Here is a 129,431-nt window from a genome sequence, read left to right on the forward strand (position 1 = left end):
TTTTTCTATTCTTCAGCACTTAAACTTAACTGTATAAGATCAACTGTATAATATGAATAGTCTTTATGTAAGCTTTATAAATACAAACTTATAATCATTGCAATATAAATATATAACGTAGTTTGTTAATATATTATAGATATATGGAAATATATCTGCCAATTTCTTCTGCCCTTTTAGACAAAGATATACGACATGTTTTCCCTTACAAAAAATCCTGCAGGAATTCAAGAGGATTTTGGTTCTATGTTCAGGGATCCTGCAGGGTTTTTTGTGAGGGTTATTTGAATTTAAATTCCTAACAGCATTTCCTAAAACAGATATATAAAAAATGTACTGTATTTACTTTAAATGAAGTATGTAGGCACAGGTATGCACGAAATGCGTCAGTCCATGGTCACATGTAAACAAACCAATGGCGTCATCATCGTGCGCCCATGTCATTAAACCGGATGCTTGTTTTTAACCATTAGTTTTTACGCTGTATTTGTGTAAATAACATTGAGTTTTACAGTGTTATCTGCAACAAATGTTGTGATTTAGCACTCCGCAACGTTTGTAAATTACAATGTAAAAATCTGAGAAATAATGTTTACACATCAGTAATTAAATAGTCCGCCGATTTAAATCGCAGCAGTTAAATAGCTAAAACAGGATAAGAAAGGTACGTTTTACGAATTTGTTAAATGTTAAAACGATTTGCACCGTGTCTATGCGTTATGCTTAGATGTGTATGTCTTTATATTATTGTATGTGTTTGTTGTGTTTTGTTTTCTTGTTTGAAAGGTTTAGTGTGTTGACCACATAAATCCAGTGCACCATGGGTGCTGAACAGAGTGGAGATGCTGAACACAAGCATTCAGACTTCAATACTTCAGGTACTGAATATTATATAAATACATTACAAACACTTGTCACTTTTTATTTGAATGTAATACGATTGTTTATATGTCATATGTTTATGTTGAAATTGTGATTTTGTATTATAGATGTTATGATCAAAGTATTTCTTATTATCTATGTTCTGTCTGGGTTTACATAATTTTCTTTTAGTAAGTTCATTCATGTTGTTGTTTCAGTTGTACCTTCTCCAGCAAAGCAAAGAGCCAAAATGGATGACATAGTGGTTGTGGCTCAAGGAACACAGTCATTACGGAACATCCATAATGATCCAGATGTCATAAAGCTACAAGAAATTCCCACCTTTCAGCCTCTTCTTAAAGGTACATAGCATCTCTGGCTTAAACAGATATTAGTGCCAACAACAGCACATATTTTGTCTAGAGTGCTTTTTATAATCAATTCAATACAAATATTGCCATTAAAGCAACACTTTAGAACTTTTGCTCACGGCTCCCCCATGTGGTTGATAAGCGCAATTGTCTGTCACCAGTGTCGTAAATAGTGTTGCTGTATAAGCTTTCCCGGGCATTGTAATATACGTGAATTTATTTACTAATCTGATGAAACTGGCGAATGCAGAAAAGTCATTTAGAAACCATGTGGAACTCTTCCGCAGGCAGGGGATGGGGGGGATGGGGGGCTGTGCGTACCGACCTGAACACAGAACTTACACAGTGTGGTTGTAGCCGCTATTGAGCAAGAGTCTGATATTATTGAGCCTGACATTGCTGTTATCTCTTCAGGTGTACTCAGTGGGCAAACATCCCCCAGCACTGTTTGTTTAGAAAAGCTAGATTCTGCACAGGTACTACAGCTGTGTGTCCGATATCAAGATCATTTACACCAGTGTGCAGAGGCTGTCGCCTTTGACCAGAACGCTCTGGTCAAGAGGGTCAAAGAGGTAGCACTTCTATCATTTCTGTTCAATTATTCACAAATGTTCATTTTTGGTGGACTATACCTTTAAGACGCCTGTACAATACTAACTTGTGTTTTGGTCATCCTGTGACCTCTCCACAGATGGATCTTTCCGTGGAGGCACTTTTCAGCATCATGCAGGAGAGACAAAAACGTTACGCCAAGTATGCCGAACAGATCCAAAAGGTCAATGAGATGTCCATGATTCTGAGACGCATCCAGATGGGCATTGACCAAACGATACCACTGATGGAGCGTCTCAACAACCTTCTACCTGAAAGTGAGCGTCTGGAGCCCTTCAGCATGAAGCCTGATGGAGACATTAAATAGCGTCCAGCATCACATGGAGCCATGCTAACAAAGTGGCGTTGTACAGAATGACTGGTGCTTTGGTCTTTTTCGTTTTGGACTCTGAGAAGCTTGCTGTCTGGATCTAGCCATAAAAACGTTATGTGTTACATATTGTAAAAAAATGTCAAAATGGTAAAGGCATGTATGTGTACATATCTACCTGTTAGTCTTAAAATAGTGCTTTTAAAGCACGATAACATATAGTTTTGCCTAATTTAAAACCAAATTTAATTAGAAAGAATGATTCACTAATAATATGATGCTCTTGCACTTTAGAGGTCATTGCTAAAGTTACTGGCATTAAATTGTTTTTTTTTACACTTTCTGTCTTTACAGCTGTTTTATTTTTAGTAACACTAGGGAAGAGCAACACACAAGTAATATTGTGTTTAAACTAAAGTAATAACATCTGACGTTGGGTCATAACCTACAAGTGATGACAATTGCATAATTGATCATTTATTCATCTTAACATTGGCCTCACTAAAACTGTAACTTCAATATCAACAAACAAATATGTTCTGAAATATAAAATATTAAGAGGAAATAACTTAAATGGTGGTCATTTTAGGCATAATATGTTTGTGTTGGAATCTAAAATTATTATAATATTTTAGATAATTATACATTTTATGTAATTCCTTGTTATACATAGGTTGTATCTTAAATGAGATATTTGTACATGACAATATTTGGAGGGCATAACATTTAAATCTAATATAAATGTTATTTAATTACCCCAAAAATATATTTAAATAGTTTATGCAACGTTATATGGCATTAGATTTGAACTTTTTGCTCGAAATTGACGTTTTTATAGAAATAAACCGTTTACTCTCCGTTCCAGCAGGCGGCGACAAAGAGCTATGACAATCACAACTGAGTGAGAGCTAAACAACACTGACTGGGCTCATGTGAACTGCTAATCTGTGTTAACAAATACCACCCCCTTTTTAATGTAATCCATGCCGAGTCAAATTGTAAATCAATAATAAAGCTGATAAACAGCATTAATAATGCGACGACTGGGCTCAGTGCAGCAGAAAATCCCATGCGCTTTTTTGACAGAGGTGAGAGACGAGCCGTCCAGAAAACTTGACTTTCAGGTGGGTAAAAATATCTATCTACGTTTATGATACATTTCGCATGACCACTTAAGCCCTTTAAATGTTAATACTAAAGAACAATCGCAAAACAAAATAATATAGATCTACTTGAATATGGCGCATGTCTACGGTCCGGAGTGGCAGCGTCATCTTTTTATTTATGTCTTTAATTTTTAGCTAGTTTGTGCATTGTAGCACGTGTTGTCAGCAGCGAGACACATTTATAAATAGTAAATCATGTGTGAATAAAATACACTATGCATTTCGTATACCGTGGATTAGGTAATATTCTTCTTATTGGTCAGTGTTTGACAGGTCACGTGATGCTCTCTCTCTTTAACTAACGCACACGGTTATTCGTGTTCAGCAGTTTCAGGTGGTCGCCACTGAGACCCTGAACCCAGCAGCTCTTGAGTTAGATATTCACTGCGCAACTGCGACGGAAAAGATTGATGGCACGTGCTGCTACGTCACCAAATACAGAGGTATAAAAGTCATAAGAAATCGAACATTCTCTACTCTATGAATTGTATATTATTCCTATTTGACTTGAATTTTGGCAGTAAAATGACATGATGTTTTTCTTTGAAGGGGAACCGTATCTCTGGGCCCGCTTAGATCGGAAACCAACCAAGCAAGCAGACAAGAAATTCAAAAAGTATCAATTTTCTCAGAAGACCTGTAAAGGTATTTTCCCTGACCTTTATTTTTGTAAAATGTCGGCTATTTGTCTCGTGTCACATACCTTTATGCATTTGGCAGATGCGTTTTTACAAAGTGACTTACAGTGCAATTAAGTAAACGGTCACAAACCAAAGCATCGAAAACATTTTTTTTTTAAGTTTTAGTTTTTCTCCTAAAACAGGCTTTGTGTGGAATGTAGAGGATGATTTCAGAGAAGTGCCCGAGTCCTGGATCCCTGCTCACAGAGTTCAGCATGAGAATGGTCATCCGGTGCCCGATGAACACGGACACATTCCAGGTCATCTGATGTCTCTTCTTTCATTCTAGTGTCCGTGTACAAGAGACATTTTGTGACATGGTAATATCCTTTTCTCACGAAGGCTGGGTTCCGGTTGATGGTACCAACAAACAGTACTGCTGGCACGCCTCTGTGGTTAACTATCCCGCTGGTGTGGCACTTGTCTTGAGGGTACAAGAGGAAGATGAGTGATTGCTTGAGATTGTCAGCGTCCCTTTGGCAGACCTCATGGAGCAAACCCTAGAGCTCATCGGCACCAGTGTTAACGGAAATCCATATGGCAAGTATTGAGAAAACTTGACAAAATATTATCTGTGCATGCATGCATGCTTGGCTTTCAGATGATCATTAACTGTGGAATTCTGTAGGTTTGGGAAGTAAGAAACATCCGGTCCATGTTCTGGTACCCCACGGGATCCTTAAGATCATAAACCCTTCTCCAGTGGAATTTCAGCAGCTGCAGTCTTGGTTTCAGAAATGTCAAGAGGGGCGAGTGGAAGGAATTGTGTGGCACTGCAATGATGGGACGCTTGTAAAGGTAAATCCAAAAAGATTTGTTCTTCTTTAGCTTCATTAGATTAAATCACATGAATAAATGACTTTTCTCCAGGTACATCGGCATCACCTTGGTTTGAAATGGCCGGTTGACGACACCTTCCTTAACACCAGACCTGTGGTCATCCATGTAGACATTACAGAGCCTGATCTAGATGTCTCGGGCAAGGACTTGTTCCAATTATTTTCCAAAATAAATGGGCAACACGTTAGCTGCATACGGGACATCCAGTTTGAACCCTCATCCTCTATAGAACCGATAAACATTCCAACTTAGTGCTCACATCTGGTTTAAACTGTCTTCAGCTTTAAGTACTTTTGTCAATTCTTAATAATGCCAAGAGGTTCAAACATCTTTATTTATCTCCCCAACCATGCAAAATGATGTGTGTGGTTTTTAGTAATGCTTACAAATTTTGCATTTTTTTCCTGACTGCAAGTTTTTTTTTCATTATTTTGTTAAAGTAGTTTACTCTGTTTATCATCATGATTGTATAAACTTAACACCATTAAGCATTTTTTTATTATATGTAAGGACTCAGATATGAGGCAGAGATGGTTAGATTTGATGTAAAAGGCAAACCTTTCATTTAATGTAAATAAATACATTGCTAATAACATCACAAATCACAAATATTGTAAAACCTACAGTATAAACAACGAATATTTTACTAAAAATATATGCACCTACTTGATATAAAACATTGTAACCTAAAAATAAAAAGCAGGTTCTACATTGTCAATGTACATATTTCGATTTGAATTGTGCAGTAACAAAATATACAGCTCAAGTTATCTTGTACTACTATCTCTATAAATCAGTAGATGTCTTTTAGCTAATAGATACATCGACTGGAATTTCGACAGCCACCCCAAACCGATCAGACAGTTTTTTCAGCTGCTCCTCAAGCACAATGTTTTTCTTCAGCTCCAGATTGTAGTTGAACTTTAGATCTTCAAGTTCTTCGAAAAATGTCGGGTCGAAGTTTTCCAACTCTCGAGTGAGTCTTCTTAATTCATCCTTCAAAAAAGAGAAAACATTTATGACACTAAAACTCTCACATTTTAGATTAGTGAAATGTTTTTCACAAGAGTATCCTAGTGTACCTGTAATTTCTTTTTCTCATTTTGTGCTGTTTTAATCTGCTCCTGGAGCTCTTTGTACCCTAGAAAGAGGACATGTGCCAAACGAAATGAACATTGAAAAATTGCAGATACAACAAATGCACATTTTAATGAAATGTCGATAGTGAGCCTACCTGGCCCTGTCCGGCTGGTTCCAAACTGCTCATCGTATCTTTGGATCTGACGAAGAAGTTGAGCTTTCTCCCTCTCAAGCTGTTTATTGGCCAATCTGAGTGAGACATATTTGACAAAATGACAAGAGAGTTCTCTGTAAAATGTGGAGTTTACTGACATACCCGCTGTTATTTACCTCATTGACTGATATTCTTTGGCAAGACCTTCATCCGTTGTTGCCTCTATAGGAACGTTTTTTAGGAGATCTACCTGTTATAAACATTAACAAATAAAACTCAAGGATAAAGCAAAACTGCCCTGTTATATTTTGACATGCGTTCACTGTACAGTAATGATATACAGTAGATGTAGAACCATGATTTAAATGAGGAACATCTCACTTGCTCCTTCAGCTGGATGATGGTATTTTGTGTAGATTGCCGTTTCTCGTTTGCTTCTTTTAGTTGCCCTTTCAGCTCCGATATGGTGGAGTTTTTCTTGCTGATGTCACTTTCCAGTTCTTTCATTTTATTCTCAAATAGTCTGTTGAGAAAAAAGCATGATATGAACTTGCATGACGAAGACTATTTTCTCAGAATGTAAATAGATATGTAGTACCTGGTGACCACAGAAGATTTCCAGGTCTTTCCGTCTGCCCCCTCTAGCCCCTTTGACTGGGCTAATAAAAGCCTCTGATTGGTCTCCTCAAGCTCCGCCCGCAACTTCTCATTAGTTACTTCAAGGCTCGCCTTTGTGACCCTCAGTTTTTCTGCGGCCTCTGTCTCCTGCAATTTGAATAAAATTTGTATGAAGATTTAACCTAGATTTAATTTTTAATTGTCATGGAAGTTATTAAATGAACAAAAACCTTTTTGATATCTTTACGCAATCGTTCGTTTTCCATCATGATTTTCTCAATGCCTTTAGTTTTTGACCCCAGTCTTGAGTTTAGCTGTTCCTCTAGTTTTCCTTTCATCTTTTCATATTCTGACTGTAACAAAACGAAGAAAAGTTATACGGTGTATGTAACTGCAGAGTCTCTTTCTTATTTTCACAATCCAAGTTGTCCCAAGGAAAAGCCAGATTATCTTTACAGAAATGTCACACTTTTGTATATCATTTCATCTTAAAAGACTTCATAAAACAAACCTTAATTTTCTCATGATCCCGTTCTAACATGGTAAGCTGCTCCTGAACTTTGGCCGCTGGCGCTTTTTTCAAGCTCTCGTTTTCTCTCTGAACTTTCTCCACCACCTTCTTCATCAGTCCGATGGTCTTCTCAAGCTCAGGTATGGTTTTCCCACTGCACCCAGACTTTACAAGGAGAGCAAAATAAATGAATGAAGAAAGTGAGAGATTCATGCAAGAAGATGTCAAGGATGCAATAACATACCCCACGAACATGAGCGAGCTTCCTTTCAACCTCAGCTTTCTCCTTCTTTAGAACGTCACACATCTCTTTCAGATCAGACACTTGATCCTTTACATAACAGAGAAAGCGGTAGTAAACATTTTTTATAATACTAATAATAACAACAATTACTAATTATAATACTAATATAATTATGAATAATGTATTCATATTTAATTTATTAATATAATTGTATTATTAATAGACATTATAATTAATTATAATTAGCATTTTACATTTAATTTTTTGAAATGTGCTTGCTTGTTAAATAAATAAAAAATGTAAAAAGTATAGAATAAATAAATAAAAGTTTTACTGTACTTTTAGTCTAGGGAGGTCCTTGTTTGCTTGTTCCAGTTGAAAGCGAAGCTCCAGGTTCTCTGTAGACAACTTGAGGTTCTCCTTCTGGAGCTCATGTTCTCTTTGTGATGGAGTACCAGAACCTCTGCCAGATGTCTGCAGCAACAAAGAAAACATCAACGTCATACACAAGACAACAAAGACAAGCGACCTGTTCAAAAGAAGGGACCAATTTACTGTGGCAAATATATTTGGAGAATAGAGATGATGCAACAAGAAGATAAAGTTTGCGCTACAACACGACAGCAGACATGGCTTCGGTTCTGGAAGGGTAAACTCACAAGCTGGAAGCCAACACAGCTACAGGACGGGACACTGGAAGCTTTACAGCAGCAGTTTCTTGGGATATCCTACAGATGACTGCGGCATGTACCTTGGGAAGTTTACGAGCCTCCGTTTTGCTTTTCCATATGTGTTTTTTGTCATGAGGGACGGTCAACTCCGATTCTAATGGTTCAAGAAGGTTGTCTGTGACATCAAGATCATCTTCAGCAATGTTCAGATCTGTATTGGTGCAAGCTTCCAAGTCTTCATTTGAAACAGCACTTGGATCCTCATCTGGTTGTGTGACAATCTCAGTTTTAGGTTCCTCAGATGTCAACGTTGTATCTAAGATCCTTCTACTGCCAAGTGCCGATTCTTCTTCCTTGAGTTCTTCAGACTGTGCTGATGTTTTCAGATCGTGACTTGGCTCACCTTCGGGCATCTCGACATGCTGTTTTTCAGACTCGATCTCTTGCCTTTCTTCTTCTTGTTGGACCTCTTCACGTTGTTCTTTCGATCTCTCAGTCTTGTCCATTTCACCCTCGTCCAAAACCTTCTGTGTCATCTCATGTGTAGCACCTGACTCTACATTCTGTCCCTCTTCATCAGTTTTAGTCTCTTCTAACGTTTCGTCCAGACCGCTTTCAGTAACAGGTTCATCTACTTTACCATCTTGGGGCTCATCTGCTTTCTCGCGGTCTTCATCGACAGATCCCTCTTCTTGAGCTTCATCTCCTCGTTCACTTTTGTCAGCGTTCATCGGATCTTCTGATTCACCTACAACACTTTCTCCTACATTAACTGACTGTCCCATCACATTTGTTGTACTCTGTTCTATAGTTGTAAAGTTTACTGATGTTTCAGTGTGTTTATGTTTTGGAGACTGAGGTTGTTCAGCTTCACTAATATCAAAACCCATAAGATCAACAACATTTGAAGAACAACTAAGATGAGATGGTGACGCCCACTGTTTGTTCTTCATGTTTAGAGGTGTGGAGAAAGAAACAGGTTGAGAGGAAGAGTGATATTTGCAAGAAGGCATGAGTGAAATGAGTGATAAAGTGTTCAAATGTTGTTAAAAAAAACAGTTGTTGTATTAAAAAAAATAGAGCAGCACTTACAGATGGTCTTGATAGAGGCTCTTTGGACAGTTGGTTCTCAAGAGAGAGAAGCCTCTCCTCTAGATATTGATTTCTAATGGTGATGTCCTCCATCGCAGCATCACGTGGTAAAGCCTGCTGTTGCCTAAACCAACAACCATACACTTTTATTTGTGCAGCAAAAAAACAAAAACATTTTTGAAGTAAACACATTGCTTTCAATGTACCTGATCATTTTGATTTGTTGCTCCAGTTCAGAATTTCTTCTTTTCAGTTCCTCGATCTCTCGGTCGGCCTCCAGGGTCCGTACACCGACGACCTGGTCTGCAGTCACTCCTTTGGTTTTTAGTTTTTTCTGCAGACTTAACTTCTCCTGCTCCAACCTTTATAGACATTGATCGCCATTCCAATATTCAGTGTGAATCTACACTTTATCTACACATTATTCATTTGTATAAAACCATACAAATTATACTCATATAGTTTAAATGTATAACATTTGCTTGGTATTTTTAGGAATCCTTTATAAATATTTATAAGATTAGTATTACGGCTCAGACCTGCTGTAAAGTTCCTTGATGGTTGTTAACTGCTTAGACAGAGAATCCACTTCCTTCTCCTTCTCTTTAAGAACGTTCCGCACCTTCTCCATCTTGCCCTGCCACTTTTTACCCTCCTCCCATCGCAATATTTCTTCTTTAGTGGACTACAAATATAAAAATACACAAAACACAATGACAATCAAATAGTTTATGATATTAAAAAATAAAACACTTTAGACATAGATTTTACAGTATTTTTCCATCATCGTGATTGTGAGGAATGCAAAGCAAACAACATCAACAGATCACAGTAACATTACAGAGACTATAATTAAGGGCCAAAGATTTTTAATTCGGTAACCTTGTCTTCCTTCAAGGTGCTTTTTCTCTCTGTGGGCTCTGAGACGCTCTTCCTGTCCAGCTCCTGTTCTAACTTACGGATCTTCTTCTGAAGAGCTTCTACTGTGGGACCGTCACTTTCAACCTGAGCCTGCACACAGATAAAGAGGAATCTTGTTTTAATACATGGTTATAATACTGATCACAATGTCTCGAAATAGTCATGGGAAATTCATGACAATACAAAACTGACCGAAGAATGTTCACATTACAGTGTCGTTACATCAAAAATTCCAATTGAATAAACAGTTTCACGTTTCAAACAGAGATGGCGGTATAGAGACAAAAGTTACAGACGCAATTCATTTAAAGGGTCAGTTCACCCCAAAATATTTTTTTTTGTCATCATTTATACATCCTCATGTTGTTCAAAACCTGCATGTGACTGTTTCTTCTGTGAAACACAAAATGAGATATTTTGAGAAATGTCTCGGTGGTTTTGTGTCCACACAATGAAAGTCAATAGTGGCTAATGTTGTTCGGTTACCAACATTCTTAAACATATCTTCTTTTGTGTTTCACAGAAGAAAGAAGTCATACCGGGTTTGGAATGACATGAGGATGAGTATTTTTAATGACAAACTACTGCTTTTGTAATTCATTATATTTACTGTACATCTAACATGGGTGAACATTCTATAGTGTTACTCAAAACTGCTCAATATTTGACCAAAAAGGCACAATTGCTCCTTTAACCAAACGGACTATGATTATGCAAACGAATGTATAATTACGCTTCTATTCATTTCGTCCCGAGGGCCGTGAACTCTGATAAGAGAGAAGCTGCACAATAGTGTCTAGACGTATTCACTGTCATGAAAGAAGAGCTCTGTTCAACCAGACACTGTGCAGAATCACTTCATTCTCAGCGAGACGTACTGTCCGAGTCTTTGTCTGCTCCATTAGCAGTCATCCAAGAACAGCGTGAAATAAATCTAGTGTCCTTAACTGTATATGATGCAAGCGGACATGAATGAACGCCTCAACTGACCTGTAGGCCACTGCTCAGTCTCTGAACTTTCTTCTTCAGCTCATTCAGCTCATCCTCCAGGGCGTCTTTTTTACTCTGCAGCTTCTTCTGAGACTTCTGGCTTCTCTGAAGATCCTTGTTTAAACTCTCCAGTTCATCTCTCAATGAGTTTTCTCTGGCTTTCACCGCACGCGCGGCATCTTTAGATGCCTGGAGATCTTTGTTGAGGTCCTCCACACGTGCCTGATGAAGACAATGAAATGCAATGATATGAAAGTGTAACACCCACTTTCATGATCCAAGTCGCGTGATCCAAGTCAACGTTGTTTTCACATTTATAAATGGATTGCAGTGGCATTTTTTACCTTTAGCTCTTTCGTCTGCTTGTCGACAATCTGCTGAACATTGAGGGCTTCTTCTTTCTGAACACCGTTGGCAATGATCTGCTGTTCCGCTTGAGATGTCAACTCCGCACGCAGTTCCAGGAGAGCTTTACTGAGAGCCTGAGGAATCGGATGCTTGTCATGGACGCGTGTTATGACAACAATGATGATCTTTATTAAAAGTTGATCTACCTTTAGCTGTTTTTCTTTGAGGGCCATCTGGGACTTCAGACGTTCTACCAGATTTTTCATGGTGTTGGATGGTGACCTGACGTTGGCTTCTTTCTGGGCCTGTAGTTCAGTGCGGAGGTGCTGGAGCTCTTTCTCCATCTGAGTAAGTTGGGTTCTCAGATCTTCAGCCTCCTGAGACACACCTTTCATTTGGGCCGTGTGCCTTTCCTCAAGTCTTAGAATTGAAAGAATGTGAAATGTGAACTTCTACAAACATTTTATTTCAGCTACCAGCGACTAGATTTGAAGCGTTTTGGAGCTTACCTGGCGGTTTCTGCCGCATGCTTCATAGCCTGTGCTGCTGTCACCTGTCTCTGGTGGTCCAGCTCTGCTGTGACGGCCTTCAATTTCTGTGTTATAGAGGACAGTGCATTGTCTTGCTCGGCCACCGTCTGTTCCATTTCGGCCAACCGCAGCAGGTGCTTTGAAGTCGGTACAGTGATGGACGGTTTCTTCATCAGCTCCTAGAGAAGGTCAAAGGAATAGTTTGTTCAATAGTTAGTTGTTTTGGAAACAAACAGACTTGACCATGAGCGTATTCCAGCTTTATAAATAACAGTACCAGTGTAGTCTGTTTGAAGCGGTCCAGCGATGTGTCCATATAGACGTCAAGTTTCTGATGCAGAGCACGGATCTCTTCTGCATGCCTTTTGGTGACATCCTCTTGCTCCTGGAAAAAAGAAAAATATATGACGATAATAGCTTATGTTGGACTATTCAAATAATCAGTATTAAAATGTAGCCGAAGTTCATGTAAGCACCTGTCTAGCCTTTGCTAACAAGTTCTGGTACTTCTTGAGAACTTCTTCTTTCTGATCCAGGCGGTCCTGCAGGTTGCTGATGGTCTGGTGGGCGATCTTCAGGGCGGGCTGGCTTTCGGAGTCCTCATGTTTGCTCAGGTCAGCCAGTAGCTTCTCTCTCTCCGCGGCGGCTGGTAGGCGGAGCCTCAGTTCATTGATCACTTTGTCTCGAGATAAGACGTTTTGTTCTGCTGTCCACAAGGCTGACACTCTTTCATTCAGTTTCTGGTCAGACCAAAGCATATGTATTTTTTAGCATACACACATTTTGTTATGCGTGTTTGACTTTTTTTAAATATTGCTGTATACAGCTATGGAAAAAATGACGAGACTCAAAATTATTTTCAGTTTTTCTGAATTTACTATTTACTGTATAGGTACGTGTTTAGACAAGTTCAAACATTATTTTTTTATGTGATAACCTTGATTTTTATCACAGTGTTTGTCATGCTGTCAGTCTTTCTCATTACTCTTGGATGACTTAATATCACTCCTGAGGCAAAAAATTCAATAGACACTCGACTGGAATGGCCACAATACATCTATAAATGCTAAATAAAAGACAATTTGGAATGGTCTCCTTATTTTGTCCTTATTTCATTTTATAATTAAGACAACATTTCAAATTTTTATTTAGTTTTACATATTTGATTTGATTTCAATGAACAGAAATGTTTTACAACTTTTTTTTAACCCGACAATCACATGACTATTGCATAATGCATGCAGTACCTCTTCCAGAATATTGCAGGTTGTCTTTGTCTCAAGGATGGTACGAACGTGCTCCTTAATTTTTCCAAGAGCAAAGTCTAACTGATGAGCTACAGGCTGACTTGGATCCGGTAGAGAACCTGCGACTTCTTCAAACTAAACCCAAACAAGACAAGTTAAACAATATTTTAGTCATCTACATCATAGAGACAAATATCAAGGGACATAAAATTCTAAACAAATGTTTATATAAAACGTCACATGGCACCTTCTGAGCTGTGTTTAAAATGTCATTCTGTCGTTTCTCATATGTGTCGAGTTGACGCTCCAGTCCCACTTCCCTCTGATCCCAGATCAGTTGGCGCTCCTCTAAAAGCTGATGAAAAAAACCAGCATCAGAAACCAGAGATCATGCAAGCATGTAACAAGAATCTAAATCAAATATCCAGCCGTACATTATTTTGCTGCACCAGCTCTTCTTCCAGGCTGCTGATGGTGCGTTCCTGCTCCGCCACAATGTTCTTCAGGTACTTGATCTCCTCCCTCAGGACACCGAGCTCTCTGGACTGCCTCATTTCCACCAGACGGACATCCTCAAGTTTCTTATGCCACTCACTTACCTTTGGGAGTCGATATTGAAATGAAATGAATGCGTAAAATATTGTGTATTGAAATGATTTTCTTGACTAACATGAGTCACTTTGGTCGGTTTTTAAATAATCATTTTAATCATTTACATTTTGAGTATACTGTTTAAAGCAACACACAATACATACTTTCTGTGCCCCTTTAGCATCCTTCAGCGTCGCCATAAGCTCCTCCAACCCCTTCAGCTTTAACTCCAGCTCTCCTGCTTTCCCTTCCGCTCTCCTTCTCTCCTCTTCGGCCTTCTGTGCCTCCTCCCTGGCCCGCGCCCTGTCCTCCTGCAGGTGGAGCATGGTGCTGGAGAACTTCTCTTGTTGGGCTAACGGCAGAGCTCCGGAGAACTGTCTGCGAAGTGCTTGGATGGTGTGACGGAGGTGTCTGGCTCTCTGGTGCCCCTCTTGCCTCGCGCGCCACAGCGCCTGCTGCTGGGCGTCGAACTGCTGTTCAACGCGAAGTTTCTGGGCTTCGAGTTTCTGCAGGCGCACGTTGGCGGCCTCCAGCCGGCTGATGGCGGTGGTCTCGCTCAGCTGGAGGGCGACGATGTGCTGGTGGAGTTTAGCGATGAGGGTCTTTTCATCAGATTGAGCCTGAAGAGAGGATGTGAAGTAGGAAAAAAAAAAGGAAATTCTGTGTTCATTTACACACCCTCGAGTCGTTCCAGATCTGTATAAATGTATTTGTTCGGATGAACACAGAGAAAGATATTTTGGAAGAAAGTTCTCGGCCACCATTGACCACCATAATAGGAAAAAATACAATAGTAGTCAAAAGTGCCCAAGAACTGTTTGCTTTCCCATATTCTTCAAAATATCTTCTTTTGTGTTGAAAAGAACAGAGAAATTTATAAAGCAATTTATCCCACTATGTTAGTCAATGGTGGCCAAGAATTGTTTGGTTACAAGCATTCTTCTAAATATCTTTCTCTGTGTTCATCAGAACAAAGAAATTTATACAGATTTGGAACAACTTGAGGGTGAGTAAATGATGACAGAATTATCATGTTGGGATGAACTGTTCCTTTAAAAATTAATAAGTTGTTTTTAAAATAGCATAAATCCTGACCTGGTAGTCTAAAATTTGTTTTCTTAGACTCTCAACTTCCTTCTCTCTGGACTGCTGTCTGGATTCTAGTGCAGACACCTGCATTTTCGCCACGTCGGACACTTCCCGCAACCTGAAGGGATATCAGATATGCGTTTTTTCAGGATGTCTTTTCCTTAATATTGCCGTGCACATGCAAACGTTGCATCGTCGCTTACTTGGACGCTTCCATCCGTAGCTCCGCCTCTGTTTTCTCCAATTCTGTGATTCGCTTGCGGTCAGCGTCGCTGATGTGTTTACTGACGCTGTCGGCCAGCTCGTCCCTGAGCTCCCGCTCCGTACGCTGGGCCTCCAAGTTGAATTTTGTGAGCTACACCCGCACACACAAACATAAAAGATTAAATTCATCCGAATGTTGTGAACATCATAACCCAACACTCACATTCAGACCCACCTCAGCAAACTTTGTCTCCAACTCAAGGTTGCGCTCCTCCACCTGTTTGAGAGAGTTCCTCAGGTGCTCGTACATCTTTTGAGCGTGCTCGGCTCTCTGTCTTTCGTTCAGCTCCTTCATCTCCAGTGTGGTGATACGTCTGGACACGGATATGATCTCGCTGTTGGCCAGAGCTTTGGTTGCCTTGTCCATGCTGTTCTCAGCACCTGTGAAGATGAGAAGATCACCATCACTAAAGCTTCTGCAATGAGGTCACGTATCAGGACAGATGTTTAGCATGATTGTGAATACCCCTTAGTGATATTTAGGGGACGTTTACCAGCTGCACTGATGTTCTCCCAGGCCTGCTCCAAAGTGTGAAGCTTCTCTTTGGTGATCTCAAGCTCTTTATTGATGGAACTAATGCGTTCATGCAAGGAGATGTTCTCTTTCTGAAATCAAAAGAGATTTAAGTAAGAGAAACTGAAAGATATGGACTCATAGCTTGGTGGAACTTGAAAGTGATGTACCTCAAGGTGTTCCAAAGTGGTTGTCTTCTGAACGAGGTGATTGTCTTTCTGAAGGAGGTTTCTGTATTTAATAGTGAGCTCGGTGTATTGCTTGTTGGCTTTCTCCAGCTCTGAAGCTGAAACGCTTGCGTCGAGCGATTTCTGCAGGGCGGCCATTTTGAATGCCGCCATTTCCTGAAAGTCAAGCAAGGTTTATAAATGCATGTATCATGATTTTGTCACCACCCACAAACCATTTCCAGATCTTACTCTCATTTCAAAACCTTATGTGATCAAATTTCATGATGTTGAAATCTCATTGGTCTATAAATATGAGCAGATTAGCATCGGTATTGATCGCATATGCAAAGACAAGAAGGACGATGCTAACTTAAAGGGATAGTTCAACCAAAACTGTCATCTTTTACTCACCCTCAGGTTGTTCCTAACTTGTATTACTTTCTTTGTTCTGCTGAACACAAAGGAAGATATTTGGAAGCATGTCTGTAACCAAACAGATCTCACCCCCCATAGTATTTATTTTCCCTATTATGGCAGTAAATGGGGGATGAAATCTGTTTGGTTACTGACATTCATCCAAATATCTTCCTTTGTGTTCAGCAGAACAAAGAAAGTCACTTTTTTATTTTTGGGTGAACTATCCCTTTAAGGACTGATTTACCTTAAACCTCTGTAGGTAACCGATCCTTTCGGTGACCGTGGCCTCCATCTGAGTAAAGTCATCCTTCAGCTTGTTGCTCTCTTTCCTCAAGTGTTGCTCCAACTCTAGCAGAGTCGTGTAACGTCGCGTTAGGCACTTCTCGTTCACCCTTAGAACAGTCATCTTTCGGGCCGTCTCAGACAGATGCCGCTTGGTCTCACTCGGGTCCTTCTCAAGAGTCTCTAGCCAGTGCTGCAAATCAGACAAGATTGAATAAGTGAACAAAATGTGAACAAATTTGAAACCTCAGCTCTAGGTCTGATTTATACCACAGAATTGGATTCTTGATTATGATTGGGTGACACATTTTATAGCCATTTTGAAGGGATAGTTCAACCAAAATGAAAACTCTTTCATCGTTTACTCGCCCTCGTGTCATTCCGAACCTGTATGACTTTCTTTCTTCTGCAGAACACAAAAGAAGATATTTTGAGGAACATTGGGAACCAAACAACATGGGTCCTCATTGACTTCCATTGTATGGACACAAAACCACTGAGACATTTCTCAAAATGTCTTCTTTTGTGTTCCACAGAGGAAAGATTCAAATACAACTATCCCTTTAAATCTTGTCATGTCAAGGATAAAAAAGACCCTTTCAATTGATATCTGTCATATGTCTATGTGGTGTCTCAAGAATCTTACACTATACTCTTTGATTTTCACTGCATCCACTTCCTTTTGTTCCTCCAGCTTGGATTTCAGCTCTGTGAAAGAGTCTCTCTCTTTCTGCCAGGACTCCCTTTCACTAAAGCAGAACAGACCATGTTAAATAATCTTGTGTGATATTTAATATGAAAAATATACAGAATGTGTGTTTGACATACCTTTGATACTCCTTGTACAACAGTCCCTGTTGATGTCGTATCACTGCAAATTTTCTTTTGTACTCTTCAAGAGCTGATCCGAGCTGCTCAACTGAATCTTCTTTGGTTTTGAGCTCCTGAACATCCACAGTTGGAGTCTCATTATTTCATGCTTTACAGAAAAACAGCTGGTTTGCATTATAACATGATGTAGTAACCAAACACACACCTGTAGGAGTTGTACCATGTACTCATTTAGAGCGTTGATGACCTCAGCACTATTTGGCATCATGTCTTCAGGTAGAGTTAATGTCTTGTAAGGGACAAATCTACCGGCCGATTTGCTCATTGATTCAACTTCACCTTCCAAACGTGCAATCTAATCAAAAACACAAAATAGAGAGGTCACTAAAACAGTGTTTGAGAATGTTTTTGAAGACGGCGCTAAATTGGTATTTTTAGCAAGTACAGTACCTTCTCAGTGGCTTTTGTAAGCTGGTTAAGAGTGTTTGCTGCCTCTTCTCTAGCTGCTTTCATCTCCTGTCGTAGCTCTTCATTACGGCCGGTCAGCTGATCTACCTGAGTTCTCAGATGCAGGCTTGTGTCAAACTTTCCCTCTGAGTACTTCATCTCCAAAACCTTGAAAAATATGACACGTGCTATTACACATGCAGTGGTCCAGACAATGACAATCTAGAAGTTGGAATCAAATTTAAGCTTGTAAATAAAGTTTAAGGATTTAGTTTAAATTTGACCGTGTGTATTTTTTTGATGCCCCTGAAGCACAGAATGATTTTGGAATACCACGAATTATCAGATCGTGCAAAACTGCAAACTGTGAAGTTGTCTGTAAAATATAACATGGACACATCAAATACTAATAAAATGTTGCTTAAAAGAATAGTTCACCTTCAAAATGAAAAAAAATGTCATTATTTATTCACCCTGTTGTCATTTTGAACCTGTGTGATTTTCTTTCTTCTGCAAAACGCAAAAGAAGATATTTTGAAAAATGTCAGTAACAAAAAACGATGGTCCCCATTGACTTCTATTGTATGGACACAAAACCAATGCATGTCAATGGGGACCAACGGTTTTCTGTTGTCAACATTCTTCAAAATATCTTCTTTTGTGTTCTGCATAAGAAAGAAAGTCATGCAGGTTTGAAATGACAAGAGGGCGTGTAAATAATGACAGAATTTTAATTTTAATCTATTCCTTTAAAGTAGTTTTGATAAACATTGTTTTGAAATTTCCTAACCCATCTCTTCTCTGAATACTTGACAAATGAGTTGGAAAAAAAAACTTTCTCTCAACAGGTATTGGTCTGGCTGGCTTTTGTTGAAACTAGTAACTTTGTATTAGCACCTATTGTATTATTGCTCCTGTATGACATATCGCTTATTGCTCCCTGAACTCTCTGTTAGTCGCTTTGGATAAAAGCATCTGCTAAATGACTAAATGTAAATTTCATTGCGTCTTTGCTCCGGGTAAACCTACATTGATGAGTCGCTCCAGGCTGGGAATGCTGACGGCTGTCTGTGAAGGTGTTGTCTTCTGAGCATCCTGGATGGCCTGCAAGATCTCCTTCATACCCTGCTCGAGCTGTTTATTCTCATTTAACATTTCATTCACTGCAGGAGAGAGCAGAACATTGCAGACATGGAAAACTTTTTTTAAATTTAAGGTGATTTGATGGTACTCACGTTTGGTTTTGAATTGTGCTGATTCTGTTCTTCTGAGCTCCAGTTCTTTCTCTTTGTTGTTCAGCTCTTTCTGTAAGCGGTCGTTCTAAGAAACACACATATTGTTAAATGTGCTAATTTAGGTAACTGTTTCAATAGAATTAAGCAATTTCAGCGACCTCTGATTGGTTGATGTTTGAGGATTGAGGACAGTGTCGCACTTCATGAAGAGTATTTGATTGAAAAAATGATTGAAAAAAATGACTAAACTTAAAGTCCCAGTGAAATAAAAAATGACAATGCCTATTTTTTCATGAAATATTGTAGCGTTTATTGTAAATAGTTTATCAATGTGGGTCGTTCTTTTATTAAAATTCGTGTGCCCTCATAATCTTTAGTTAAAATCTGAAAATGCACTTCCTTCTTGTAATGACTATCCATCTTAAATGATGCATGTTAGATGGCTTGGGCGGAGCATCCGTTAACTCCTCCCCTTCAACTGTCAGTCTGCTGCCAGTTCCATTTCAAAATGCAACGGTTGTTTTTATACATCCAATCAAATCGCAGAAAAAGACGAAAGCCACGTCCACTATTTTTCTCATTAGAAATTCCATTTCACTCGGAAATGTGTCAAAATATGGAAGTAAAAACGATCGTAACGTCTGGTTCACGGGGACTTTAAGGCCTGTTTACACCAAGGATGATAACAATGACGTTTGATTAAAAATTGTGCTATGAATAAATGTAAATCTGCAGCATGTGAGCTTAAAATGAACAATGTCATTGTCTGGATGCTAATAAAATAATTGCTATCTTTTTAGTCATCGTTTGTGATGTAAACAGGCCTTGCTCCCAGATAAAATCTTACTTTGAGTTTCAGCTCTTCATCAATAGATCCAGAGATGGGTCTCGGTTTAGAAGATCTTGGCTTTTCTTCTTCCTTGTCATCAAGCAATGAACTACTGATTACTGATATGCCTGAAAATAAGAAAATGCCGTTTCAGTATCACAAAAATGGACAATACCACCCAATCATCTGCTTATGTGAACAAATATCACTTACAGAGTTTGCAAGACTTTGGTATTAAGGTCTCACCTTTGTCCTTCACCAGAGCACGAATACGTTGTTTAAGCTCAAGTCTTTCCTCCTCAAGTCGCTCAATCTATGAAGAGTGACAAAAACAGGTAAAGACCCACAGAAGGTCACAAATAAAACTTCAAGATGATCCATAGTTAATCCATATCACCTCTTTCAGCAGAACTTGGTTCTCAGCTTTGTACTGTCTCTGCTTTAAAACCTTTGATCTCCGGAATTCACTCAAATCCAGTTCTTCCTTTGGATTCAAACCTGTGATTGAGTGGATTATTTTTACAGAAAGAAACATTTAAATATGTCATTTTAACGTTCAAATATGAATTGTGAAGGATTAAATGATCACCTATGGGGGATTTTAAAACTAACATGGGATCTGAAAACCACTTGTGTGTCTGGAAGAGGGTAAACTGAGACATGACCGAACACCCCGTCCCGAAGACTGACGCATCTTACCGAGTCGCTCTCTTAGGTCTTCGTTCTCATCGAGAAGATTGTTGATTTTGAGTTCTAGCTGGTTTATATCTTTAATCTTGGTCTCGATTTCCTGGTCTCTGACTCTGATCTGTTTTTTACATTCTTTGATCTCGGTTATAGCGGCTTCCAAACCATCTGTGCCCTAAAATATCAAAAGACAGCGGAGTACTTAACCATGCTATATGAGGGGACTCACCAAATTTGTACTTTCACACAAAAGAAAACCGTTACAGCGATAGCTCCAGTCACCATTCACTTTCATTGTATAAAAAACCCAATGAAAGTAAATGGGGACTGGGGCTGCTTTTTAACGTGAATGCGATTAAATCATGACAAAGTGTACATTTTAGGTAAACTATCCCTTTCAGTGGCTATTTAGGCTATCAGTTTGTAGAAGTTGAACTTACAGACTCATAAAGACGGATTCGAGTGAGGGTGTCATTGAGTTCTTTGTCTTTCTCCTTAGCGTCAGTTTCAGCCAGTTGGACGGCACGCTGAGACTCCAAGACTTTCTTTTCCGCCACCTGAAGCTTAGCGCTCAACTCATCCATCTTACGCTGCTGCACGCTGGAGGTCAGGCCTGCCAATGAATAAATGATCTTAGATAGCCTTGGATTTTGAAGGGCAATAGAAAATTCAATGTGACAATTGCTTTGTAAGTCATATTTCATAAGTGATCAAATATGTAGATTTTTTATGATAACACCACAATTTTTAATGGATGACAGATTAAAGGCCCCCACATACTAAAAGCGACTTGAAAGATGTTACTCTGATTTGATGTTACGTTCATACAGTCACTTTTTAGGATTGACAACCGTATTTACTTACGGGCGTGAGTCTCGAAATGTCCTGTTCACACACCGGTTTAAAGTTGCAGCTTGTATACTGTCTGTTTGAACGAGAAACCGAACTCAAGCCTGTATGGTATTCGCACGCGACGCTTGTAACCATAGTGACTGACGTACACATGAAAGATGGTGCATACGACAGACATCAACAGTCCACAACATTGCTAAAGAGTTCTGCACTGATTCGCTCACTACAACCAGTCATTAACGGCGTGAAACTTCTGCACGCGAATACGTCACATGACGTGACAGACACGCGGTGCGTTCAAAACGGGATATATCGCCCTCCGAAGGGCCCTTCCGAAAAGGGGACACCATACAAAACGTCACTTCAAATAAATAGAAAATGATGTTGTTTTTATCGCTCCTTTTGCCAAGTGAATTTTAAACGGACAAATTAGGAGATACAATTGCGTTTTTCCCTCTAGAGTTTTCACATAAAGAGATTTACTCTTCGAAGGGAGTAGGGCATAGGGATGATCACTTCGGAATGGAACGCTAGGCTAGTTGTTCAGTACGATTCCGTTCACACAGCAGGGCTTCTCCGCAAATGCGGTTGTGAGTCCCGAAAATGTAAAGGTGTGAGTTCGGTTATAGAATACGGTTGTCAAACTCGTAAATAACCGAACTGCGTGTGAACACAACCGTATTAAGAACTCAAATACAGGACTAACAACCGAATTCTGGTGCTGTATGAACGTAGCCTCTGATCAAAATGGGCGGATAAAAACAGCTCACCAGCACAAACTGACTGCTAAAGGAACAGTTCAGCAAAAAAATAAAAATTCTGTCATTATTTACTCACTTTCAAGTTGTTTCAAACCTGTATAAGTTTCTTTGTTTTGCTGCACACAGAGAAAGATATTTGGAAGAATGTGTGTAACCAAACAGTTCAGGGGCACCATTGACTACCATTGTAGAAAAAAAAACTATGGTAGTCAATGGTGCCCCAGAACTGTTTGGTTTCCCACATTCTTAAAAATATCTCCTTTTGTGTTTAACAGAACAAATACATTTATACAGATCTTAAACAACTTGAGGGTGAGTTAACGATGACATCATTTTTGAACTATCCCTTCTAAATACCATCATTTAGCTGTTTCAAACTTTATGTCTGATCGTTAAACAAAGTAGAAATTCTCCACACAAGTACACAAGACGCTGCCATAAACACCCCCGATCACAGACCTCTATCCTTCTTCAATGGCTTTTTCAGCTCCTCGACGAGCTGAGCGTTCTTTTCCATCTCTGTTGTGTACTGCTCCACTTGCTCCGACAGCATCTTGATCTGGTTGTCCCTTTCTTGCACAGCCTTTTGAAGTTAAGCACAAAGTCAACGGCATTAATTAAACTCCCGCTGCGACGGAGCGAGATGAAGCGATATGACGGGAACAGAGGCAGATGGAACACTGAGAATGACACACGCAGAAGAACAAAAGAATGGCAGAGATACTCACGACACACAGTTCGTATATGACCTGACCCGGGCGAGACGGTAATGAAAGAGAATGGAAACATTTGGAAACCAATGAAGCGTTTGAAAGGAAGCAGTAAATATGAATATTAAAGAAACGTGCATTAAACAGAACACATAAATACGTAAAGGCAGGAGACACAATACATTGGAAACACTAAACCAGATCTGAGATGAATCTAGATGGACCGTAATAAAATGAAATGAACTCAACTGTCAAGTCAAGTATTGTGGAAGGAATAGTACCGTAGTACAGTGATGGTATTTTGAAAAACCATAATGTTGTAGTCACACCTGCTGCAGCGCTATGATGTTGCTTTTATCCGAGTCCATCTGGGCAGCTCGAAGTTTCTCTCTCATCTCTCTGATCATCTGTTGATACTCCACGATTTCCATATCTTTCCCTGACAATATCACCTAAAACACATACAAAGATATTTAAATAAGATCTAGATGAACATCTTCAACAACCAGCCAAGAAATTCTGTCATCATTTATTCACCCTCAAAACCAGTATATGATTCTTTCTATTCTTCTGTAAACACACAAAAAAAGACATTTTGAAAAATGTCAATGGACCCCAAGTCAATGGGGTCCAGTGATGTTTGGTTACCACCGTTCTTCAAAATATCTTCTTTTGTGTTGTGCAGAAGAAAGAAAGTCATACAGGTTTGGAATGACATGAGTGTGAGTACATGACGAAAGAATTTTCCTTTTTAGGTGAACTATCCCTTTAACATTTAATACATACGATAAAATGTGAACCCAATGTGAGACTTTTAAATTCACCTCAATACATTCTCAGTTCCCACAGTTGCCAGTGTTTTTTTCTCACATATTGCAAGACTGGTTGAGTGACGTTGGCACAAAAGCAAAGCATTCATTCTTATCTTCATAACTTGTAAAGGTGACTTATTAAAGATGAATGAAAAACCACATGAAAGCAAACCGCGCCATAGCATTGCGAAATGCGATTGGAGCTACTTTGAAGATGTATTTATTTGTCACACGCTAACCTTCCACTCCTCTACTTTGGCGTTAACGGCAGCCATAACCGGGTCATCCTCTTCGGCGCGGGCCTGGATCTGATCGGTTAACTCTCGGACCTTTACGTGACAATAGGCAAACAAGTTCCATTAATGCGGCAACATTAAAGAATATCACCCGCATCATAACAAGCACAAGCGTATGACTTTGATTCAAGAAAAGCTCCACCCTACTGGTGAAACTGCACACATAATATGAATAAAAATTGGATAATTTTTAAATAAAATTATTTATGTGTCACACAACGGAAACAAACAGTTTTGAGCAATCAAGTACAAGAGGTCGCACGGCCACAGCCGTTTTATGTTTTCATAAAACTGATGCTACTTATTTATTAAAACATTATAATGTAAAGTATATTAATGAAATATGAAGCATATAAAAATGATGACAGCACCTGAAACTTTGCCTGGTCTCTCTCTTTTCTCAGCTGATCCATGATGGCATCTGTCTGCTGGACTGCGATCTTCAGCTTGTTGTACTCGTCTGTCATTTTCTCCATCTCTTTGACAGACTCCTCCAGATTCTTCTGCAGGTTTTCGTTCTCGTTCTTCAGGTTGGCAGCCATATCCTCGGCGTGCTGACAATAAGCCAAATACAGTATATTTAGCATAATCTGTTACGAAGGCATTGTGGCAGGCTTAAAGTGATCAATAAAAATTCTGTCATCATTTACTCACCCTCTTGTCATTTCAAACTCTTTCTTCCACAGAACGCCAAAGAAGATATTTTGAAGAATGTTGTTAACTGGCACCCATTCACTTGCATTGGTTTTGTGTCCATATGATAGAAGTGAACGGGGACTAATGTTGCTTGGTTACCAACATTCTTCAAAATATCTTCTTTTGCGTCTGGTGGAAGAAAGTCCAAAAAGGTTTGAAATGACAAGAGGGTGAGTAAATTGATGACAGACGTTTCATTTGTGGGTGAACTATCACTTTAAGGTGTTTTTACCTGCAGGTCCTCCATGCACTGGTAGAGCTGCTGGTTGGCTTTAGTAAGTCTCCTCTGAATTTCATTGCTTTCCTCTCTGGTCTGAAGAGATTCTCGCTGATCTGCTTCCTTTCTGTAGAACTCAATATCCTGTTGGAGCTGTTCATTCTATAGGAAATAATATGATTTCCATTACAATCAAGAACAAAAATCACGTTGCCATTCAAACGCACACATTCCATTTCATGTTTCTAGTCAACAATGTGGCTTTTCTAATTCTGACTAATCTGGGGTCTTACCTGCCTCTTAAACTGCTTTATCTTGAGTGGCCATTGACAGAAAAGGACAGTGAAGGAAGAAAAATATACTGTAATAAGCATGCATGCGAAGAAATCAAAACGGTCTGGGAGGGGACACGGGTACACTTATTCCTGATGTAATCCATCCATGAGTGCAAAGTGTTAATAACAAAAAGCGAAAAGAAGTCGGAAAAATGTAAGATATTCGTTTGCAGGCTCACAAAGGACTGGACTTACTTCTCTTTTGAGTCTTCTGTTCTTCTCCTCTTCCTCTTCAGCACGGAGAGCCAGCTGAGACGCAAATGATGCAATGAATACATTAAGTTATCAATGCTTAACATCGATCTTGCTTTTATATTTGTATACAGCAAAATTGCCAGTGTTAAAAAAGGTTAAATTAACACGCACAGTGTATATATAATCCACACTCTCAAAGTGTGGATTATATAAACACTGTGCGTGTTAATTTGACTTTTTTTAACACTGGCGATTTTACTGTGTATAAGTTTTTGCTTATAAGATTAATGTTCAACATTTTCTGACCCTTTGTTGAACCAGAAAAAAAAGAGGTTGAAAGTGCATCATACCTCCTCGTTGGCTTTCCTCTCCTTGCCCATTTCCTTCTCCAGCTGGGTCACCTCCCTCTCCTTGCGCTCCAGGTGATTCTCTAGCTGGTGAATCTCATCCCGAAGGAAACGTGTGTCCCTCCCTCCCATCCCACGCTGTGCCATCTGGACATGAAGTGAGGTAGATTTAAATACATTGTAAACAAAAAGCCAAGAGCCCAAAACTCTCCATCTGTAACTGACACTGACTGACACCAAGCTGACCAACTCCATGACATTTAATTTATTTCACAAAAAATCACAACACAATTATTAATGTCCTATTGTGTTGTTTATAAATGGCATGGTTATAATAGACAGCGTCACACAGGGAATTAGCAGTAATCTTCTTAAGACTGTCCTTGTAAACAGACGACTCGCAAACGGCAGATGAATACGAAAAATTGGTGACTTATTTTTCATAGCACCAAAAATGAGTTCTTACCTCAAGATCACTTTCCAGTTTCAGGACTTTGGCTTTCAGTTCGTTTTCTGGAATTAATCAATAACATCCATATAACTGTCATGTTAAAACTTATGATAGTGAAAACAAGTTTGTTTTAAATGTTACATTTATAAATAAAATAAGTAAAGGTTTGAAATTGAAATATCAGTCATCATATATCAGTGATGTCATTGCAATATTTGCATACCGAAATACCGAGTCTCTATGTGCCATGATGTGCTATGTGCTTGATCATCCATGGCACATAGTTTAATGGAATGTGAACCATATTCGGGGATCCTCAGTTAATGTTCCTAGATTTACAAAATGTATATTTTATTTATTCATGTATTAACCTTGAGTCTAAGAAAGGTGCTGTATGAATATAAATGTTTATCTGTTTTTTATTTTTATTTATTTGTTGTTTTTGCTGCATTGCAAGCATATCTGAAATGCAAATTTAGTTGTTTTAGGACCAAAAGTAGAATTGACAGTACATACCTATTCTTGCTTGATCAGCACCTGCATTGTCGACAACCTCATAGGCACATTTAATTTCATCCAGTTTCACCTGAGAGTGAACAAAATATAAAAGAGCTATTTAACAAATGAACAGTGGTCTACCTATCTATTATCAATGAATCACTATAAATTAAATACATAAACAGGAACTAATATTACATTTAAATAATTTACTAATGCATGTGGCAGGAATTAATGTTTTGAATTTTTAGATATTGTTTGTGAAAGAGGCAGACTTTACCCTCAAGAGGGCTTGTGAGATTCTAAAGAGCTGAATCACTTTTTCTGATTCCTGCGCTTTCAGGTCCCGTGATTTGACCTACAAGAAAAACACAAGCATGACTGTATGATAAATTCACCCAAGAAATCTTTTTACCCCACATATTCCCATAGTTTATCCCAAATCATTAGCATATAAATAATATATAGCCGACTTCATGACACACAATATAGTATCTGCCTTATCAATTTCACTCAAAACTGCAATATGTTGTTTACGCTTTAACACATACCTTCAAAATCATATCACAGATTTTCTCATCATCGTATCCAAGATCTTCAGGATCAACTCCCATGAGGAGCTCCCAGTCTGCGGGTGCAGGCATCTTTCTGCTCTTGTGTCAAAGAGACCTGCTGTGAACTAAACCCCAAAACCTTTTAGAAGTCACAGGGGTGTTTCCCATCATAAAGTATGGCGCAAACTTTTACATACATAGTAAATATTTGTTATGTATTATTCTTGTTCACTTCATTCACACATAGACGCATTACAGCCCACCGTACGCAGTGTGGGACTATTACAGCCGCAAAGTAACATTAAAAGAATATATATTTTTGTATTGATAAATAAAATAAAAGACATAAACGCATACACAGAAATGAAGCATTCAAACCTTATTGATAATAAACCAGCCTAGCCATCTTGGGTCTCCTTCGCTCTGCTGCTAGGCAACCAGGAAAACAGTCGCAAAGCGGTAGGTCGTAAAGTGTTATCTCGCTGTTTGTCATTTTTGTATCCTCACGCAGTACCTATATTAAGTAATTACAAAAGAAACTAATATGTCAAATATATATGTATGTGTATGCATATGTTTATTGACATAAAAATAAAATAAACATTTTATCTATGTTACTATTATTGATTACCTTTATTCTGACTTTATTCTGCCATGTAACGTGAACCGGAAGCAGTTTGGTTCTCTGTTAATTCAATGTTGGTACAAAGCGAACTTGCTAGTTCATACAAAATCACCATTCTCTTTTTATTTAGCTTTTATCGAATATGACAAGGTAAGTTGATGATTTATTTCATTATATCTTCTTGATCACCAGTCACGGATCAAGTTTGATCGTTTAAACAAGTGCAGGCCATTAGAACAGCTTGCTCTTGATCTTTAATCAGATCAGTATTTATACTCATTTAACCCAGAGACTCTCTATCATCACTATTCGTATTAGGGTTGCATAGGCGGCCGTTCATAACTGTCCTGACTGCTTTATTCCATTCATCTAAATGGAAAGCAAATGGTTACTGTTTTTAAATATGATGGGCTGGTCTTGATTTATTGGGCTGTGCCGTCTGTGCTCAGTGCACATGGATTGTGCTTGTTTGTATTATTTAATCTTAAAACTGAAGATAATACTAAAGTAAAATATGACAACGTCATGTGATCCACCTCTGTAGTCCAAAAAGTGGTTAAAGTTAAAGCTTCTTACACTGTTTGACCAGAATCATATATTGTTTTGCAGTAACAATGTTTTTTTGTGCTACTTTTCAAATGTCTTCATATGTAAATATTATTGTTTTATTTTGGGCCCATACCCACACAACTTAAAAAAAACAGAAAATGGCTTATTTAAACAACGTAACAAGACATTCCAATATTTGTTGTATTAAATAACAGTGTAATATAATATAATGTAAACGATTAATATATTTTCAATATTAATCAAATATGATTCATATGATTTTCTTTATTAATATTATAACAAATTTAGCTTTTATCTGTGGACCATTAGATTTGCCTTAAAGGGACAGTTCACTAAAAAAAAATCTGTTATCATTTACTCACCCTCTAATTGTTCCAATCTTTATGAATTATCAATTATTTATGAACTTTATGAACACAGAGAAAGATATTTGTAAGAATGCTTGTAATCAAACAGTTCTTGGCCACCATTGACTTCCATAGTAGGAAAAATGACAATGGTAGACAAAAGTGCCCCAGAACTGTTTGCTTTCCTACATTCTTCAAAATATCTTCTTTTGTGTTCAACAGGACAAAGACATTTGTAAAGCAGTTTTTCCTACTATGGTTGTCAATGGTGGGCAAGAACTGTTTGGTTACAAGCAAAATACATTATGTGTGCAAAGTATGCAAGTAAAATACAGATTCTGTTCCAGGATGGGAACAAACAGTGCAACTACATGGTAAGGAATGAATAAAATCAAGGTGCAGTTGTTATGTTCACCGCTGCTTTTTGCATGTTAGAATACAATAAAACAAGATTACAATTTTAGAAAACAATGTTATTATTGTAGTTCAGTACTCTGAACAGTATATCAATATATTACAGATGCATGAGATATAGTCCTGCTGTGACATGTAAGGGAAAAGCAAATCAAAAATTGTGAAAGTGTGAAAAAAAATTAAGAGACTACACTAGTTTGCCATTAATGATGCATGTATTATGGCTATTACAATCCCGTGTCTGTTGAATTCCAACAAACACAACCCTCAGGAGTGTCATAAATTCAACCAACAGCAATGTGAAAGACTGAGAGAATTGCAAGATTCATGAACATTGTGAAGTAGGTCAGATGGCTGGTTTGTCAGTTGTCTCTCTTCTGTCTTTGCAGTGCTCAATGAGGTCTCACGTCAGCGATGGCTGTAGTGTCGTGGAAGGAGATCTGTCTTCTCACTGGACTGGTGGTGGGATGCTACTGGAACAGCTTGTTCTGTGGTTTCGTGTTCGATGATGTCTCGGCCATCTTGGACAACAAAGACCTTCGTCCCACAACGCCTCTGAAGAACCTCTTCCTCAATGACTTCTGGGGCACACCCATGTCAGAGGTGAAGTTTTTCAAAGTTGTTGTTCATGCAGTTCTGTGTCATCAGACCATAAAGAAACATATAGGGGAATTAAACTGCTGTTTTATAGAAATTTTATTGTTGTTTTGACAATTCATTCTACATTTTGGCATGAATCATTTCTTTCAGGAACAGTTTTATCCTAAAGTGAATGTCCTCACATAATTGACTCATCCTCATGCCATCCACTATGTATATGATTTTCTTTCTTTAGTTGATGTGCGACCTACTACATATATTTTTATATAAAACACTTTTGTTCAGCTGAAAAAAGGAAGTGTGTATATACATGTGAGAGCAGAGGAAACTATGACTTCTGGTAATTGTCTTTATATTGTAAAACATCGTCTTGCATTCTCCCATCATTGTCTTTTTATGTGTATGCTTGTGTCCAACATACCCTTGTCTTATTCTTCAGGAGAGGAGCCATAAGTCCTACCGACCGCTTACTGTTCTCACCTTCCGCCTCAATTACCTGTTCAGTGAGCTGAGCTCCTCATCCTACCACCTTCTGAATGTGGGTCTTCACGTCGTGGTGTGCGTCTTCTTCCTTCACTTCTGTCGCTTGCTCCTGGACCGAAGCACCGGCCTCATAGCAGCTCTTTTGTTTGCCGTTCACCCCATCCACACAGAGGCTGTGAGTAACGCTTTCATATATGGGTCATTCCTACTATTCGGTGCCAATTTAGAGTAGTAACTTTCCATATAAAATGGTCAACTTTCCATGTTTTTATCGTTTCAATTGAAGGAGGGCTTATTTAACTGTAAGAAAGATATACTGGTCCAGCTCAGGATATTATGGTGTAGAGTTTTTTAACATGTGACCAATGCCAAATGTCACCCCTGTTACAAGACATTCTCTTTTTTTTAAGTGTTAAGAATGAATAGTTAATGTAATATTTACATTTTCTAAAGGCTAAAATGTCCCTTACTTTACCCTGCAACTGCATGTCAATAAAGTATTATCTAAAAAAGGCAATGTCATGTTTTTGCTACATTGTAATTTTAATGCATTTCATTTAGTATAAAATGGGACTTTAATGCATTATTTGTTAATTCATTCCTTGCAAGTAACCAGAAAAACATGTATAATATATGTTGGTTTTACTTCATATGAAAAACTACACTGTGAACAGGGTGGACAAATGAGGAAAAAGGGTGGACAAATGAGGAAAAAGGGTGGACAAATGAGAAAAATGTAACAGATTGGACAATAACAGGAGTGACCTTTTATGCTAAACTCTACTCATATGGTGAACAACAGGCTAGCACATGATGACCTCGGTGGAAGGTTTTTATGTTTATTAACAATATTCCTGAAGATCACAAAAATATAGTTTTCTTTATAATTAAGCATAATAGAGAGCCTACATTTGGCCTACATTTTAGTCACGTCACATGCTTTGTTTATCTTCTGGTTTTGAAAATATTATTTTCATGTTATTTTTCTTCTCCGTTTACAACAAAATAGTTTTGTGCTGCTATGTTGCGAATCTCTAAGTAGGACTAAAATAACACACGACTACAAGACATTATTTCTCTAAGAATTTATCTTAATTTCTTGATAAGTGACATGGATTAACCCGCGCTGCTTTTGACCTATGATCATTAAAGGATTGCCCCTAGGTGTTTGAAACTAATATACTTAAATCACTGCTAGACCTCATACTTTCTGAGATATAGCCCTTGACAACTTCCTCATGTGACAATTTGTCATTTTTCTTTTCTTTTGTTGCCTGAGCTGTTTCCTCGTCTCAAGGAACAAACTCTATGTGCTACCTGTGTGAGCAACAGGAATGAAGTGGAAACAGTTGCAAATGCCGCCTCATGGTGGCAGTAATGCATAGAGCTTCATGTCCCAGTGTGCATCACATGTAAACAGTAAAACATTACCATGGGAACACTCTTTGAAACAAGCCCTTTTCATTTCAGCAAATATTTGTTTGGTATTTGTAATGTTGTCTATCCTTTTAGGCAAGATATTGCTTGTTTAAAGTTTATGAAGTTAAAAGATTAACTGTGTTGCTCAAATATAGTGCTACACGATCTGTTTAAACAACATGCTAGTAGTTTGTCATCTCTGTTTACGGTTTGACTTGTCAAAAGACTGTTTTTATTGCTTCCTTCATGCATTAGATACACATTAGATACAATGTTTGTTTTTAATAGTCATATATTTGCAATTTGTTTCCTACAATCTAAGATTTTGTAGCTTTGCAAATACGTGCTCATTCTTTAACATTACAGTTTTCAATTTTTTTATAATAATGACTTAAAATGTTAAGAGTAAACAAATTGAAGTTTCCATATGAGTAGGATGTTTGCTAGATGATTTTCTTTCACTGTAGGGTTAAAGGAATAATTCTGTCATCATGTACTCACCTTCAAGTTGTTCCAAACCTGTATAAATTAAGTTATTCTGTTGAACACAAAAGAAGATATTTGGAAGAATGTGGGAAACGAAACAGTTCTGGGGCACCATTGACTACCACAGTAGTTTCTTTTCTTACTATGGTAGTCAATAGTGTCCCAGAACTGTTTGGTTTCATTCTTCCATACATCTGTTGTGTTCAACAGAACAATGAAATTTATACAGGTTTGGAAAAACTTGAGTGTGAGCAAATGATGACGGAATTTTCATTTTTGGGTGAACTGTCCCTTTAAGCAGTATAATGAGCCTTAGCCAAAACATTTTGAACATCATGAGAAATGCATAACGTCATATAACAGTTGTATGTAATATACGTAACATATGGCCGTTACGTAACTGCTTACAGTCTCTAGCAAAAGTTCTCACAGGTGGGTAAATAATTTCTTCGTTACAGGTGTGATTGATTGATTGCTTAAAACTGGTTCCTCCTGCACCTGTCACATGACTCTAGTCTTAAATTTATGGTATAAACTTTCCAATCCAAACTGGGATGAGGGCATAATCTCGAGCACTGCTGTAGCAACACGCTTAAAAGAAGAAATCAATCAAAGATGTTTGACATTTACAGTATTTTACGATCATGCAAATTTGTTTTTTAAATACCACATGTTACAAAAGATGAATAGCTTCGTGGTTCTCGATTTTGGATAAAAGTGTCTATAAATGTGTTTGTGTGGATGTCGACATGTTTAATAATGTTTATTCACACTTTTTGCCGAAAGGTGACGGGTGTCGTCGGCAGGGCCGAGTTGCTGTCCTCCATCTTCTTATTGGCAGCTTTCCTGGCATACACCAAATCAAAAGGCGCCGACCACTCCATCGGTAAGTTTTGTCACCTCTGCTCCGCCTCTCAAAACGGATGCGTAATGCATCCATGTGCATATTCACGCCGCGACAAGTTCATCCCTGGGACACGGCGCAAGCTGTGACTTGCCTGCCATTCAAAGGCTCCCCACCCAGAAATCTGGAGTACACAGCTCTGCTTTCACAGATCTATCAAACTGGTGTTTGTTGATTCTGACATGACACAATCTTACCACAAATATTATATTGCGGCTGTCAACACCCGCTGTGATTGTTTTTAACAGATTCTTAATCCCCTCCTAATATCTTTATTCTTGTTGTGTCCCCGACATGATGACAAGCGATTATTTTCATAATTTATAGATACGTGTGAATCAAAGTACAAAGTGTGAATCTAAAAAAATAAAGGTGCTGCAAAAGGTTATTCGCAGCGATGCCAAAGAAAACCCTTTTTTTAAAGAATTGTTCAGTCAAATCTTTCTTACCTTTTTATAGTTTGTAGACTATTTTACCACTACAAAAAACATCAGAAAGGTTCTTTATGGAGCAATAATGACAAATAATGTTTTTCTATGGCATTGTTTAGGTCCTTTATTTGTACGTAGGGAGGAAAAATTGGCCCTGGGGGTGTCTGAATTTTCTTTAACTTGTAATAGTAAAGAAAATAATGAATAAATGTAATGTTTACATCATATAAGCTCCCCTAGATATGATTGTTGCTTGCTTGGACAAACTTTACTGTTTCATAGCATTGGACAAATGGCAGCGAGAAGCAGAATTTTCAAGAAAATGTGATCATAAATTGAATAGGTATGATAATCTTATGTGGGCTTGAAGGACATTGCAAAGTCTTGTTATCTGCCATTTGTCTGTAATGAAATAATAGAAAACTGAAGACTGTAAATCGAGTTAAAAGAAATAGTTCATCTTCAAAATGAAAATTCTGGCATTATTTACGCCCTCTTGTCATTTCAAACCTGCCTGACTTTCTTTCTTCTGCAGAACACAAAAGAAGATATTTTGAAAAATGTTGGTAACAGAAAACTGTTGGTCCCCATTGACTTGCATTGGTTTTGTGTCCATACAATAGAAGTCAATAGGGACCCACGGTTTTTGGTCACCAATATGTTTTTTAATATCTTTTTCCGGTGAGGAAATGATGACAGAATTTTCATTTTGATGGTGAACTATTCCTTAAAGGGAAGCTTCGAAAAAGTGCATTTGATAGCGAATACAACTGACATCACTAGTTAAAGTAAATATAACCTTTTCTAATGTCTCTATAACAATTGACAGTCTTATAATTTGAATAAATATAAATGCACTTTCACGTCTGTGTTGATGATTGCCTTCATGCAAAGACTTGTGGGACAGCATTCCAGTCACCCCGTAAAGGTATTCAAAAGGGTCAGCGATTTTAAATCAGGATTTTTGCTTTTACTAATCTGTTTTTAACAGATATTTAAATGATGCGTTCAAGTAAAAAAAAATGTGGTCATGGTATTTTCTGTTATGGTAGCTTCTGTATTGAGTTCACATAACCAGTTCTGCTCATTTTGAAACATCTCGTGTGTAACTGGAAATGTTTTTGTGTGATTATTGTATCTAAGAAAAGTATTGTCAGTGTAAAGTTGTAGGACCACCGCTTTATGAGCTACCATCTTTAAAGTGGATTTCTTTGTATCTATAGTCTCAAACTAACTTAACACAAACATTTGCTTTCAGTGTGGACTCCCATCATCCTAACCGTGTTCCTGGTTGCTGTTGCCACGCTATGCAAGGAGCAAGGCATTACTGTCATTGGGATATGCTGCATTTACGAAGTGTTCGTCGCCCAAGGGGTAAGAGGCGCGTTTGTTTATTATCATGAATCAATGATCTGTTGATGCACACAGTTTTTAATAATTCAATAAGATCTGTTATATGGTCTTTTGATCGGAGTCGTATTTGATAAAAAGTACAAAAAGACAACTATATTGCCTTTAGGGGAAGTCATAAAACATGGCGCAGTTTTTGATATTAGAAGCCCTTTCTTCTTTGCAGAAAAGAAACTGCTGTCCAGATGGAAAGATTTAACTCGTCCTCATGGGACAGTCTTATGAGACCACTCCAGACATATGTGTACACTTTTGTCAGTTGGTGGCACTGGCCTGACGATTTAAGGTCAATAGGAAAATAAGCCAAAACAAATAACATCCCTACCTGGAGATACTTAACCGGGGAAACAGTTGAAAGAATTGAGCAAATAAATTGAGTTTAAGGCATCAGTGGGAACAATTTCCTATGTCGTATTGTCCTGCTGAAAAACATATTGTTTTTATAAGGCCCTAAATTTGATCTGATTGTGAGAAAGGGCCAGTTTAGGAAAGAGAGGCCAAGAGTATACTAAAAGACAAGCTGCTCAACCTTTTATGTTTTTAAAGGAATAGTTCATCCAAAAATGGAAGTTCTGTCATTATTTATATCTCCTCGCGTCGTTCCAAAACTGTAACTTTCTTCTGTGAAAAACAAGGAGAAATGTTGAGGAGAATATTGATGCGGCTCAATAAAAGCGAACGGAGACTGAGGCTATCAGCCTAACATCTCCTAACATGGAGGTTACAGGTTGGAATGGCATGAGGAGGATGAGTAAAGGACAGAATTTCCATTTTTATTATGATAACAATTATTTATAATTGATTAAAAAAACAAATAAAAAAATACATCATGCTTCTCATCTATGTTTTTCCTAAAATGAACTGCAAACCCTTTCTTCATGTGTAAACATGCTGTCAATGACCATTCAGCCCGACACAAAAGAATATGCAATGGCAGCTTTTATCCTTCATATTTTTGGTGTGTTTTATTGCCTGCCAACAGCTTATTTTATGGTTTAAGTGTAAAAATCAACACTGATGGATTAACATCGAAGCGATAACCGATAGGTTTCTTATCTGATGGTGCACTCAGCACATTGTGTCTGAGAAAGCAAAAAAGACGAAAATAAGACATAACCATTTTGTAATTGACAGTTAAGTAAATAACTTTAGGGCAACATCTCTCATTTCTAACAGCATTGATGTGAAACAAAACAGCTAAGTCTCATAGTTTTCGTAACCACAAGTCTTACCAGATGTGAAAACACACTATACCTTTCAAAAATGGCAGGGATTCAAAAAAAGAAAATGTTTTGACGCGCTGACATTAGTTAGATGTGCACATTGCGTGTTACAGTCGGTGAGAAGGCATTGATCCCGTGAAAGGTTTTGTTTAAGGCTTGCACACTATTTCTAACGTTATTATCCTCCACTAGCATCGTATTAGCATCTATATTTGAATTCGAAGTAGCGCCTCTCCGCAACGTGCCCTTGCCCTACAGAGCCAGCGTGTTTAGTTGATATCATGCCTGTGTTTGGATGGGCGACGGGCTCTTTTCACAGCCCACCTTGCCCTTTGAATTATGCAATTAAAATTTTACATAATAGACTCTGGCATAATCCTTTTATGCAAGCAAGCTGCTGAAAGGAAATGAATTTAAGCAGCTGTTGTTTCCGAAAAGAACTCGAGGTCTGTGGCTCTTTGCCTTGGCCCAAGCGTCACTCGGTTCACCCTTCAACTGTGCCTGTAATTCAAGCCATATGCACAAATAACCCTTTAATGTTCCTCTGAAATACGCATAGCTTAATTAATTACTTTTATCAGCCTAAGTTGTTACGAGTACAGAGTTTGTAATGCGTTAACGTTATGATGATCGGATGTGTACGCTGTGGAGGTAATGTGCATGTGAAAATCTTGTTGCAGTGATCTGTAGCAAGGCTCTTATCTCTTGGCCTAGTGCTTAGCACATGTGCTCCAGACCCGTAGGGGTTTGAATCCAGCTTCACTGTCCTGTCCCAGTTGTCTTAATCATTTCCTGTTTTCTAGTAACTTGCTCTCAATTATTTTGAAATGTTAAGTAATAATGTATAATTAATTATGATATAGTATGTTGTATAGTAATAAAATAAATATTTTATTGAATATTTTAGATGATATATTGTAACAACTTGTCATAAGCTTGTATTTGTTAACATTAGTTTATGTATTAGCTTACTGTACATGAACTAGCAATGAATAATAATTTTATTATTTCATATAAACTTCTGCATTTACTTATACATTATAAAATCTAACGTAGTAACTGTTAACATTAGTAAATGAACTATGACCAGTTGTATTTGTATTAACCAAAATGAACAAAGATTAATAAATGGTAAAAACTATATTGGTCATTCAGTTAGTTCATGCATTAGCTAATGCACTTTACCATAAAAAATATGTTTTTACAAAAATAAAAGACTTTTACAATAGTGATAGTACAGATGTCAACATTTGGTGCTTCAAATACCCATGTGAGGTTTCTCCTAAAGTTTTTAAAGCCTTTTTTATTTTTAGTGCATGATTTAGTCAGGTAAGTGCCATTTTCAGGATGGTCACATCCATAACAGTCCATATTCCTCATGAATGGGCACATAAAATGAAAATAAAGTTTTATGATCTATGAAGGGTCATCCCTTCTCCATTTGTTGGGTATTATTGCTTCTGGTTTGTACGTTTTATTTCACAGAAATTCTATAACGTATGCAGTCTCTCAAAAACAGTTGCTGCGTCCCAATTCGCCTACTTATATTATGCCCTTAAAGTATGTACTGTTTTTATTACGGAAAAGTATATACATTTTAGTGCGTCGCAAAACTGTATGCACGCACTGGGACTTACTAACGCGAAACGGAAGTGGCCGTTGTTGCCTAGACGACACTGTGATCCTTAACTGTCATGACATCAAAATACATCTCTTCCTTGCATTTAAGTATTTATTCATTTACTATTTTGTATGTTATGTTTACTGTATACTTACATTAATTAATTTAACGAAGCATCTGTTATTTAATTTTATTAATGCAGTGTAGCGTCACTAAACTCCGCCCTCTCGTGGTGAGTTGTGGGTAAAATCAGCCGTTAAGTGTCCATGGATTCACACTTCGAATTTTCACCGGAAACATCGGAGTACTTTGAGAATACTCATTTCAACATACCATGATTTGGGACATAATAATTCTATTTTCGAATACTATTTAGGATGGATAGTATGCAAATTGGGACTCAGCAGCTGTCACATCCATTACCCACGTTTACTTCCCTTTTTTAAAATAGAAAATTCTTGCTTAGACTGGTGTTTTTCTGATGTTTAGTTTCTATTAACAAGGCTTGTGTTTGTCACATCCATAATGCGAAATGTCCATAATGCTGGATTTTGTTTTCATTGTTACTTATTTATTCCTTATTTATTCCCCTCTCTGTTCATTTAGTTCACGCTTCCCATGCTAATAGACACCATACTTCAGGTGTTAAGAGGAAAAGACAGTTTCCCCTACGCTGTCCTCCAGATTCTTCTGAAGCTCATTGTCCTGATCATCAGCACACTTCTGGTGGTCATCATAAGGGTGCAGGTCATTCAGTCTCAGCTGCCAGTGTTTACCAGGTAAGATCACACCTAAACCTCTATACATGAATAAATACAATAAAATATAACAGTAATTAATAGTTCAGATTTTAGATTTCAGGGAAAGCCCACCTCCTCAGCTGGGCACGTTTTTAAACAATTTTACACAAAACAAGAACGTTAACATAAACATTGCTTAAACGGCTTGTTGCTTTCTTGCTTTAAACTGATTTATTTGTACACGCTTGGTTTCAAATTGAAAATAGTTTCGATTTAAGAGCCAAACTAGCATCTTTGCCAATGGGACATTATGACAAACACACACAAAAATGCCTGTGGTGTCGTATTATGGGAAAACTGTTTCTAATCTAACATTTGAAATGTTGATTGTCAGGCTGCTTATAAAAACATCCAAACCGTTCGCTTGATAAATGTGAGTATCAGTTGATCTGAATTCTAGATCCACCCTCATGAGAGGCACTGTCAAGGGGATTATTTCTTTCGGATGAACTCCATCCACCCTTACACAGAAAAAGTATCTCATTGAATCTTTGTATATAAAAGACATACTCCCGTTCCCTGATCATCACCTGGGATGTTGATTGGGATCACAGAGAAAAATCCTGTTGGATTTGTCACGGAAGCGATCGCTAATCCCCCAGACGTAATCCACCGACTGTCTCCAGCTGCCTGAATTAGCGCCAGAGACATAATATGATGGATTAACATGCTTTCTGAATATGTTTAGTCTCTTGTTTATTTTGAGATACTCAACTCAACTCAACTTTATTTATATAGCGCTTTTACAATTTTCATTGTTACAAAGCAGCTGTACAGGAGACACATTGACTACAAGCAAAACAATCAAAGTTGTACCTGCAAAAACAAGAAAAGGTTGAAAACACAGAAGACAGACACACCCACACACAAAACACTCCACACACACAACACGCACCAACACACACAGACACAGAGACACACGCACACACACACACACACACACACAACACACACACACACACACACGTACGTACACGGACAAGTACGCACACACGCTCAGTGAGAGCACACATTTAGGATAAAGGAGAGAGAAGCACAGGTCAAATATAACAGACTATAAATTCCTATATGCAATATTAATTAAGTAAAACTTTAAGATTCTAAAGCAGCCCCCCCGGTCAGGCAGATAGTGCAAAAACAGTATGCAAACGGTGGCGAGGAACCCAAAACTCTAATCGAGAAAAAAACCTCAGGAGAACCCAGGCCCAACCAGGGGATTCCAGTTCCCCTCTGGCAAAAGCTGCTGCCTCTGCACAAGCTCCAGAGAACTTGCACAACAAGGCTAAATAAAATAAATAAACTTAATAATAAAATAAATATAGTTTAAGATTATCATTAATAATCTAATAGCATTTGAAGTTTTGTGGTGAAGACATGTCAAGAGACCGCGTCCTTCTTTATCCAGCTCTATCATCTCAGCTCTTGTCAGGTCCCCACTTCCCATTCTCCCTCTACCATCAGGTCAGGCCATGAACTGCATCCTGCTCGCTGTGGTAACCTTGGAACAATGAGACAAGACTGGCTGAGAGTAGAGTACTGTTCTGTACTCTTTGATGCAACAAGTACATCAGTTGTGTTTTTGGTTCCGGTTGATCTAACTAATGCAGCCTAAACCCTCTAAAGATTTATATTATGGAAGAGTAGTGTATGCAAGATTAAAAAGATGCGTCTTTAGTCTAGATTTAAACTGACAGAGTGTGTCTGCCTCCCGGACAGTGCAGGGAAGACTATTCCAAAGTTTAGGCGCTAGATAGGAAAAGGATCTACCACCTGCACTTGATTTTGAAATTCTAGGTATTACCAACTGACAGGACGCCTGAGAGCGTAATGCACGTGAAGGACTGTAATACAAAAGGAGTTCATTCAAGTACTGAGGAGCTAAACCATGTAAGGCTTTATAGGTAATAAGCAAGATTTTAAAGTTAACGCGATGCTTTATAGGTAACCAGTGCAAGGTTGACAGAACCGGGCTAATATGTTCATACTTTTTTGTACGTGTAAGAACTCGAGCTGCCGCGTTTTGGACCAATTGGAGTTTTTGTAATAAGCCTGCAGGGCAACCACCTAACAGTGCATTACAGTAATCTAGTCTTGATGTCATGAATGCATGAATTAACTTCTCTGCATCTGAGATTGACAGCATATGACGTAGTTTAGATATATTCTTAAGATGGAAAAACGCAATTTTACAGGTGTTGGCGACGTGGCTCTCAAATGACAGATTACTATCGAATAGAACGCCAAGATTCTTTGCTGACGACGAGGGTTTTATGGAACATCCGTCAATAGTTAAACAGTATTCTTGGTTGTTACTTATAGCAGTTTTCGGTCCAATAAGTAACACTTCCGTTTTGTCCGAGTTCAGTAATAAAAAGTTGTTACTCATCCAGTTTTTTATATCGACTATGCATTCCATTATTCGATGGAACTGCTGTGTTTCATGAGGCTTCGAGGAAATATAAAGTTGAGTATCATCAGCATAACAGTGAAAGCTAACTCCGTGTCGCTTTATTATATCTCCTAGAGGTAGCATGTATAATGCGAAGAGCAGAGGCCCTAAGACTGAGCCCTGTGGTACACCGTACTGGACTTGCGATTTGCGTGACACCTCATTGTTTATTGCTACAAATTGAAAACGGTCGGATAAATAAGATTTAAACCATTTCAAAGCTATTCCCTTAATGCCGACATAATTTTCGAGTCTATGTAGGAGTGTGCTGTGGTCAATGGTATCGAATGCAGCACTAAGGTCTAGCAGCACCAATAACGAGATACAACCTCGGTCAGACGCCAATAGCAGATCATTTGTAACTCTGATCAAAGCAGTCTCTGTACTGTGACATGCTCTAAATCCAGACTGGAATTCTTCATTGATGTCATTCCTTTGGAGGAAGGAGCATAATTGAGTTGAAACTACTTTTTCCAGAACTTTAGATATGAAAGGTAGATTCGATATAGGCCTGTAGTTCCTTAGTTCTCTAGGGTCGAGTTGGGGTTTTTTGACAAGGGGCCTTATAACAGCCACCTTATATGCTTTAGGCACATGTCCTAATGTCAGAGATGAGTTAATAATACCAAGAAGAGGATCTATAATTTCTGGGAGCATCTCTTTCAGTAGATTTGTAGGTATAGGGTCTAGTATGCATGTTGTTGATTTAGATGATCTAATAATTTTAGACAGCTCATCTTGATCTACGGTATAAAATAATTGCATTTTCTCCTTAAGGGCGCTGTAGTTAGTTTGTTCAGCGGGTTTCACTTCTGATTGCATTGTTATAATTTTTTCTCTAATATCTTGGATTTTATATGTGAAGTAGTTCATAAATTCATCACTGCTATGCTGATATACAGGATCAGAAGTCACTGACGATTTATTTTTTGTTAATTTAGCCACCGTGTTAAATAAAAACCTAGGGTTGTGCTGGTTTTCTTCTATTAGTGATGAAAAGTAGGCGGATCTAGAAGTTATTAGGGCTTTCCTGTATTTTCGAATACTATCCTTCCATGCTGTACGAAATACCTCTAATTTAGTTTTCTTAAAGTTGCGCTCCATTTTTCGGGCCGCTTTCTTTAGAGCCTGAGTGTGTTCATTATACCACGGTGTGGGGCTGCCATTTTTAATCTTCTTTAAACGTAGTGGAGCAACTTTGTCTAGCGTTACCGAGAAGGTGGAATTAAAATTTTCAGTGGTAATGTCAAGATCTTCAACGATATTTCTCATGATTTGAGACAATTCGGGCAGATTATCGAGAAACGCATCTTTGGTAGTTGAAGTTATTGTTCTACCATATTTATAACAATGAGTTTTATTTGCAGCCGTAGGCAAGTGAAGCAAACATAATACCAGATAATGTTGGAATGTCCCAGCTAAAACATTCTTTTTCAAAGAGATCAAATTTATGGTGTGCAAAATGTTTTATTGGGTTTTTAATTCTCGAGTTTGGCACCCTCACACTTCAAACGTCCCAAAACACACCCTTCGGTGGAAGCCAAGCGATAAACTTGAGTTTGTGTCCATCTGAAACTGCGTAAATATTTTTCCTTTGGAAAATAAGCGTTTCAAACTCAACACAAGAGTGAGTGTTTATGTGGCGAGTGTTCGTAGTGAAGACTGAAAGCTGATGTAAGTAAGATTTTTGTGTTTTGAGGGGACATCAACTGGATAACAGTGCACTATTGATGCTTTAGATTTTTATTCACTTTTTCATGTGATTTATTGTTCATTGACCTTCTACCCTATGTTCTCGTGAGGGGAAAACAAAATAAGAATTTCTTTATTCATATTCATGGTACATATGACCATTAAAATCTTGAACTAGCAGGGCAGAGGTCATGGGTTCCCAAGAGACATGCTTTGATAAAATGTGATGTAAAAAAAATGAAAATGTAACCAGTTAATGTTTTTCCTCAGATTTAACTGAATCAGGATGTTCTAATTTCCTGTTAATAGATGTCAAAGTCAAATTTATTTATGAGGCACTTTAAAATACAAAGTACAGCAAATAGTACAGAGTGCTGTATGAAGTCAATTCAATGCCACATATATTTGCAAAAGAAAAAGAAAAATTGAGCAAAAATAAATAAAATTGCAAACAAAAATAATGATTCGCAAAAGAAAAATTAGGTGTTGGGAGAAAAAAAATAAGCTTCGCAAACAAAAATAAAGGACTGAGAGATAAAATAGAGTTTTGCGAAGAAAAACTTCATCAGCAATGATTTTGCAGCACATCTTTTCCTTTGCAGTACCTGCTAATTCATTTGCACCGCCCCTTTAATTCTGTGTTTCAGCCACCTGTGCTTTTGCGACCCGGTTTTTCCTTTGCGAATACAACAGGTATATATATATAGAGCATTTTATACAGTGAAAGTGTAATAACCATTTTGTTTTTGGCAGATTTATTACCACTTGTGTTGTCTGCCTGTAGAACACATGTAGCAGCCATTCATACTGCTTAAAAAAACACTGCATTTATTGATCTCCAAGTTCTTTAACTTGAGCAAACGTGTTAATATACATTTTGGTTAACAAACAGAAACAAAACACAGGTTTAATTTGTAAAAACAATCACCTAGACTTACTTGAGATCTGCCTCCTTTGCTCTGCCATGACGATCGATCTGTTGCACGCAGTCTGCGACTCACACTGATGACGTAACGAGGATGTCATGCCCAGACCCGTTATACACGCCTCTATTCGTTGACTCCGCCCCCACTTCGAACCAGTGCCACAAATCCAAACGCACAGAAAAGTGAAGTGCAAAGGAAAAACCGGGTCGCAAAAGCACAGGTGGCTGAAACGCAGAATTAAAGGGGCGGTGCAAATGAATTGGCAGGTACTGCAAAGGAAAAGATGTCATTGCTGATGAAGTTTTTCTTCGCAAAACTTTACTTTATCTCTCAGTACTTTATTTTTGTTTGCAAAACTTATTTTTTTCTCTCAACAACTAATTTTTCTTTTGCGAATCATTATTTTTGTTTGTAATTTTATTTATTTTTGCTCAATTTTTCTTTTGCAAATATATGTGGCATTGAATTGACTTCATAGTGCTGTATGTTACGATAAAGAAACAACACGGTCATCCCAAACCCGTATGACTTTCTTTCCTCTGCAGAACACAAAAGGAGATATTTTGAAGAATGTTGGTAACTAAACAACATTGACCCCCATTGACTTCCGTATATGGATACAAAGCCACTGAGACATTTCTTAAAATATCTTGGTCTCGGATGTTTCACCTAAAATTGTTTTAAAAATTAAATACAAATGAGACCATTTATTTGTCACGTTTCTCGGGTGAGGTGAGACAGAGGACCCAAGTGCAGACAGGAGGTAAGGGGTTAAACAGGACTTTAATAATAATAAAACAAGAACCCACGATGGGGAAAATAACAAAGATAAAAACAGGAACACGGACTAACTAAACTAGACAGGACTAAAAAATAACATTTACCATATAAACTACAAAAGACTAGACTACACTGACAAGACATGAACTCACCACAAGCAACACACACACGACAGTACAATGATCCAGCACAAGACAGAAGACACAGGGGCATTAAATAAGGGGACAAATCAAGAGGGAAAAGGTGTGGGGCATGAACTAATAACGAGCAATTAAGGAGACGAAAGGGCGGGAACAGAGGAGAGTGGAAGGCCAACAGGGCCAAAACACCTCTCTCCACGTAAAACAAGAGGTTCTGTCATGGTTCTGCCACTAGGTCAAGAAAAGCAAGACAAGATGGGGCAGAACCATGACATTATTTATTTAGAGCTAAAATAATCTGGTTTTGGATTCATTTGATGAAAAATATTTACAGATAAAGAATCTTACAATGGACCACAGACTGAAGGCACTGATAAAAAGTTAGACAGTCTGTCATGGGCTATCTTACGCTCTTGTGAGATTGGTGGGCTGACGTGACAGACATGTGGGTGTGTTTCAGTTTGATGATGAGTTCACAAATAAACCCAGGTGCCAATCCATCTCTGTTTAATACAGTAAAGAATGCATGGACACTAGAAACCGCAACATTTTGAACTGAGGAGTAGCGAGTTAGAGTCAGTGGCCTGTTGCAACAAATCAGTGTTGGCAGCGGCATTGTTTTGGTGACTTTTCTATCCGCCTGATGCCTAGCATTAAGTCTGGCTATTTCCCAGTGTGGCTTGGACCCGTCTTTGAGGTTTTACTTGCATATGGAACATAATGCGTAGCAGAATGATGGTCACAGGCTAAATCAACACAAAATTTATATAAATTTTTATGCGAACTGACTAGCGAGGAAACATGGAAAGATGTTTGCTTGGCTATGGGAACCGTTGTGGACATTTTCAGTGAAAGTGTGTGTCTGTAACACGCATAAAAATGTAACATTTTGTCTATTTAAACGAAATATAATATTGGTAAAAAGAGTTACTTAATGTGAACATCACGTAGCATAAGAAAACTTAGAAATCTCTTAGTTGTAAATCTATATTGAAATAAAGTGTGTAAATATTGCTTTGTTCAAGTCTAGATCTTTTTGTATTCAATTGTTTTGTATTCAAAGAAACGCAGCTTTGCTGTAGTTTACATAATTTTTAAAGGAACAGTTCTCCCAAAAATGAAAATTCTGTCATCATTTACTCAGCCTCAAGTTGTAACAGATCTGTGTAAATGTCTTTGTTCTGATGAACACAGAGAAAGATATTTGGAAGAATGCTTGTAACCAAACAGTTCTTGGCCACCATTCACTACCATGGTAGGAAAAATTGGTTTATAAATTTATTTGTTCTGTTGAACACAAAAGAAGACATTTTGAGGAATATAGGAAGGCAAACAGTTCTGGGGCACTTTTGACTACCATCTTAATTTATCCTACTATGGTAGTCAATGGTGGCCAAGAACTGTCTGGTTACAAGCATTCTTCCAAATATCTTTCTCTGTGTTCATCAGAACAAAGACATTTTTACAGATTTGGAACAACTTGAGGGTGAGTAAATGAACACAGAATTTCATTTTTGGGTGAACTGTTCCTTTAAAAATAATGTAAACTACATTCTGTCTAAACTACAAGTCTGTTGAACTCAATTAATGTTAAATATTGTAATTGAGCATATAGTGACAATTACATTTTACATTTACATATTTATTGTGGAGCTGTACAACTAGCAATGTATAGATGTACAAAATATACACATTGATTAAAAACAAACTATACAGGGTATACAAAAATGCACAGGATATACACAATATACACAGTTGAAAAGTCTTACAAAGATTCTTAAAATTGTGGCTTTGCTCATTGCTTTTGCCCCTCAATGAAGCAGAACAGATTGTTTTTGAAGCCTAAACTAAAATTGATTTGGAAAAACATAAAATCAGCTCTTATCTGTCCAAAATTGTGGAGGGAAAACTCATTAATTCTTTCTCATCCATCATCAGGTTTGATAATCCAGCCGCCGTCAGCTCCACCCCGACCCGGCAGATGACCTTTAACTACCTCCTGCCAGTAAACGCCTGGCTGCTGCTTAACCCCTCTGAACTGTGTTGTGATTGGACAATGGGCACTATCCCCCTGGTCGAGTCCCTGCTGGATCCCCGTAACCTGGCGACGCTGGTATTTTACGTCTTGTTGAGCCTTCTGGCCTATCACAGCCTTTGGCACGGCCATAGTTCTGCTAAGATTGTCATAATGGTAAGTAGGTAGGCCGAGATTACAGTTTGTGAAATCTGTCGATGTTTCTTGTGGTTTGCATTATGTTTGTATGTTTCTCAATAGAGAATAACCCAGAAACGTTATGTAAAATCTGTGTAGTGCCCCGGGCCTAACTCGCAGTCTGTCAGATATAATTTAGCACCGTTTTATCCATACCGGTAGTCCCGTTTCATAAGTTACTGCACATAAGCTACTTTCCCAGTAGCGTAAATGTCCTAAATGAAGTAATTGCCATCGTATCCGTGTGAGTTAAGGCGAACATTACGATACGGAGTTCTAAACATGAATGTAATAAATTGAGACTCCGCGAGACAGGATATGGGTTACGTTTCCGCCTCAACGATGTGATGCTAAAGACGAGTTAAGGCTGAAACGTCACGACGGCATCTAATAAATTACAGGAAACTCTCTGAATGTCCCTTAAAGACCCTTTCTTGGCAATTGGCGGCCATTCTGGCAACACTATCCCCTCAGTTGCTTTCCACTTAAATGTGGATGACTGCAACTTTAGGCTTTTTATCTCTTTAGTGAGGATGTTTTTGAAACAGTAAACTGAATGACAAGATGTAGATATTTCTTGTGGCTTTTATGAATGTCCCATATAGAACCCCCGTCCGCTCCAGCTACTGTAGCGAGACGCTGAAATGGACAGAATTGTTTGTCAAGATTGCGGATACAAAGTTTTCCAATATTGAGGTCTTAGTTTTTGATTAATTTTATTTTACTTGACATTTATATTTAGGAATTTAGCAGACGTTTTTATCCACAGTGAGGAAAACAATGAAGCGAATTCTAACGTCCATTTAAAAGCATTGTGTTTGCAGCGCTTCGTGTCCCTAAATCTGTCTGGACTAACACTGAATGATTTATTTCTCCTTTGCGAGCACATCAATTTCCCTCTCACTAAAATTTGTAACTATGCGCATTGCCTGTTTTTAAAGATCGCGTAACACAGTTTCTGCCAATCTCATATTAATCTTGAGTGCCTATAGAGTAATATTGCATACGTCGTATCTTCGAAGAGTATTTAGTTTGATCAAATTTATAAAAGAGAGATACAGCTGTACGATTATTTCCGTAAAAACACGAGCTGCTGGAGGTGGGACTAGTGGGGAGAGTGGGATGGAACTACAGCATCATCCCTTCGTGATTTGTACATTATGCACGTGCACGCCGATTGCCAACAAAACAAAGACGTATGACTTAGTTTGACTTACCGCATCTTTTAGCACTGGGACAGCGCCATCTATCAGTTTCAAACGATCTCCAAATCCAGCGTTATATCCAGCGTTTATATAACATCAATCACTGAAATGCCGTGAACAAACAGACACACCTAAACTTCACTATCGCAAGAGTAACGAGCTGCAGTGCAGCCCAACTTGACGCAGAGCAGATAACCTTGATGGTAAGCGGGTCTCACTCGTCGGTTGGCTTGTGGGCGGGCTCTTTCGCCTTGCCGTGCTTTTGGCAAATAAAAGGAATAGAATTAGAAAAAACTTTCAGAAACAAGTTGGAGTGCTGGGGGAGTGTATCAAGTACAGAAATACTACGTCATACGTCCAACTCGTTTTTTACAAGTTGACCATGTTAAGCGTGAGAAGCCAGAGCGTTTAACAGTGTAAAGAAGTCAGAATGCATGACATGGCATGATACCCTGATCTTTAAACGCTTGGTCTCACACAACATTTCATTTTCTCAACTTAGTTTTGGGCCAAAATAGGCATCATTTTTCGTTTCCCCTCCTCGTCATAAAAGATCTTATCGTCCTATAGCTCGGCGCTGCGGCTCTTATGTTGGACCACTGGCTGATTTCACGCTTGCGAAAGTTCACAATGTCACAGCTGAAATTCCCCCAGCTTGTGTGTTTAGATCGTTTGTTGTGTAACAGCACAACGAATTCTTCATCATGCGCTGTCAAGAGAGTTTGGTGAACTTCCTTGCTGTGTTGGCAGAAGCTGTCCTCTGAGACCGGGGGGACCACATATCTTAAAGGATGGGGGGGGGGTGATTTTGCCTCTGGTCCATGCGGTTGGGGACAGAGAACAGGTTGCATGAGGATATTAGTCTGTGTCTGTTTGATTTGGCCGTTGTTTGTTATTTAAATGATTCCCTGCGCGCAGACCCTCGACACTCATTCTGTGCAAACAGGAAACACTTCAGTTCTGAAGTTTTGTCTAATTTCACAGAGAGCATTTTTCATGTACAGTAGTTGCATGTTCCAAAGCAACCAAACAGCATGCAGCGCAGCAGTTTCGATTAACCAGACAAAGCTTTTGTTTGCGCAGCATTCTCTTTCATCCTGCTAAGGCATCTAGCAAATTGGATAAATATGATGTCGTCTATACTGCTGTTTCGGCTCCGTTAAATCGGCCCCCGCGTAAGCAAAGCCTGACGCTTTCGTTTTTTTGATGCATTTTGAAGCCGTCGCCAAAGTAAATATTGTGATTACCTTTCGAGACCTCACGACGTGAGACGAATGCCCGTTTTGTGGAATTCGGAACGCCTCCACCATGTCACACCCTGCGGTTTACTTCACTATAAACTCATAAATTTGCCGGAGCTTTATGAAAACGCGCTGATAAAAGGTGAGATTAGCTGTAGCTAGACAAAACACAAGAGTTTGTTCTTCAAAACAGGGTGTCCAAGGGCTGTGCCCTACGAGTGGTTCTGCATTTCAAAAAATCCTGATCCATCACCTTGTCACAAGGTGCTTTTGTGAATAAAACCTATAATCCCAATCTTACGGGCATTGTGCAAGACAGGCGTGTTTGATGGATAGTTAATTAGAAAATCCATGTTTGAGGAGAACTGCGATGACATGTCAATGTGATGACGTAAATAAATCATATTTGATGATTGGACATTTCCTCCACTTGGAGAAATGATGTCTGGTTATTGGGAGCAGGGAGCTCGTCAAGCTTTTCGCACTTGTGTTACAGGTCATGTGTGTATAATTGGGTTTAGTTTGAGATGAATCAAACTCATGGTGTGGGTTCAGACAAAGCTTTATGAAACAGCTAAACATGAGAGTGATTAGTGTGCGGACTTATCTGGAGCAAACAATGAGAACCTTTAAATACTGAATTTGTTTTTTTAATGGAGTTCCGTGGTTTACAGAGGCAACCCAGTGCCTCGTTGATCCAAAAATAAAAGTCTCTGATAAGATGCATGAGAGATTGGCGTTTCTACTTCCTCCCAGTAGATTTTTTTTTCAACACAATCTCACAGGACTTTTTGTAAGTAATTTATGAGGTGGCTAATTCATATGAGTTCGTACGATCTTATCTGTTTTGCTTTTTTGCTAGTGATGTTAGGTTGAGGGGTGGTGTTAAGGGAGGGGCTTTGCTTTTTTTATAATAATCGTATGTCATTGTACGAATTCATACGAATTAGCCACCTTGTAAAAAATGTTAGTCATTTAATGTTAGTTGAAAAAGTAGTTTTGTTTCGAAGCTCCCATGAACTTTAGTTTTCAAAAATGAGAATTGCATAGCTTTGCTGTGTATAGAGTTTGTTGTGTTTAGTTTTTCAGCATCTTTAAACAACCGAATTCTGTTTGCATTTTATGATCTCGCCATACTAATCGCATGTATTTTTTATTTATTTCTAAAACCTCATATGTGCAAATTGTTTTCAGGAAATGGAAAAACATAGCCATACTGTGTCGTCAAAGCTGACAAGCACTTTTTAATATTTTTTACTGTTTAGATACTTGCAAAACCCCCGTGTAAAGGGTGACTAATACGAATGATTTATGGCAAAAAGTACAAATCATGAAATATGGAGATACGAGGTTTCATAAAGATAGCAGCGATATGAATGTTCTATACGTATCATATACAGTATGTGACCCATATGACTTGCTATATTCCAAGTCATACAATAGTTGAGGGGGAAAACTACATATGTGCATTGAACTCAGGAGCCAAATCTTGATTTATAAACTACAGTAATAATTCAGTCTGGTTTTGTGAACCAATAAATCTGTTTCATTGAAAAGATCCTGCTAAAATATTGACTTTGAATTGGACATTGCTACTTCTCTCATGAAATATGTTTCACACACAAGTTTCATTTTTGTAGCCGTTTTGCCTTCAAGTGATTAAAGAAAGGCTTAGGGTTTGGGACGACATATCAGTCCAGATCTTTGTGATGGACCCCTGGTCACAAGCTCCAACATGCAACATCATTATCCTTGTTATTTCTAAAGTTATGTAAATAACCTATGACAAATGTTTCTTAAGACAACGCAGATTATGAAAGTATGTACTTTGTAGAGGAAATGTTTTAGATGTAATGTTAGATGTGTTTTTTCATGCGCTTCATTTTTCGAACATTTATCATATTCAACTGGAAGATCCAGGGGGCAGAAATTAGAGTCATTATTTGTCTCCTTTAGGCACTCTCTCTCATCGCTCTTCCATTCATCCCTGCATCCAACCTGTTTTTCCCTGTGGGCTTTGTTGTGGCTGAAAGGGTCCTTTACGTTCCAAGCATGGGGTTTTGTGTTTTGGTGGCACATGGATTTAAAATCTTGTCCCGAAAAGGGTAAGCTTAGTTACTTTATAATATTCTAGTGAATCCCAAACGTGTCTGTTTTCATCCACAGAATCACTTGTCTTTATAAATGAATCTGAATTGAAAATAGTATTAAATATAGTTCTTTTTACAATATTGCATTGTTTCAAAAAAGCAAATAAGAAGAAATCGTTGAAAAAAAAAGTAAATATGTAGTATATATGGGGAGTTCAAGGCAATTTTTTTGTCCTCGTAGAAAGATTGTAATCACCAAAAGCAGTATATGCTTTTTCTGAGACTATGAGACAAGCATAACAATAATTTATTATAACTTAGTATTTAGTATTATAATAATTAAAATGTATATAGATGTATTTATGTCATTGATATAGGTTATTAAAAATAAGCCATTATAATACAGTTTATTTTATAGTACTAAGAGTGACTGCTATCTATTCGAACATTTGCAAAGACTTACAATCTGTCCTTTTCAATTTTTGTGACCTTATCCAGGGGTCTAAAGAAAATGTCTTGGTTGCTCGTGGGAGTTCTTCTGACAACGCACGCCGTGAAGACTTTTAACAGAAACTGGGACTGGGAGTCAGAATACACGCTTTTTACATCTGCACTTAAAGTAAGAACGAACACATTAGTCTTGTAGAAATGCACGTCTGGCCAACATCTCATCCATACTGTTGTATTTTGAGGTCATTACTTAATATAAATCTACATCATCTACTGTGCGTCTAGGAGTCTAGACGTTAACATGAGTGCGATGGTTTTGATGTCTGGGAAACGTGAGTTGGAATGTCAGCCTGGTATGCCTGTAACATTTACAAAAAATGGTTTCGCTCCAGGTCAACCGAAACAATGCCAAATTGTGGAATAACGTCGGACACGCTTTGGAGAATCAAAACAATTACGAGAGAGCTTTGAGATACTTTCTTCAGGCCACAAGAGTACAACCAGGTACATTTCTTCGGTATTCACGTCCATGTTATATTCTTAACCTGTGTGACTCCAGTGGAACAAAAAATTTAGCAATGACTTTGCCACGCTTCCTTTCGGTTTGTTCAAAAAATATTGTCAGTGGAAGTTAATACAGAGTTCATGTCAAACAAAACCCACAATCTGAGATGTTGTTCTTTGGAGGTGTGGAAATTCTGCCGTGTTATTATAACTTTGGAGCCATGTTGGTGAGGACAATTGCAAATTGTGGCCAAGCTAACAAGAAGCAGTTTATGTAGTATTTCTCGGGACTGAATGAAAACATTGGCGCATAAAACCATTTTCACGCCGTAGTATCTTGAGAACATGCTTATTTATGGATCTGAAGTGAGGATTTGGGTTTTGAGATCGCTCTACTGTGCGCAGCCACAAACATGCGAGGAAGAAAGACGGGCCTGCAAAAAGCATTAGACTCTTGACTTTAATTGTTTTGTTAGTTCATAGAGTCGACATGACTCGGGAGATTCACCACCCAAGATGTGTTTTTCCGAGATTGACTCCTTCAACACATTAAAGTTTGAGGAAATCCTGGGCTGGTTATCTTTATGCGTCAGTTTGCTTCTCATAACAAACACTTCAGTGCGGTCGTACGTTTCTTAGAAAATGCAAGTGATGTTATCAGTTTCACACATGGAAACTGTACGACGCTGATGGTTAGTTCCCCGTTGTTAAAGGTTTCGTGGTCTGCGCGGTTTAAAAGATTGTAAAGGGGCACTTTCATGGGAGGTGGTTTTCCTCTTTCCTAGACTTTCCCTCCGTTCTCGTGTCCCTAATGAGTCTTACATTTTTCAGCTGTCAGTGACGGCTATTATTTGTTTCATAACTGTGCTAAAACGATATGAATCACGTACGGCTAACTGCTGCGTCTTTTTAGACCAACAGATTTTACATCGGATATCAAGTGGAGATCCAAGACTAAACCAAAATCACAACCCGTATTTAATGTCATTTTCTTTTATGCTATGTAATATTTTCACAATACGTGTTGGCATCTGCCTAATTTTGTTAGCTTCTAGCCAGGAGACAGACGAATATTTGCAAAGATACGGGTGGTATTTTCTCTTTCCATTTAAAACTTGATAAGCCTGTCCTGACTGTTCTCGATTATCACATTTAGATTTATTCATCCCCTGATATTCTTGTAGCTAATACAACAAGTGACCCATTTTGGTCCAAAACTTCAGTTTTGTAGTTTAAATCTTTTATCCAAAGCAATGAAGCATTTGAGAAATACATTTGAACTGTACACACATTTTCTTGGAATGAACCCGGCCATGTGTTGTTAGTGCCAAAATCAAGATATTCTTGATTTAAGATGTTTTTTTTTAGATGACATTGGGGCGCACATGAACGTCGGAAGAACCTACAAGAACCTAAACAGGTCCAAGGAAGCAGAAGAGGCATATCTAACTGCGAAATCGCTGATGCCACAGGTATGCGCCCATATCAACAGCAAGTTTGTTTACATTTAGATCTTGATGGCAGTTTTATTTTCAAATCTTCCTTAAGACTTAATCAAGCTTTTTTTTATCGTTTTATGCAATACAGTGGCAGGTTAATCAGACTTGCCATCACGTGGAAATCATAAGTGCATTGCTTTTTTATATGGAGGTAGAGATTTTTTATTGGAATTTAAATGCAAGTTCTATGTGAAATCAAGTGGATTATTATTATTATAGATTACATGATCTTACATTTTTGGTAGATTTTTTCAATCTGTCAGACCAGGGGTTCTTTTTACTCCAAAACCCCGCACTGTATTCAACAATATTCAAAGGCCCCCCTCCCAAAAACTCAAAATGTCTACCCAATAAAATATTTTCAAAGCTTAACATTAACTGGAAATGTGCTTATTTAATATAAAATGGACAAATTATAAGAAATATATACATTTTTAGTAGTTAAAATGTATTTCAATGCTCATTTTGTCTTATTTAAAATTATTAGTCATCCTGAGGCCCCCTTGGAAGTCAGCTGGGCCCCCTTGTGGGTCCTGCCCCTCCCGTTGAGAACCACAGTAATATTAATACAGATCTGCTTATGGATGAAAACCTGTTGACTGCTCACCTCACACACTACCGTTTCCTGTTTGCATTTGCATTCTATTTGCTGGAAAAAAAGAAACACATTTTGGTTTGATAAGCTACCACTGTCGTATCATTTTCTAAGGAAGTTACCTCTTTGACCCGGGTTTGAATCTGGCCTGAGCTAAAATTAAATAAAATTGAATCCACGCAATATATTAAACGCATATGCATGAGCCTATTAAAAAACTTTTTTTTAAGGTTACTAGTGATGCATTGTTCTCAATAGACGTCTTATAAAAATAACAAAAGTATTGGCAACATAATACCACATGTTTAAACCAATCCAAATAATTGCTTTATTGTCATGGCTTAACCCTGGCATGTCTTAGTTCTGTTTCAAATATATCATCATTGGGCTTTGAACCGCCTGTGAGTCCATATTTCATTTAAAAAACATATGGAAGGAACACATTGAATGTATTACAGCTATACATAGAGGCAAAAGGTATGTAAATGTAATCTGCTTAAACCCTTGGCCATGGTAATGCATATGCACTAGCTGATCTTTCCGAAACCCTTTGCCAGATCATTCCGGGGAAGAAGTATGCAACCCGCGTGGCTCCCAACCACTTGAACGTCTACATCAACCTGGCCAACCTGATTCGGGCAAATGATTCCCGTCTGGAGGAAGCTGACCAACTGTATAGGCAAGCGATCAGCATGAGACCTGACTTCAAGCAAGCCTACATCAGCCGGCAAGTAAACGTTTGCGGTGACCATGTCAAGAATGCGCTTGTGTACTTGCACGCTTGGCGATGGGGCCAAATGAAACTGAATGAGCAATCAGACAGTATTTTGGCTTTGATAAGGTTATTAAAAGTCATGAATCAAATAAGCTAAACGATTGTATTGACAGAAATGTATGTTTTTGTAGAACTGCTGTAATTTTGGTGAATATGTAATTGCTGGATGACGTTCAAGCGAATCAACTTCTCAAGTTAATGAAACAAATGCCTATGTCTGGACGTTTTTGCTATCTATAAGAAAATATTTCTCATGGATATGAAGTGAAATCGAATGCTACGCAGATGTGTTTTTGTTACATCTCGCATCAAGTAAAGATTTGACTTAGTCTTCAGACAGCGATTTCTTTCTGCATGTCTCATCCTGTTAATAAAACACTCATCTGATAGGCTCTTGAAAGTTGATTTTCTGGAATGCCACGGATCTCATGAACGTCTAGATGTTTGTTCTTAACCACACTATGAAAACATTTTTTGAACCGAACCTCTGTATTGATCGAGCTGTTTGCTAAGAAAATATCGCTTAAAGAAACTGACCTTTCTTGTTATACATGTGTCTTAGATTTTCAAGATGTCCCGGTAGAGGTATTCAAAAAATGTCTTCTCTTTCTCAAACCCAGAGGGGAGCTTCTGTTGAAAATGAACAAGCCCAGCGAGGCGAAGGACGCCTACCTGCGAGCACTGGAGCTGGACCACAACAACGCAGACCTCTGGTACAACCTGGCCATAGTCAATATAGAGATGAAGGATCCCTCGGAAGCTCTCAGAAACTTTAACCGTGCGCTGGATCTGAACCCACGTCACAAGCTGGCTCTCTTCAACTCTGCACTTCTCATGCAAGAGTCAGGTGTGTGGGAAATTCAGAGGTTCATTTCAATGTTTTCTTGATTCTCAGTGGGAGCATTTCTACAACATCTATTTAAACTAAAAACAGGATGGTCTGTGTCGGTGGTCCAGTGGACTGTGCACCGGCATGTTGATCAATGGCACTCAAATGCATCTGAGTTTGAAAACCATCTCGATAGCCCCTTTGCTCTCCTGTTCCCCACTCTCTCGTCCCGCGATTTCTTGTATCTCTCTCCACTGTACTATTCGATAGAGCTATAAAGGCCAACAAAATAAAAAAAGTATCATAAAAAAGGAAAGAAAACAGATTGAACATTTTGGTCGTTCATTTACAAGACAATGGTGTTTTGGGGCCTGAAAATGCAAGCTTTTGAAAACGTACAAGTTTGTGAAAATGATAATGTTATCGTCTCTGTGAAAACTACTAAAACGTGAATTTGTGAAAACAGTGGCGTCATACACTTGTGTATTGTGTAGAGATGCACCAATACCGATATCCGATTATTCAGAGTGATATCTGCCGATACCGATTCTGAAGATTAAATTAATATTTCTTAACTTTCTGAATGTTTTTAACTCATACAATGACTATTAATATTGAACATCAAACTGGTGATGTTTCTTAACATTTTCTGAATACAGAGCACACATTCTTCTTTTGATTGACAGGATATATCGGCCCTGATCATCGTCTGTTTTTAAACCATCGGCCAATAGCTGATTATTGGCCGATATATCGGTGCATCAAGATTACGTGTTCAGTCTATAGGCATTCCAAGATGCTTTCACCATTTTAATTGTTTGTATTCACCATTCTGTAGAAGAATGAGTATGTGCACTGCGAAGTTATAATTTAATGAACTATTAAAACATTTATGTTTACTGAAATCAATTGAAAGACTGTGTCTGAATATTTGAATAACAAACTAAATTAAAATGAGAAATGTTGCTTAAGAAATAAACGGATATAAGTTTGAGTTGAGGCACTAAAATTATTAACTGAAAATAAATTAAAACCTAAATTAAAATTAATTTAACTTAAATGGCAACATAAAAATAAACAAATAATATAATGGCAAACAGCAAAATCGCTAGAAATTAAACTAAAAGTAACATGAAAACAGGAAATATATAAAAATAAAAGCTATTTCAAAATATAAATAAATCTCAAAACTATAACAACGTTGGTACGCAGGTGTGTAGTGTTTCTTTACAAGAGACGTCACCATTTACTGGCATGCATAATCCAGCATTTTGAGTTATTTTTGCGTGTGAACGCAGGATCATTTTGTTAACATTTGTACGCAGATTTTAAAAAAATGTTATGTAAACCCTCACTTGTTAAAACCTGGCTCAAGGCTAGCTATTTGATTTAGATGAGGTCAGGACTTTAAACACAGAAAATCTATGAATTCTTTGCATGCCACCACAGGGTAAGCCATTAACCTCTTACCTAATTTAGCAAAGTTCTGGTACCTGAGAATGTTAGCGTTTGAACCGACATCAATAACTTAAAATTCAGTGACTCATTGACCCTGACTCCGAGTTTACGTCGCCTTCTTCACTCCAAGCTTTGAATGGCAGAAAAGACTGATGGATTTGTGCGGTTCGAGCGAAGCTTTTGCTGAAATCAGTTTGTCATTTGCTCGAGATTAGCACACCTACGCTGCTGCAGTGCAAATAATGCGAACACAACGGTTCTGTTTACTCTTGGTTTTAAAGGCTGTTGTGACGGAGGAAGTATGTTGTGATCGATTCACAGGCCTGCTTGACACGACTGTTATTTTTCATCCGCTTTGGTTGTTTCGCACATCAATAACAGTGAAGCAATATAACATGAAAGCAAGTTTACCTGATACATCAGTGTGTGAACGTAACCTCACGGTAATTACACTGAACAGTCTTTCTAGGGTAATGAAATGACGACACTCCTTAACCTGTTTCTGACCTTATCGTTGCAACACGTCGATAACGTAGGTCTTTTACGACGCCAAGTAACACAGCCAAAATACTAATCATAACAATATCAAGCATTTTTCGGAAGAAATGTTTATTATTTAGACAAGGCACCGATTCCATAAAACTACTTTACTGTAGTATGTGCATAAAACCAGTTTATTCAGTTTTAATCGGATAGAATTTTCTTTTACTTCGACTTAGAGCAGTATTGTTCGAAGTTTTGTATTCAAGTTTCGCCTCGCTGTACCAGTCTTTGTTTCATGCTAGTTTTGTTAATATTTTGAGTTAGCTTTTATTTTATTTTAGTTGAATTTTAGTAATTTTGTGATGTGCTGCTTTTGTCAAGTTTATGTTTTTTTTTATGTTGCTATAAAAGTTGAATTTCTTTTATTTTAATACAAGTTTAGTTTTTAATTAATTTAGTGCCTCAATTTTTTTTCCGTTTTTCCTCAGGCAACTTTTTAATTTTTTGTTTAGTTTAAAGTTTTTCAAATAATATTTAGGCCAATTTTTTCATTTCATTAATCAGAAATGTTTGAATAGTTTTAGTAAACTGTAACGTTTTTTTACAGGTGAAGCAAAATTGCGCCCGGAAGCTAACCGTCGCTTCCTCTCCTATGTGGAGGAGGAGCCGGACGATGCTAACGGCTACTTCAACCTGGGCATGCTAGGGATGGATGCTAACGAGAACGAAGAGGCCGAGCGCTGGATGCGAGAGGCCATCCGGCTGCAGCCAGGTTTTCGCAGTGCTTTGTTTAACCTGGCGTTGCTCTATTCCCAGTCGCAACGTGAACTGGACGCTCTCCCGGTGCTGGATGAGCTTCTGCGATTTCACCCCGAACACGTCAAAGGCCTGATCCTCAAAGGTGACATCCTCATGAACCACCGCAAGGACACGCGAGGCGCCAAGGCATGTTTCGAACGCATCTTGAACATGGACCCCAGCAATGTGCAGGCCAAGCACAATCTGTGCGTGGTGTACTTCGAAGAACGGAACCTCCCGCTTGCCGAGCACTGTCTGGTGGAGACGCTGACCATGGCTCCGCACGAAGAGTACATCCGACGACACCTCGCCATTGTACGAAACAAAATGGCCGCCATGAGCACGGCGGGGCAACCCGTTGCACCAGCAGGAGGCGGCGGTGAGTCTGATGAACAGCAGCGTCGAGACAAAAAGCATGTGGAGGAAGACGAGGAAGGGCGAGGTGTTGCTTCTGGAGCAGTGGAGGGGGCCAGGAAAGAGAAGAATTTGAGGAAATCCTCCCCCACAGAAGGCATCAACGGCCAGGGCCACGACCAATCAAAGGATCTGGATGCGGGCCAGCCTGACAAGCAGACTAAGAGCAAATCCACAAAAGAGATTAAAGATATAGAAAAGAAAAGAGCCGCTGCCTTGAAGAGACTAGAGGAGATTGAGCGCATATTAAGCACTGATTAACCTTGTTTATCAACCGCCATGCTATTTTTATATAACTATTTGAAGAGCCGGAATGAGGCCTCTGTTTTCAGATCGAGCCCTTGTTTATGCATGTTTCGTTGCGCTTGTGTTAATTTGTTTCGTGCTTCCTTCATTGCAGGAGTTATCTTAGTTTTCTGTGGCTTTAATTATGTAAAGCTGTGGACCTAAACTTATGAACCAGGTGCGCGCTGACAACACGTGATCTAAACTTTTAAGTTAAACCCCTACACAAAAAATTACGAATGCACAACATCGGCATCTTAAAGGGATAGTTCACCCAAAAAAGGAAAATTTGGTCATTGACTTTTTTTCTTCTGCACAACACAAAAGAAGATATTTTGAGGAACACTGGTCCCCATTGACTTCCATTGTATGGACACAAAACCACAGAGACATTTCTCAAAATATTTTCTTTTGTGTTCCACAGAAGAAAGAGTCATGTTATGAATGACATGAGGATGAATCAACAATGAGATCATTTTTATTTTTAAATGAACTGTCCCTTTAATGTAATCACGTTGTTTATTTATGATTGTCTATGTATTAAATCACTGGATTAGTTTAAGTCACTTTGATATGTTACCACTGACAAATTATCAAATGCATTTTACCCATAATCACAAAAGATGAGAAGCCAGCCCATTTGAAAGGTCGCTGGGTTGTCCCTCTCCTCAGCAAATTTCCTTCCGCATGACATCACCACACTTCCTTGTATTTTCCACTGCCGTTTGTTCAAGTGTCATAATTGGTGTTATTTCGTTCAGTCTCGACACGGGCTGGTGTCAGTGTTTAATTATATCCTCTGACATAATCTCAAAGCCTAAATCAGACTCACCTCGCTCCCATCAACCCACTTCTGTTTTTTACCGCTGCGTTTTATGATTATTTACAACTATATGCCTTCACTCCAGGATGTGCCATATGGTTTTTATAGCGTTGGGGCTCTCGCCTGATTCGCTGATTTCACAGCCAGGTCATGCAGAAACAGACTTTTCTTTTTATTTGGGAATTTTATAATCAAGCATTAAACATTATTTGAAACCGTAATTGAATAAGAAGAACATCGCTGTGCTCAACAGTTCTGAGGATTCTTTTAACATTTGTATTCGGTCAGAGAGAATCAATGGAAGAAATCTCATTTACTGACGTGTGTTGCTTTGAATATAGTAATTCACTGCAGACGAAGTGCGAAGAGTTGCGCACGCAGACTTGTTGGGTGGATTCTTTCCTGTGGTGTTCAAACGGTCATGCGCTATAGCAGGAATGCATGAGACACACTGGCAAACATTGTTGCTGTTTTACCGTTTACTTTTGAAGGTTGACCCTAAAAATACCATCCCCTCCGACCTCTCTGAAGATCTTCACTGGGTCAAAAAGTCCTCGAAGCCTTTGCATTTCCATACATTTTCCAACGCACGTTATTAACACTAATGCATACTTTGCGCTGGCTTTCTCTGGCTTTTGTTGCATTAAACCACTACAGATAATAAAGCCACTTGAAGTAGCATTAACCATTGCATTTTATTTTACCAAGTTTCACGTTGTTCACAGTATTACAAGCTGTTTCGTTAGAGCCATCGAGCTGTGTTTTTCATAACACTTGTGTAAGAAACCTGAATAGGCACAGATTACCGTCACCTGTATGATCTTTTGTTATTGGCAGCATCTGCGCATCTGCCTCTTGTTGATTTTATTGTTGGTTTGATAGTTTGAAGGCAGATTTACTCTGTTGTATCGTTTATTCATGTTTGGTATTCTCTCTTTTTTAAGATTGTTCACTCACTTAAAGCTCGTATTTAATGTGTCAGTATTTCAAATCCCCCCTCTGCTGGAAACGTTGTCAGGTTTACGTTTTATAACGTAAAAGTTCCAGCGCACGACTCCCCGACCGCTCATTTGTAAAAGTTGATGTGGTTTTACTTCTTTGATTTACAGTGTTCACGTCTTCTTTGTTTGAATGAATGTCTCGAGTACCGAGTGGTGGCAGGCCTAGGGTTTTTCAATAAAGCTGGATTCCAACAGGAACGTCTATGTGACTATTTTATGCATTCTGGCATCTGCAAACAACTCCGGTTGGATTGCAAGCGCAAACATTAAGAGTTTTGAGATCGGTTTGCGGTGAGATCGTCCGTTACACACACCTGCGACTCGCGTGCTGCCCGAAGGCGTATCTGTCATGTTTCTTGTTGTCAGGACCTCAGGTTTCAACCTCATCCTCATGTTGCAAAGTTGCTCACGGTAACGTGATATAGGAGCTGCGACGCGCGCTGCAAACAAACGGCACTTTGTTGCAATTGTTGAACAATTTGGCACGATATCGATATCGTTAATTACCATCTTTGTGTAACCCATTAACCCCGGCTGGCAGGTTTCGTGCAAATCAGCTCACGGTTAAGAACGCAAGACCCATGACTTGTTGGGAAACTGAGATCCGTAATCATGTGCAGGCCAAGAGTACTAAACCACAGGAATTGAGCATTAAATAGTCTGCATATCTCTACAGACGTTCAAGAAACAAGATTGTCATCACACTGACATTTGATAACACAAGATGTTTAATATGATTATGCTTTTGGTCCATGTGAGAGCTCGATTTATATTATTGGATTATAAGTTCAATGACTCTTTTGTAGTGGTAATGCCTGATTATGTTTTAAATGGCCACGTCCGTGGTTTGGGAATTCACAAACTGTTCCCTTGCCCTATGAAGGGGAAAGAAAATTGACTGTTTGGGATGATGTATAATAGAGGGCTGTCAGTTCCTGGTCTCGGTGGGATCCTGAGGGTTCATGCTTTTTGTAGTGAAAATTCTGTCATCATTTACTCACTGTCAAGTTGCTTCAAACCAGTATAAATTTTGTTGTTCTGCTGAGCACAAAAAAAGATATTTTGAAGAATGCTTGTAATCAAACAGTTCTGGGGCACCATTCAAGAAAATAAACCAACAAGAAAATAAATCTACTATGGTAGTCAATGGTGCCCCAGAACTGTGTAGTTTCCTACATTCTTGAAACTATCTGTAAACTGGATTGAAACAATTTAGGGAGTAAATAATTACAGAATTTTCATTCTTGTGAATAGAAAACGGAAACTACTCCTTTAATGCTTTATTTCTACACATTCCTTTGCATGTTGCATGTTGACCCCCTCTTCTGTTTTTTTTTATAATCTCACCACAACCTAAAAGTCTATATGAAATACCTCACCTCTAAATTTTGTTTTCTCTGACATCAAGCACCTTTTTACCACATCTTCCCCTCCAACCACCACTTTTCTGGTATGCCACACCCATTTTCAGTCAAGTCCCGCCCATCATTTACTCAAATATGGGACTGCATGCATAAAGAAGTTTGCAAACCCCACTTTCTGTTAAAACATTTATCCTGTGGTAACCTTGAGAAGACAATCACTCCCAAACTAGAAGCTTATAGCATTTTGTTGAAATGAACCGTCAACATTTATTCATTAACGTTGTCGTTGGAATCAAAACTGGAGGCGAAGTCGTACAAACGCTTTCAATGACACAGACTGACCGTGAATGCTTAAATCGCATCAATCAATGCAAGAGTAATTGTCTTTACAAAAGTAATCTTTCCCTATATGAACAAAAATGAAAAGCATTATGTGAACATTTGTCAACTTGTCGACATGTGGTGATGGACCTTCTACCCCCGAGGCATCTGTGTCCTTAAACTTTCGAGTGTTCCTTAGACAGATCTTTAAAGGTGCTCATAACACCAGTCTGACTGCATAACTTGTTGGGTCGCAACTTGCTTTTATGTACTACTGTTTATAATGTCCTTTTGCAACTTAGTCATCATGCTCACTTTCTCACAAACGTCAGTTAGTCAATGTGAACGTATGAATCAGATTTAAATTAAATACTGAACACATGTGTCACCTAAATGAGTCATCGCCCTTTAATTCAGTATAACTAGCTGAAGTCGATCTAAAAAGGAAGTTCAGTATGCTGACAAACCAGAGTTTATTAGGCCCTCCAGGCACGCTGTGTTGAGAAGAAATAGGACTTGTGTTATTAGATCAAAATACCATGTCGAAGTGTTTGAACTTTGCTGGTCAGTTGCTATTAAATTACATCATAAATAATAAATTAGCTGTGCATTTGAAACAGTTGTTTGAAGGCCTAATAATGCTGGCTTTGAATTTTACAAGCATGGCTGGTTTGGGGCTGTCTACTAATATTCACCACATCATGTCCTATTTTTTATTTATTTTTTGTATAAAGATGGAAAGTAATATAACATTTTTTGTTTTTTGAAGATGAAAAGCGATATAACATTTTGTAACATCAAACATATGAGGTTTCGGAAATGCAGCGACGATAAACGGGAAGAGTTTTCTACAGCGGTTCACGGTTTTTTAGATTATGATACAGAAATGTGATGAGTCTTTTAGAGCAATGTTCCATGTTTAATGTGTCTACTTTCTTTTGGGAAAAAAGAAAGTCCCCATCCCTTTGTTAAAAAACGTCTTGTGTTTGGTAATTCTCATAGAATTGTCTTATATTCTTATATCTGTGTGGCACACTTGGGATCTATAAATGTAAAATGGCTTATATGTTTTAGTGGTTTTTGATTGGATGTGGTGGGGAAAAACTTTGAAAATCATGAAAAAAGTGAGAAAATGTAATGCAATGGGAAAATAATCTGACAGTTTCGGCGGCAACAACATAGGCTAAACCAGTGGTTCTCAAACTTTATTGTTGTAAGACCCCTTTGTGTAGAGTGCATTGCTTTGTGGCCCCCCAAATAAAGACTTATTATCTTAAACTTTTAAATATTTTTTATTTTTATTTTAATTAATCCAAAAACATATTCAGTTATACAGTGCTGAAACATCAATTTTTTGCTTGGTGGTCTTAATTTTCTGATGTTTGATTGCACAAAATTTATGACAAATTTCATAAAATGCCACAAAATATGTAGCCCCCAGTTTGAGAACCACTGGGCTAAACAAAACGATACACCTCCAAAAAGAATCTATAACTTATGAGTAGTTTGAATGTAATTTAATAAAATTAATATACAGTAAAATATTAATGTAAATTAAATATTAAATAAATTGTAATAGGCCTATTATAAACAAACACAGACCGAATGTTAACGTCGGGCCGGTGCGTGCGTCCGATCTATAAGAAGCTCTATTTGCTTAAGTCCCCAAACTGTGTTGTCAAAATGTTGCATACATTGCCCTCACTTTACCCCTAATGACAAGTATGACAATATCCTGTCTGTCAACAAACATTGTTCGTGAGAAAGACACGCATAACCCAACGTTATTTTCCCTTGAAACTTTTTTATTATAGCTTATAGGAGGAGTGCTGGCTTTGATTTGTTAAATGACTTGTTTAATGTCCCTTTTAAAATCATATGACACATTACACGAAGTGTCACTATTAAGACTAAGCACTAACTTGTGGGTGGTGTGGGTAAGTTTTCTGTGACTAACTTGGCATGGTTAAAATATTAAAGTTCTTGGTTTCTGTGGAAAAATATGCATCTTGTCATTGCCTTACCACGGAATGAACAAAAATGACAGTTTCGCCAAATTCACATTTATTGCCTTGGACAAAAAGGCCAACCAAAGGCGTGTTTTGAAAATGGGTCGTTTTGATTTTATAGGAATGATGTGAAACTTGTCTCGCGTTGCTCTAGGTCGTGCGGAAACCGAGCTGTTTTTCACTATAAGCCAAAGTCCAGGTCATGTGTTTTTTATGTGGTGACGTTCAAAACGTTGAAAGACAAACAGACAAACAAGTGACGGCTACACCTCGAGGCCATTGTCTTGCTGAGTAGTCATTTGCCAAGGAGCCACGATGGCGATTTCCTGCATTTGATCTGGGAGCTGCTATTTTAAGCAATAGTTGCTGGTCTGATAATGTAAACAGTGATGTAGAGACCTCGGCCAGAACAATTGTGGGAATTCTCAGGATGTATTCAGCGAGTCTTGGCCGATAGCGCTCTCCTGCTGGGTTGGACCACTCAGCTGTACAACAGCTGGACGAGAGCGCGCGGCAACAGGAAGCCGCTAGGCTACTGAAGCTTAACAGCTTTAAGTGACTTGAGTTGACCTTGACCTCAGATGTAACGTAGCGTCTAATCTACAAGCGCTCAAGATCCGTCAACTCCCACATACAGTACTCGCGCATGGAATTGCGATGAATCATTGCAGTACCTTTCTTGCATGTTCATTCCCTCTGTATGTTTTTCCACTTCGAGTTACCTCCTCAGACGTATCCCAAGGCTTTCACAGGAAATCGTCTCATTACACGGGACCGCGCACACGTGAAGCACTATTGCGTCAATGTTCAAAGACGCGTCTCGAGACTTCCGTCCATTTCCGTCTATTTCTGAAGAACGCTGAGTCCTAACAATTTGTACTTCGTGATCTGTTTGGCTATGCAAGCCTCATTTTAGTTTAAGCATAAAGTCAAAGTCCCTTAAGTGATTTCACAGACCAGCAATTGCTATACATAGCAACCAGGTTTTTTTCGAAGACGTTCTGGAATGTCATTAGTTTGTGCAAAATGAAATGTGTGCAATAGGCCTTCGTATAAAATAGGTCAATTTTGTAGCATTTACAAATATAGCCTATGTTACATATAGATACACCGTGGAATCTACACATTAGCATATTATACTTTATGGGTTTTACTGTGATCCTGGCTGTGAAAACCCACCTAAGGTCATCGTTTTAATGTTTTTTTCTTTTTACATAAAATCATTATACATATTGTAAATAACATTTTGTAAAAACATAACATTGACATGTTTAATGTTGTCTAAGGTCATGTCAAAGATTGAAGTCATATTGAAGTTAATGCTTGAAATGAATGCTCCTCATATCATAATTCGATTCTGAGAGTAGTCTGGATTTTACAGACAGGGTCATGTAAGTTTATACATTACCTTTAATGGTAGAATTTGTGCGACCTATTCCCCGAATTTGTATTAAACTCTAAACATTTCTTTAAATGTTTCCTGATCTAAATTCTCATTAACAATAATGCTGTGACATCCCAATTTTGTGACGCTACAAACGGAGAGAGACTATTTATTGAGTCTATTCATCATTCCATTTTCCACATGCGTCTGACCCACACGTACACCCGCATGCGCTTAAGTGGCTGTGTCAAATCAGACAAATTGGTTTACACGTGGGCAAAATGACCTCTCTCACATACGCAGTGCAAAAGAATGAGGATGTAAGGAACTCATCGTTCCCCATAGACTGATTTATCTCCATGAGGATATGATTTAGGCGAAAAATCTGGAAATATTTTTCACAAGGACACACATAGAAAAAAGTAGGTCATGTGGGGTAAATGAGCCCTTTCTAGATGACCCAAACGCATTCGGCAAACATTTTGCTATCTGTGAGGGATCAGCGGGTTAAGGGAATAATGTGGGCACAAATGACATTTATTGATTGATTTGAAACAGGAATCCTGACTCCTCCCGTTCCAAAACAGCTTTCTTTTTTCTGTATGGCAGAAAAGGTGAATGTTTTAAAGAATACTGTGCCAAGGTTTATTTCCCGCAAAAGTTATTTAGGGACCGGGGCTGTCAAAACTTCACAATAACCAAAACTAAAAGCACCGGCGTAAACATATCTTAAAAGTATTTTCTGAATCGTACGAGAGGTTTGTGTGAGAAATCTGGATTTCATTGGTGCATTTGAAGTAATAGTTCACCCAAAAATAAAAATTCTTTCATCATTTACTCCCCCTCTTGTTATTTCAAACCTGTATGACTTTCTTCCGCAGAACACAAAATAAGATATTTTAAAAGAAGTTGGTAACCGAACAGCGCCGGCACCCATTCACTTCTATCATATGGACACAAAAACCAATGCAAGTGAATGGGTGCCAACAACATTCTTCAAAATATCTTTTTTTGTGTTCCGCGGAAGAAAGTCATACAGGTTTGAAATAGGGCTGCAACTAACGATTATTTTGATAATCGATTAGTTGGACGATTATTTTTTCGATTAATCGGATAAAAATGTAATTACATCTTTTGCTTGTAATAAGTAAATCAGATATGGGAAAAGTATACACAACTGAACTCATTAGCCTTCTCCCAAAATGTTGTGAATGTCTCCATAACTAACACACCTGGTGAGTTGATTCATGTGTGTCATATTAGAAGCAACTGACAATAGTCTCTCCCAAACGTGGGAGCGAGGGGATGGTCGGCCAAGGAAATATTTTTTTTTGTGCCTTGAAAAGTGAGATATTTGTCATTCAAATGTAGTGAAGTACAGTAAAAAGTAAACAGAAAAAGTAATACTTAAGTACAAATACTCAAAAAGTGTACTTAAGTACAGTACTCAAGTAAATGTACTTCGTTACCCACCTCTGAACTAAATAAACCTCCAAATCAGGGTATTTAGCCTATTATGTGCAAAATTAAGTGCAAACGCCACAAATTGGGTTTTACTAATATAATCTTTAATTTTGTCATTTAAAACACCTCTCCCCTTTAAACTTTAAAACTGCGCAGCTTGAAGAGATGCATGCAGAACACGTCGGCCTTTAAAACTGCGCACCTCACGCTGCACGGAGAGACGCATGCACCGAGAGACACGTCTGACTTTAAAACTGCGCAACTTGTGCCGCACGGAGAGACGCATCCGTAACAGATTCTGATCTCTCCTGAATCTGTAGATATATGAGACACCACACGCAGACAGCACTGTACCGTTACAACACAACTTTATTTATCTTCTTCTACATCCCATACACACACACACCCGGCTCCTGACTTAGCACGCCCTGTAGTGCTACGGCGGGTACTCTACACCTCCCCCTTTTAGTCTAAACCCTGTTTTCTCGCATAATTTACCTTAGACAAATGTTTCTTCACTTAACCCTTTTTCATGTCACAAAGAACTCACATTTAAACATTTTCTTATTATATCCCAAGCGGGAAACCAGGGTAGACTACCTGGGACTTCCTGACTCTGCTGAAGGGATTATTCTGCCCTTTTCTTGACAGCAGGTCTCACTATACCAATGACCTACAAGTCTAGTCTTTCTGGTGGCTGAGATGTTCTACCCGACCTCGTGACAGACTCATTACCACCTTGCCCGATTTGCTCTGGAAGAACTACCAGATGTGCTCGGTTTCTTCTCAGTGTTCCCATCTCTGTTTCTACATGATAGGATCTCGGTGTTGATGCTTCCCCCTGGACTGTTCCGGTGCTCTTGGACGTCCTAATCCACACTCTCTGTCCAGGTGTGATGACAGGTAAGTCTTTCGCTCTGTGTCTATACTTGTGCGTTACCTGTTGTTTCTTTTTCAGCATCTTGTCTTTCCTTCTGAACATCTTCAGATCAGGTCATTTCGGTGTAAGAGCTTTTTGGGCGACTGGAACTGTTGAACGTATCTTTCTCCCCATCAGAAGTTCGGCTGGAGAAATACCATGGCTCAGTGGAGTTGACCTGTGTGCTAGAAGTGCTCTCTGAGGATCTCCATTCTTCCTGAGTAATTGTTTTACAGTTCTCACGGCGCGCTCTGCTTCACCGTTACTCTGAGGAAAACGGGGACTGCTTGTGACATGCTCGAACTCGTAGTCCTTTACAAACTCTGCAAACTCTCCAGACGCAAACTGAGGGCCGTTATCCATCACCAAGGTGTCCGGAATTCCGAATCTGGTGAAGAATGACCTTCAACCTCTCCACCGTCATTGCTGTAATGAGTTTGGGTAAGTTCGCGACTTCAATGTATCTCGAAAAGTAGTCCACTACAACTAAGTAATGACTTTCCTTCCACTGAAATATATCTGCTGCAACCCGCTGCCAGGGTCTCGCAGGTAAAGGCGATTGCATCAGTGTCTCTGTTTTTTTCTGTGAGTTCTGACAACAGATATCGCATCTCTCCACTACTTCTCGTATCTCCTTTATCACTCCAGGCCACCACACAGCTTGCATGCGCTCTTGCAATGCGCTTTGTCATACCTTGATGGCCCTGATGAAGTCTCTCTAGCATCTCCCTCCTCATGAGCTGTGGTATCAGGATCCTCTCTCCTTTCATCAGGAACCCGTCAGCTACATGGATATCTGCTCGGTGAGACCAGTACGGTATGAGAGATTCACCTACACTTTTCTGACGTTCAGGCCAGCCTCTTTGTGAATACTGTTTCAGCTGTTGGCAGGTTAAATCTTTACTCTGCATTTCCTGAATTTGTTTCAGTTTTGTCTGTGTTGCAGGTAGTTGTTGAACAACAAAATCCACAAAAACTTTGCATTCATCTTCTAACGTGACATTTTCTCTCTATTTTTCAGGTCCCATTGGAGCTCGTGACAACGCATCTGCGGTAACCAGTTGTTTCCCTGGAACATAACTGATGTTGTACTTGAATCTGAGCAATCGCAACCGGAATCGAAGAATTCTTGGAGGTTAGTCGTCTAATGGTCTGTTTCCCAACAAAGAAATGAGAGGTTTGTGATCTGTATGCATCATGAATTCCATTCCCAGCAGATAAGCACTGAGTCGCTCGCATGCCCATGTTACTGCTAGAGCTTCTTTTTCGATTTGTGCATATCTTGTCTCTGTAGGTGACAAACTTCTTGAAATGTACACCACAGGCCTCCATTCGCTGTTCTTCTGCCTCTGCATCAGCACACCGCCCAGACCATAGGATGAAGCGTCTGCTGAAACGATCTTCTCACTGTGTGGACTATACTGCGCCAATATAGCTGGTGAGCTCAGTTCTTTTTTCACTTTCATGAATGCTTCTTCTTGCTGTGCATCCCATGTCCAGGTGCTATCATTTCTTAACAAGTCTCTCAGTGGTTTTGTGAGGGTTGGCAGATTCGGAGAAAACTTTCCGACGTAGTTGACCAGTCCCATGAAGCGTCTCTCTCCTTCCACGTTTTGTGGCTGAGGCATGTTGAGAATAGCTTGGATTTTATCCTGGTCCGCTTCGATCCCTTGAGCGCTTATTGTATGTCCATGGAATTTCACTCGTTCAGCAGCAAACACACACTTGTCGTTCAGCTTCAGACCGGCTTTTTCAAACATTTTCAACACTTCACACAGTCTCTTATGGTGCTCTTCCCTGTCTTTTCCAAACACCAGATCATCGTCTGGTTCCATCCATCCCTGCAAGTATCTGAGATATCCTGAGCTGGAAGTGCTCTGGGGCAGAGGAAATCCTGAAAAAAGTGTTTGTGGAAGCCTATCCCTGATTGCTTGACTACTTTTGACAGCCTATAATGCCTGGAACACACAGGAGGACCTCTCGAGAGCAAGAGTACCAAAGGATTCGTGGACGCACGGCACGCATTTTGAGTGCGCACACGCTCACTGAGCGAGAGGAGAGAAAATTCATAAGAGAGCAGCGTATAATTGAAAGCGCGCGTCCAGTTTTGTGCATGAGCAAAGGAAATCGGCGTGCGAGCGGACAGATTCGCGTGCTCGTATTAAAAGAATGCGCTCTCGCCTTGTAATAATGCGCTCGCGACATTTGTCATTATAATAACACCATACTAAAACGGTAATTTTAAAAGGGAAGAAGACGCGCTTGATTTGTAACTGCGCAGCTCGCAAGTGACGTCACAGACCAACTAATCGATAATGAAATTCGTTGACAACGAATTTCATTATCGATTATTATCGAATTTATCGATTAGTTGTTGCAGCCCTAGTTTGAAATGACAAGAGGGGGAGTAAATGATGACAGAATTTTCATTTTTGGGTGAACTATCACTAAGTTCCTGAGAGAAAAAACTAATAAACAAATTATTTGTTTGATCTAAGTCACAAAACCAATCTGAATGTTTTATGACACACATCCAGTTCTTTCTGACTCAATGATCTGGTCTGATGGTAAATTTTAGTCAGTTCTCCACAAAAAGTCAACTATGTTAGGTTTGGTATCATAATAATAAATGTTGCGGTTTAAAAGATTCATTTTAAAATCTTTGTCAGTGACTGACAGAGGAAAAGTATATTTTGCAATTTGGGTTTTAAGAAACCAGCATATGTGTCTGTCCTGTGGTGATGGTTTCCACAGTCACTTGGAGCTGTTTTGACTTTGTAAATCGAAGTAAATTGATCTGAGGAATCTATTTCGAACTTCAAAAGACTTCTGGTTTGCTAAGCCGCAGAAGAAACCCGCAAGCAGGCAATTACTAAACAATTTCTGACATCTGTTTTACCACCACTTTGGTTGCATGGTTAATAAAACGTCTCAAGGGTCAGCATGTGTTTCTCCTTTCTAATAGACTTTAAAGATGTGTTAATACACACAGCACACGCTAAAGACGTGTTTCGGAGCTGATAATTCTGACATCTGGTGACAAGTAAAACAGTGATTTATTTTGCTTTGCCCCTGTTTCTTTAACGTCAACGGTGAATAGTGTTTGCAACTCCAATATGTTTTTTTTAGAAATTGGACAGCCAATGAGAACAAAATATAATGTAAGGTAAATATAGACACTTAAAAGCAGGGTGTGTGATCCTGTCCAGAAACATTTTTTGTCATGTTGGTTGTAAATCTCTTTACATCCTGATAGCAATTAAGAAGTATAGTGGTCAAATAATATTTTTATAATTATATATCGTCTGTGAAAGGCGTAGGACAAAATAAAACTTTCGCCCAATCAAAACGTTCTGGCTGAACGCTGTGACTGGTCATGTGTACATTTTCAGCCAATGTATTTTTCATACCACTGCGCACCCTGTTCACGCAGACATCATACGTCATCAGCGCACTCATGTCTGCATGAGGAACTGACGAAGATGTGGAACGCCCATTTTTTGGCTCGTACACGTCAGACCAGTTCAGTCGCTCTTTCTTCCCTCGATGGTGGGGCAGCTAGAGGCTATGTCGACGTGCCCCAGGTGGAACGTGCAGTCGCGGTGCACCTGTGCCCGCAGGCGGCGTCCACCTGGAGAGGCCGACCGAAACTCCCGTCCAAAGCGTGTAGGACTTCGGCATCATTGGTGTCGAAGGCTTACTTTGCTGTGTGCCAAGCTGCCTCCTCTCTCCACGCCATGGCCATCCTGCAGGTCCACCAGGCCAAGGCGTTGAAAGAGATCCACGAGGGTAAGACCGACCCAGGGCTAACGCAGGAACTCCGCACCGACACCGACCTCGCCCTACGGGCAACCAAGGTGATCGCGCGGGCCCTGGGTCGGGCGATGTCCACTCTTGTGGTCCAGGAGAGGCATCTCTGGCTTTACCTTGCGCAGATGAGTGACGCCGAGAAAGTCCGCTTTCTTGATGCGCCCATTGAGCAGGGTGGGCTGTTTGGTGACACTGTCGAGGACTTCACTCAGCAGTTCTCGGCAGTAAAGAAGCAGACGGAGGCAATCAGCCACATCCTGCCCCGCCGTGACTCGTCCGCACACAGGCCTTTGAGATCCCGTGCGGCGCCTGCTCCCCAGCATCCGTCGATCCGGGACGTGAACCAGACAGCCGACGCGCTCTTTCGTCAGTCGACGCCTCGCAGAGAGTGGCGACTCCACCCCCGCGCAGTCCAGCTCATTTGGGTGCAGTTTGGGCAGGCTCAGGTAGACCTGTTTGCCTCCCTGGAAACCACCCATTGCCCGCTTTGGTACTCCCTCTCCGAGGCTCCCCTCGGCACGGATGCCCTAGCGCACAGCTGGCCGCGGGACAAGCGGAAGTACCCCTTCCCCCCAATGAGCCTCATTGCACAGACTCTGTGCAAGGTCAGGGAAGAGGAGCATCAAGTGTTACTCGTTGCGCCACACTGGCCCAACCGGTCTTGGTTCTCGGAGCTAATGCTCTTGATGACAGCTCCCCCCTGGCCGATTCCCCTGACGAAGGACCTGCTTTCCCAGGGGAAGGGCACGTTATGGCATCCCAGGCCAGACCTCTGTAACCTCCATGTCTGGCCCCTGGACGGGACGAGGAGATCCTGAGTGGCCTGCCCCCGGCGTTGGTAGAGACCATATCTCAGGCAAGGGCACCAGCCACTAGGCGACTGTTCGTCTACAAGTGGCACCTCTTCTCGTCCTGGTGCTCTTCTCAAAGAGAAGACCCACGGAGTTGTGCGATCCTTTCTACAAGAGAGACTCGAGACTAACCTCTCCCCATCCACACTGAAAGTGTTTGTAGCTGCCATTGCCGCTCATCACAAGTCAGTTGCTGGAAAGTCTCTAGGACAGCACGACCTGGTCATCAGTTTCCTAAGGGGCGCGAGAAGGCGGAATCCGCCTCGTCCGCGCTCCATACCCTCTTGGGTCCTTGATGTGGCCCTGGTGGACCTCATCAGGCCCCCCTTCGAGCCCCTAGGAGATGCCACTCTTTCTCATCTCACGATGAAGACCGTTCTCCTGATGGTGCTCGCCTCCATCAAGAGGGTAGGGGGACCTACAAGCATTCTCCATGTCCCCTGACTGCCTAGAATTCGGACCCAGGGATTCTCACATTATCCTGAGACCTTGGCCCGGCTACGTGCCCAAAGTTCCCACCACTCCTTTTCGGGACCAGGTGGTGAACTTACAGGCGCTCCCCACCGGGGAGGAAGACCCAACCCCGTCCGTGTTGTGTCCAGTATGCGCACTGCGCCTCTACTTAGACCGCACGCAGAGCTTCAGGAGCTCGGATCAGCTCTTTGTCTGTCTCGGAGGTCAGCAGAAGGGGAGGGCTGTCTCCAAACAGAGGTTGGCGCACTGGATTGTGGACGCTGTCACAACGGCCTACCAATCCCAAAACCGCCCGTGCCCACTAGCAGTGAGAGCTCACTCCACCTGGGGTATAGCCTCCTCGTGGGCACTGGCACGCAGCGCCTCTCTGACAGACATATGCAGAGCTGCGGGTTGGGCTACACCCAACACCTTCGCGAGGTTCTACAACCTCAGCGTAGAACCGGTGTCAGCCCGCGTCCTGCATGGCAACATGTAGGACCAGCAACCGGTAGGGTGTATGCCTATGATAGTACCTTCCCCCCTTTTTCTCGAGTGGGTCAGCGTACTAATTCAGCCTCCCTTCTTTCCCCACTGGGCGAAGAACAGGCACTCCATCCATCACTAAGCAAGCACCTCCTGCGGGCGGGCTGGGCAGATCAGCCCTGCCCCTTGGGCCGGGTACCACCTGAGTTATTCACAACATAGCTCTAACCGGACCCAGTGCTACCGGACGTTCTAACCCCCCAGCAGGGCGGTTCCGTCTGATGTATCCTCATGATTGGTTCCCACCTTGGTAACCCATGACCTTCCCTAGGTGGACCTCCACCTCGCGGTTAACTCCTTCAGTCCGCACATTCTTCCCATGAGTTCTCCCCTAACGGTGAGACCATGTTGGTATCTCCACTAAACTCCTCCCTACGGTAGGAAGTGGCCTCTGAAGCGCATCCCCCGCTTGAGGAAGTAGCGCTTACCCAGTGGCCTTACGGTACCAGGCGGCTTCTCGCTGTTAGAGAAACAAGGCCGCCGCTTGTGAGGCCGAAGGCAGGGGCCCACCTTTCAAAAAGCTCTGGGACCCCCTACCTACCCACTGGTAGGTTACAATTTCGCAGTAGCGCTCACGGCTGACACGCCCAGGCCAGTCATCGTCGCTTCGCTAGAGATTGTGACAGGGCACAGTATTGTGGCGTTTTCCATAGGAACCCCATCTGTCGGCTCGACACGACAGAATGGGAACGTCTTGGTTACGGATGTAACCTCAGTTCCCTGATGGAGGGAATGAGACATTGTGTCCTTCTTGCCACAACAAGTGCTGCCCATTGCAGCAGTCGTGAGAGGTCTCAGGCTCCTCAGAAATAAGGTGAATGAATGAGGCACGCCGTCTCCTTTTTATACCCGGATATCCGGGGGCGGAGTCCGGCATGCAAATTTCATTCGCCAATTTCATTGGCCTTTTCTAAGTAGTCGGAAGCGATTGGTTCTCAAGGACGAACCCCATCTGTCGGCTCGACACAACGTCTCGTTCCCTACATCAGGGAACTGAGGTTACATCCGTAACCAAGACGTTTTGTGTTGTTGTCATAACCTTTATTGCAGTTAACACAAAACAACATTAAATTACTGAATTAGCTGCCAGAAGATTTTAAAAACTAAACTTAAAGGGAATTCTCTCAATTTACTCACCCTCGTGTCATCCCAAATGAACATAACTTCCTTTTTCAGGTGAACACAAATGACAAATTTTATATTAAAAATATTGTCGCGCTATCTTCTTAGGACTCAAAATACATAGGCAAATTCATATTTTTAGCTTTTACATCAAGTCGAAATGTAAACCAGTAGATCCGAATAATACTTTTAAATATGGCTGCACGTCTAATGCCTCGCTCAGACTTGACTTTGAGCATGCGAAATTAGTTCGGAATGTGGTACGAAAATGGGCAGGAGCGATACCTCCATTTTTTACATTTCTGTACGGAGAGGTCACAGTGTGACATTTTTATCTTCTAGTGGTCTCAGGCACTCACGTGACGCGAATTCGCAGGTCAGAGTTCACCAAACGTGAAGTTTGCTACGCAGCGAAATTCGCTTGCGCATGAATGCAAGTCAATGGAACGAAAATTCAAGTGTGACCGCGGCTTAAGTTTTATTCTCATTGGTTCATGCGTCCCATGACTAGTTGCCATATGCCTTGTCGCGCTCAAGAGCCATTTGCCTATAAGTTAACATTAACCACACATGTTCGGGTGTGTGTTATGGGTTTTCAATACACATTTTTTTTGTTGAACCTCAGATTTTTTTTACCCGTAACAAGCTGCGGAAAAAATGAAGAGACTATTTCAAAATGTAAAAACAGCTTTTTTGAATTTACTTTTTATAGGTATGTGTTTACTGTAGGTAAATTAAAAAAATGTGTCAATCTGCGAACTTCTAGCAATATTTCTCCCAAATGTCCAGAAAAAATATGGTTTCTATTTGCATTTATTCGCAGAAAAAAATGGAGAAACTTATGTTAACAGAAAAGATGCTCTGTATTTTTTCAGGCCTCATGTACTGCAAAGAAAACAATTTTATATTCAATTTTAAGTGATACAACAGTAATATTTGTACATGTATTTAGGACAAGTTAGGAAACCTCGATTTTTGTCACAATCATTTGTTTTCAGCACATTCTTACAAAAAACTAATAGTACTTTTTTAAATTGTTATATAACATGGAATGACAGATATTACCCATTTATGCTGTCTTTGTTGCTTGTAATCGGGATAAAGAAAACATATCTTAAAACTAAATAATATGAGTAACAAAAACATGAATGACATACAAGGGTTAACCAATAACTGGAATCGCTTAAATGATGTCAGCCAACCAACAACATCATTTCAGAGGTGATTTCATGATTCATTGTATAACATTACAGCATCTAAATGTCTGAACCAGCTCAACCTGACACTTAGGAAACATACTGTACACAGTTGACTCTTACCTGAAAGCATGTATATTTTTCTAACATCTGTTACAAAAATATGATCGGAATTTTAGTTTGCAGGATAAAAGTTTTTTTTTCTCCTTTTTCTAAATTTTCTATGTTTCCAATTTAGGGTACAGAGGACCATAACATGTCACTGTTGCCAAGCTCCATATCTGTGAAAAATAACATAGGCTTGCTATTGCCAGAATAAGATGCACTGAGCTGTCATTGAGGGGGCGAAGAGGCTTTCGGGAACTTTTGTCTGTTTGAAGATGTTAAAAGGGTCCTGCAGACACTTGGGTGATAGGAAATCAAAGTGACCGCTTTTGCCTTTGGACACTGAACGATCCTCAGTTAGAAGAATGTGCGAGAGGGAACGATTTTCAGGTAGGTAAGAAAACAAGAATGCAAGTGTTTAGTGATTGAAATGCGTAGTTGTTTTTATGAGCCAAGAACAAGCAGCAGCACCCAAATAAAATGTTGTGCAAACAGCGCATGAACAGACCGGTTTACAAATACCACCAATAAAAACCTGAAAATGCCTGAAATTTCTAACGCCCAGTTGAAAACATTGCAAGCAGGATTTAACTATTATATAATACACATAATATTGTGTTGTTAAATTATTATAAATGTAGCCTAGTGTTGTTAAGAAAAAAATCAGTTTTCTGAACAAGGACTCAGACCGGCCTATCGGTTTTTTAACAGTTCATTTAAATTGACCTTCCAAACGAACAACTCAGGAAAAAATCATGTTTTATGTTTTATTACACTCACTGCTTGTGCCGGTTGTGCATGTGCAAAGCAGGGTCAAACAAAACAGCGAACCAGGTTAATGTGCTTTTATTTTGTGCCCTTACGATAACATAAACTGAACTTTAAAAGCCTTCTGACAGGTAAGATGGTCCTTACAGGGGTTGTTTCAGAATGTCCTATTCACCATTTATACAAAAAGGCTAAAAAGTATAAGAAGCTGATCGTACACTCATATCAGTTTGTTCAATCTGAGATCTCAAGTTAAAAACAAACACCAGGCTTACCTGGGTGGCATCTTTGGAACCGCACTGTACTTTGTATTATAATCCCCAACGCTCGATGGCCGGACAGATGTAATTCAATAGGTTTACCGCAAATGATGTGCACTTGATTTCGCCTTCATGTGATTTCATTCCAGACGAGCAGGCACCGAAAAGTCTGGAGAGAAGACATTTATTAATGTTCCCAAGTTGACATTTCAATTTATTCGACTATTGTCTGACATGCGGGTGAGATTCAGATGGTGTAGTTTTGTTATTTACACAGTTACACTCCCGGTGCGCACGCGGTATTAATCCTGTCATTCTGAGTTTAAAGCAACGCTTAAAAAAATTAAGAATTCTTGTGTTCTTTGACGATCAGTATGGAGCAGTATGGGTCTTTGATGAGGAAAGCAGTTTTGAATAGTGTTTAAACAACAAATTTTGAGATTTTTTTACACTGAAAAAAAAATCCCGTAAAAAAACATTTTTTGGCAGCTGTTAATTAACAGTTTTTCCTGTAAAATTACACATTTCCTCTTTTTCTCTTGTAAAACCTTTTGTGTAATTTGACGGTTTTTGACTGTATTTTAAGTGTAAGTGTAAATAGCAATAGATGCAATAGCAATAACTTGTTGAGATATTAAAGCCCTCCACATACCCCTAACCTTACCCTAAACCTAAACTTTATGAATAAAAATGAATTTTAAGTCTTAAATCAATTTTATTGAAAACAAATGCCTTTATGATCTGTAATGTGAAAGAGCGTTTTCAGCAAGAGGTGGAGTAGAACCCCAGTCTCAGTGCCAAAGCAATACAAACTTTACACCTTAAGCCACTGGAGTCACTGTTTGAAATGGCGTCGATCTCATAGCCGCGGGAAGTGGGGGTGCTGCCCTGGCGTCGAGCGAAAAGAAAAACTGAAACAGTGTGAAAGATAAATAAATAAAGGCAGAGACTATTTGCACCAGGTCCGCCCACCAATATGTGATTGGAATAGAGAATATGTAAGAACGACTTCATTTTGAACAATGACTGCAGTGGCGTAAGGTGTAAAGTCTGTATAGTGTGACACAGGAGGCCGGGGTTCTAATTAAACTCTCGCATTTGTTTTCAATAAAATTTTTATTCAGAAAGTTTAGGGTAAAGTAACGTTATTTGCAACTTTTTTAAGTATCAATAGCATCTAACTACTATTTCTACTTAATGCAAAGAAAATACAGCTATTTTCGGTTAGAGTAAAAAGCATTGCTGCCTTGGGCGGGCTATTTGTAACATTACTCGTGTGTAAATAGACACTCCGTAAATGAAATGTTTTATCAAAAATAAATATAATACATTTTATTAATGTGTCTATTCACTAATATCCATTGAAAACATTAATAACGTCACTGTTTTTGCTTTAATAACGTTACTGTTACAATGACAACGCAAGTGTCTTATGACGTCACGGCGTTAGTGAAGGTCAAGTGTCATGAGCGGTCTTGTCCAAATGGCGCAAAAACGAATTTCAGACTTTTTTACCTCATGCAGGACTTCAGCAGCGTCAATCCAGAAAGAAATGCCACTTTCGGAGTTTTGCATGCAGGCCAGCAGAAAAGAAAGACAGTTATTTCTTGATTTGAGATTGTGGCTAATAGGTCTACAGGCAGAATGTGTAACGTTACGGGTTGATTTCTGTGCTGTTGCCGTGCAGCATGCAGTTGTTTAATCGCGTGACCGGTTTGCCCATGGTTTTTGTTTGGGTGGTTAAGCTGCCGCCGCGCAGCTAGTTTCAACAGATTGTGCTTTGGCTATAGGCATACATATAACATACATGCGTTTATATGTTTGTTTTTATGCTGCATCCTATAATCACACTGGGATCTTCTTTATTCTCGGCAGCAACTAATTTTTGCCTCCGTTATTTATTAACATTAAACTTAAGCGGCTCGCCCATGGCACAGTCATAACACAGTCATAAAAAAAAATCACAGCACCCTCTGCTCACAATACGTTCCCGCGGCTATGGTCGATCTTACACTTTCTCATATTCATCATTCAAATCACATATTGGTGGGCGGAGCTAGTGCAAATAGTCTCTGCCAACAAGGCGGGCTATTTGTACTCAGTGTAAATAGACACTCTGATTTTAAAAGGACTGTAAAACAATCCCTTAAAAACTGAAAATGTTCAGGCAGCTCGGGCGCCAGAAATATTCTGTAAAAATAACAGTTTTTCTTCTAAAATAACATGTTTTTCCTCTTTTTCTTGTAAATTTGACCATTTTTCACCGGATTTCAATAATACATGAAAAATCTGTTTATAAAACTGTAAAATTACAGTTTTTTGATCCCATTATATGTGAAAAATCTTTAAAAAAAACAGTAAAATTCAGTAAAATTACTTTTTTCCAGCTATTAAGTTTTAGAAAGGGGACACAGTCTGGATATGAAAGACAAGAATAATGCTTAAATTTTCTCTCATCTAATTGAGGTCTGGGAAATCTCATACGAGGTTTTCCTTTTCTACTTGTTGTTTTCGTACAGGTCGCATTTAATCCCTCAATGTTTTGCTGCCCGAGATCATCAAGATAACGTCTGTTAGATAATTCAGCTTCAGAGGACCATCGCTTTGTTTTTCCAGCATTTGTTTGCTTGTTAAAGTGATCACATCCACAGCAATTAAAATGGTGAGTTCCATGTCGTGTTTGTTTTTGTTTACTTCATTACTCCACATTAAAAGCACACATTCTACTTCAGGCCTAAAAAGTCATCAACTCAGGACTTTGCAGTGCCGTCCCTTTTTTTGGGTAAACATTGCTTAATATCTAGCAGGAGATTCATCTGTTATGTGGAAGCATCTTGGGTTCAACCGAGTTAAAATCCTGGAGGGTGACTGGCCCGAGGCTTCGGCTCGCAAATGTTATTGTATTACATCTCAAGCATATCAGCGCTGTTTCAATAGCGATAACATTGGAAACAAAGTCAATTTTCTGTCAGGTCTCATAATTCTCTTGAAGATCAAAAAGTTAGCTTAGCTGGCGTGATGGGCTGTAAAGGTGTTATTGGCGGCGGCCACAGATTCCTAGAAAAATTTTCACATACTTATTTTCACATACTTAAAATTTTCACATACTTAAAAGGAGCTTTTAAGTCTCCTTAGAAGATCCTATAGAATGATTCAGTTTGTCAAAGATATGTGCGTGTATATTACTGAAGTGCTGAAAGGGAATTCATTCATTTTTATTGCCCAGATGTTAGGCCAGAACGCACACATGCATACATCTATGTGTGTATGTGTTTGATCAAATGGATAGAACACAATTTTTTTTTAAGTTACATTAATGGGCTTTTTGCCTTTATTATGATAGGATAATGGAGAGGTGACAGGAAAGTGCTGGGTAGAGACTAACTGGCAAGCGAACTAGCGCTATATGTCGGCGCACTAACCACCAGGCTATTTGCGCCGACGGATAGAACACTCTTAAAAATAAAGCTGCTTCACAATGCCATAGAAGAACCTTTTTTGTCTAAATGGTTCCATAAAGAAACTTTAACATCCGAAGAACCTTTCTGTTTTACAAAAGGTTCTTTGTGGCGAAAAAAGTTTTTTCAGATTATAAAAAGATAAGAAAGAGATGGTTCTTTAAAAACATCTGCTGGGTAGGGCATAGAAAACACCATTAGGTCAGTATAAAATCAAAAGAATTCTTTGGCAAGTCCCCACAACGAAACAAACTTGTATGTGTGTGTCTGTGTGTCCTTTACTCTGACAAAGAAAAATCTGCTGATGTCTTTTCTGATCGACTAATGGCTGAAATCATATACTTGAAACCGTACAACCACTTGAAAAGTAAACTTCTTGGAACAGTACTTATCAAGCAGGCTCCACATATTTTCTCAAGCACTACAAAATGTATGGTAACGTCTACATTGAGTGCTTTTGTTCATGTCAAATATATGATTCAATATAGCTGATTTAACCTGACTGTAGTAGGTTACTCCAAAGAGAACGTCAGTTTTATAGTTCAGATCAGGTGGAAACCTCTCCCTGCACTAATAGCCAAAAACATCTGCCAGAAAGATGGAAAATTTGCATGAAAGCCCAATTAGGTCTCCCAGCATTTCCAGAGCTACCCAAGCAGCCTGATTTATGGACACGCGTCATGTACTACACTGTAAAACTTTGCGATAGTTTTGCAGTTTGCCAGTAACTTACTGTAGATTTAATTACTAGCACTGTTTTCAATTTGAGTTAAACTTTACTTTAACCAAAATTAAAACACCTTGACTTTTGAGATTCAAAATGAGCAAGAAGAGACTGGCATTAGCACAGCAGCACTGCAAAAATGACATTCTTCCTAAGCATTTTTTCCTTGTTATTTGAAACTTCTTAAATTATGATACGTTTACATAACAAGAAAAGTGACCTAAGATATTTAGTCTTGTTTCATGGAAGAAAATAAGAAAAGTTTATGCTTAAAACAAAATTGTAAATTAAATCTACAGTAAGTTACTGGCAAACCTGCTGCAAAACTACAGCAAAGTTTTACAGTGTTAAAAGTAGGACATTTTGAACGGATCTGGAGAGGAATTAAATGTTGTGGCTGACCTGTTGCGCCGTTTACGGCAAACAATAAGCCAGACGTTCATGTGAAAAGATAGCAATAGATAGGACTGGGGGATCTTGTAGATTACTTGACGTACATGCGTGTGCATGTATTAGGGTGGAGAAAGAAAATAGATTAAAAACCTCTCTAAGTGCCAATCAAGCATAAAGTATACTACTTTGACAATTGCTTTTTATTGCCAAGAAATATGATTTCAGGTGCAAGAGCCTGAGAGAACGTTTGTTGGCATTTTCTCAAGCGCTTCAATTCGCTTAAAGCTGTTTTTCATGCAAGAATAAGCATGGGAATGTTTTGGTAAGCAAGCTAAATAGAACCCATGTTGCCAGGTGTAATGCACAGTATCTAAATCGCAGATTTACACAAATTTTTACCCCGCACTAAGAGACGATTTTGCCAAATCCACACCCCAAAACAATTTGCCGGAGATTTGAAGCACATGTTAATGGCTTTGTTCTGTATTTAGAAAGCAATTTGTAGGGTTTCATTAGCAAGGAAAAGCTCGTTTAATGATTTTCTCTTCGACAGCAGGAAATACACTCCATGTTGAAGGCAAAGATAGGCTACCTCATTTGTCAAATATGTGCTTTAAATAGAAGCTTTGATGAAGAAATGAACCTTTGGGCATTTATGGTGCTCATTGTGGGAGGCTAGTGACTGTACCATTACATTTAAAGAGAGTTTGCCGAACGTTTGTTCTAAAACCGAATACGATGCTCTAGAATTTGGTGCAGAAGACCAAACCAATCTAAAATATGTTACTAAAGTTAAATTAAAAATTTTCAACAATATAAATGTAACTTTGGACTACATATAACATGGGTAGATTGTTATTATAAATAAAGCCCAGTTGTCTACTTCTTTATGTTTCTATTCTATTCCATTCCATTCCATTCTAGGTTTCTATTCATTCTCTCTACTGACATTTCTGTACAAAACAAAATCTAGTCTAAGTCTAATAGAAAATCACAATGAATTGTCCAAATAAACACAATTTTATGAATTGTATTTACAGCTTCTACAGCTTCTTCTATTAAAAATCCCAAATCTAGTATGTTCACCTTAAAGCCGACTTAAAAACCAAATGAAATAAATGGGTAAAAACAGACACTGCAGATTGAAGGTGGTGTTATAATAGGCCTTGGGGGTGTGTGTGTTTGTCTGGCTACACGCACGAATACTCTGGAATGGAGATGACACAAAATATGCAACAGCATAACCCAGAAACATGTTTCCTAGCTGTCCTCTACGTTGTTTTTATTCAAAACTACTGTCACACTTAATTCCAGTGGTCAGGAATTACACCCAGATTTTAAACATGGATAAAACGGACCTTGACCCGGCGTGCATAAATTGTTTCTAAATCCCAGAGGCTGCCTAATGCATTAAGATAAGTTTGATATAATAAGCTTCTGGTGAAACTATGAGACATCTCTAGTTGCATGGGATGAACAGCAATGATTTTCATTTCTTTAATCATGATGAACTCTGTTACTCCCTCATATACAAGATAAACGTTTCACTTTTAATGCTGCTTATTCTTCATTTCAACACTCTGGCAACGGATACGTGTTTGGATAAACTTTACGAGAGATATATTCAGCGAGCTTCTCTCTATTTGATTAAACATTTAATCTGCCCCATTTATCATTTCCTTAATGTGTTACTTTGACTACGGACACTATAGAATTGTGTAAGTGTTTTGGCAACCAACCAAGAGGTGCCGATGGCAAAGTTTGGAGATCTTTTCCAGAGCACCAAAGAGCAATGTATGTGAACAATTCTCTTTTAATTTTTGTACCCAGACGCAAAGCACGGATAGCCAGTAGTTTATAAAGAACGGCTATTAATCTTTATCCGTGGGGAAATGGTTGCATGGTAAATGACATTTGGCAAAACACAAAACAGTTACATTATCCTTTATTATGAGATCAGTATAAATTGCAATATTAAAGGGATAGTTCACCCACAAATTCAAATTTGCTGTTTATTTACTCACCCCCAGGCCATGCGTGATGTAGGTGACATTTTGACTTGAGTAGAACCATAAAGAAGATTTTTTGGTAAATCCGCAGCCCTCTGTGCTTCATATAATGGGAGTGTATGGGGTCCACCTGTCTAAGCTTTCCTAAGCTTTCCTTTTTTCCCAATGGCCTGGGGGTGAGTTAACAAACTATCCCTTTAAAGGAGAACAAAAGAAGGATTTTAGTTTAACATGATTTAACATGACAATTCTTTATTGAAGTATTTTTATAACTTGTACATCTGAATTGTTTCTTGTTTCTATTCTAATTTTTCAAGACTTTGTTGGATATTTGGTGCAAATCAGTCCACAATCTAATACGTAATGACGAATCAACCAACAAAACCAGAAATGGATTTTGTCCTTATTTTACGAATAAAATATCGCACTGGTTGTATATCACATGACATCATGCAGTATTCGCCCATAGAGATGCCTTTCATGTCATTTTACACAAATCTCAAGGGGAATATGTCTTTGTGAAGGTTTGGCTCCATTTCTAAAACACATTCTTGGTACAATGTTATCAAGTTACTCTTTAGAAATTATTGAATGGTGTACTGTCAAAAGAATCAGCAATTTAAACAGCTGCTAACAATATGAACACCCAACAGTGCTGTCGATTCAAAGAAACACCCGCTTTTACACACCCTTCTGTCTCGAGGGAATCAAAAAAACTTCTGATGTTACAAGAATAATTTTAATAGTAAAACGGCTGTTTTTTTCTGACGCTGAAAGACATTTGACATTTCATCAGAAAAATGATGAAGGGGGTTTTTACTAAGAATTGCATGCCATGTTGTTTTAACAACCGATCCCCCAATAAATCATGCTTGTAGCGAAACACATAGACGCACTAAACGCACTTTACAGGCCGTTCTGTAGAGTTCTGGCGTTCTAAACAGGTGCCACCGTACTTCTGGACATATGACCGGTTATAATGGTCTGTATCTTATAAATGATGTTTGATGAATCACTGCCATGATCAATAAAAATGTTTTTTAAATTTAAATAAGAATAACTCTTGTCTTTCAGAGAGCAGAAATGAAGCAATGTTAAAAACACTGTGCAAACAGTGTTAAGGTTAAAACACCACCATCTTTGCTCTTTATTCTAATATTTTATTAAGGATGAATTATAAATTTTGTATGAATGTCATATTGGTGTTTTTGGAGTATAAAGCTCAGCATCGAGAAGAATTTAAGGAGACTTGGCAAAAATTACTCACAACAACTGAGCAAAGTTTATAAAGACATAGTTCAGGAGAATGACTACAATGTATTATCAAAGGAGAGGATCAATAAATATTAACAACAATATACAGTATGAGCTTTTTGTTTTTCAATGCATTTTTATATACAGCCGCAGAAAAAAACGAAGTGACAAATTCAAATCAGTTTTTCTGATTTTAAAAGGTAGCTATGTGTTTAGAAAAAAATATAATTTATGTTCTATTCTGTGAACTACTAACAATATTTACACCAAATTTCAAATAAAAATATTGTTTCTGTTTGCATTTATTTGTTAAAATAACAAAAAAGATGCTCTGTATTTTTTCAGACTTCAAATACTGCAAAGTAAACAAGTTCATATTCACTTTTAAGCAATACAAACAGTAATATTTGAAAATTTTTTAATATTTGAACATATTTAAGAAAAGTAAAAAATTTTTTTTATGTGATATCCTGGATTTTAACACAGTTTTCATGCGTCTTGTCATGCTCTCAGTCTTTCTGTTGGATGACTTTGTCACTCCTGAGGTTTGCTTTTGTTGAAATTCAACAAACACTGGACTGGAATGGCCACATTACATCTAGAAATGCTGATTAAATGAACATTTGGAGTGGTCTCTTATTTATTTCCACAGCTGTATGCAAATAAAAACCATTGTAGTTTGCCTTTTTGCCAAATAATTTAGTCAAAAAAGCACTAAAAAGATTTGTGTTTTGTCCATTTTGCAACGTATTATTCATATTTTTATGGTTTAATTTAACCTTAGGGTGCATTAAAAGCAAATATTGTACACATGTAATTTAAATAATAAAGCAATGTTTCATCGGTGGATCAGGCCAGCTGGATAGTTTGCAGTTAATGATGATGGATGTAGTTCCAAAACCAAGTTACTTTTTGTGTCAGTCACTAACATACTACTTAACATATCTTTTGTGTTCCAGAGAAAAAAGTGATATAGTTTTGTAACAACATGAGGGTGAGTTGGCTAAATGACGACAGAATTGGGATTTTGGGGTAAACCGTGTCTTCACGATTACCAAGTGTTTTCACAACAGGTCCCCAAAACATCGATTCCTCTCTGTGCCAGTCCAAGTTTGCTGCTCCAGTTTCATTTGATCCACTTTTCTGGAAGCTTGTCAGGCCTCCAAACCCCGATGGCAGAATAAAGAGGGTTTCTCAATGGCAACTGGCAAAATGTCAACAATTTCAGCAAAACAATTCGGAACTGGCATAGCGAGCAACGGCTGGCTTTTGAAATGACTCATAAATACATTACAGTGTGGCATTCGTCTTCATCTGACTGTGTCTTTGGCTTAGTCATATCGACCAAACTCTAGTTACTCATCCCGAGATCTTCGCTCTAATCTGAATGTCACTGAACTGCTATAAACCTCTCTTTATCCAATCCTTTTCAGCCACGACACAGCCCGTCCCCGGGGAGCCTGTGAGAAATGCGGCGGCGTTCGAATGGCGGGCGTGTCCACCTGCACCCTGTGAGGTGACGCTTCTCGGCAAGGGACCCTTGAGGACAAACCCGAGCCTTGCCTGACTCATTGGACCTCTTCTCTGTCACGCCTACACAGCAGTGTCATCTCTCTCCTCCGTCCCCTCTGTGCTTTAGAACAGGACGCCTAGTCCTGAGACAGACCCCCCTTCCCTCCGTTTCTTCGCTGCCTACTGAGGGGCCACGGAGATCTCCATTACAGCCTCCTGCCCAGAGACACGGCTATTGGGAGGCGGTCAAAAAGGCCTTTCACAGGAGTATTACAGAACAGCGTCGGGCCCTGATAAGCCTCCGGTTACGGCCTCCAGGGACCGGACTCGTCCGTCTCCGCTCCCCACCTGGGGGTGAGGGCTTTCTCTCTCGGTTGCAGAAAGGGCTTTGTAAAAGGGCAAAAAAGCGCGCAACAGAAGGCAATACAACTCTATTGGTGGAAGCTTTTACTTAGTAACCTTAAACCATATGACCTGTGACTACGGTCCTGTGCCGATTCCCACCGCCGAGAAAAAACGCACACAATTTAAATTCATAAAGACCTTTGTCACGCTTTCAAAAGTGCGGGATAATGCCCTTTTTTGTTAATGTGCGTACTGTCACAGGAGAGGTTGGCATTCAGGGGGACAGGCTTTTAGTCTCATCTGCCTGGGCTCTCAACCAGCGTAGCATCAACCCACACAAACAGCACTCCACTCGGCTAACGGCGAAGATGGCGAGAGACTCGGGGGCGTAGCGGGGGGCAGAGAAGAGTCAGCCGTAGACCGTTTCGCACAATGACTTCCATTTTTATCTCCATTGTGCCGTCTGCCATCCAGGTTTGACATTCAAGAGACGGCAGAGTTCATTTTATGCGCTGAAACATAGCTCACATATTTACACAGCGGGAGACGGCCCACACACGGGAGAGGCGATGTCGACTGTCAATATATCCTCAACGTGCAGAAATTCAAAAACTAGATTCAATATTATTCAAGAAGGGACATTATACTAGAGATATCTTGCATCTGCTTTTGTGCTTGTGAATCAAAATCTTTAAACTTCTGGAGAACAGATGTGAGAGTTAGAAGCGGCTACTCTTAGGTTTCTAGTGAAATGTTATCAAATTGGGCATTAAAGAGGGATTGAGTTTTTGTATTTTGCAAATGCAAAATGGTAAAACCATTGGTAAAACCATGTTAACAACCTCGACGTCCTTGTTTGGTCCAGCTTTTATGATGGCCCCTAACAAGTAGGCCTACCTGACAAGTCATCTTTAGCATCTTTTTGACAGATTTGTGGTCACGCAGAAATTTAAATTCTGTCGTCTTGTAGTCTACTCAAACAAACTGTTTTCTTCTTTGGAATACGCAAGCATTTAGTGATATTCTTCCCTCTCAAATCTCATTTCTCGTGCGGGTCTTGTGACTGATTGTGATACAGCTGGATGATAATTAAATCCAAGCACAAATTATATTTGAGAGGAACATTTTAAGCCAATAATGACTAACATGTTGGTCTGTTCCACAGACAAAAATGTTTGTGGCTTCAGAGGACGTGAAAACTAGTCAAATAACCTGTATATCTTTGTCCTTTTAAGAACACATACACACACATACACAACAAATACATGTGAAAAGTAAGAGACAGAATTTTGTTTTATTTTTGGTTGAACTATTCAGTGAAAAACATTGAGATCAACTGCAGTTTTGAAAATGCTTTGTTGATATATTTTCCCATCAGGCATTGTCATACAAAATGGAACGTTCTTGACATTTATATGAGGCCAGAATTGTAAAATGCTATTGAATGTAATAACAAAAGCAAAATACGATCCCAGTTTTATAACTGATTTTCTTTGGAATGATTCATTTGCAACAGGTTTTGTTGAAAGTGGATGACAGTCGCTTCATTGCAAATGCAATGTTGCATTTAACAGGAAAATTTTGTTTTAAATCCAGAACCGGATTGGTCACAATTATTCACAATAGAATTGTTTCTCCGTAAACTGAGATCTAAGGACACCGGACAATTTCACACACAGCTATTATTATATTTAAAAGTCGAAACAGGAAGTAAAAAACATCCTAACAACCAATTGTCATTAATACGATTTTATTAGCTTTAATGACAAACCCAACCAAGCCTTAGCAGTGGTGGATAAATGTAACTTTATTCACATCTCATACATAGATTTGCATATATTCATATAAAATACAGAATACAGTAGATTGTCACCCAGACAACGACTGGGCCACAATTCCTTGTTTACGTTTGGCACCCTGACTGACTTCGTGACTTGATGTGTTCTGCAGTCGTACAAACATGATGCAGGATTCAATTACAGCAGTTGGGATGTGCCAAGTTTGTAATTTCCTGGTTCAGTTCTCTTGTACGTCCCTCAATGTCACAAACCAAAAAAATCCAATCTGGGGAAGAGAACGGTGCTTTCCAACAGTTCGCCAACAACACAGGGCAGTTGTAGGAATGGTTTGCGTTCTAGGGAATGCCATATGTGCCTTTTTCACAGCTTCAGCCTGTTTTTTCACACAACATGTAGGAATGTTCCACTTCAAACTTCTGACAATTCGTAGTGTGTAGTTTATCGGTTTACTGCTATTTATTGACTATACACGCAACCTTAAGACTTTTGTTTTCTAGAACCAAAAGATGCTTCACCCACGCAGTCCTCTACAGGAGCTTCTCAGGTTTACCAAACTGTAGATTATAAATGACACACAACACAAGGTCTGTTACTTTTCACACGTTGTAACATCGCCTGAGCTATGCTGAGAAGGTCTAAAGCGAATCCATGGTTCAAAAAGCAAATACTTTTATTTGACATGCTTCATCGAGAACGGCTGAATGGACTTAATGAAAGCGTCGACCACTACAATAAAAGATCGCTGCCAGTTAACACAAGTTTCTGTAAACATCCACCTTAACCAGAATAATAAGAGATTATTCACCAAACTTCACATTACAAAAGACTGTGGTGAAAAATGATTTGGGTAAGAAAATGAAAATCACTGAGGCAGGCAAAAGGTTATTCCCAATGATACAGAATAGTATATAGATCATTATAACCAGTTGGACTAGGCAGGGTACAAAATAAGAATATGATTTCTGCTGAGAATCGTCTTTGATTCATCAGCACTTGTCTATATGAATTGTCACTATAATAAATCATTATGTACAGGTTAGCGATGTGCGACATCGAGATGCCGACATGCATAATTTGATTCGTAGTGGGAGGCCAAAGCTGTAACGGGTTCATGTTGAAAATCATCTGAAATGTCCAAGACTTTTGCAAATTTGAATGAAACTAGTGCAATATCATCGTAATATTATTTTCCATAATAAATATATGGCTGGTCATCCAAGAGAATCTTTACAGGAGCCATGCAATGAAAGGCACAAAATACGGAGCACAAGCGTACATGCACGTTTTTTTTATTTGTCAAAATGCCATTTCAGGTGCCTGCAATGCAAAAATTGGTTTGACACAATCCAAATTTTTCTATTCAAATTGTGTTTATGTGGTGTAAAACTACAATTTTCTGTGTACCGTTTTAAAAAAGTCGCTGTGTTTGACATAATACTACTTCAGCTTATTTTGATGTTTACATTTGTTTGTTAGTTGATATAAAACCATCTATGTTTGTGCATAGTTATGTCGATGTATTAGCTATCATATATTTTGCTCTTGCGAATTAAAGTTCTTAGAATTTCAGAAAAAAATGTCTTTTAAATAAAAAATCTCCGAGTTATAAAACTCAATAACCATCGATAAAAGCTGAATCTATAAAATTAGCAGCCACCAGAGGTTTTTATACTAAATGACTTCAAGAACACTGAAACAGACGTTATATATAAAAAAGCCATCATGTAACGCAAAACTGTTTATCACTGCCGTACTTGGAGCAGATGAAGAAAAAATCTTTAATATCTGATATATAGCATTAAAAACAGATCAAATAATGGCTTCTATCAAATGAGGAGCTATAAGTACATATATGAGTGTTTATTGTTGAAGTACACAAGCAATAAGGATTGCGTAATATGTCGTAAGCTTGAGACTTTGTGTCGTCTCAAGAATCATCTGACGCCATGCAGGAGCCATGTCATATTCGCAAAATAAATAAATTAAGTCCACACCACCAGTTTATAGCGAAAATTAAAACAATTCACAAATCAGATGATAAACTCTAAATATGACTTTACTGATTCAAACGCTCCAAAAACTTGAAGGGCCTCTATCTGGACGCCCAGAGCAAAGGAGAAAAGAGAACAATGGGCTAAAGAAAGAGGGTAGAAGATGGACCAGTGCAGCTGGAGGTAGTCAATCCTGCTGTAACTCCATTATGACAGCCATGTCTTCTTAAGCAACTGACGGATGTTCTCCTTCTGAACTGCGGTGAGTTTCTTGGCGTGAATCCGACGCCGTCCTGATTTTCATCAGGTTCCTCCTGCACAGTCTCCCTGCAGTCTCATAGAGAAGGAAGCGTTAAAGAGCACGAAGAGCAATTCTCAGGAGTTCTCAGAAGGAGCGACTGTATCCACCCCAAAGGGTTCAGCAGTGGTTGTTGAAGACTCAAAGAGCAGTTCTGGAGTTGGAGGCCAGTATGTGTCCTTCACAGGAGAAGATGTGAGAAGCTTTCGGAAGTGCTGATCGATGAGTTCGGTCCATGGTGTGGTCTGAGAAAGCGACTGAAAAAGCGTTTTTGTTCGTAAGAAACATAACTGAAGCTTGTAATAGAGCTTGTGTAAAAGCAGATTATACTAATGTGTGTTTATGAACATTATTTACCTGCGTTGAGTAGCTGGGAGCTGGATTTACACAGCCCTGATCATATTTAATCTGTTTCTGGAAAACAAAACTGGAAGCTAGTGTTAATCTTTGCACTGAATCGGACAAAAAGTACAAGGGTCCCAAAATGTATTTGGAGACTTAAAGGGAAAATTCTGTCAAACCTGTATAAAGTTCTTTGTTTGGTTGAACACAAAGAAAGATTTTTGGAAGAATGTTAGCAACTAAGATTTCTGGGGCACCATTGACTACACTCTTAAAAATAAAGGTGCTTAAAAGGTTCTTCACAGCGATGCCACAGAAGAACCATTCAGTCAAAGGTTCTTTAAAGAACCATCTCTTTCTTACTTTTTTATAATCTGAAGAACCTTTTTTGAAACAGATGTTAAAGGTTCTTTATGGAACCAAAAGGTTCTTCAATGGCATTAAAGAAGTTTTTTAAGAGTGTACCATAGTAAAAAATGATTGCATATTCTTTTAGTTCTGTTTAACACAAAAGAAGATATTTTGAAGTGTTTAGGAAAACAAACAGTTCTGGGGCACCTTTGACAACCATTTTAATGGTAGTAAATTGCCCCCCCGAAATCTCAGTTGCTAACATTCTTCTAAATATCGTTCTTTGTGTTCAACAGAACAAAGAAATTTATACAGGTTTGGAACAGCTTGAGGTTGAGTAATTCATGAAAAATTTTCATTTTTGGGTGTACACCTTTAATAATGTAGAAATTTTTACTTTATCAAAAAACTAAATTTATAACAAACCAGGTATTTAATAGATCATTTAGGTAATAAATAATTAAAATAGTAAAGATTTAAATGAACAATTTTACGGTTAATAGAGCATATCCACAGTTAATGACAAACTTCACCTCTTGTTCATTTTTGCAAAGTAATCTGTTTGTGGCAAAAATGACCTCATCCGCTAAAAAATCAATCAGTGACTTAAAAGCAAATGCCGAAATGTGTACGATAAGTGATTGTTATGTTTAAGAAAGGGCGTAGCAGATTTTTTACATTTCTGAACACTTTTAGGCACCACTCCAAGTTGCAAATCTTTAAAAAGTGCTTAACAAAAACATTGCATGCTATGAGGAAGGTTTACTGTGCTTAAACTTTACTTTTCCGATATCTCCACATCTAATGGGGGTATATGGGCTTCCTCCCCAGAGAAAAGGGCGGGGCCTTCTTCTGCACTCCGTTCGGTTTGAGAGGCATTTCTTCTAGATTTAATCTGCAAGACAATAGGAAAAAAACAGTTAAGCAAACCAAATTCTAAAGCTTTCGTTTTTCAACCCTAAATAAAAAAGACTGAGGTACCTTCCAGACCAACAAAAACAGCACTGCGATGAAGGGGATGGCGAGGAGTGACATGAGGCTGCACTCCACGACTTTCGGAAGAAACACTCCTGTGCAAAAATGAGACAATGATCAGCAAACTTTCATTCGTTTTACAAGATAAGCACAGAGATAACTATCTGATCTTAGTACATCTGTCAAGCACTTAAACGTCCAGCATGACCTGCATAACAGAATAGTATCTGCCAAATAATAATCAGAGCGATAGTTCACCTAATTTCCTCATTGTTTCTCAACTACTGTATATGACTTTCCTTCTTCCGTCAAACAGAAAAAGAATCTGAAGAATGTTCACACAACCGTTTCCCATACTATAAAAGTGAATGGAGACTGAGGCGGTTATACATTTCTTTGTTCTGTTGAACACAAGATATTTTAAAGAATGTGTTAAACAACACAGCTCTGGGGCACCATTGACTACCATAGTAGATTTTTTTTCCTACTATAGTACTCAATAGTGCCCCAGAACTGTTTCATTACAGACATTCTTCCAAATATCTTTTTTTGTGTTCAGTGGAACAACGAAATTTCTGTAGGTTTGAAACAACTTGAGGTTGAGAAAATGATGACAGATTTCCATTTTCAAGTGAAGTGTCGGTAACACTTTACAATAAGGTGATATTTATTAACAATTAGTTAATGCATTAGCTAAAATGAACTAACAATGAACAACACTAATACAGCATTTATTAATATTAATTCATGTTAATTTCAGCATTTACTAATACATGTTTAAAATCAAACGTTGTCACTGTTAACATTAGTTAATGCATCATGAATTAACATGAATAACTGTATTGACATGAACTAACATTAACAAGGATTAATAAATGCTAAAAAACTATACTGTTCATTGTTATTTAATGTTAGCTAATGCATTTAATAATGATAAATAATAGCACCTCATTGTAAAGTGTTACCGAAGTGTCTCTTTAAATGCATGCAATAATTTATAGGACAGATATGCCAAATCTCACCTTTCTCCATGCCATCTGGTGAACCGTTATGTTTTTCTAGAAAAAGGCAGAAACAGAGAAGCATTAAAAGTCTCAGATGGATCCGTTCATTGTTAGACGCTTAAAAAGTCGGACACAATCTCCTTTTCTTTCCATCCCATGAAAGAAGCGATCTGTCCGCTTTCAGAAAGAAAGAGCTTGTGCATGGGAAGATGGGAAGATTGCTCTGTAATCAACATGGTGACTTTGATTCGGCACTCTAGGGAGCATCTCTGGGTTTTGAAACTCGACTGAGACTTTGTCATAATAGCACTGACAAAAACATGTTGCTCCTCTTGTTTAGTCCGGCGGCCTCGTTTGAAAAGGCGTGGAACTCGCAAACACACACACACATCCACCCACAGACGCACACACAATGGGCACAAAATTGCAACCAAAGCTGCCACATGAGATATGATTTAAAAGAGGGTGTTAACATCTAAAACATCAGTTGCAAATGGGTGTCCTTCCACAAACGACATTCTGCGGTTTCACAATAGCTTCATAAAACAAGGAAAACTCTAGTGTGTGGATCGAGCCCTTGAACAAAATCTGGTTATGACATACGTCTCACCATTTGTGCTATGCTGCCGTGACCCCGGCGACGCTGTTGTGGTTGATGTTATTGTTGTTTTTGTAGATGTGGGACACGGCAGTGGCTCGCAGTCCTCCGCTTCTCTAGACGAATTGGCGGTGTTGAAAAAGTCCTCCACAAATTCAAAGTACTTCGCTGTGAACCACATTTCTTCTATGTAGTGACACTCGAATTCTATCATTGAATCCTCCTGGTAGTGCGGAAAAGCAATAAAAACAACACAAAGCAATTTGTATTGAAGCGTTTGAAGTGTTTTTTTACAAGGCTTAACAAAAGAAATAAATCTGGGAATTGAATAATCCAATAGTGTACACAGAGAGCCGGATGGTTTTATTCCCAAGAAGGATAAGAAACTATTAAACAATGGAAAAAGCTGCAATGTGACTAAAACAGGCCCAAATTATTGCCATATGTTTTGTCACCTTTACAAAACAGCCGGTTTTGTGTCAGACCGCATAAAAATCGCATATAACTTGAGGGAACTCACCAAGCTTCTTCCCATGTGATATCGCATCTCTTGCAAGATTTGGACAAAAGTTCCTATATTATCTTTATTGGAAGATATGTTCCCAAACTTCTGCGCCAAGCCTTTTAAGCTCATCTCCAAGTGAAATACATTGAGCTTCACCCAGCACATGCCACTCTTAAAAAAAACCAACAACGTTATTTAATAAATAATATTAAATCATATTTTTACTGCTGTAAATAGTTTCATGATGACAATATAAAAACTCACCACTTCTTTAGGTATATAACTTATTGTAATCTTGTAGTCCTTTGGAATATTCTGTTTCTATCAAGAGAGAAAAAAAATCATACAACACCAATTCCACCTGGCAACATTTAATCATTAAAAGCAGGCTATACTGCATATGAACATTTGATCAACGATGAAGTCAGAAAAATGAAATGCTTCTCATGAGCAACCACAATGTAAACAAGAAATGAAACTAATTAGGTTTTGTTTTATGTAAAGTTATGGAAGCCGCAAACATGTGTTACTTATTTGGCCCAAAAGTTTTACATTTTAATTACTGAATGTCAGTCTACAAGCAGCACGTACTGCATTACTTGGCAACATAGTTTGTAAGAAAAACAATGAATATCATTAAAACAATGATCAAAGTGCTACAGTAAATAGTGCAGATGAAGGTAATAATCACAAAAAACCTGCCAAATACATTATAATATACTGTACATAAATGACTATATTATTGTACTGTAAATCTTCTTTCCACCTCACAAAATAAATATCAGCTCTTCTCCTTAGACCATTAATAAATCACTTTTGTTGTATCTCACAAAAAATCTTAATAACCAAATTGGAAAAATCGCATGCAAGCTTCTTACCAACAAAGAAATCTTTTTGATGTCATCTGTAATGGGATTCCCTATTTCACTGGAATAGGCAGCGACTGTCATGTACAGCAATAAATGGACACAGGTGCATATCCAAATCTGCAAAACAAAAAGCATGTATTATTATATATCAATCATGTATCTGAAATCTTTAAGAAGGCAGATCTGGATCAGGCCATCCAAACGGTTTTGTATCCCGGCTCCTTATTATAATTTATAATCCCACTGTTTGAGTGAAGTGTGGCCAAAGAGAAACAGGTTTACGCTATTTTGAGAATAAATGGGTCTATTTCGATACAAATAAATGCTTTTTTTTTGTCTTCTGTAAATCAACGGTGCTGGCTTAGAGTTTATGGCTTTTGCGCCACTCTTCCCTGAGCTTGTTGCGTAACACAAGGCAGATTTCCTTTTAACCCTGATTACAAGGGTTATCCCTCGCAAAACAATACACGAGCTTTGTCAGGAGAAACGGGCGATGGAGAGTTTGGGGAGTTGATGTAAGACAGCAGAGCAGAGGGGAAGGAGAGGAGCGGCTGGTCAGATGTGAGATGCTTTGAGAATCAAACTACACGAATATAAAACTGATGCTTTTTTAAGGTCCAGTGTATGAAATTTAGCTGCATCTAGTGGTGAGGTTGCGAATTGCAACCAATGGCTCACTCCCCCCTACCTTTCGAGGCACTATGGTGGCTGACACAGCACTAAGATGTCGCTTCTTTGGCGAAGGAGATAACGTATTTACGAAACGTACTCTGTAGAGTAGTTTGTCCGTTTAGGGCTACTGTAGAAACAACATGGTGAATTCCATGTAAGGGGACCCGCGGTGTATATAGATAGAAAGAGTTCATTCTAAGGTATTAAAAGCATAACGCTTCATTTTGTAAGGTCTTTATACACCTCTGAAGACATAGTTACATATATTATATTGCATTTCTGTCAATAGATCCTCCCAAAAACTACACATTGGACCTTTAAATGTATGACGTGCAGAAGTGGATATTTCCAAAAATCTATTAAGGATTGAGTTATGTTAGAAAAAAATAGAGGTAGACAAACCAGCAAAACATGCACTGGGGGGTTTAGCTCTTTACATAAAACAAGATTCTAGCTAAAACCATGAGGAAGCAAAAAAATTTTTTCAAAAGAAATCTAGTTACGAGTTTCTTAATGTTGTTTGAGGAAAGCACAGGGCTCGAGAACAATGTAATCTGAACGCCTGCAAGCGATCCAAGTCACGTCAAAGCACCCCGAGTTTCCATGAAAATGTAACACGCATCTCCTTCTTTTCAGACAAAAGAAAAGGTCTTCCTGGTTCAATAGTGCATGCTTATTTGCATCAGACCATAACTGAGATCGGTCATATGAAAATACTTAAAGTTTGTGCTTTGAATTTATGGATTGCATCAATAGCAAACAAAGAGCTGCTGCTACACATCAGAGCATCTGGAATTTAGTATTCGCTCAAACAAGCAGTTGAGCCGTAGCTAGTCCATCAGACAGTTTTACTGGAGGCTGTAATGAATTCTCACATGGTCATAAATCTTAAGACCATAATTGACCCAGATGAGAATTTTTTGAAACTTGGTCACTGAAACTAACCCAGATGTTTTATTTGTTATTTATACATTATTTGACTCCTCAGAGACTTTCAAGTGCTTTTCTAATCAACAACAAACCTGAGTCTACAACAAGTGCTGGAACGCGAGAGGGAGCGCTTTTGGAGGCAACAACAAACGTCTGTCTGTCTCCTATTTGACCACTTGACCGTCCGAGCCCTGACTGCCGTAAATCAAGGGTGCGTTTTTAAACCCGAGCGCTGACAGGATCCAATGAAGAGCACGTTGCGTCTCGAACGACCACCTCAAACCCCACGTCCCATCTGACTGTCCCCCGTTTTGAGGAATGTGGATGGAAGTGTTCCAAAATAGGTTCTCGCATTCATCACTTTTACTTGTAACATAAAGGTTAAAGAAAGTCACGTGCACACTGTGCACCCGATTGACCTTCCACTGTGGAATCTATACGTCTCGCTAAGAGAATTACCTGTCGGTGGAGCAGGCTATATGGCAGCTTTTAAAAACCTCACACGATTGCTTGTATAATCACAGCGAGTATCACGTCGACGTGAAATATAGACCCCTTTTGATAAATCCCTCGGTTATATGCGATCGCAGAAACTCTACAGGGGTTTAGGCAGCAGAAAGGAAAAAGTTTTCAAATACATTCACAATGCATACATGTATGTACACTGTACAGTAGTACCAATATCTATAGACCACTTTGCAAAATGTAAACACTGGTCCAGCAGCACTTCGGGTTTCATTTTTTAAAATCGGATTTATATTATTCAATCTTAAAGATATTTGTTTAACATTTGGATTCGGTTATAAATGTTCTGTTGGTTGAATTCTGTTTAAGCATTTGTGCAATGTTAAAAACCCGAAACAGGAAGTTCTTCTATATAGACATAGTTTTAACTTATAGACATAGTATACTGTAGATTTGGGATGTCTACCAACTGACTTTTCGATTAATAAGGTTGAATAGTTTATCTAGAGCTTTTCTAGAGGCGTGATACCGTTACATTTAAATGTATGCATTTGGCAGATGCTTTTTTTGGACGTTAATCAGTATATATGATTTCTAAGAATCAAATCCACAATCTGCTTTAGCCGTCAGGCATTTCGTAAACCCCTTCTTCGAAGGTCTTTAAATTCTGTTAGCAGGCAGACAGCGTGTCAGGTCAATATTACATTTTAACCTTTAAAAACTCGTCTGGAGACCTCAGCATTCTCTTCCATTCTTATGTGTTTGTTCCAGCTGTTTAGTAATGCAAGAACGCGTTTTACCTAAACGCCCCTGAGTAACATGTCAAGCCGAAGTCAGGTGAAACCAAAACAAGTTTTCTTAAGACCGAATAGCCAACTAATTGTTATGGCAAGCCCCAAATAATTTTTCAAAATGGTCGAGCTGGAATAGTTACCTTGAAACAACACATCAATGAGAGAGGTCTCTTTCAGTTACCCATCCGAAGGAGATGAGAGGCAGATGGGTTATTTCATTATGCCTAGAAAAAAAACGACCACTGGCGACCATGAATGCCAGAGTCATGCTTAGCAGACACTTTGATCGCCAGGGTTTATTAACTTTGCAAGCACAGAGCGACATGCTCATTTCAAACAACGTTCCATTGACAGCCTAATCTTATTAGCGAGGACATAGGCCAGTGAAAAAAAATCGAATGTCCTATTCACCATCTTCCATAAGAAGGGTTTCACAGTCATCACTTGGATAAACTCCACAGGAAACATCGGGCTAACACATCAACTACAACTGCAAACCCGCGTGTGACACACAATGTTTGAGGCTCAAAGCACAAAGATCCTCAACAAGCTTGATAAACAGGATTTCTGGAATCTTTTAGTTTTGATTCTGAAAACTATCTGTTGTCGGAAGGCATCCATGTGACCTACTTATGCAGTCCAGAGCACGGAGAGGACAAACATCAGTGGCCGGAAAACTGGCGTAATCGTTTCAGTCTCCGTTATATGGCCAGTGACCAGCATCCACTCAAAAAACGCTCAAATCGAATTTGTATCGGCAAATTGCACTCAAGACTGCTCAGGTGCACTTTAAAACCCCCCGCTAACCGAATAAACACTATAGAAGACGGTATCACATGTCTCCGAGAGTATTTACACTTTCTCTTGTTGCCAGTCAAGCGAGCCTTTCTTATCAGCCGTGACTTTACATTTGCGTGGCGGTAACTAGGATATTTCCTCACGGCTTTGCTAAAACGTAGGAAGCGCAATTGTACCGTTGTGCGCAGCTAAACAACTCAAGATGTTTCGACACCAAGGCAAACCATAAAAGAGCGAAAAAAAGGAAAAGGCACAGCTTTTGTTGAGGTCACATCCGAAAGGCAACATCAATTACGCGCCGACATCCCCTGATGAGTGTTTAAATAAAGGGCAACAGGCCACCAGAGTCCAATGAAATGCGATCTGGCTACCTGATAGCTAATTTTGAAGAGACTTTATGACTGGGTGGGTGCAAAAATAATAATACCTCACGTCTTGGTGGGAGGCCCTCATTTCAAGAGGTAACCAAGAAAAGTAAATTGTTATGCAAGTGGAACCCTCCCAAAAGTCTTAAGAGATGTGAAAATCATTTAGAACATAAAAAAACCTAATAAACGATGGGCGACTCATTTCCAAACCCAAATGTATCCGGCCTGACCGACCACCTTGAACGCTGCTTCGGGTAAAGGAAAAACAGAGCCATGGAAAACACAATGCAGAACCAATACGATAGCAGTTAGGATCATATGTTCGTTAAAACTTGCATTGTCAAATGCGTTTGACATATTCATTTCACACAGGTCTCCAATAAAAGCAAATGATTTATTTGCCGGTGCTGTGATTTTGTCTATCCGTGGGTTCAATGCACTTTAGAGAGTCCATTACACAATTAAGCTGTTTCCAAACACAGATGAAGTTTCACCTTTTATTGTTTATGGTTATTCTCTATTGAGAATCTTGTAGTATTTGGACTAGGCTCAATCTGTGTATAAAAGCCAGTAGCAAGGGAGAACAAAAGGAATATGGCCCAAATGAGCAGTGGAAAACGTTTGTATAAAACAAATTTTAGAAGGTTTGCTGAACTTATCACCGACTATATTTTCCTGCAAAATAATGACTGTATTGCACATTTTCATGCTAAATAATGACTGTATTGCACAGTGAGTGTATGGCTGATAATATTATACATCGCTATCTGATTTGCAGATCATAAATCTCAGGTGTGAACTTAATGCACTGTCACGCCTACAGCACAAACAGGAAGAAAGGGTAAAGTAATAGTTATGCTTAAAGGGATACTTCACCCAAAAATTCTTGTCACCTTTCAATTCTGTCATCATTTACTCACCTTCGAGTTGTTCCAAATCTGTATAAATGTCTTTGTTCTAATGAACACAGAGAAAGATATTTGGAAGAATAGAACCAAACAGATCTTTCCCCCCATTGACTCCCATAGTAGGAAAAATTACTTTATCTTTTTTTTTTGTTCTGTTGAACACAAAAGAAGATATTTTGAAGAATGTAGAACAGCAAACAGTTCTGGGGCACTTTTGACTACCATTGTATTTTTTCCTACTATGGTAGTCTAGTTATAAGCATTCTTCCAAATATCTTTCTCTGTGTTCATCAGAACAAAGACATTTATACAGATTTGGAACAACTCTAAGGTGAGTAAATGATGACAGAATTTTCATTTTTGGGTGAAGAGAATCATTTACAGCAAAAACAAAAACTTAGTTTCACCTAATTCTTCACATCATTCAAAGATGCAACACCAAAAACGCATTTTTTAAAGTATTTTTACTAAGGCATTTAAAATGTTTTTTTTTATTGTAAGAACCAAACCAACTGGGTCCAACATCCAAGAATGACATCATGAATTTGTAAGAAGGAAAGTATTGGAAAGACAAATATGAACATTTATGAATGCATATGTAGTTGACAAAAATACCGTACATGTGTCATACTGTATGGTGTGACAGCAAAAATTTAGAAAAAAAACTGTTAACAATATATTATTTTATATTATTTATATTTATAATATAAAATAGCACGAGACAGACTTATCTTCATTGTTCGTTTTTTTCTAAATAATTTCTTTCACACCATTCGACACATTTATTTGTCAACTACCCATATGTTTAAGAATACCATATTTATAAATGAATAAATAAACTTGTGTTATCCCGTATAATGCGTTGAAAATAATTTGACTGAATCAGTCTGGTTTTGTTATTTGTTTGCAGAAAACATCACTACTGTCTTTTATATTGTAATAATGCAAATATTAACTAACATTGGCAGGAAGTTAGCAAACAAATTTTAGTTTACACAACACCTGTCAGCAATATGCAACTTATGCAATCTGTAGCACAGTTGAGGTGTTAAAATACACAATACACTTTCTTAACATTTCTTGTTATCAGGGAAAATTCTTAGCTTATTGCAACAAAATCATTCTGGAGGAAACTCGGTTTGCAGGAACTTCATCCATCATTTGGACATGCATGCCTTTATCACATTAAAACACACCTGATAGAATTCTGTGATGTGTTACTCATGAAGAGGTTTTTTTTGTGTAGCACATTTCCTTATAGTCACATTGCAAGCTATCACTAATGTATTTCTGCCTGTGGGCTTGGCATCCAGTCGAAGGTGTTTGCTTTCATGGTAGATGTTTCACATAACTAACCCTAGGTTTGGCACAGAGGCCGACGCAAGACGCATCTGACGGCAGCAAATGCGCGCGTTCACGTCAATTATTATTTCACATACTGGGTTTGACTCGGTCACGGTGGCCGCAGAGAACTGTTCAATGAAACGCAGCCAGAGTCCAGCAAATAAAAAGCTTCCCAAATGCATTAAATTCCTTTTAAGAGATTAACCACCGAATCAAATGACTCATTCCTAATCAGAAATCGAAACGCTGTCATATGAGAGTAAACAAAGCGTCCTTTTGCATGTTTGCAAATGATTAACTCCGTGTAAGGTTACAAGCATTAATGCAGACGAGAAGGGAATGAGATTTCGAATATAAAGGTAGGTGTGTCCCATTCTTTGCCGGCTGCATTAGACAGAGCAATATGTTTGAAATGATACTTAAGGTCAGGGAGTCAAAGTCGAACCATGAGAATACTACATTGGGTCTCGTGTCTCAAAGATTTGAGCTCTGATGTGTAGCATAAGCCTCAAAACATCAGATAAAAGACTCGGTGATGAACTTTATAAAAAGCTAAATGAGCATTACAAGCATTGTACAAGCAATTAATCATTCTAAACTCCGTTTAATATAGTTTACTCATTGTTAACTCAGTGTAATATAGGAATATATATATAAACGACGAACGCAACATTTCAGTTGATTGACTTTAGAAACGAAAGGCAAGAAATGCGTTCACTGACGCACGCACTGCGTTTTAAGTCAATTTCCCAGCACAGTCAATGAAACGAACACATTGCGCACCGTGCGTCTAGGCTACAGTCATTTTCACATCAAAGTCCAAAGGTCAATGTTCATCTTATCATATAGTCAAAGACTTCATATCCTAAACATTATCATAAAAGATTTCCCTCGTATATCATGAGGACACCTCGGGTATATTTCTTGCAGCGTCAATAAAGCCTCTGTTATATGAGCGCGTGGATTATGTCGGATGAATGTTTGATCCAAAACAATATCTCACCACAAGTCATATCGACTGTGAAATTGCTCCTGCGGGAAGATCAAAGCCTTTTGTTAATACTTTATCGACTGTATTAAGTTAAAAATGACAACAAACAATTATGCGGTTTATCCACCCCTCCTTTGACTGTCTAAAATGATTACCAGCAAATCAAGTGCGCACATTTGGGCTTGTTCGTGCGTATTTATTTTAAATCTCTAAGTGGGTGAATCCAAGCATGCAAAACATCTAAATATGATTTCATGTTATTCAGACCACAACTAAAACACCGTTTTAATATACAAACATGCTATTAATTCACAGTTTCCCGGGTTGTTGTCTGCAGGGTGCACCGCGTTGCCAAACGCAACGCACAACCAAGCGCACAACGCAAACAACACAAGCAGAATTCCTCGCGTGAACGCAAAAGTCGTTTACTTACGTTTGGCTTCTTCATATGGAACGAGAGGAGTAACTCCAATGTGAGCGAAACCCTATTTTATCTTACTTCGGCGGGCAGGGAATGGGTTCTCTTCATCCCGATGGTGCATATCCAAAATCATCATAAAGTAGAATCCAAATGCGGGAGGGTAAGAAAGTCACCTAAATCTGCGTAATGTTGGTCCAGGCAGACGCTTCATACCGCACGGTGTACAACAGACGGAAAGAATAAAGTTTTTCACGCGCAAAGCCTTTTATCGTGTGACTTCAGCGCATTCCCGCCCACCCCGGTTTCTTACGAGCGTCTGCTGCTATGGATCTTTCTCTCACACACACGATCGATTTCACAATCACCATCCGAACTTCCAGTCGTGACTTATTTGATGGATATGTGTTTCTGCAATTTTTTGCAGCGGGGTGTCTCGCGTTTATGGCTCTGGCGTGTCTGTATTTGAGATGTTTTGCGCTGGGAAAAATAACAATGGTTTTATTATTGTTAAACCATGTTTTTTGACAGAGTACCATTTGTAAACCATAGCTTTACTACAAATGTTACTGTTATAATTTATTTTCGTGCAGGAAGAAGCGCATTTTCACTGAGGTATAGAAAATGTCGACTTTTTTGTAGTCTCGTCAAGGCTGTTGCATGAAATGTTCTCTTCCTCTTGATATGTAAACGACATGTACAGATAAACTTCAAAGTGACCCTCATGGAAGCTGCAATGCAAACACACCTCAACTGGCTAATTCGTCAAAACTTTGCGCAGAAAATGTAAACAAGTGTTTTGTAAAGTTGTTTTTACAAATGATGGTGCATTTTCGAGTGAACGTTCACATCACATGTCGCTCATGTTGTCAGATGTGATTAGCAAGTGAACAGTGACATCTCCAGCAGTAGTGCGTTTTCTGCTCTTGAGGTGCTGCCTATAGCTCACACACGACACACGGGTAGTCCGTTTTCACAGAAATATGTGACACTGAATTCTTGCTACACGTATTCTTCAATGTATGTTTCAAAACATAGGCTGTCATACGTTCTGAAAGGTTCACTCGGATGGTTGTATTACCATAAATGGACAGCTGCTTACCACATGTCCTCCTCCACGTACAAGTGCGCGTAAACACTTTACTAGACTGATATAACAGCGTTGGCAGTGCCTCGTATTTGGGATACTCAGTTAAACGTTTTTCTTAGCACTGTTTAAAGAGGCACATGGAAATGTTTTCACTCACAAGTTTCATTGTAGGTCTCACATTACGCCATATTCATATTTTACGTAAAAGTGCACCGTAAATATTGCATAGCCAGAGCTTTGGTAAGGGCAAAAGGTGCTCTGGTGCTTAAGGCAGCTTGAACACACTAAGAAACGCCCATTGACAAGGGTTTGGTTTTATGTGGTTTTAAAAGGCAGGTTTATGAGAGATATTTTATACCACAATAATAGAAAGGTGTGAAGAAATTAATTAATGGGGCCTCATTCATAAATGACAAAAAACATATTGGTCCAGTTTCACAGACAAGGTTTAGCTTAAGCCAGGACTACACTGTAAAAAAAATCCCGTAAATAACAGATAAAGTACATCCTAACTCTCCCCCACTTATGTCTTAGAGGGCAGGGTACAGTGTCCACCTTTGACCAAACCCTTGCACTCTATTTTCAGAGAGAGTCTTATGTTTTATGGGTATGTCCGCTCTGTGAACTAATGCACTGTCATACCTCTCTGATCCTGATTTCATGTATTATTACAGCTTTTTCCTCTTTCTTCAGCTCTCACCAGGCTGTCATACACTGAAAAAAATAACTTGTAGAATTTATTTAATAAAATCCTTGTAACAATTTGCACGAATTTTTTTTAAGTAAAATTTGCAATTCAATTACAACTTACTAACCAGAATAAAGTAAATTCTACTTATTAAATACATTTAGTTTTTTTGTTAAAATATCAAGTAAATGTTACTTAAAGTAAACAAAAAAAATTACGCTGAACAAAAAATCACTTTCTTGCATATTTAAATGTACTATTTTTTTACAACATAGATGGTCAAGTAAGAAGAGACTGGTGGTCTCTGTACTGGTATTAGCACAGTTACTGCTCAATAACATACTTCAGGACTAATAGTGTGCCTCCCTCAGCCTAGGCACAAGCACCGCTCTTCTGAACAATGGTAACAACTTAAAAAACCCAAACTTAAAAAAAAATGCCAAAGCTCCCCTAAATGTCAAAGATAAATCAACAAAAAACACGAACAAGTCTTTCTTTTTACTAAAAAATACTTAAAATGAAAATTAATCTTGAAAATTAATCTCCGAATGCAGTCAGATACAAAGCATGCTGGGAACTACAGATCAACTGCCAAAGTAGTTATATCTACAAAAAATGTTTATGTAGTCTCAACACAAAATAAATAAGTAAACTTAATTTGACCAATTTAAATGGGTTTAACATAATAAAATTTAGTTGGATTTACTTAATAATTTGTTCAATTAAAATTACTCAAACAAAATAATTAAAATCGAAACAACCAAAATTAGTAGATTTTATTCCCAAGATTTTTACGTTATTTTAACACATTTCTTTTGTTAAAAACAGGCACATAATTATATTAAGTATATTTTAATCATTTCTTTTCATAAAATCTACTAAGGCACATAATCAATTTTTTCAGTGTAGGTTTCACTTTGCCTCCCCTCGCAAAAAAATGCATCCGCATGCGGAGGAGGGATAACTTAACCGTCCTTCATATTCTGTTGCATGTTTTTCTTGATATTGATGGCACTTGTTGAGATGATCAGAGAAGTCTTGTTTTTCACGCTGTGGTGGGCTCTAATTTAATCAAGGCGCTGAAATCTTGCGATTTTACTTTTCAACACTTTCATTTTTTCGGCACTTAATCATTCGATGATTTTGAACTAACACGGCACAAAGAAACTGCTGGAGCTTTCTGCCTCGCGAGAGACCACCTTTAACCCTGAGGGCCTTGATAACTGTCTACCTAAAAATGTGTGTTTCCACCCAGATCTTCCTAAACCCCCAGAGCAAGGATTTGCTCAAAAGGATGTCTGCTATCATTTTACAAATATAAACGAGTTTAAATAGAGACTTTCATTTGTGAGGTGTGTACTCCTCTGGTAGTCGCCATGGTAGTCAATGGTGGCCAAGAACGGTTTGGTTACAAGCATTCTTCCTAATATCTTTCTCTGTGTTCATCAGAACAAAGCAATTTATACCGTTTTGGAACAACTCGAGGATGAATTTTCATTTTTGGGTGAACTGTCCCTTTAATTTTCATAGCGCTATCTTGCTATACATTATATATTAATCCCACAAGAAATAAAAACAGCAACCTCTGGGTTATACATTCCTTTGGGTAGAGTTACAAAAATGGCAAGAAAACCCGATGAATTAAGGTGAATCGCATGTTGTATTTTGCAAAAACGGTGCAAACGTGGCTAAACATGCTTTGTGCTTCAGGCACATCAACCTGGAATTTACATGAATTAAATGCATCCAACCCACCCTAAATTGCATTTACGCTGCATGTACAGATAATAGTCATAAAATCGTGGCAGGTGTACTTCACACATACAGTACATACTGTACATGTGCAGATATTTAACTAGGTATTTTTGGTGATGTATGTCGCCATTATTTTATGAGACCAAAGCCTCTCTTAAGCTACTGGTGCATGTTCTCAGTAATACAGCAAAATTTACTGCTATAAGCAATACCACATGTTAGGAGAGCTGGAGTTGGGTGGTTAAAGAGAGGAGGAGGGCGGAATCGGTATGCACAGTATTGCTATCAAACCCATCAGATACTAAAGAGGAGTATTGAGCTTTCCTGTGGCTCAGTGGTTAGAGCATGGCACTAGCAATGTCGAGGTCATGGGTTCGATCCCAGGGGATTGCACGTAGTCAGAAACAAGAAATGTATAATACAATGCAATGTAAGTCGCTTTGGATAAAAGCGTTTGCCAAATGCGTAAATGTAAATGTATTGAAAAAGGTCTAATGGACTTTGTCGATCTTTGAATCGCATGAGCTTGTCCTTTACTGGAGCCCGGCCAATAAATATCATCCATGTCCAATCGGCTGCTCTACGGTGTCCTGGGACGTCAATCGGGACACTGTTTCAGCAAAAATATTGGGTCGAGTTGCTAACCAAAAACACTTAGATACAAGGCATACAAAGACTTTGAACAATATTGCTCATTCATGTCATGCAACGAAAGAAAAAACAAAACTGACAAAAGCAAGACTGTAACCTCTCAGCATCCATCTTTCCTCGAAAAAGAGGTCACGATGGGCAAGAAAACCAAAACCTATAATCACATTTTCACTCCTGAAAAATAAAGCAGACAACATCCCAATGAAACAGCAATGTTTTACCGACTATGATGGCATATCTTACCTTAATTTGTTGAAATATCTTGTAAAAGAGATTTATTGGATTTCCCCTTAGATCGTAGAGCACGATTTAAAAAGCAATCGTAAGCGCTAAGCTCGATTCGTGTGATTCTTTGCCATCCAGATAAAATGTGGCACCAGCATAAGTCATCGACTATAAACTGCTTTAATGACTCCAGAAATGAGGGGTGTGAGAGAAACGGGGCCACGTGTGAAACATTCTGATACAGTTATTACCCAGAATATTGTTACAAACTTGGAAATAATGTTGGGTTTGAGGAACTATAAATGATCAACAAATCCTCAGAACTGACTGTTGTTACCTACAGGCTAATAGAAGTAATTACGTGCAATTAAGAAAGGTGTGCTGCTAACAAACAATAGTGATGTAAATGCATCATTTAAGTTTTGAAAGTTTATAAACATTTGTGTGACACGATAATACGTCTTCTTAATACTCCTTATTTATAATTATTCAAATTAATCAATCAAATTTTTGACAGATGAAAAAGAACAAGAAATTCGACTTAAGCAGCCATGCAACATCCACCCTAGCAACCACCTAACAAAGACGTAGCAACCACACTGCAATTCACTGTAAATCATTCACAGCATCCTATAATGAGCAAGCAAATGTAAAAAAGAAAATGTGCAAAATCTCTGCGTAAATAAAACTGTCCTAGTCTAAATTTACAGCTATGTACAAATATTACATCTCATTAAAACGTGAAGGATTTACGGTCGGCTACTCTGCCAGCACCGTGAGCCACAAAACTGACAGATTAACATAAAGTCATCAAAACACACAAGGTTTTTTCTCTCTAAATAAATGCTTGCCTCATTTCATGCGGTCAATCCTAGGTGACGATTACACAGCAACAGAGTGCAGTTAAAAGTATAATGTTTTACAGTGATAAATGAGGTGATGTTCACGCAAAGTTTGGTTACAAAATGTGTGAAGACAAATTGTAAAAAATGACACTGGTTATTTACAGGGCAGGCGATTCTTTGCCAACATTTTTTTGTTATTCTGGCTGAAAGTCTCTTCACATCCTGATAGCAATTGCTAAGTAAAATAGTCTTAAAGGGACAGTTCAACCAAAAAGAAAAATTTTGTCTTCATTTACTCACTCTCGAGTTGTCTGTATAATCGGTGTAAATTTCTTTGTTCTGATGAACACAGAGAAAGATATTTAGAAGAATGCTCATAACCAATCAGTTCTTGGCCACCGTTGACTAGTAGGAAAAATGACAATGGTAGTCAAAAGTGCCCCAGAACTCTTTGCTTTCCTACATTCTTCAAAATATCTGCTTTTGTGTTCAACAGAACAAAGAAATTGTATTGACAATAACGTGGTATAAAAAACACGATTATCAATATTGTGCTAATTTGTAACATCATATAAATAAAATTCCACCTTAAAGGCTTTTGCACATACAGTCCGAAATTTTCGTATTCGTTTTTTCGTATTTGGCTCTCGTTTGTACGGGGTCTCTGAATTGTTAAAAAAGGCCACTCAAAATGCTTGACGGATGCGAAAAATGCAGAAAATCGAAGCAGGTCCGAATTTTTTATGACGGACGAAAATATCGGAGGCAGTGTGTAAATGTGATTGACACAACTTGAGGTCGTATTTATTTTTTAACGTGCGGAAATTTCGGACGCAAATTTCGGACTCAATGTGCAATGGGATTTAGACTCACACTGCTTACAAACTCTCTCTCTGACTCCATCAGTGTGATTCACTGATCAAATTACAGATAAAACCCAAAACTGAAAACATCTAGATAACACCACGATAATACTGCCACAGCAAAACAACCGACCATGATAACCGTGCAGTGAACCCCTGATATCGTGACTGCCCTAATTCAAAGTATACATTTTATCAGTTTGAGTTTTTTGGTGTTTGGAACTGACAAATATGAGATTTACTTGAGATCACTGTCACTGTGGTTACAGAGATTGCCTTAAGTTACTCATTCACGCTGACATTATACAAATAAGGACTCAGTTCCCTCCCGGTGTGCACAACAGACAACAAAACGTGACCTATGCTCAAACTGCGTCAGAGTTTTACCAGTTAACAACTTCTCGTCTTTGATCTGATTAGCAAAACACTATTGCCTAGCTAACGTCTTGTGATCAAGGACGTGAATTAACCAAAACACATGCTTTTCTTTCTAGACCTGAAAGATTGCAGAAGATCTGACGTTTAAGCATGTTGACGTGGCGTTAACGTCTCGTAATGCATTTAGTGCGGCAGCTGTGTATTCTATCTTAATTGGATCACTCGAAGGCTCTGTAGAGATGCCAAGTGCACCATCCCATCTGAGGTCACGGATACCAGCTGGCAGCCCTTCGATCCATTGGCAATAATTCAAAACGATGTACCTTTGGCTAAAGCTGGTTAAAGGGACTTATGGAACAGGTACAAGGTAACAGTTGCATCAATAAAGCTCAGTTGATTCGACTGGGACTATGGTTGCAAAAACCATTGTAACAGATTAGCATCGACCCTACGGTTCCAAGGGACACATGTGCCAATGAGCTTGGCAGACGGAAAATAATTCGTACCCATTAGCGTAACACAAGTGTTTAATCACCGTCGCTTCACAAGTCTGTGACAGTTTTATGATTTTCGCATTCTTTCATGCCGCATTACACAACCGATAAAGTGTGTGACAAAAAATAATCCAGTTGTCGAACAAATAGATTACTTAGTAAGACCAGTGTACATTTATGCACCTGTTGTTTTTAGCGTTAAGAGAATTACGTGCAATCCCAACTCATGTGGCAACGAAATATTTGCTCTGGGGAAGAAAAGCAAAGCAGTTTTATTACAATTACACCTTTATGACTGTAAATCTCTTGACAGGAGTGTGGACATACTTTCACTAAGACACAATGTTCAGGGCCTACCAGCCGATTTGTTGCTTAGTCAGCCTCTACATCTGTTAATGTAATCCAGCCCCGACAATCCACTAGGAGGATGAGATGTCATGCTGTTAGGTTTGTTCTAGCGCTGCTGAGAGCACTGCATTATAACATTAAACCAAATGTTCGGCAACAATTTGCATTCGGCTCATTCTGCTAAAATGAACTCGTTATTCTTTTCAGGCACACTTTGTACATTTTACACCAAAATCCAATTGAATCCCATTCACCATCCCCCTGCAAACCCCAAGACAACATTCATTAATAGACTTCTCATGATACCAAATTTCGGTACCAGTCGGTACTAAATGTGACGATACTTGCATTTCCCGCTATCATTTTGAGCGCTGTTGAGCAAATTATGAAAGACCTCTGATTGGCTATTGTGTTTCTAAGGTCATCGGATATGTCTTCTAATGGCTCCTTACCGAGCGCTTGCGCAACCAAACCCGAAAGCGCGTGAACTGATCATTGCATTGCACTCTCTACCGAGCGCTTACACAGATACACACGGAAGCGTTTGATTTTTACTTTGATAGACTTTCAAACGCTTCCGTGACAACACGACAACATTCCAATGCTAATATAATATTTTAATTTGTGCATTTTCTCTGCATCCGTTCCAAGAATCCGCCTATCCTGATCAAGTCAACCATTGAATAATGCTGCCGTCCCCAGTCAGCCCAACTGATAATCAGCTGAGGGACCACATGAGTGAGTTTAAAGAGCAGATGGGTTGCCAGGTCCTGTATATGTTTTCCTGTTAAAATCTTATACAGCGTCGCTGTCCTTTTGAAACCTCGTGTTCAAATTAGTTTTCAGGCAATAGAAAAATCACTGAGCTTTTTCAGTGACTGCATACTGTGTTGACAAAGTTGACAAGCAATTTATAATACTTTTTATTGGTTAGATATTTGCGAAACCCAGTGACTAACATAAAGAGTGACTTATAATAATGATTTATGACAAAAAGTCTAAATCACGAAATATGAAGATACAAGGTTTCAGAAGGACAGCAGCGAAATGCTTTTTGTTGTATTTCATAAGAATTGCACTGGAATGCATTTGTATGAAACGCTGAGTGAATTCTGCGCTTATGACATCCTGTACATTTGCATGCATCCACGCACACGCTGAAACACGCGGGCCATTGTCATGTATACCGTAGCTGTTTCAAATGTGAGTTTGGTTTCGGCAGAAGGAATTTGGCTAAATGTACTTCCTTGTTTAGCATAGTACCAAAGTTTGTCTTGCATGCTTCAGTGGGTCTTAAAAAATCCCTCAACAGGTAAAAATTTGATGGAGGTTTACGAGGATTTGTACCGTTGACAAGTGGCTGAGAAATATTTGTGAGAAATTAAAGGTGACTTTGAAAACTAGTTACTTGTGTTTCACTTTTTGAGTCAGGCGAACCCTCTGTCATCGCAGCCGTTATCACAGGAATTCCCTGGAGCATTTAAAACAAATGTTATTGTAGAAAGTCCTTTGAAATGGAAAGAGGACTTGCGAAGGCATAATTTCATTTGGCATGACTGAAATGTCTTGGCGGTCTCTGCTTTTTTGTTTACTGGTGCATTGACGCAAATGTTCGGGAAAACAGAAGGGCTTTAGGTACAGCAGCTAAATATCCTGGTGCCTTAGAGACCACTTCAGATGTATTGACATCATTCAGTTTTTGTTTTCTAATGTGAAAAGATTGGAGTTGATTTTGACTCTCATTGCTGGCATTTTTGCTTGGCCATAATTGGCTAATTCTATAAACCCCTCTAAACCTTTATGCTGTTTTAGACCACTTTAGGAGGTTTCTATAGTTGTATTATTTGTTTTTGGACATTCTTTCCATGCTCAACATTGACTTTTGTTGAAAAAAGATTAGCTAGAACTTAAGGTTTAATGTGATTTACTGATATCTAAGATCACACGTTCAGCCTGATTCTAAGACATGTGAAAGCATTTGTTATGTATATATAATTGATGTATTTATAATTTACAAATGTTTAGGATAATTCTCATTCTCAATTCTCTTCATATTCTTGACTGCTTCCCCCTGCATAAGGCATGGGAAATGTCTTATTGGGCAATTCAACTGTGCTGAAATAGTGGGATTATAACACCTAGTCCTATTAAGCGAATCCGAATGTGTTGTCATTTGGATAAATATTTTGACTATGATACTATTGTTTTTAATCATCACAGTTCCCAATGTAAAAAACAACTTAAAATAAAATATTTAAAACTAAAATGATTTATTGATAAATGTATAGGTAGGATTACAGATATGAACATTATCTGGGTCCTCAATTTAAAAGAAAAACAAATTGATTTGTTTATTCATAGACACTTCGTTCTGTTTTTGATCTAAAAGTTGAAAGGAAATGAAATGCACATGTACAAAAACAGTGCTGAATATAGCATCACATTTGCTTGTGAGGATCCATGATTATGACCTTCTCTTATTTAATGGTTTAAATTTTCTTTATTTATATGCATAGGACAGTAGAGGCGAGGCAGACAGGAGCATGAGGGTAAGAGACGGGGTGTGGGACTCGAACCTGGGTCCCTGTGATATATATGTGTCCGGAGCGCTAACCACTGGGCTACAGCTTTAATAAAAAAATTAAGATTTATAAATTTAGATTAGAAATATTATACTATAATATTAGAGGTAGCATAGATGACCGGGTCGGGTCTAGGGGCATTGCCCCCCCCTTTAGATTTTTCTTGGGCCCCTCCAAAAATATCCAGCAAATAATGATCTGTCAATTTAATCACATAAAATGTCAAAATGATGCATGCAAAAATAAAATTACTTTACTGTACAACAGTATTCAGAAATAGTATATTAGCATTTCAGAAATCTATATTAGACACATACTATTTGCATTACGTAAAAAAAACAATTAGGTATACTCTATTCAACTCGATTAGGAAAACCATATCAAAGAAACTCAAACTCACTTATTCATGTAAAAATACGATAGTATTCCAAAAAATAGATGAAATATTTTTTGTTTTTCTCCTCCAAATGCTGTTTTTTTGCCACAGTTGACTGAGGACAGATGTTCCCAACTGCTGTCCAACCTTCAGAAACTGGTGCCATTTTTTTAGTGGAGGTCACTCAATACCATACCATTCACTCATAATGGCAGACAGTTTATGCCAGTTAATGACTTCTCAACCAGATTCCCAGAGGCCTTAATGATGAACTGGTCCTCCCATCATGCACTCATGTCAGAATGGTGCACACCTGGAATGCTTGTCTGGAATGTGCCCTTTTAAACCTGTAGTCTCAATGTACAGGACTACAGGTGTGTTACCTGCTCCTGTGACTTGAGGGATGGCAGAAACGGAAAGTACTGGAACAGTTTGAACCTTTGAATGAAGTTTGTGCAGAAAGGCAGATTGTAACAGGAAAGATCAGCGGAGTGCGTTTGTGTTCCTTCTTGAACCGCTTTCCTCCAACTCTTGATTCCTCTTTCTTCATCTGTTCCTGTCAAGCACATTGGGAAAAAAACAAATCATTTATTTTTATTCATATTCGTAGTATAATGTTGTCTCACATTTTTTGCTTTTGTCAACCTTTTACTTCTGTAATACAACTATGATGCTTGTTTAGGCTTGATGTTTTTTGATAGTTCTCTCTGTAATCTGTCATAGACAACAGCTGCAAACTGGTTCTTTAAAAAATTCTGCTTTTGTGTTCCACGGAAGAAAAACAGACTTGGATTTTGGTATGACATTTATATTATTTAGTAGGAATGCTAATAAATTATACATGCTGCGATACATCATCATAGCACAGAATTGCTTGGTTTTACACAATTTCGTTGAAAGAAGCCTTGACTCATTGGTGGCCATGCAGATGAACATGCCCAACAGTCCCATTTTTTATGGTTTACCTGGTATTGTGTTATCCAAAACAAACCCGAAGAATCCACCAATGAACATGTGGGTGGTGAAGAGGATCATCGTGAGCTGATCAAGCTCTTTTATGCCTGCAAAACAAAACCATTTGATACAAAATCATCCAGAACCAGTCAAACAGTGACAGATGTTCCACACAAGCGTAGTTCCCATACTACGTGTAAATACGTAAATAAAAATTACAATTATGTCTCAATAAACTGGATGTTCTAGTTCATGGCAAATCTGACCAGTCCCACAAACCACTTGTTGGTCAGAAGTTCAATGTGTCAGCTTAGATCACTTAGTCCTGGAAGCTTGTCAATAAACTGCTTAAAAGAGCCTCTGATAAAGCACTCAATTAGACATTATTGACAGCGAAGCCCCCTTGTTTTAAGCGGGGTTAACTGAACGCTGGGTCAAAGCTTAATGAAAAGTTCACGGAAAGGGTGCTGAAGGGGTCCGCCGGGTTGTTGCAGAAAAGGTGCGACGCGCAGTGAAGTGAGGAGATTACTGCCGAGTCAAATGGAGACTTACAAAAGAGGATTGCCAGATAAGCAGCCCTAACCTCAGAAGCCCAGACAATGCTTCTCACCGCTACGGATAAGCACAGGATATGCCACATGCACTGTATGACCTGCCACATAGCTGGGTTTATGACTCTATATTAATGCTTGTGTCGCGTGCAAGAGCAACATTATCATCTGATATGCAAAAAAAATAAAAACTTGTTTTCATTATAAAGTGTAGAAGGCCTTTTTAGCTAATGCATCAGTGTGAAGCCAGCATGGAGGACTAGGACTGTATGTTTCATGTAATTTTCATTCAATAAGATATAATAACTATTTTAAAACATAAAAACAGATCATTTCAGCCAAAAATAAGGTAATTTGTAAAAACATGCTAACCTTTGAAGAACAAAAATGCTAAGCTTTTAACAGTGTTGTCACTACACACTTACAATGACTGATGGAGAACCTGTTATTATAGTATTATAACACTGTAATTACATATACCTGAATGGAAGCGTTTAAGTTCTGTCTATTAAATAAGTGGATAATTAAAACAGGTCAACTGCAATGTTTTCTTTCATCTTGACTGCAGGCCCACACAGAAGAAGTGTGCATATAACTCAGTTTTACAAACCTGTTAAGACTTCTCAGGTCCCCTGCCCATTGTGTGCTTTTTAAATATTGTAATCTGATAATGCTGTAAGCAGTTCAGCAGTAAGAGCGTCATAGTTTCAGCTCAATTTAACATGTTACAACATTTAAATCCGCATTCCACACAATTCCGTATGGGCCGGCTAATCTGCTATATGCATGCTCATGCAGCTAATTGAATACCTCTCCACATGCACATTGTTAAACGACACATATCGGGCTGCTATTGTATCTGTTTTGATGTGCTGGAAAATTTCACCTGTGTTGATCATGCCCGGGTTCGAATGAAACCATGTCGGAAGCACAAGGCCACTGAAAGTTGAGAAGCCAAGGATTAGGAGATTCCTGGAGGAGTTCAAGTCCACATACTGCAACACGGTATGAGTGAAACAAATAAACAAAAAGACATTTTTATCAATATGTACACTAATGGTGAAAAGTTTAGGGACACTTGAGTTTCTCATTATTTTAAACTTTTTAACTTTTGATCTGAAGGTGTATACTTAAATTAGTTTAGTAGACAAAAATATAATTTTGCAAACATACACGTTTTTCATGACAAAACTAACATTTTATTTAATAAAAAATGTTTTTGAAATGGATGACTTTGACTGAATAATGAAGACAGAACAGCCAATAAGAGCAAAGACTAGATGGGAACTCAAGAAAACATTTCTGCAAATTCGAGTCAAAATGTGACTACACTTATGATAAAATATAAAAAAAAATAGTTACAACATAATTCCATTTGTTTCATTTCATAATTTTGATGAGTTTATTATTATTCTAAAATAAAGTGAGTACAGTAAGTGTCCCAAAACATTTGACCGGTAGTGTACACGCGCAGAATATATACATTAAGTAATAACTTTGAACCTGCAGGTTTGAGATTCCCACTGCCGCTATCATGCCAAACATGACAAGGAACATTCCACCAATGACCGGGTCTGGAATGGTTATAAAGACGGCGCTGAATTTTCCAAAGAGTCCCAGTAAGATCATAAGAAGTCCAGCTGTCTGGAGTACCAATCTGCTGCCAACCTAAAACACAAGAGAGGTCAACCATAATAAATCAAACCATAAAACATCAGTCATCTGATCTACTGCCTTGCATCCCAAACCAAACAAACCAAAACACATTCATCAATATTCAAGGAATGGGAACAGATTGGATCGGAATTAGAAAATGGGAATTAGAGAATGATAAAGAACTGCAATTTATTACACAAACAGATTAAACATAAGGAATGAACAACTACGCTGCAATGCCATATAAAGTATGCTCTTGCATATCACCAATACTGTGAACATGCTGAAGGCATAACTACCCTTGTAATTCCCAAAGCTGCGATATTTTGGCTGTAGGAGGTGGTTCCATTACCGCTGCCCCAGAGGGCAGCCAACATGCAGCCGACGCCTTCGACGGCAATTCCACGGTTGATAGCGTGAGTGGGTGGTGGAGGAGCACCGGAGAGACGGGCGCAAGCATAATAGTCTCCAATAGACTCCATCGTGGAGGCCAGTACCCCAGCCATCATGCCCAGTACAGACGACAGACTCACTGTAGGTAAACCCCATTGACCTGAAAGAGATGAAGAATATGTTCCTTGGATCACGGAGATGTTTCAGTTTATGATGGGAATAACAAGTATAATAATGAGTTGTTATGCATGTAGTTTTAACATCGGCATGCTGTGAACGTAATGTTATACAATAAGTGTAGTAAGAAGATTTATGGGTTTACTTAGAAAAGACATTTTTCTTCTCGTTTAGTTTTTTTAATGCACTTGAGCAAACCAAAATATTTTTATCAACATAAGGAAATATATAGTTTTTGATAAAAGAGGCAAGTTTATCTTGACACCCATTCAAAACCAGACCAGATTTCCATTGTTACCAAATAAATACTTGAAATAACAGAATTAAATAAGACCTTCTAAAGTATTTGGGAGGTGTATGTTTCTTAATTCTGTGAATGATTTCCATTTTTAGAAATGGGTATTGTATCAGTAACGCTGCTTGTGGTTATTGAAAATCCAATTTCACACTATTAACATAATAAAGTTATTTTGTTTTTTTTGAGCAAATCAATACTTGAAAATCCTACTTTGACATAGTACTATATGTTTGACTAGAAGAATGCTTTAGCAAATTGCCAACAAGTATCTAAATGTTACTATACAGTAGTATACACCAGTGGTCACCAACCCTGCTCCTGGAGATTGACCGTCCTGCAGACTGCAGCTCCAACCCTGCTTCAGCACACCTGTCTGTAATTATCAAGCAGACCTGAACACCTTGATTAGATAGTTCAGGTGTGTTTGATTGGGGTTAGAGCTGAAATCTTCAGGACGGTCGATCTCCAGGAGCAGGGTTGGTGACCACTGGTATACACCATTACAGTTTCCATTAAAACCAAAACAAATCCCTTTAAAACAATTAAAACCATTACAACTTCTTTAATGGTTTCTATTGTTTTTTGCTAGACCCTGCAAAAAAACCCCAATAGAAACACAACATAAACCATTACAGAAATTCTAATGGTTTCCATTAAATACCATTATGAACCATTAGCTTTTTCCATTAAAACCATTACAAAATTCCTTTTTGTAGTGTGCTTTGGGCATGATTCCAATAGGATTTGACATCCCATCAATAGAATCCATCACATACCAGTAGAACCATTACAGTTTCCATTAAAACCAATACAAATCCCTTTGAAACCATTATAACTTCTTTTATGGATTCCCTGCTGAAAAAAACAATAGAACCCCAACAGAAACCATTACAGAAATTCTAATGGTTTACAATAAAATACCATTATGAACCATTAGATTTTCCATTAAAACCATTACAAAATGCCTTTTTGTAGTGTGTTTTGGGCATTATTCCAGTAGGATTTAACATTCCACCAATAGAATCCATCACATACCAGTAGAACCATTACAGTTTTCATTTAAACCAATACAAATCCCTTTAAAACCAATAAAACCATTATAACTTCTTTAATGGTTTCTATTGATTTTTTCAGCAGGGAAGTTTTGGGGATTTGGTTTTAATGGAAACTGTAATGGTGTCTATCGGTATGTGATGGATTCTACAGGTGTGATGTTAAATCCTACTGGTATAATGCCCAAAACACACTACAAAAAGGATTTTTTTTAATGGTTTTAATGGAAAAAGCTAATGGTTCATAATGGTATATTGTAAACCATTAGAATTTCTGTAATGGTTTCTGTTGGGGTTCTATTGTTTTTTTTAACAGGGACAGAAATTCTACTGGTTTCCATTAGAATACCATTACAACCCAATAGCTTTTTCCATTAAAACCATTACAAAATTCCTTTATGTAGTGTGTTTTGGGCATTATTCTATTAGGTTTTAACATTCCACCAATAGAATCATTAGTAGACACCATTACAGTTTCCATTAAAACCAAAACAAACCCCTTTGAAACCATTACAACTTCTTTAATGGTTTATATTGTTTTTTTCAGCAGGGAGATACAATTGAGATACAATCAATAGCAATGTTTAAGCAGTACTGGTACAAATCCGAGCGTTTCCGTGTGAGAAAATACAGAGAAAAATATTGCTTGTGTCTTCAAGCTCATATTCCTTTATTCTCGTTCATTAGCCTGGAGCACAGATATGTCTCAGGGGGATTAAGTGGGTCAAAGCAAATGACGGATTGTTCTCAGCAACATTCAGACCAAAACTGTATTAGCCGGTAATTTGAAGATTAGACTGCGATCGGAAGCCCCAGGCAGTGTGATTTATCTCAAATACAAATGGGACCTTGTGAAAACTTTAAAGCTCTTTTAAGAACACGTATTTGCTCATTCCGCTGGGTGTTGAAAGCAGGTCTTAATAAAATAAAGTCATTGAATACGTCTATGTGTGGCGGACGTAAGCTTCGCTTGTGTCATAGACATTAATACACCTTTGTCATTCATAATTAATCCGAGCAATATAAACTCCCTTTGCCGGTGATTGACAGCTCTTAAATCTACTTTATGAGGGTTCAATCGTGAGGTATCAACAATGCCCTCAGACCACATGTATCTCTCATCTCTGGATTCACAAAGAGAAACATATCATTCGCAATAGCACGTCCTTCTTTACACCTTTTAAAAACAGCTGGCACACAGCGCTTGGGAGATCTATGTCGAAATAGCAGTCGTTTATGTTTATTAGGTAAGAAAATCCACCTTCGTGTGACATGTATTATTCATAAATGTCATTAGACAGATAGTTGACAAAATGGCTTTCAGGGAAAGCATATGTCTTCACGTCATCCTTTGTAACCAAGTATACTAACTTTGCACAGAACGGCCAAACTCTTGTCTATGAACTTTGCACATTCTGTAGCAAGTTGGCGATTCTCAATAACTAAATATATTAGCACTGAAATAAATCCTGACATGATCAGTTTTTAATGATGAACTTTCATTTTTTAAGATTTGAAGGGTCTGGTACAAGGGTAACAATAAAATATAGCACATATAAATAATGTGTCATCAAAAGGAAAGTTTTAATAAAAATCAACCCATGGGGAGTTGAAAAAATGAAGTGGAGGATTCTGCGGGTTTCATTAAAAATCCCATAACTGCTGTATGGTCGGTTGAATGCTGCTTACCTGGATATGGCACATAAAACCAGGCGGCACTTGCAACTGCATCGAGGTTTATATCTGTCCTGGCCATGTAGCCGTACTCTTGTGGCGATGAAGGCAGGGCATTAAAATACGTCAGCAGGAAGCAAATCAGCCAGGCTCCGCACATCCCAAACAAAGCCTGTTAAAGGGGCAATATAACAGGTTGTAAACTTTTGCCATGTGTTTGCAAGCTACTTTCTTTTCTCCTTTCTCAAATTCAGTGGTTAATTTTTAAAAGGTCAGAATGGTTTGCAACATTACAAGACATGCCAATCAATGTCAGTTGTTTATGCGAACAATGCAAGTCATTTCTTTGTTGTCGGTAGCATATGTAAAGTAGGACGAGGGAAGCCCTGGGGTACTTCGAGGCGTTTTGCCAACACTACAGCCCAGTTCAAAATTGCCTTAATCTTCAGTTCAACCTGTTTGACCACTTTTTGGACAGGATTACTACAGACCGGGCTGTGGTTTAGAAACGGTTTCTTTGAAACCTGTATTTGGTGACAGATTATATCTCAAATCTTATCTGTAACTGGCTGTGAAGAGTTTACAGACTGTGGGAATTTCCTTCAGTTTTAAGACATCTCTAAAGAGAATATGCATCTTATGTACGTGAGTACAGTCATTTACAGTCAGGGGTGTAAACAGTACTCAATAAAACTACACCTAGTATACATACAGTAGAAACAAATTTACTCAATTAAAAGTATTTAGACAAAAATATGCGTAAGTACAATTTAATATCATACTTTATTAATTTTACTGAAGTATTAGAAAAGGAAAACAAGATTCTTGCATTCAACCTTTTAAAAAACGAAGTGAATAAACGGCATCAAAATATTTTATCTTGTTTCAGAATTTATTGCATTTCATTGTATTTATCAAACACGTGCCAAATGTTAGCATTATATCCCTTACATTCCGGATATACAAAAACAAAGATATATTGACAAACTCAGTAGAATATGTTCATATATAGTAAATGTGATGAACTTCTTTGCTTGGACGCCTTTGTGAAGTATGCATGCAAACTGGCTCATAAGTATGTTAGCTTTAAGAAAATCATAGGTTTGCAAATGTGAATTAAGTTACCAAGTGTCTAAATAACTTTCAGGGCCATTGTATACAAAAGTATTTTCTGCATGAAAATTATATAGAAATAAACTCACAGAAAAGAGTTTGAAAAGCGGATATTGAAACACTTTCCACTTCTTGTCCTTGTAAGCAATGAGAGGAACCTCAACTTTGCTCAAATACTGAGAGAAGAGAAAAATGAGGCAAACGGTTCTGTAGAAAGAAGACCAAAAGAGATCATTGCAGATTTACAGAAGGTCTGCATCATTCAAAACCCATCTTTAAAATTCTCCATACGGGTATGAAACGTATACAATACTATAAATAATGACAACATTTTCTTCTTGAGTGAAATATTCCTTTAAACAATACCCATTTAAACTAATCTTAAAAAAAATCCCAAACTCCAAAAAGCATTTGACCAAACATGACTTTACAACAAGGGTTTACTTATACAACTATATAAGTAACTGCATGTTTAAGATTAAGACTAACAGGGCTCAGATTAAGGACTGGATTAGAATAAGGAAGAGGATTAGAATCAAGGATTGGTTTTACTTTTAATTTGAAATAATTATAATTAAAGGTCCAGTGTGTAATTTTTTGGACGATCTATTGACAGAAATGCAATATAATATATGTAACTATGTCTTCAGAGGTGTATAAAGACCTTACATAATGAAGCGTTATGTTTGTATAACATTAGAATGAGCTATTTCTATCTACATACACCACGGGTGCTCTTACATGTAATTCACCATGTTGTTTCTACAGTAGCCCTAAATGGACAAACTGCTCTACAGAGCGCGTTTTGTAAATACGTTATCTCCTTCTGCAAAGAAGCAAAAATGCAACGACATCTTAGTTCTTTGTCAGCCGCCGTAGTGCTTCTAAAGGGAGGGGTGGAGTGAGCCGTTGGTTGCAATTCTTGCAACCTCACCGCTAGATGCCGCTCAATTTCATACACTGGATCTTTAACATATGGTTTAATCAAAAAAGGTAAACAATAATGAACATAAAATAAAGAAAATATCACCATAAACAAATACAACGTCTAAAGCGTACTGACAGGTTTTACGGTGGAATAAGAGATATGTGTGCTAATAAGTCACATATTCAGCGAAAACCTCTTTATTTACGCATAAACACTGAAACAGGGCGGGTCTTAGGCGCAAGAAGATCAAACTGATGTCAAAACGAATGTATTCTCAGAGGAACGCTAAAGGATGAGTAACAAACTATGTTATTTCAGCAAAGGATTGTAGGGTTGATCCTCACAGAAAAACAGCGAACCGTGAAGGACGTTTTTTAAAAGGGCCCTTTAAGTGACAGAGCATGTCTTGGTGCAAGTTTCTTCTCTTTGTGCAGGGGATTTGCAAAACAAACTTTGTGTCATGCATTGTGTCTCATTAGAATGTTATTTGCTTTAAATAGTGCTTGACATTATTGTACGTCTTCTCTGTTACCCATAATTACACAGTAACTCACAGAGCTGCAATTCCCCAGTGGGCTCCTGACTTTTGCCCGGCCTGGATGAAAAGTGACAGTCCGATGAGGTTGATGGTGGGAGCAATGGCCAGGGGCCCGATGAACCTCAGAACCAGCCCCACGAGACCCGACAGGCCCAGAACAAGCTGAAGCATTGAGGCCACAAGAATGGCCCCCTGGATCTAAGAAAGAGGAAGAATCAGTTGTGAGGAAATGCATGAGAAGTTGTGGCCAAAATGGAATAAAACAAGGAAAAATATCAAGTGAGTTCACTAAATGGTTGTATGAAGTGTAAAAGTGGTGTGTAAAGTCGATCATTTCAAATCTCATGAGTTCTAATGAGAGAGATATGCCTGACACAAAACACACGAGTGAGATGAGATATGAAACTATCAACCTACCACCATGTTTAAATTTAGATCTTGTTTTGGATCTATAATTTTATGTTTCGATACACTCACCTATTATTTCACTTAAGAAGACACAGTTTGGATTACTTTTATAAAGGATGTTCTGTAATGCTTCAACATTTTGGGACATATGTATATATATATCTTGTCATTTCAAACCTGTATGACTTTATTTCTTCTGCAGAACACAAAAGAAGATATTTTGAAGAAAGTCGGTAACCGAACCATGGCGATACCCACTCACTTGCATTAGTTTTGTGTCCATACAATGCAGGGGAATGGGTACTGCCGTTGTTTGGTTACCAACATTCTTCAAAATATCTTCTTTTGTGTTCTGCAGAAGAAAGAAAGTCACACAGGTTTAAAATGATGACAGAATTTTCATTTTTGGGTGAACTATCCCTTTAAAATCTCCGTGAACTGGAAGTTGTGATCGTTTTTACTTGCATATTTTGACGCATTTACAAGTGAAATGGAATTTCTGATGAGAAAAACAGTGGGCGTGGCTTCGTCTTTCGCTGCGATTTGATAAACAGCCGTTGCATTCTGAAATGGAACTGGCAGCAGAGTGACAGTTGAAGGGGTGGAGTTAAACGGATGCTCCGCCCAAGCCGTCTAACAAATGTTATTTAAGATGGATAGTCATTACAGGAAGGAAGTGCATTTTCAGATTTTAATTTAAGATTATGAGGGCACACGGATTTTAAAAAGAGAATGACCCACATTGATAAACTATTTACAATAAACGCTTCAATATTTCATGAAAAAATAGGCATTGTCATTTTTCATTTCACTGGGACTTTGAGGTTCATTTACACGTCAGCATTGTAAATGATCTATTGCTATGGGTCTAGTTGTCAGACTCAGGAAGCATATTTTTGCAGTTTTTACAGTGACGATGTTATCAATCTTACTGTAACTTAAAAGCAACATTGCTCAGACTCGATTAACACCGAAAAAAGTCACTTCAGGTCATTATTTTAGAAAAGGAAATAACAGAAAAGAACATGCACCTGCAGGGATATTTGCATGTGCTGTGTGCTTTGTATTAGAAACTGATATGCTAATGGACATATGCAATTGAGGTAACGGTGTAAAAATGCTGAATGCAACTTATGGTATCGTTCTGGGTACTACTGTAGGTACTGCAAAGAATCGGCCTGAATCAAACCTTTAAACTGCCAAGAGATTGAATACAACACTTTTCTCTATCGTCTGATGAATTACGACAGCCCTCAATCATTAGTCAAGTTCCACAGATTGGCCATTAAGATATTTTCTCTTCTCGTCTTCGTGAGTCAAGGGTTAAACTGTTGTACATATACATCTTTACGAGGTAAAATTATTGCTCAAATAAAACTTTCACTCTATGCTCATTCTTTCAAACGAACCGACGACTTAGAATTGAATGTGGCCTCATTAGTATTAGGAGACATAGCTGTAGCTAGTAATTCTGGAACAATTATTATATATTGCCCGAGACCTTTTACCTCAACGATGGGACATTTTGTGCACATTTGGGCCTTCAGAATTGTTCACCCTACGGTCCTGATTTTTGTATTCACGGCACAAATTCTCTAAGCATACATTTTTTTTGGAAAGGCACTAAAACACACAGTATTCATATACTGTATAGTATTGACATCCAGTTGAGAACTATACAGACATCCTGCATAGTTTTCTATATTCTGGACTGTTATTGAGCATTAAAATTGGGAATTAAGTATACTTAACAAAAAAAAGTAAGATATTTTGGAGAAAGTTGGTAACTGAACAGCACTGGACCCCATTCACTTCTATTGTATGAACACAAAACCAATGCAAGTGAATGGGGTCCTGTTAACATTTTTCTAAATATCAAAAGAAAGAAAGCCATACAGTTTGATGGGTGAACAAAAGATGACAGAATTTTTATTTTTGGGTGAACTATCACTTTAAAAGGCATCATGTATGTGCTTATATATATTATATATAAACACATTTATAATAAATATATTTATATATATTTATTTAACGCAGTTAACCCAACTTGACAGTTTGATTCTTGAAAGCACTGCGACACACCTACACACAAATCAGTAAATGTCTTAAACACATTGATATTACACCATAATGTCATTAATGATACATCGTAACATATTTCACTGAGCTTTGAAGATAATGAAATTCAGCCACACAACGAGCCTTACAGACTTCAGCCACATCTGGATCTCATTCAATCATCACTGTCGTCGACAGCACCCTCGCAAAAGTTGCAATCTTCAGAGGATTCGCACACATCTCTCCGTCTCTAACGGCCATGATACATTTGCATTCCAAACCTGTACATTTTCCGTACAAATCCGTATGAATGCAAATCAGCTCCATAAAGTGAGTCCTCAATGAATCGCATTCATAACATGTCTGTCTGACACATGACTCACAGCTCACAACAGCCTCACCGAGCGTGTTCAAACTTCGGCTTTAGACAAACATTGCTTGTTTTGGCAGTACATTTGATCGGGTCGACCGTTGAATGACATTTTTAACCGTACCTCACGGATGCGGGCTTTCCACACCTCGTCGCTGTCTGCGAGGACAGAGACGGTGGCGTTGTGGTTGGGGGCGGCACTCGCATCCGGGCATCTCCACTTGGGCAGCGCGAGGATGGCCAGGGTCGGGGTGATGAAAGTGAACGTTCCCCCTTGCAGAATTGGCAATCTGAACAGGCAGAAAGGATGTTTGGCTTTTCCTAGCTTTTATTATATATTACACTGGCTAAATCATAAAAACCGTTGGCAGTGGGGATTTAAAAACACTGTAATTTTCATCTTATTGCATTTTGAGGATCATAAAACTATCGAAGGCCTTAAAGTAAACATCTATAAAAATGTCCACGTTACAGACTGGTTTGTGTTGTTTAACTGATGGCTTACCACGGCCATGCTGATCTGAGCTGTGAAACTGATCTAGCAGTATGACTTTTCTTTTGAACTTTTGGCTAAGAAATTGTTTCTGGTTAAAGCGACAGTTCACTCAAAAATGAAAATTCTCAAGTTGTTCCAAACCTGTATAAATTTCTTTGTTTGGTTGAACACCAAACAAATTTCCTAAAAACTAATTTCACATTAGCTTTTCATCCGTCTTCATAACAACTAAACACTTTGAGACATGAGGGAACCTTCTTAGGAATGTATTAAGGAACATTCATATAATTACCTGGTCCCAAGGGTGGTCTGAAGCAAGGTGCACAGACCCGAGACGAAGAAGATGGTGGATATGAGCTGACTTTTAGCAGCATTGTTCTCCTTGATGCACAACGGCTCGGCTAGGATGAGAGGAATGGCCAAGATGCCTCCGAATGCCAGGATGTAATGCTGTATGGGGCAAGACATAGGAATGAAGAGCTAATACAGATGACAACAAGTATAAGTTCATTCCAAACACCCCCCAGTTATTAGGGCGAGACGTTACAGAAGACAAATGATCACAAAAAAATGTAGCAAATCTTAAATGTGGCCTGACTGAGCCGGGGAGATGTGCAAGAAATGGAAGACAGATGTTGGCCTATCTGTGCTGAATTGATAGCCCCTTTTTACTCTCAGCAGGACGCTTCATAAATTTGTCGGGCTAGAAAATGAAAATTTGGCGGATGACTCTGCCGGTTTGACAGAAGATTACGATGCGGATATAGGGGCGGTGCACCGGAGAAAATTTATGCGGCAGAAGATGGGGAATATATTTGTAGCTTCCTGCTGTTTTGAGAAGTGCAAATTACGTTGTATGCACTCAAATTTTATGTTTTACGCATTTTCCTGTGTTTGGAATGGAAATGAGAATGACACGAAATATGTTAGCTTAAAAGGGATAGTTTGCCCAAAATGAAAAAGATTCTGTCATCATTTACTTACCCTCACGTCGTTCAAAACCTGTGTTACTTTCTTCTGTGCAACAAAAAATAAGATATTTTGAGAAATTACTCAAAGTGGTTTTGTGTTCATACAATGGAAATCAGTTAGTGTCATTGTTGTTCGGTTACCAACAATATTTAAAATATCTTCTTTTGTGTTCTGCAGAAGAAGGAAAGTCATAAAGGTTTGAAAAGATATGAGGATCAGTAAATGATGAAAGAATTTTTATTTTGGGTGAACTATCCTTTTAAATGTAAAGTCATACTTTTAGATGTAAAGTCATAATTTATGTTTCTGCTTTATTAACCTTGAAGCACACACTGACAGCACATGCTTTTGTTTTGCAAAGATATTTTAAAAGTCAGACAGCGTTCATCCTATATGTCCATCTCTTGCATCGTCTCCTTCATTTTTCATTGTATCATTTGTTTAGGTTGTCCTGACCCTTTTGGAATCGTTTAACAGAACAATTTATCAAGTGCACACACATCTTTATCATCAGTTACGTTATTCATCAGAATAAAAGGCAAGCCGACCCATCGGCAGGCTCCGGTTATTTTTCATCCAGCCACACACAATGCAGACCGATTACTTGGACACTGTGTTGAATTGTACTTCATAACCCTAAAGGGACAGGCATTAGTGTAAAAACACTGGTTATGAAAGCTGAAAAGAGGCTCACGGGGAGTCGACGTGTGTTGACATGAAATACCATTTTTTCCTCCTCTCCATGTTGCAGGAGATAAAAGCGAGAGTATCGGAGGAGTAGGGCGTCTCTTTACTCCTCTTCGCACATCTTCTTACCTCACATGTCGACGTGAGTCCCTTGCGTACCCTCCTTTCTCTCCCCTCTCGGTTCCCTTTGATCTCCATCTTTCATGCGGACAAACACTTTGGCTCACGTTCTGCACACCTCCACCATCAAATGCGAATTTGGAATAACGCAGAGCGGTCGCAAAGCATTATGTGAATTTTTGCAGCAACCGGAAGTTGCTCATTTGCTTGAAGTATTATGTGAGACCAGATGTCAAGGGGTCAATGTATTTGGACTGGCTGAGTATTTCAACAATGTGCAGGTCAAGCTGCCTCTGACCGTCTATTAAAAGCCATGGCGTGGTTATAAACTAAATGGATTTGCGAGGCCTCAGACGTGAGAAAGCAAAAGTAATGTGGGGTAGCGTCCGTGTGGGCATTAAGGGGTTAAATCTTATGTGATCATGCTCTGATCGTTCCTTAAACAGCAAATATGTGGCCCTCCCACCTAGCTTATTACACGCCCGCTTTCCCTTCACCTGCTGCGAGGAGAACTCAACCCTTAAGCTGTCAGTTCAACACTTAAAACAGCCACTGTGTCAATAGTTCAATTCAGGAGAGATGGGTCTGCTTAAGAGATGCATAAATATCCTGTAAATCATTTCACGTGTGGTGGGGGTTAAGCTCTTTGTCTCTACCTACAGATTAGATGCATGCAAGACTGTGAATGTCTCACCT

The 129,431-nt window shown here is 38.6% G+C and overlaps 6 protein-coding genes and 1 long non-coding RNA gene across 12 annotated transcripts in view; 4 read left to right on the plus strand and 3 right to left on the minus strand.

Moving 5' to 3' along the window:
* Window positions 1-212: 212 nt before the first annotated feature.
* Window positions 213-2,656, plus strand: borcs5 (BLOC-1 related complex subunit 5). Its single transcript, XM_057329975.1, has 5 exons — window positions 213-664; window positions 787-878; window positions 1,080-1,223; window positions 1,647-1,804; window positions 1,924-2,656. Exons 2-5 carry the CDS (start codon window positions 821-823, stop codon window positions 2,149-2,151), a joined length of 588 nt encoding a protein of 195 aa, XP_057185958.1. The 5' UTR covers window positions 213-664; window positions 787-820; the 3' UTR covers window positions 2,152-2,656.
* A 402-nt stretch (window positions 2,657-3,058) lies between these two features.
* Window positions 3,059-4,985, plus strand: rlig1 (RNA 5'-phosphate and 3'-OH ligase 1). Of its 2 annotated transcripts, none has more exons than XM_057329931.1 (7): window positions 3,059-3,278; window positions 3,646-3,763; window positions 3,870-3,965; window positions 4,144-4,260; window positions 4,343-4,540; window positions 4,629-4,798; window positions 4,871-4,985. In XM_057329931.1, the coding sequence occupies exons 1-5, from the start codon at window positions 3,189-3,191 to the stop codon at window positions 4,450-4,452; spliced, it is 531 nt and encodes a 176-aa protein (XP_057185914.1). In that variant the 5' UTR covers window positions 3,059-3,188; the 3' UTR covers window positions 4,453-4,540; window positions 4,629-4,798; window positions 4,871-4,985. The 2 variants fall into 2 exon arrangements, with proteins under 2 accessions (XP_057185914.1, XP_057185915.1); XM_057329932.1 differs by having other exon boundaries at window positions 3,649-3,763.
* Window positions 4,986-5,633: 648 nt separating this feature from the next.
* cep290 (centrosomal protein 290) lies at window positions 5,634-27,785 on the minus strand. 3 transcript variants are annotated; one of them, XM_057329928.1, is made up of 54 exons: window positions 27,705-27,785; window positions 27,324-27,451; window positions 27,053-27,130; window positions 26,791-26,860; window positions 26,290-26,336; window positions 25,827-25,970; window positions 25,477-25,530; window positions 24,962-25,108; window positions 24,405-24,587; window positions 23,977-24,066; window positions 23,255-23,377; window positions 22,944-22,964; window positions 22,675-22,798; window positions 21,043-21,215; window positions 20,615-20,777; window positions 20,313-20,413; window positions 20,162-20,228; window positions 19,934-20,043; window positions 19,087-19,171; window positions 18,881-19,014; window positions 17,855-18,019; window positions 17,610-17,759; window positions 17,402-17,517; window positions 17,220-17,322; window positions 16,536-16,766; window positions 15,875-16,048; window positions 15,685-15,796; window positions 15,366-15,571; window positions 15,130-15,281; window positions 14,933-15,044; window positions 14,002-14,457; window positions 13,681-13,845; window positions 13,494-13,601; window positions 13,247-13,381; window positions 12,476-12,739; window positions 12,277-12,384; window positions 11,979-12,178; window positions 11,676-11,889; window positions 11,466-11,603; window positions 11,122-11,343; window positions 10,093-10,221; window positions 9,750-9,895; window positions 9,417-9,572; window positions 9,211-9,334; window positions 7,787-7,921; window positions 7,448-7,534; window positions 7,204-7,368; window positions 6,923-7,045; window positions 6,673-6,839; window positions 6,456-6,597; window positions 6,251-6,324; window positions 6,075-6,169; window positions 5,923-5,981; window positions 5,634-5,836 (listed from the first exon to the last, which is right to left on the minus strand). In XM_057329928.1, exons 2-54 carry the CDS (start codon window positions 27,414-27,416, stop codon window positions 5,648-5,650), a joined length of 7,329 nt encoding a protein of 2,442 aa, XP_057185911.1. In that variant the 5' UTR covers window positions 27,417-27,451; window positions 27,705-27,785; the 3' UTR covers window positions 5,634-5,647. The 3 variants fall into 3 exon arrangements, with proteins under 3 accessions (XP_057185911.1, XP_057185912.1, XP_057185913.1); XM_057329929.1 differs by lacking the exon at window positions 22,944-22,964; XM_057329930.1 differs by lacking the exons at window positions 27,053-27,130; window positions 27,324-27,451; window positions 27,705-27,785 and adding an exon at window positions 26,498-26,603 and having other exon boundaries at window positions 26,791-26,840.
* Window positions 27,786-27,986: 201 nt separating this feature from the next.
* tmtc3 (transmembrane O-mannosyltransferase targeting cadherins 3) lies at window positions 27,987-61,506 on the plus strand. Of its 2 annotated transcripts, XM_057329492.1 has the most exons (15): window positions 28,008-28,101; window positions 29,216-29,242; window positions 29,672-29,885; window positions 30,322-30,540; window positions 33,057-33,156; window positions 34,864-34,979; window positions 38,466-38,638; window positions 46,585-46,837; window positions 51,261-51,409; window positions 51,893-52,013; window positions 52,237-52,348; window positions 53,717-53,820; window positions 55,000-55,169; window positions 55,838-56,064; window positions 58,595-61,506. In XM_057329492.1, exons 3-15 carry the CDS (start codon window positions 29,697-29,699, stop codon window positions 59,458-59,460), a joined length of 2,799 nt encoding a protein of 932 aa, XP_057185475.1. In that variant the 5' UTR covers window positions 28,008-28,101; window positions 29,216-29,242; window positions 29,672-29,696; the 3' UTR covers window positions 59,461-61,506. The 2 variants fall into 2 exon arrangements, with proteins under 2 accessions (XP_057185474.1, XP_057185475.1); XM_057329491.1 differs by lacking the exon at window positions 29,216-29,242 and having other exon boundaries at window positions 27,987-28,101.
* Window positions 61,507-68,848: 7,342 nt separating this feature from the next.
* LOC130551652 (uncharacterized) lies at window positions 68,849-70,202 on the plus strand. The gene is made up of 4 exons (XR_008962643.1): window positions 68,849-69,210; window positions 69,418-69,586; window positions 69,791-69,946; window positions 70,064-70,202. It is a non-coding gene; the product is annotated as an uncharacterized LOC130551652 (long non-coding RNA).
* An 18,649-nt stretch (window positions 70,203-88,851) lies between these two features.
* Window positions 88,852-104,310, minus strand: kitlga (kit ligand a). The gene is made up of 10 exons (XM_057329439.1): window positions 104,011-104,310; window positions 96,317-96,424; window positions 95,703-95,759; window positions 95,454-95,609; window positions 94,946-95,156; window positions 94,354-94,389; window positions 93,338-93,426; window positions 93,139-93,251; window positions 92,021-92,077; window positions 88,852-91,920 (listed from the first exon to the last, which is right to left on the minus strand). The coding sequence occupies exons 1-9, from the start codon at window positions 104,023-104,025 to the stop codon at window positions 92,047-92,049; spliced, it is 816 nt and encodes a 271-aa protein (XP_057185422.1). The 5' UTR covers window positions 104,026-104,310; the 3' UTR covers window positions 88,852-91,920; window positions 92,021-92,046.
* A 9,317-nt stretch (window positions 104,311-113,627) lies between these two features.
* The window catches only part of si:dkey-106n21.1 (solute carrier family 23 member 2), a 20,798-nt gene continuing 4,994 nt past the window's right edge, over window positions 113,628-129,431 (minus strand). Inside the window, exons 2-12 of one of the 2 annotated variants that reach the window (XM_057329894.1) lie at window positions 129,430-129,431; window positions 127,249-127,406; window positions 126,585-126,750; window positions 123,641-123,822; window positions 122,248-122,365; window positions 121,061-121,217; window positions 117,751-118,004; window positions 117,299-117,463; window positions 116,682-116,790; window positions 115,256-115,351; window positions 113,628-114,846 (exon numbers count right to left, since the gene is read on the minus strand). The exon at window positions 129,430-129,431 is cut by the window's right edge and continues 154 nt beyond it. In XM_057329894.1, the coding sequence (XP_057185877.1) occupies window positions 114,659-114,846; window positions 115,256-115,351; window positions 116,682-116,790; window positions 117,299-117,463; window positions 117,751-118,004; window positions 121,061-121,217; window positions 122,248-122,365; window positions 123,641-123,822; window positions 126,585-126,750; window positions 127,249-127,406; window positions 129,430-129,431 (1,595 nt within the window). In that variant the 3' untranslated portion in view covers window positions 113,628-114,658. The remainder of the gene's footprint in view (window positions 114,847-115,255; window positions 115,352-116,681; window positions 116,791-117,298; window positions 117,464-117,750; window positions 118,005-121,060; window positions 121,218-122,247; window positions 122,366-123,640; window positions 123,823-126,584; window positions 126,751-127,248; window positions 127,407-129,429) is intronic. The other variant, XR_008962658.1, reaches the window with a different exon arrangement.

This window comes from Triplophysa rosa, linkage group LG3, assembly GCF_024868665.1.
Source record: "Triplophysa rosa linkage group LG3, Trosa_1v2, whole genome shotgun sequence".
Taxonomy (NCBI): Eukaryota; Metazoa; Chordata; class Actinopteri; order Cypriniformes; family Nemacheilidae; genus Triplophysa; species Triplophysa rosa.

Excerpts from the sequence above, each read along its gene's own strand:
- cep290 (XM_057329928.1), bottom strand. The coding sequence starts at position 27,416 with ATGCCTGCACCCGCAGACTGGGAGCTCCTCATGGGAGTTGATCCTGAA. Across the intron at positions 21,216-22,674 it reads GCCATTGAAGAAGGATAGAG|GCCTGACCTCCAGCGTGCAG; the intron begins GTCTGTGATCGG and ends ATTCATTGGCAG. Across the intron at positions 6,170-6,250 it reads AAAGAATATCAGTCAATGAG|ATTGGCCAATAAACAGCTTG; the intron begins GTAAATAACAGC and ends TGTCTCACTCAG.
- borcs5 (XM_057329975.1), top strand. The coding sequence starts at position 821 with ATGGGTGCTGAACAGAGTGGAGATGCTGAACACAAGCATTCAGACTTC. Across the intron at positions 1,224-1,646 it reads CTTTCAGCCTCTTCTTAAAG|GTGTACTCAGTGGGCAAACA; the intron begins GTACATAGCATC and ends TTATCTCTTCAG. Across the intron at positions 1,805-1,923 it reads TGGTCAAGAGGGTCAAAGAG|ATGGATCTTTCCGTGGAGGC; the intron begins GTAGCACTTCTA and ends ACCTCTCCACAG.
- kitlga (XM_057329439.1), bottom strand. Across the intron at positions 94,390-94,945 it reads ACGGCAGCATAGCACAAATG|AAAAACATAACGGTTCACCA; the intron begins GTGAGACGTATG and ends GCCTTTTTCTAG. Across the intron at positions 93,427-94,353 it reads ACCAGATGGCATGGAGAAAG|GAGTGTTTCTTCCGAAAGTC; the intron begins GTGAGATTTGGC and ends ATTTTTGCACAG.
- tmtc3 (XM_057329491.1), top strand. The coding sequence starts at position 29,697 with ATGGCTGTAGTGTCGTGGAAGGAGATCTGTCTTCTCACTGGACTGGTG. Across the intron at positions 33,157-34,863 it reads AGGCGCCGACCACTCCATCG|TGTGGACTCCCATCATCCTA; the intron begins GTAAGTTTTGTC and ends ATTTGCTTTCAG. Across the intron at positions 46,838-51,260 it reads CTGCTAAGATTGTCATAATG|GCACTCTCTCTCATCGCTCT; the intron begins GTAAGTAGGTAG and ends TGTCTCCTTTAG.
- rlig1 (XM_057329931.1), top strand. The coding sequence starts at position 3,189 with ATGCGACGACTGGGCTCAGTGCAGCAGAAAATCCCATGCGCTTTTTTG. Across the intron at positions 3,966-4,143 it reads TTCTCAGAAGACCTGTAAAG|GCTTTGTGTGGAATGTAGAG; the intron begins GTATTTTCCCTG and ends CTCCTAAAACAG. Across the intron at positions 4,261-4,342 it reads TGAACACGGACACATTCCAG|GCTGGGTTCCGGTTGATGGT; the intron begins GTCATCTGATGT and ends TTTCTCACGAAG.